Genomic DNA, 144,179 nt, shown 5'->3' on the forward strand with positions numbered 1-144,179 from the left:
AGAAAAGAAAAGCATCACACAATGCTCTTTAATTTGAAAAGTCACTCTGTCCTAGACTTTGGTATCTCTTGCTTTCAACATGATTCCTCCAGGAGGAATCAGGCTTCATTATTCTAAGAAACTGGGGTACATGAGATGATCTTTTGTTTGCATGGTCATAGGCTTGGTGCTACCCCTCCTTCTCTAGTCAAAGCCTGTGCTGTGTGGGATTCCATGTCTACAGATCAGTCACTCCATGAGTCCCTGCATTATGATGATGACTGATGCTCTGCAGGAAGCAAAGGTGATTCCATACCAGGAAAAAAGTGTCTATATCTGTGAAGATAAATCACCAGTACTTTCAGGAGGGAAAATACCGGCTGTATTCAATTTGATAGCAAGTTGCTGATTGGTTTTCTTGATGAACAGCATCTTATCAAGGGTCCAGAGTTGGTTTCATTGCTGAAAAGTTGCACACTCAGGAGCAGCAATATCTGTTTTTGCTAAGCAGGGTTCCATCTCTTAAGTCCATGCGTAAGTTTTCTTTCTACTTTCACTACTTTCACTCTGTTCATGTGATCATCTTATCACTTATGGAGAGTCCTGTAATGGAATTTGGCTATTGTCATTGGCTGAACCATTTCTTCTTTGGTATTTCAATGTTTTTCTGTGAGAGATCCTGGGTTTTAATAACATATGATAGAAGCATCTTTACACTATATGCCCATTCTCTTATGTCCATTCACAAGCCTCTTCCACACATTGCCTTGTTTCTAATGCAACTGCCCTATTCTTTTTTTTTTTTTTTCCAGTGTATTGGCTATGTGACTTTTTATTTCATGTAGGTGTTGAACAGCACTTTTCCTGGCTGCCTATCTCCTTCATCCTATGGACACTGTGCTTTATCCATCATTTCCCCACTCCCCATTTCAAGGTCCCTTAGATGGTGATGGTAGTTGAGGCCACCTAACTTCTGTTGTTGAAATTCCTTTATTATTTCTGGGCTCCATCAGTCCCATGGTCATTAATGAGCTTAGATCTATGTCTAGGATTATAGCTTCAGGAACTAGAGACATGGTTACTTACTGGAATTTAATATTGAAAAATAATCACCTCAATTTCTTTTTCTCTTATACTAAATCATAGTTTTCCGGTAGTAAAGTAAAGTGCATATCCTGTCATGTTTTCTACAAGTAAAATTACGAAGTCTTATGACTTGAAGAGTCCTCAGGAGACCTATTTTCTCTATTTTACTTGCTATTCAGAACCACTATTTCTGTGGTTCAGAATCTTTTCCATGTAATGGCACACAAAGAAAATGAAAATACTCTAAAGAGACTGAATATAGTAGATGGAGAAGGCTGTTCACAACCTGATGTTACAGAATCACAGTTCTGATTCCACAGATCCTGCTCAGCTGTGCTGACAGGGAATCAGTAAGTTGATACATATAATCCACATGTCATGGTGCCAGTGATTGAGAAACTATGCCCAGCAAGACCATATCAGTCATTTCACAAACATCAGGTAACACATTTTAAGACTGTCCCAACATTTTTTTTCCAACTTTTTAACGCAAAAATTTTTCCCTTAATTTTTTAAGTTTATTTATTTTAATTGAAGGATAATTGATTTACAATATTGTGTTGGTTTCTGCCATACATCAACATGAATCAATCTTAGGTATACCTATGTCTCCTCCCTCTTGAAAATCCCTCCCACCTCCCATCCCATCCCACCCATCTAGGTTGTCACAGAGGCCAGGTTTGAGTTCCCTGAATCACACAGCAAATTCCAACCGGCTATCTATTTTACACATGGTAGTATATGTGTTTCCATGCTACTCTCTCCATTGTCCCACCCTCTCCCTCCCCCACCTGCCCATGTCCATAAATCTGTTCTCTACATCTGTATCTCCAGTGATGCCCTGAAAATAGGTTCATAAGTACCATATTTCTAGTTTCCATATATATGAATTAACATACAATATTTGTTTTTCTCTTTCTGACTTACTTCACTCTGTATAATAGACTCTAAGTTTATCTACCTCATTAGCACTGACCCAGGTATGTTCCTTTTTATGACTGAGTAATATTCCATTTTAAGTTTCATGCTGAAGCTGAAACTCCAATACTTTAGCCACCTCATGCGAAGAGTTGACTCAATGGAAAAGACCCTGATGCTGGGAGGGATTGGGGGCAGGAGGAGAAGGGGACAACAGAGGATGAGATGGCTGGTTGGCATCACCAACTCGATGGACATGAGTTTGGGTAAACTCCAGGAGTTGATGATGGACAGGGAGGCCTGGCGTGCTACAATTCATGGGGTCGCAAAGAGTTGGACACGACTGAGCGACTCAACTGAACTGAATTGAATATTCCATTGTATGTATGTACCACAGTTTCTTTATCCATTTATCTGTCCATGGACAACTAGGTTTCTTCTATGTCCTGCTGCTGCTGCTAAGTCGCTTCAGTCGTGTCCGACTCTGTGCAACCCCAGAGACGGCAGCCCAACAGGCTCCCCCTTCCCTGAGATTCTCCAGGCAAGAACACTGGAGTGGGTTGCCATTTCCTTCTCCAATGCATGAAAGTGAAAAGTGAAAGGGAAGTTGCTCAGTCGTATCCGACTCCTAGCGACCCCATGGACTGCAGTCCACCAGGCTCCTCCATCCATAAGATTTTCCTAGCTATTGTAAATGGTGCTGCAGTAAACATTGGGGTACACATGTCTTTTTCAATTTTTGTTTCCTCAGTAGTAGGATTGTATCCCGATATTATTAATTCAATAAGCATCTATGTAGTAGACACTTTCATACCCTGGACAGTGACAATGATACTACAGTGAAACTATCCATGTTCAATTGTCTGGATCTCCCTGAGGACCTCATCTTTCTCCAGCTCCTGGGAAGGTTAGCAGTTCGCAGCTCATAGATGAGTCTGTCTTCAGGGAATTTCCCTCAGCACAAGGGGGAGAGCTTACTCATAGTTAAGTCACTCCTTCCCTAGGGGCAACTCAAATACAGTGTTCAATAAGGGAAGCAGCTAAGAAGCTATCGACTTGAGCGAGCTCTGAAGAGTCATCCTGGCTCCACGGCTCTCTGTGGGATCAGCAGAGGGCTCTGTTACAATTCTGTCTGGTTCAACATCTCCCTCTTCTTAGACTCACTCACCTCCGCAACAAAGCTTTAAGTGAGGAAGATCTCTGTTTCAGTGTCTGTTCCCATCTTAGGCTCACTTCCCAGGAAACAAAAATAAATAAGGCTTAGAGTGACCCCCAGGGAGCTTAGAATACAGAGGAGGGAGTAGCATGCAGAGATGTCAATATTATCAACATGAAGGATGCCATAGTGAGTGTATAAATAAGATATATCGAAGCTCAAGATTTGAGAGAACAATACAACCTAAGATATTGTAAGAAAGGTGACACTGAGGGCCTCTGGGAAGCAGAACAGTTCTATACTCTGTGTTACTATTCTCCTGGCCAGGTTATGAGATGTGTGTATGCTAAGTCACTTCAGCTGGGTGACTCTTTGAGACCCTATGGATTGTAACTCAGATGACCATTATATGTACTACTGTGAGCAAGAATCCCTTAGAAGAAATGGTGTAGCCCTCATAGTCAATGAAAGAGTCTGAAATGCAGTTCTTGGGTGCAGTCTCAAAAATTACAGAATGATCTCTGTTTGTTTCCAAGGTAAACCCATTCAATTTCACAGTAATCCAAGTCTGTTCCCCAATCAGGAATGCTGAAGAAGCTGAAGTTGAGCAGTTTTATGAAGACCTACAAAATCTTCTAGAACTAACAACCAAAAAAAGATGTCCTTTTCATCAAAGGGGACTGGAATGAAAAAATAGGAAGTCAAGAGATACCTGGAGTAACAGGCAAGTTTGGCCTTAGAGTACAAAATGAAACAGGTCAAAGGCTAACAGAGTTTTTCCAAGAGAATGCACTGGTCAGAGCAAACACCCTCTTCCAACAACACAAGATACAACTCTACACATTGACATCACCAGATGGTCAAGACTGAAATCAGATTGATTATATTCTTTGCAGTCAAAGAAGGAAAAGCTCTATACAGTCAGCAAAAATACATCCAGGAGCTGACTGTGGCTCAGATCATGAACTCCTTATTGCAAAATTCAGACTTAAATTGCAGAAAGTATGGAAAACCATTAAGCCATTCAGGTATGACCTAAATCAAATCCCTTACAATTATACAGTGGAAGTGACAAATAGATTCAAGGGATTAGATCTGATAGAGAGTCCCTGAAGAACTTGGGACAGAGGATCATGACATTTTACAGAAGGCAGTCATCAAGACCATCCCCAAGAAAAAGAAGTGCAAAAAGGCAGAATGGTTGTTTGATAAGGCCTTACAAATAGCTGAGAAAAGAAGAGAAGCTAAAGATGAAGAGAAAAGGAAAAATATACCCATCTGAATGCAGAGTTACAAAGAATGGCAAGGAGAGATAAGAAAGCCTTCCTCAGTGATCAATGCAAAGAAATAAAGGAAAACAATAGAATGGGAAAGACTAAAGATGTCTTCAAGAAAATTAGAGATACCGAGGGAAATTTTCATGAAAAGATGGACACAGTGAAAGACAGAAATAGTATGGACCTAACATAAGCAGAGGATAATAAGAAGAGGTGGCAACAATACACAAAAGAACTATACAAAAAAGGTCATCATGACCCAGATAACCATGATGGTGTGATCACTCACCTAGAGCCAGATGCCCTGGAATGCAAAGTCAAGTGGGCCTTAGGAAGCATCACTATGAACAAAGCTAGTGGAGGTTATGGGATTCCAGTTAAGCCATTTCAAATCTTAAAAGATGATGCTGTTATAGTGCTACACTCAAAATGCCAGCAAATTTGGAAAACTCAGTAGTGGCCACAGGACTGGAAAAGGTCAGGTTTCATCCAAACCCCAAAGAAAGTCAATGCCAAAGAATGTTCAAACTACTACACAACTGCACTCATCTCACACACTAGCATGGAGAAGGCAATGGCACCTCACTCCAGTACTCTTGCCTGGAAAATCCCATGGACAGAGGATCCTGGTGGGCTGTAGTCCATGGGGTCGCACAGAGTTGGACATGACTGAAGTGACTTAGCAGCAGCAGCACACCCTAACAAAATAATGCTCAAAATTCTCCAAACCAGGCTTCAACAGTATGTGAAGGTGGATTTAGAAAAGGCAGAGGAGCCAGAGATCAAATTGTCAACATCCGTTGGATCATCAAAAAAGCAAAAGAGTTCCAGAAAAACATTTCCTTCCACTTTATTGACTATGCCAATGCCTTTTACTATGTAGATCACAACAAACTGTGGAAATTCTTCAAGAGATGGGAATATCAGACCACCTGACCTGCTTCCTGAGAAACCTGTATGCAGGTCAAGAAGCAACAGTTAGAACTGGACATGCAACAACAGACTGGTTTCAAATAGGGAAAGGAGTACATGAAGGCTGTGTATTGTTACCCTGCTTATTTAACTTATATGCAGAGCACATCATGCAAAATGCCGGGATGGATGGAACACAAACTGGAATCAAGATTTCCAGGAGAAATGTCAATAACCACAAATACACAGATGACACCGCCCTTATGGCAGAAAGTAAAGAATAACTAAAGAGTCTCTTGATGAAAATGAAACAGAAGAGCAAAAAAGTTGGCTTAAAGCTCAACATTCAGAAAACTAAGGTCATGGTAACTGGTCCCATCACTTCATGGCAAATAGATAAGTAAGCAGTGGAAACAATGTCAGATTTTCTTTTCTTGGGCTCCATAATCACTGCAGATTGTGACACTAGCCCTTAAATTCAAAGACACTTACTCCTTGGAATAAAATCTATGACCAACCTAGACAACATATTAAATAGCAGAGACATTACTTTGCCAACACAGGTCCCTCTAGTCAAAGCTATGGTTTTTCCACTAGTCATGTATGGATGTGAGAGTTGGACCATAAAGAAAGCTGAGCACCAAAGAATTGATGCTTTTGAAATGTGGTGGGGAGAAGTCTCTTGAGAGACCCTTGGACTGCAAGGAGATCCAACCATTCCATCCTAAAGGAAATCAGTCTTGAATATCCTTTGGAAGGACTGATGCTGAAGCTGAAACTCCAATGCTTTGGCTACCTGATGTGACAAACTGACTCAATGGAAAATACTCTGATGCTTGGAAAGATTAAAGGAAGTAGGATAAGGGCACGATAGAGGATAAGATTGTTGGGTGGCATCACCGACTCTATGGACATGAGTTTGAGCAAATCCTGGGAGTGGTGAAGGATAGGTAAGCCTGGCATACTGCAGTCCATTGGGTTGCAAAGAATCAGATATGGCTGAGTGACTGAACTAACTGAACTAGTGGATTGTAGCCTGCCAGGCTCCTTTGTCCACTAGATTCTCCAGTCAAGAATACTGGAATAGATTTCCATTCCCTCCTCTAGGGGGTTCTCCCAACCCAGGGATCAAATTAGTGTCTCTTATGTCTCCTGCATTGGCAGGCAGGTTCTTTACTACGAGCTCCACCTAGGACACCCAGGGTATGACAGTGCAAGCTAAAAAAATATTCAATGAATTGATGATGTTGGGGTAGTCTTAAAATTTATCATTTTATTATTTAGCATTTAAGTCACGTTATCAGTTTAAGGGAAAGTCTGACGATATGAGATGTTGGTGGTTAGTCTTAAATAATAAAGAAAAGTGAAAATGTTAGTTGCTTAGTTGTGTCAGACTCTTTGTAACCCCATTGACTGTAGCCCACCAGGCTACTCAGTCCATGGGATTCTTCAGGCAAGAGTACTGGAGTCGGTTGCCATTTCCTTCTCCAGGGATCTTCTTGACCCAGATATTGAACCTGATTGCAGGAAGATTCTTTACCATCTGAGCCAACAGGGAATCCCTAATTAATAAATAGGGCTTCCACAGACAGAAAGTGGTAAAAGCCCATTTCGGGCATTGAGCACAACATATTTAAAACCCCATTTTGGGGTATTTTCAGAGAGATACTGTAGTTTGGTATTGCTCCATCGAGGAAATGAAACTGGTGTGGGAGGTAAGGGCTAGACTGGAAATACTGGCCTATCATGTCAATTTACATGCCAAGAGATGTTTTTTTAAATTATTTCCATCACAAACTTTTAAAATATACATTAAATGAGTTATAGTGTTAGTTTAAATAATTGTTTTCTGTAGTAACACAGAGTTCTCAAAATAAATTGACTTAAGTGTGTTTGAAATGCTTCCTTCTCAGTATCAGTTCAAGGTCAGTGGTACAGACTGGCAAAATGTCTGGCCTTTAGAAACACAGGTTCCTTCATATTTTTGCTCTGCTTTCCCCTAATTTATATACTGGAAGCTGGGACAATGCCATGTCTGTGATATAGCATAGGAAAGAGGGACTAGAGGAAGAACAAAAATTTTAAAAATGCTTTAAGTTTAAACCTAAAGTGGGCAGTCATTTCTGCTCACACGCTTTGTGACGTTGAACCCAAGGACATGACGTGTATTTGTGCGAGCTTATGGATGACCATGGCCCTAACCTACTAAGGTAGAGATAGAGGTGTTAAATTTTTTAAAATAATGGAGAAAGAGGACAAAGGACACCATTTAAAATTCAGTGGGTTCCATCCTGGCTGTCAATGTTTTAAAACTTGTGGATTTCACATCTTAAGTGAGATTTCTGGCCTCTATTGAAGAGTGTGTGTTAGTTTCTCAGTCGTGTCTGACTGCAATCCCATGGACTATAGTCCCCCAATATCCTCTGTTCATGGAATTTTCCAGGCAAGAATACTGGAGTGGATTGCCATTCCCTTCTCCAGGGGATCTTCCTGACCCAGGGTTTGAACCTGGGTCCTCTGCATTACAGGCAGAGTATTTATTGTCTGAGCCACCAGAGAAGTCCTATTGAAAAATAGGCCAGCATTTTTGTTCAGCATAAGCCAGCTAGTTCTGGTAGATGTCATCAACCTCAAGGTATACAGTTCTTGGTTTAACATGGGCATAAGTAAAGAAAAAAGTAGATAGGTAAAGCAAATCTTTATATAGTTAAAAGACAATGCATAAATCTTTTAAAACTAGGACATAAAATTTGCTTATAAACCATACTATAACCAAAATTGTAATAAATGAATAAATAATCTTTCAATAAAATTTTGTGAATTAAAAAAGTCTAGCTTACCAAACAGTGTTTTAAAAAATGCAGTTATGTATTAATTAAAGACACATAAAGTAAAAAAGGAAGAGAAAATACATTTTTAAATCATGGAGCATTTATAGTAGTATTTTTAATCCCCCCCAAACTATGTATCTTTAGCAAGAATAGGCATTTGGAAAGTTAAATTATAAATAGCATTGCTCAGAATGTGAAGATACAGTTTAATTTTTACTAGACATGTTAAAACATTTAAACTATCTGTGTCATTTACTCTAGCAAATAATGATAGCACAGATAAAAAAATCTGTGCATGACTTTCATGCCTACTCTACATAACATAGGAGAGAGTTGCAGATATGGCTTGGCATTTTCCTTCACACAACTATGGGCCATAATCTGGTACCATGTTCACTTTAGTTTTGTACAAAGATATGGGCAAGAATCCCAACATAACTGGCAGTTACAGGAATGCTGTCTTCAAGAGGAATCTTTACAGTACTTAAGAACATGATGTATAGGCCACCCAAGCATCAGTTGTTTTGTAAAGTATGAACCCGTGTGGGTTGATGCAGAAACAGTCCTGAATTTGATTAGGCTCCCTCAACATTGGACCAGTATCTTGTAACATCCTTGAGCAAAGTTTTCATGTCCCTCAAGGAACAATTTGATGAAAAGTTGTCCACCTCACACAGGAATCTGAGGTCTATGCATCAACAGGTTTTAATAGCTCACTCTCAGCCCAGCAAGCCCAAATACAGTTGACCAAATTTGAATCAGTTTTGCAATAAACATCATTTCTTAGTGACTGTGCTTATGTCCTACGTTTAACTTAAACCATTCGGTTTCCAGGGAAACAATGCTAAGAGAGGTAATTCTGAGGTCATTCTTTCCACAGAAAAATAATTTAGACTTGCTGTTAACTCTTCTCTTCAAACACCCATTTAACTATATATGTGTAGCTGTAGTTTTGACAAGACTTGTGGTGTTAAAAATACTTTATAAATGGAACCTAAGACAGTCTGAGCAACATGAATCTTGAATCATCTTATAATTCTGATGAGAAGAATGTTTTTTATTTTATTTTTAAAATTAATTAATTTTAATTGGAGACTAATTACTTTACAATATTGTGTTGATTTTTGCCATACATTGACATGAATCAGCCATGTCTGTACATGTTTCCCCCTCCCCAAATCCCCCTGCCACCTCCCTCCTCATCCCAACCCTCTGGGTTGTCCCAGTGCACTGACTTTGAGTGCCCTGTTTCATGCATCAAACTTGGATTGGTGATCTATTTCATATACGGTAACATACATGTTTCAATGCTATTCTCTCAAACCATCCCACCCTTGCCTTCTCCCACAGAGTCCAAAAGTCTGTTCTTTATATCTGTGTCTCTTTTGCTTTCTCACATATAGGGTCCTCGTTACCATCTTTCTAAATTCCATATATATGTGTTAATATACTGTATTGGTGTTTTTATTTCTGACTTACTTCTTTCTGTAAAATAGGTTCCAGTTTCATCCAACTCATTAGAACTGATTCAAATGCATTAAATAGGTTCACAGTTTCATTAGGACACATCAGTCAATATTTTCATTTGTCTAAATAACTGTGATTCATAAATGCATTATTTTTAATGCTGAGTAATATTCCACTGTGTACATGAAGAATCTTGAAAATATTAGGACACATCAGTCAATATTTTGGATTTGTCTAAATAACCTCCTGTGTTCCTCATTACCTCATACTACTTGTGCAAAATCATCATCATAGACTTCTTTGTTTCATTGTGTTTGGTAGATAATAACCATGATGTTATTTAGGACTAAGATCAGAGTACATTTGATTCTTTACTGTTAGCAGTGAAGCCAAACCATTTTATTCTCTACTTACTCTCCTTCTACCATAATTGCGTTGCCAGGGTGCGTGCATGTATGTGTGGGTACTTAGCAAATTAAGGTAATATTTAATCAAATAAAGAAGATTCAGGAGTTCTGAAGTTTAGTTTTAACTTTTCTCAGACTTAGAAGATGACTTCTGGCAAAACGGCATCCCTGTTTTAAGGTACTTTGGACTACATTGGGAAAAACTGATTCTCAGGCCATGTTTCTGAGATGAGTGTGAGAACACTGATGGAGCAAGGAAAACAACCTGGAACATCCTCTGTGTTGTTATATATAAATTTAACCTGAGTTAAATGCAGTACTTTGTGTACTAGGAGGGTTAGAGAGGCAATTGTTGAGTGTGTTTGCAAGCCTGCCCAAACATAGGCACACATGTTTCTGCAACGTTTTGTCTTCTTTATTATGTTCTCTGGTCTGTATGGGCAGGTGCTTTATGCTGAGGTCAGTCTCTCCCTTGCAAGATTGCTGCAACAGCTTTTTAACAGAATCTAACATTTGGCAATGATTGCAGCTGGCTGTTTCATTTTAACTGCCTTTTGATATTCCAGGAATCACTGCCCCCAGAAGAATCTGCTGCTAACGTACTTACCACTTTCAGAACACAGCACTTGAATGAAGGGAATAAGGTACCCTTTGGTGCTTGTATATCTGTGAACTCCTTCTTAAAGTGAGTCTAATAAAGGGGAAGATACACAAAGAGGATGAAATTAGGTGAAGAAAAGAGACTAATGTTATAATAGTTTTCCTTCCCACAGTGCACCCATCCATTGAGACTTGCTTTGCTTTCTCTGTCAGCTTAATTTGGAAGGGGAGTCTCGTTGATCATTTTACTTGACTTCTGAATCAGCTGGGTTAAGCTAACTGCTGGAAAATATCAACCACAAAATCAAATGGATTTATTTAGTCCTTGTTTGCCTCAACTCCCAGCAGTGGTGAGAGAAGGCTCTGCTTCACACATTCATACGGGGACCCATTCTGGATGTCACTGTTCAGGACAAAAGGCCCCAGAGAGGAAGAGAGACCATGGGCACAAGCATGGATGGTTTTTATGGGGGCTGATTCCCAGACCACATGCCTCTGTGGGTCTAAGGCACAGTGGCCGTGAATTGCAAGGTCTCTGGAAAATGTGCTCTAGTTTGTGCCCAGAAGGAAAAGAAAATGTGTTTTGGCTAACATGGAAATCTCTGCTCCAAATGTTGTGACATGCTTTATTGAATTTCTTCTTCAGTTAATGGTTACTCCTTCAGAATGTTGACGGCTGCTTCTTTTGAAAACCTACTCTAAACATCAGTTATCTGGATGATACTTCTGTTCTTCACTACAGCGTTTAATTATAGTTTTTACAATTATTTATTCGTTTGGCTGCATCAGGTCTTAGTTGCGGCACATAGGATCTTCCTTGCATCATGTGGGATCTTTCGTTCCGACACGTGGACTCTCTAGTTGTGGCACGTGGCATCCGGAGAATGCAGGCTCCGCAGTCGTGGCGTGAGGGCTGAGTTGCTCTGCAGCATGTGGGAACCCAGTTCCTGACCAGAGACTGAACCTGCGCTCCTTTCACTGCAAGGCAGTCCCCCAAACACTGGACCATCAGGGAAGTCCCCTAATTATTTTTGAAATTTTTTGCTGAATCACACATCATGTCTTTCTTCTCTCCCTCCTTGCTTCCTCCCTTTCTCTTTTTCTTCCCTTATTTTATTTTTTAAAATCTCTGTCTTACACGTAGATGGTGATGTTTGTGCGTACTTAGTCATGTCCAATTCTTTGTGACCAAATGAACTGTAGCCCACCAGGCTCCTCTGTTCACTGGGTTCTCCAAGCAAGTATACTGGAGTAGGTTGCCATTTCCTCCTCCAGGGTATCTTCTTGACTTAGGGGTTGAACTTGTGTCTCTTGTGTCTTTTTGCATTGGCAGGTAGATTCTTTACCACTGTGCCACCTGGGAAGCCCTACATGTAGAAGGCTTGCTCAAATATTTGATCATTTTTGTTTGTCAATTCGTGCTTAAGGCTAAGTTACTAAAAGCCAGTTGGATTCTGTACATCTGCATGGACCATTAACTGGGAGACTGTAAGGAACTCTGTCAGAAAACAAACATGACTGTGTGTGTGTGTGTTTGTGTGTGTGTGCAATGTTTGTATGCATGTGCATTAGTAAGAGGGTTTTGCAGCTTTCTATTATCCTTGGAAAGAAATGGAGCCAATGGGTAAGAATGGGGGTGTGATCATCCTATATCTAGACATTTTGTAAACCTCCTCTTTGAAATATGGCATCTTTCAACTACTTTATCTGTAAGGGAAATTACTCTGGCCTTTTTAAGCTGAAGGAATTTAACACAGACAGATTTTTGTTTAGAAAAATACATTGGGAAGATTGGAGAAATAGTTCCAGGTAAGGTTCTCAAAAATGATCCCTAGGAAAACACTCCAGAACTAGCCTGTGAAAGAATGCACAATATATGTTACTCTTAAGAAGGTTAGGAATCAGGGATTTATCACTGGCCCTGTTGACCCCAAGACTAAACTCTCTAACAGCACCCTGGGATCAGGAAAACAGAGCCCATAGACTTTATTGCAATATCAAGAAGCAGGAATCAAGAGGGCACCTCACTGTTGATTCTAGAACCATCTTTACCTGCTGGACTAACATGACATTCACACAGCCAGTGACTGGACATGGAAGCTAGTTAGCAGCCTTGGGAAATCACTAACTTCTTCTGCCTATGCGTGTCATCAGAGGTGAAGAAGCAGGGTAGCTTTGGCCTTTACAATGAACCTCAGCTGCAAGGAAGTCTAGCAGAGGTGTTTTCTAGCTTCTCAACTTCTGAAATGCAAGATGGTATGTGTACTAACTAAATCCTCTCTAATCTGTGTAGCTTCCTAGTTAAACTTTTCTAGAACAGGCTGAGGAAGTGTTGTGAAGTTCTTAATTTTTTAAAATGGTATTTTAACAACTTAACAGTCACTTATTTTATTTTGGCCATGCCGCATGGTTAGCAGGATCTTAGTTCCACACTGTGCCCCTGCAGTGGAATCACAGTGTCTTAACCACTGGACCTCCAGGGAAGTCCCAAGATGTGAAGTTCTAGCTGCTCTTCTATCCAGGAGAATTTCACCAGTCTTCCTATTTCAACTTGCTGTTTCACCTGTAAATTTTGCAGTAAATGATTTTCTGGTATTTTTCCTAGAGTTCTTTACAGGAATAAATTGTTCTTATTGACCTCACCCTTATGGCACTTAGGATCCAGTTTCCCAGCCTCCTACCTCTTTCATGTGCTTTCTATCTTCCAAAAGTTATTGACCACACTTGCACTTGCCACTTGCTATTTATCTCTTGATAGTGTTGTCCTGGTAGAGAGAAAGAATTTTAACTGCATTACCCTTATTTAGTGGGGCTTTAAAAGAAAACAGAGATAAATGTGTTCAACAAAATAAGTTTAATCTAAAGTACAGTCAAATTTTTTTTGCTATCTTTACTTTTTCTTAGGTGATCTATTTTTAGTCAACAGGTCGTAAATATCATACACATGCCAATATCACCTAAATGTATATCTTCACCCCTGAGTTCACCACAGAATTTCCAATTCATATATCCCTCTGCTTACTCGGCATGCCCTGCTGAATATTTAAGAGATATAATGAATATAACAGCATAAAAATAGAGTTCTTGATTATGTTCTATTCTTTCCTGTTTTATTTCCTAACATCTAAAAGATGTACAAACAGACAGTGAAGGGGGCTTGGAATCCAGCTCTTTTGCTAAAACTTACTAATTATTACAATATGAATCTTCGTATTTCCCAATGGGAAAATATTCCTTGTGTTTCAGCTTGAGATATATATTTTAGTGTTTAAAATTCCTCAAAGCCAATCTTTTCAAAAGACACGCACCTTGAACATTTTGCTTTTGCATTTTTTACTCAAGGTAAAAGAAATATCCTTCATCTATAAAATAAGTCACAATTCTGTAGATAATTAACACCCTTTGGCCACCTCATGCGAAGAGTTGACTCATTGGAAAAGACCCTGATGCTGGGAGGGATTGGGGGCAGGAGGAGAAGGGGACAACAGAGGATGAGATGGCTGGATGGCATCACTGACTCAATGGACATGAGCTTGAGTGAACTCCGGGAGTTGGTGGTGGACAGAGAGGCCTGGCGTGCTGCGATTCATGGGGTCACAAAGAGTCAGACACGACTGAGCGACTGAACTGAACTGAACTGACAAATTATTGTTTTTCATTTCATTTAAAATTTACTTTTATTTTATTCATTTTTACTTTTTAAAGGTTTGTTTCTCATTTATTTAACTGTTGAGTGTGTTCTGGTATATACATTTTTATGGAGTACAGTTGATTAACAGTGTTGTGTTGGTTTCATGTATACAGCAAAATGAAATCAGTTATGCATATACGTATATCAACTCTTTTTCATATTATTTTCCTATATAGATCATTAGAGTATTGAGTAAAGTTCCCTCTGCTATACAGTAGGTTCTAATTAGTTTTCTATTTTATATACAGTGGTGTGTGTATGTCAATCCCAATAAAAACAGTGGTTAGATGTCACATCGTAGGTGGCAGTGCCTTAACCATATGCTTATTGTCAGGCGTCAAGGGGAGTGCCAACCTTCTCCTTTCACACAACACTAAATCTAATTTTTAAAAAAGCTTGTTTTTTATCTTCTGTTCAATGTTACAGAATGATCCGTAGATTTATAGTGAGGACAATTGTTTTATTGCTCTTATTTATTTTGGTCCTGATATCCATGGGAATGAGACTTTGGGTTACAAGCCTCAAGTAAATATCGCATAATTATTTTTTATTACATAAAGTCGTACCATCAATAAACAATAGTCTCATTTAAAAAAATGTGCTTGAAGTCAGAAATAATCAAAACTCTATATTTTATAGGTTAGGTAAACTTGTAATTGGAGAAGGCAATGGCACCCCACTCCAGTACTTTTGCCCGGAAAATCCCATGGATGGAGGAGCCTGGTAGGTTGCACTACATGGAGTCGCTAGAGTCGGACACGACTGAGCAACTTCCCTTTCACTTTTAACTTTCATGCATTGGAGAAGGAAATGGCAACCCACTCCAGTGTTCTTGCCTGGAGAATCCCAGGGACGGGGAAGCCTGGTGGCCTGCCGTCTATGGGATCGCACAGAGTCGGACATGACTGAAGTGACTTAGCAGCAGCAGCAGCAAGCTTGTAATTAAGTTATAAATTTAATAATGTGAATATAATATAGTGGGTATATTAAGAAACATATTGTCATATTTTGGAAAGAATGTTTCCACTAAATGATAAAATTACCTTCATGGTAAGGATGCTGCATAAGTAAGTTTGGCTAGAATTTCTTCATGATGTTAAAAAACAACATAAGAAGTGCTAAAATATTACATGAAGAAAATCAAGTCAAATGAGTAGTCAAGATTTTAACGTATTTAAAATTTTATCTGAAAATGATGGCAATCTGATTCAAATGGTATCTTTTTAATGGAGCCGCATTGTTTCCTCTAAAACTCTAATTAAAATTCTTCTGCAGACCTGCCTGGAGGGAGACAAAATTTTAAAACTATCAAAGGTAAAGACTGGCAAAACACCTACTGGTAAAATCTTGGATGATTCAACAGTATTTATAAGGCAAACAGATATAGATTGAAAATAATCTTCCAAAACTTGAGCACAAAGTGCACTTTGAGTCTACCTGGAAAAAGTAGGAGGATGCTGAACACTTTATTCACCGTATAGTATCAGGTGTAAAAACACAGGGTGAGCACTCGCCTGTGCTTCTCACCTATGAAAATAATTTTAAATCCATGCAAAGAATAAGAGACACTTTAGATAACTAAGGGAAGAATCAGGTGAACTGCTGGTTTATTCTGGGAGCACAGTTCCTTGAGAAAAGGCAGGCATGTGCCTTCAGGGAAATCTATGATAGCAATGCATGCTGGAAAATTACAGTTTTCATTTACTATATATATACCCAGCGGACTGGGGTGTCATCCCATTGGCAATGAGGCTCAATAGAGATGACTGTCAGAAGTTCCATTAGCACAGGATCTTTGTTTTCTTCACTGTTTTCAACTCAGTGACTCAAACAGTACCTGGTACATAGTAGTTACTGGTTATGTAGATATAGAGAATTGACAGGAAATGTTATTTTCAGCTTCATCCCACTGTATCTTAAAGTAAATCTAAAGGATATGGGACAAACCATGCAATAATTATCATCATTATTATAAGCATCATAATTAGCATAATTACCTAATATTCCTAGAGCTCATGCCTTTGTTTTCCTCTAGGAGTTTTATGGTTTCTGGTCTTACATTTAGATCTTTAATCCATTTTGAGTTTATTTTTGTGTATGGTGTTAGAAAGTGTTCTAGTTTCATTCTTTTACAAGTGGTTGACCAGTTTTTCCAGCACCACTTGTTAAAGAGATTGTCTCTTCTCCATTGTATGTTCTTGCCTCCTTTGTCAAAACACTCTGTGACATAAATCACAGCAGGATCCTCTATGATCCACCTCCCAGAGTAATGGAAATAAAAGCAAAAATAAACAAATGGGACCCATTTAAACTTAAAAGCTTTTGCACAAAGGAAACTATAAGCAAGGTGAAAAGACAGCATTCAGAATGGGAAAAATAATAGCAAATTAAGCAACTGACAAAGGATTAATCTCAAAAATATACAAGCAACTCCTACAGCTCAATTCCAGAAAAATAAGCAACCCAATCAAAAAACGGGCCAAAGAACTAAACAGACATTTCTCCAAAGAAGACATACAAACAGCTGACAAACACATGAAAAGATGCTCAACATCACTCATTATCAGAGAAATGCAAATCAAAACCACTATGAGGTACCATCACACGCTGGTCAGAATGGCTGCTATCAAAGTCTATAAGCAATAAATGCTGGAGAGGGTGCAGAGAAAAAGGATCCCTCTTACACTGTAAACTAGTATAGCCACTATGGAGAACAGTGTGGAGGTTCCTTAAAAACCTGGAAATAGAACTGCCATATGACCCAGCAATCCCACTGCTATGCATACACACCAAGGAAACCAGAAATGAAAGAGACACATGTACCCCAATGTTCATTGCAGCACTGTTTCCAATAGCCAGGACACGGAAGCAACCTAGATGTCCATCGAGAGACGAATGGATAAGAAAGCTGTGGTACATATACACAATGGAATATTACTCAGCTATTAAAAATAATGCATTTGAATCCGTTCTAATGAGGTGGATGAAATTGGAACCATTATACAGAGCGAAGTAAGTCAGAAAGAGAAACACCAATACAGTATTTTTAACACATATATATGGAATTTAGAAAGATGGTAATGATGACCCTATATGCGAGACAGCAAAAGGGACACAGATGTAAAGAACATACTGTTGGACTCTGTGGGAGAAGGCGAGGGTGGGATGATTTGAGAGAATAGTATTGAAACATGTATATTATCATATGTGAAATAGATCACCAGTCCAAGTTTGATGCATGAGGCAGGGTGCTCAGGGCTGGTGCACTGGGATGACCCAGAGGGATGGGATGGGGAGGGAGGTGGGAGGGAGGGTCTGGATGGGGAACACATGTACACCCATGGCTGATTCATATCAATGTATGGCAAAACCCACCACAATATTGTAAAGTAATTAGCATCCAATTAAATAAAAAAAATAAAAAAATATTCCTAAAGTTCTGTGGAGAAGGAAATGGCAACCCACTCCAGTGTTCTTGCCTAGAGAATCCCAGGGACGGGGGAGACTGGTGGGCTGCTGTCTATGGGGTCGCACAGAGTTGGATGTGACTGAAGCGACTTAGCAGCAGCAGCAGCAGCAGAGCTCTGTAGTTAGTGCTAGACACTCTGCTGACATTATTTTTTAATGTTTTTGTTGTGGTGGTAAAAATCACATGATATAAAACACTATTTTAGACATATTTAACTGTGCAGTTCAATGACACTAAGGATATTCACATTGCTCAACTCTTGCCATCATCCATCTCCCAAATTTTTACTTTCCTTAACTGAAACCATCTCCCCATTAAACACTAAATCCCCATTCCTTCCCTGCGTCCTCACCCCAGCCCCTGGCATCTACCAATGTATTTTCTGAATCTATGAATTTGACTATTCTAGGTAAATTGTACAGCATTTTGCTAACATTATGTTATTCATATGACAACTCTGAAGGATAGGCAATAACATTATCCTTATTTGAAACAAACTTGACAGAGGTTACTAGAAATAGCAGATCTAGAGCTTGAACTCAAGCATTGGCTCCATGACCCAAGCTCTTATTTGGGCTAAAAACAAACAAGTCATCTGATGGCAGATACTGCTCTTTGAATGTTTTTCTCCTCACTTACAGTGTAATAAACCCCCCAAGCTTTCTTTTGGCATATGGTTGCCAGAAATAAAGTGACCTTTTGACTGGCTCTGTTAAAGGTGAGTATGGTCATATGAATATGTTCTATCTGATACAATGAAGTGGAAGTGACATGTACAGTACTTGAAACCTTAATGGAAGAGACCTCAGAAAATATTCTTTACTCCTCCCTTCTTCCTAGTAGTAGCTCTCTAGTTGCACTTTCCAGCAGCAGGTAGGTACCTTCACTGGTTAAGAGTTTCTTTCCCCTTACGCAAGTCTCCCAAAAGGAGAGACAAAGTTAGCTTATTGTCTTTCTACCCAAGACTATTGTTTTGTAACTAAGGGATATAGCTTCTTTGGTAAAAACAAAACAAAACAAAAAACCACAAACATGGGATTAAAAAGGCTTGGGGCTTCCCTGGTGGCTCAATGGTAAAGAATCCACCTGCAATATAGGAGCTACAGGAAATGGAGTTTTGATCCCAGGGTTGGTAAGATACCCTGGAGGAGGTCATGGTAACCCACTCCAGTATTCTTGCCTGGACAATCCCATGGACAGAGGAACTTGGTGGGCTATAGCCCATAGGTTTGCAAAGAGTCAGACATGACTGAAGTGACTTAGTACTCATGCAAGAGAAGGGTTCAGGAAACAGTATATATGAAATCAGCTTTTAGGGTTAAAAATTGTCTAGGCAAAAACACTTGGCTATTCTTTCTTGTACCTGAAACCAAGTAAACACATCAAAATCTTCTAATGGGGCATTATTGTTAGCAAAAAAAAAAAAAAAAAATCACAAAATTTGTGAAAATTCAAACTTTAAAATCAACCTACTTTTGAAAGGGCTCCCAAATCTGCACCATCTGTAGCTCTGAAAACTCTAAGGGCATATTCAGGTGGGGTCTTGGAGGCTATTGGACAGGGGACAGCCTCCCAAGAACAGAGACTGTGACTACAGAAAACAAAGGAGTTTTCCCCAGAAAGTTGAATCAAGGGCTGCCAGTTGGACAAGCTTAAGAACTTACTGTACCACCAGCTGCTAATCACTTATTATTTGAAAAATTTTATGATTATTACTCTTATGTTTTTCCACAGTTGTATAAATAACTAGCACATCAAAAGTCAAATCCTAGCTTGATGAAAAGAAATGAACATCCCTAGACATCCTGGACTTGAAGTTGGGTACAGCAGTTGGAGACAACTTTGGAATTGCTTATTTGGGAGTGAAAATGATGATTCTTCCCCAGTTTCTATGTATTATTCTTCACTAATAGGATCTTTGAATATAAATTAGGCACAAGATTAGCTAGCATAAAGCTGGCATTTTCTAACACCTTGAGGCTAAGTGTTGCAATGTGACAGTTTTCTGGTCATGGCAAATGTCATATGAGTAGAGTTAGTGTATATATCCTATGACAAAAGCAGGGTCCCAGTGTTATCTTTTTCTGTTGGATTTAGTTCCAGTGTGATAGTTGAAGCTAACATGGCCATCTTGTACTGTGAAGTAGAAATCTGATGTGGAGAATCCTAGGTCCCTGATGATATTGAAGCCAGCATATCTGTCTTAGAATGTCTATGTTATATAACAGAGGTAAACTTCTGTCTTCTTTAAGCCCGTAAAAACTACTCTTATTTGGACTTTAAAAAATTCTTTCCAAACTTTATCTTACCAATTCATGTTGAACGACAGACAGTTTAATGAAATAGACTCATCTTGATAAACCTGGGAACACGTGAAGTCAATAATTAGGAGATAAATAAAGAGAAAAATATGTGAGTAGCTTTGTATACTAAGAACTAAATTAATTTACTATTTTAAAAATACTGTATACTAAATGATGAGAGGGACTTCGTTTTTGAGAATACACCTAGATATACTGTCAGAGGCAGAAAGATTCATCTTCCTAAATACATACCTGAGGTGATGTGAAAGAAAAGAAATTATTCAGACGTGATAAACTTTAACTCCACTGGGGCAAAGAGAACCTTGGGGTTATTCTGACACATTTGCTCATTCCGGTTGGAACCACTGAGAGTCCATATTCACAGTGGGCTGATTAACATAAAAAAACTCTACAAAGGGCAATAATGTGATCTATAATTATCTTGGCCTTTACAGAGTAGAAAAAATTTCATGTGAAAGCCTCTAAAGAAAAGCTTACTCTTACTTGAATTTGGGTCAAGAAAATGTCTTGTGGTCAGAAAAAATCCAACTTAAAATGTACATTTTAATTGTCCCCATGTTTCAGTGCTTTTCCTGGTGGAGGGAATAGCAGCCCAGTCCAGTATTCTTGCCTGGAGAATTCCATGGACAGAGGAGCCTGGTGGACTATAGTCCATGAGGTCCCAAAGAGTCAGACATGACTGAGCAACTAACACTTTCACTTTTCTTTAAGTGCTATTAGGATATCGGCACAAGAAAACTAAAGTCTTCTTTAGGGGGTGCATTTTAATTGCAGACACCTCAAAATTCCTTTAAATAAGGTGTCAAGAAACAAAAACTAACAACCAAAAGTCTTTAAATGCACAAGAGAAAAAATGATCATTAAAACCAGCAAAATATACTATCACAGATAAGAATGAATTTTTGTTGTTAAACTATAAAAAAGAAAATAAAAATTATGATGAAAAATAAATATCAATGTGATCAGACATATATGATTAAAATCAAATAGAACTTTAAGAAATTAAAAATGTAAGAACTAGCTTTAAATCATCCAGTGGATGGGATAAGCCAAAGATAAGGAGGTAAGGACTTCCCTGGTGGTCCAGTGATTAAGAATCTACATGCCAATGCAGGGGACACAGGTTCGATCCTTGGTCCAGGAAGACTCCACATGGCTGAACCAATTAAGCCCACGAACCACAACAGTTGAAGCTCTAGGGCCTGTGCTCCTCAGGAAGAGAAGTCACGGAAATGTGAAGCCTGTAAGAAAGAGAAGCCCACTTTCACCACAACTAGAGAAAGCCTGTGCACAGCAATGAAGGCCCTGAATAAATAAATAAGATGAGGAGAGAGTAAACTGGATGACACATCTGAAAAAAAGAAAACCTAAGATAGGAGATAGAGACAAGATATGAGAAATGTGAAGGAGAGTAAAACTAGGAAAGGAAACTGAGAAAGAAATATTTTGATATACAATGCAAAACATACATATAAAACATATACAAAAGCAAAAATAAGAGGATAGAGAGAATGGAAGAAGTGGAATTTTGAAAATACAAAACAGCTGACCCTGTTCCAGTATTGATGAAAGACATAGGTCCTCAGTTTCAGAAAGCTTGATGGTTTGCAAGCAGGCATAACAAACACAGATCTATCCCCAGAGATATAATGAGAAAACTCAGAAGATAAATCAAAGAGAAGATTCTAAAAGTCACCAAAATTAAGAGCTGAATGCCTGCAAAGAAAGGGCAATCAGGTGATAATTTCTTGTTAAAAAACAAGAATAATAAAGGCAATAACAAAGGCAGACAGAAGACAATGGGAGATAACTTTGAATTATGAGAGAAAATTGTCCCCCACATAGAACCTATGCAGAAGCACACTATCTTTCAGAAGCTAATACTTTTTGTATAAAAGCTTATTATTAAAAGATCCTTTTTGAAAACCTTGTGAAGATTTATTTTAAAAGGAGAGATTTTTTAAAGAAGGAAAGGATGGTATGAAAATTGGTGAGGTAATAAAATGTTATTTTTTGTGTAAATCTAAAAAAAAAAGTGATGGTTTCAGTTTTTGAAGAAGCAGTTTCTTAAAATTAGTAGAGCCACACTAATAAAGTTTAGAAAAAGATTAACATTCAAGAGTTAAATCACAGTTTTTAAATGTATAAAGCTATAGAATGATCTTTTAACCCTACCAAAAAAAAAATTTAGCAAGTATAGGTAAGAATGAGAAAGCCAGGGTATAAAAAGTAGTCTATGTGTTCTTAAATCGTTTAAACTGGAGATCCTATCAAAAAAAGTTTAGCAAGTATAAATAAGAATGAGAAATCCAGGGTGTAAAAAGTAGTCTATATGTACTTAAATCGTTTAAACTAGAAATGAGATAAAATAACTCATAAATATTACTGTAAAGAAAAGGCAAATGTAAAATTCTTCAAAATTATATGAATAACATACTATGAATAAAAGGTTAAAAAGTAACAGGTGGGATGAAAGCCATAGGGATTAAGGAAAAACTTGATATTTACCTAATTAGTTGGAACATAAAGCATTTTTACATTTGATTCTAAAATATAAAAGCTTCAAATAATAACTACTTCTGAAAATGTAATTATTAATAAAGTGGAAAACACCCTGTAAATACATTCTAGAGACAGATGATGAAAGCTAAAAATTATATCACAGGACAATTATAAAGCAATAGAAGGAAAATAATAAAAAGAAAAAAACAGAATGCAATAAATAAAATATACCTAACATATGACTTACAAGGATTGGCTACTATATAAAGAATTCTTTAGTATTGCTGCTGTTTAATTCATTTACTCCACAATTATTTGCTAATTTAAGGTTTTAGTTTTTTTTACAAAATCAAGAAAAATTGCTAAGTAAACTAAAAAAGTGGGAATTATTAAAACATTTGTATTTTACACATCAATTGTAGAATCTGAATAATTAATAAAATGTTTGATATTAATGCTTATAATATACATATATATGTATGTTGTTGTTCAGTCGCTAAGGCATATCCAACTCTTTGGTGATGCTATGGACTATAGACTGCCAGGCTCCTCTGTCCATGGGATTTCCCAGGCAAGAATGCTGGAGTGTGTTGCCATTTCCTTTTCCAGGTGCCCTTCCTGACCCAGGGATTGAACCAAGTCTCCTGCATTGGCATGAGGCCTCTTTATCACTGAGCAACTAGGGAAGCCCACAAGCTTCTCTTGTTGTTGTTCAGTCGCTAAGTCATGTTAGACTCTTTGTGACTCTATGGATTGCAGCACACCAGGCTTCCCTGTCGTGTGCCATCTCCTGGAGTTTGCTCAAACTCATGTCCATTGAGTCAGTGATGCCATCCACCAATCTCATCCTCTGTCACCCCATTCTTATTTGCCCTCAGTCTTTCCCAGCATCAGGGTCTTTTCCAATTAGTTGGCTCTTCACATCAGGTGACCAAAGTATTGGAGCTTCAGCCTCAACAGCAGTCCTTCCAATGAATATTAAGGGTTGATTTCCTTAGGTTTAATCTCCCTGCAGTCTAAGGGACTCTCAAGAGTCTCCTCCAACACCACAGTTCGAAAAGAATCAATTCCTCAGCACTCAGCCTTCTTTGTGGTCCAACTCTCACATCCATACATGACTACTGAAAAAACATATCTTTGACTATACAGACCTTTGTTTGCAAAGTGATGTCTTTGCTTTTTAATATGATGTCTAGATTTGTCATTGCTTTTCTTCCAAGGAGTAAGCATTTTTTAATTTTGTGACTGCAGTCACTGTCCACAGTGATTTTGGAGCCCAAGAAAGTAAAATCTATCATTGTTTCCACTTTTTCCCCTTCTATTTGCTGTGAAGTGATGGTATTCTTCTGTCCCCTGGGTTTTATTCTATTGGAATAAGTGTTCCTCATAGTTTATTGGTCATAGTGTGATATGAATGTTAGTCTGTCATCTTACCAAGAGGGTGTGGCTTTCCCTTTTTCTCTCTTTTCTGGCTTCTTACTCTGTTAACACATTTTGATGAACTCTTGATTATTGTCTACTCTGATGCTAACAGATTTAGTAGCTGCCTCCTTTTTTCAGCTCATCCATTAACAAAACCAAACATTAAAACAAAAGATTAAACCATTTAGATGACTTTCACCAGTTGAATTCCCAGGCGATTAAAGTATTTTAGATAGATAAAAAGAATTTTGGTGATCATGGCTTGAATCCTTTTAGCCACATCATTTTAAAATACCATGTCTCCTTAGTGAAAAGTAATATATGTCACATTCAGAGAAGTTGTTATATATGTGTAATATTGTAGGTTGCAATTCTGTCCACATCATATGCTAAAGAAGAGAGTTATAAATTGAGTCACTAAAGTAGCTACAACAGCTGTTACTTGCCATTTATTAAATTTGTTTAATAAACTATGTTTTAATAAACATGAAGTTATACAACTATAGTGCAACAATATAATACAATGTAGAGCTAACTCAGGTTTTTATTGTACATATATATTTTAATATTTGACTTTCAATATGTAAAAACATCTGTCAGTTTCTAATAAAATTCATAATACTGATACCAAAATTTTAATCAGTTTCCTATAGTTAGACGGTGATATATTTCATCAAATATTTTTACACAGATGGCCTGATATACGAGATTGTTTTTATAACAGTGTGAAAGTAGCATTTTAAATACAAAATGTTGTTGGTTGGGAATTGGAATGTAAGATAAAATCTAGGATTATTTTTCAACTACAAAAGAAAAATATAATAATAAAATCAGAGTACAGCCACAAAAGAAACTCAATTTTTTAACTATGTAGGGCAAATTCTTTTCAATTTCCCTCTAGTAACATAAAAGAGCTGTAGCATGAACTGTTATCAGAATGCTTGCTGAGATTTTTCTTTTTTAATGAACTCTTTTGATTCACACTGCCACACATGGTGGGAAAAAAAGAAGTTGGATTAAGAACCATTTCCAGCTTTCTGTTCTTATTTCTTTACAGATATCTGCTTACATTCCTGGCTTTGGATCTCAAGATATGATACTAGATTTACTTTGAAAAGAAAATAGTACCAGCACTTCCACATTTCTGAGGAATACTATCTTAACACATAGACCCCTGACACTATTTTATCCATGTAAGTCATTCAGTGTCCTAGGCGATGGCCTTTAAAACACCCTAACACCCTGATTAACTGTTAACTGTAGTTAAATATTTAACAAATATTTGTCAAAATATTTGACAAATTTAAACTCATATCATTGCTTTTTAGATATTTATGATTTGTCCACTTAATTTTACTAGAAATATTTTTAAAGATGCAAGTAATTTTATGAAAAAATATATTTTGGAGGAATTTAGTTTTGAAGACAAAATTACTGAGATTTTGTCTCAGTAATTACAAAATTACATCTGTCTACTGAATTTTAGGTCTTCCCTGGTGGCTCAGTCGATAAAGAATCTGCCTGCATTGCAGGGGACCTGGGTTGTATCCCTGAGTCAGTAAGATCCCCTGGAGAAGGAAATGGCAACCCACTCCAGTATTCTTGCCTAGGAAATCCCATGGACAGAGGAGCCTGACCGGCTACAATCCATGGGGTCACAGAGTCAGAAACGACTGAACAACTAAACCACCACCACCATTGAATTTCATGTTGAGTTGATAGCCAGCTGTTTTGATTTAAATCATTTTTCTAAGTAGTTTACTTACCATAAAATTTTTAGTTATAAACTTAAATTTTGTCTCACTCAAGGAAATTTACAATGAAATAAGGAGTTCCCTGGTGGCCCAGAGGTTAGGACTTCCCTGGTGGCTCAGACGGTAAAAGTGCCTACAATGCGGGTAGACCTGGGTTCGATCCCTGGGTCGGGAAGATTCCCTGGAGAAGGAAATGGCAACCCACTCCCGTACTCTTGCCTGGAAAATCCCATGGACTGAGAAGCCTGGTAGGCTACAGTCCGTGGGGTCACAAAGAGTCGGACACGACTGAGTGACTTCACTTTCACTTGGGGAACTAAGGAGACATGTGCCCTCATGCCTCCTGGGCACAACCGCCAAAAAAAAAAAAAAAAAAAATGGAATCAAGACCTAAAAACTTATCATTGCTTCTTTACCTTCAACTAGAGCCTTTCTCAGTTAAATGAATGGTAAAATGATCTTCAACTTGAGATAATAGTAAATACTCTAATAGAAATAACAGTCATTTCTAACTATATTTAATGTCAACCAAATATTACTGGTGCTTATTATTAATATTGGATAACAAAATCTGCACACACTAGAAAAAACTCTTCCTATTTTTAATATATTTGCACAATCTCTGGTCAGTTGGTTCTTAAAACTCTAAGAGGAAAATTCATATTATGTTCAACATTATATTGTTGTTGTTTAGTCACTCAGTCCTCTTCAATTCTTTTGTGACCCCAGGGACTGTAGCACACCAGGCTCCTCTGTCCATGGGATTTTCCAAGCAAGAATATTGAAGTGGATTGCCCTTTCCTCCTCCAGGGAATCTTCCTGACCTGGGGATTGAACCTGCATCTCCTACATTGGCAGGCAGATTCTTTACAAGAGAACCATCAGGGAAGCTCAAACATATCATCAACTCCTTTGTAGCACCTATATTCTAGAAGATAAAACATAGAAAAAGACTCCAGTTGAAAAACTTATATTTATTCTATAAGCTCATTATGTGAAGGGAAAATAAGATCATTTTTTCTTCTTATCAGTATTATTGAATTTTCTCTAGTTGGTGTACATATAAAATAATATATATACATATATATATATATATATATATATATATTTAATTTGTGGTCCTCTTTGTGTTTGTATTTTTGTTCTCAGCAAATTATGCCTGGTCAGCTAGTTTAGACTAATTGCTATAGTTCTTACTTTAAATGTTGCACATTATCACTCAGTGATTTTATGACTTCAGCAATGCATCAAGAGCACAATCCCACCCTTTCAAACATTCTGACTACTTTGGAACAATAAAAACAATAAAAGCATCAAGAATGGTAATGACAATGATATCTAATATCTATTGTTAAAAATCTCCAAAGTCTTCAATTAGCTAAACATGAATCATGTTTTACTGAGCTATTTTATTGTAGGTTTACTACATTGCAGAAACTAGCCAGGAATTTGAACTTTAGAAAATCTTTTAAACCTTACAGCAATGCCATGAGGAAAATACTATCATTATCAGTCTTCAGTTGTTTCTGCTCTGGTTGTTGAAGGATCCATTCTGCAACCCTTGATAAGGTCAGAAGAGACCAGCTAGTCACCAAGAAAGAAAAGCATTTTCAGTCCTTGTCAACTTGGACTATCCATTTGCTTCCTCCTTCCCCTCCTGCCCTCTCTCCCCTCTTGTATCTTCTCTCATTTCCTCTCTCTCTTTCTCATTTTTTTCCCTTCATTTTTATCTTTCTTACTGGGAAGTGAGTCTAAGCCTTTATGCCTTTCCAAAATACAAAAGTAGCAAAATTAACACAAAAGTTGGGGTTTTCTTCTTATAGTTTAATGTCAGGGAATACTTCATTTGGTAACATGGAACAGAGCCTTTCTCTCCTTTGTCTTCTCTCAGCATTTTTGTCTTTCTCTTTTAAAAGGAGCAAATTTCAATTCTAGGACAGATTATACTGTTAGCTGTGGATTGTTTTTTTTTTCATTTAATATTGTTTCAATCTACATTTATGAGAACAGTACTGGTCTCTGTTCACTTGAGGGGCCACAGTGCAAACCCAATAACATTGTTTCCCCCACAGGCCTTACAAATTTTGTTCAGCTCTTCCTTTGAACTGAGATCAGTTTTGAGAAGAAAGGAGCATCTAATGAAACACATTAACCCAGACTAAGGGATTTAAGAAACTCATTGTTTTTGAACTGGTACCTAGTGAAGGAATTGAGAGGAGCTTTCCATACAGCAAAGGAAGCTGTTTGCATTTTCTATACATGCAGCATTCTCATTTAAAGTATATATTTATTTAACGTTTCTGCTCTCACAGGTTGCAAGCTAGTTCTTTAAAAATAGTGGGAATATATGTGAAGCATATCATGTAGTATTTGTTTCAATTGTATCTTTGTATGTTATCATTTTCCTTACTTCTTTATCCCGGATTTAAGGTATGGGTGTTGCCTCCAGGTTCTTAATGACTAGCTTACATGTCAAAAAGCTTTCTGTCAAGTTGCATTTCCAGATTATATGAATATTAATACATTAAAAGGAATGAAGCACTAAAAAGCAGAAAACCACAGAAGAAAGAACAATAATATTGCCTTTTTAAAATTGAGGCATACTTGATTTACACTGTTGTGTTACTTTTAGGTATACAGCAAAGTGAATAGTATGTATATGTTAATCCCAAACTCCTCATTTATTCCTCCCTTCCCTTTTCTCCTTTGATAACCTTAAATTCTTTTTTATGTCTGTGGGAATACTCGTGTTGTATAATTAAGTTCTTTTGTATCATTACTTTAAGATTCCCCATATAAGTTGCATTATATGATATCTGTCTTTATCTGGATTACTTCATTTAGTATAATAATCTCTGTCCATCCATGTTGCTGCAATTAGCATTTTTCATTCTTTTTCGTGGCTGAATACTATTCCATTATATATCAGACCATGAACTCCTTATTGCCAAATTCAGGCTTAAATTGAAGAAAGTAGGGAAAACCACTAGACAATTCAGGTATGACCTAAATCAAATCCCTTATGATTATACAGTGGAAGTGAGAAATAGATTTAAAGGCCTAGATCTGATACATAGAGTGCCTGATGAACTATGGAATGAGGTTCATGACATTGTACAGGAGACAGGGATCAAGACCATCCCCATGGAAAAGAAATGCAAAAAAACAAAATGGCTGTCTGGGGAGGCCTTACAAACAGCTGTGAAAAGAAGATGAGCGAAAAGCAAAGGAGAAAAGGAAAGATATAAACATCTGAATGCAGAGTTCCAAAGAATAGGAAGGAGAGATAAGAAAGACTTCCCCAATGATCAATGCAAAGAAATAGAGGAAAACAACAGAATGGGAAAGACTAGAGATCTCTTCAAGAAAATCAGAGATACCAAGGGAACACTTCATGCAAAGATGGGCTCGATAAAGGACAGAAATGGTATGAACCTAACAGAAGCAGAGGATATTAAGAAGAGGTGGCAAGAATACACAGAAGAACTGTACAAAAAAGATCTTCACGACCCAGATAATCACAATGGTGTGATCACTGACCTAGAGCCAGACATCCTGGAATGTGAAGTCAAGTGGGCCTTAAAAAGCATCACTACGAACAAAGCTAGTGCAGGTGATAGAATTCCAGTTGAGCTGTTCCAGGTCCTAAAAGATGATGCTGTGAAAGTGCTGCACTCAATATGCCAGCAAATTTGGAAAACTCAGCAGTGGCCATAGGACTATAAAACGTCAGTTTTCATTCCAATCCCAAAGAAAGGCAATGCCAAAGAATGCTCAAACTACCACACAATTGCACTCATCTCACATGCTAGTAAAGTAATGCTCAAAATTCTCCAAGCCAGGCTTCAACAATATGTGAACCGTGAACTTCCTGATGTTCAAGCTGGTTTTAGAAAAGGCAGAGGAACCAGAGATCAAATTTCCAACATCCACTGGATCATGGAAAAAGCAATAGAATTCCAGAAAAGCATCTATTTCTGCTTTATTGACTATGCCAAAGCCTTTGACTGTGTGGATCACAAGAAAGTGTGGAAAATTCTGAAAGAGATGGGAATACCAGACCACCTGATCTGCCTCTTGAGAAATTTGTATGCAGGTCAGGAAGAACTGTTAGAATTGGACATGGAACAACAGACTGGTTCCAAATAGGAAAAGGAGTTTGTCAAGGCTGTATATTGTCACCCTGCTTATTTAACTTCTATGCAGAGTACATCATGAGAAATGCTGGACTGGAAGAAACACAAGCTGCAATCAAGATTGCTGGGAGAAATATCAATATCCTCAGATATGCAGATGACACCACCCTTATGGCAGAAAGTGAAGAGGAACTAACTCTTGATGAAAGTGAAAGTGGAGAGTGAAAAAGTTGGCTTAAAGCTCAACATTCAGAAAATGAAGATCATGGCATCCAGTCCCATCACTTCATGGGAAATAGATAGGGAAACAGTGGAAACAGTGTCAGACTTTATTTTTTGGGCTCCAAAATCACTACAGATGGTGACTGCAGCCATGAAATTAAAAGACGCTTACTCCTTGGAAGGAAAGTTATGACCAACCTAGATAGCATATTGAAAAGCAGAGACATTACTTTACCAACAAAGGTTCATCTAGTCAAGGCTATGGTTTTTCCTGTGGTCATGTATGGATGTGAGAGTTGGACTGTGAAGAAGGCTGAGCGCCGAAGAATTGATGCTTTTGAACTGTGGTGTTGGAGAAGACTCTTGAGAGTCCCTTGGACTGCAAGGAGATCCAACCAGTCCATTCTGAAGGCCATTAGCCCTGGGATTTCTTTGAAAAGAATGATGCTAAAGCTGAAACTCCAGTACTTTGGCCACCTCATGTGAAGAGTTGACTCATTGGAAAAGACACTGATGCTGGGAGGGATTGGGGGCAAGAGGAGAAGGGGACAACAGAGGATGAGGTGGCTGGATGGCATCACTGACTCATTGGACGTGAGTCTGAGTGAACTCCGGGAGTTGGTGATGGACAGGGAGGCCTGGCGTGCTGCGATTCATGGGGTCGCAAAGAGTCGGACATGACCGAGCGACTGATCTGATCTGATCTGATATATATATATATACACATCACATCATCTTCATTCATTTATCTATCTATGGACATTTAAGTTGTTTCCATGTTTTAGTTATTGTAAATAGTGCTGCAATGAACACTGGGGTGCAAGTATCTTTTCAAATTAGAGTTTTCTCTGAAGATATGCCCGGGAGTTAGATCATATGGTAAATAATATGATGGGTGGTCAAAACCAAATTTTTGTTGAGTAGAGTCTACCCTTATCAGAAGAAAATATACTACATCCATTCTATGGTCCTTGGACCAAAAAAGGAAATACAACTTGTATTATTTTAATGATCTTCTCTCCAATATAATTTTTACTATTATTGATAAAAGCATTGTAAAATAGCACTTAAGTGAGTTCTTGAATTCATTTTGGAAGTAATTTGGAAGAAATTTGGATGAAAATTAAGAATTAAACTCTTGGTTAAATTGGGGAAAAAATGAACTCTCTTCATTTCATGCCTATATCTGTTAGGGTCTGGTAAGTATCATACAATATATAACTTACTATAGGCTTGATACTTTACAGAATTATGGAACAAGTACAGGAAATCAGGCTCTGAATGGGAGAGGTCGGTGGATAGGATGACAGGGGCAACTGCAGCAGTCTCTGAAGTGCTTTGATCTCTGTTTTTGCTGATGAGCAGCCCTGAATTAAATTCAGCAAGGCAGGCCATTTTCAGGCTGTGTTAAAGGAGAAAATCAGGAACAAACTGAGACCTGCAAAAATAAATTGTAATCTTCAGGGAAAATCAGAAACACACAAGCATAATTTGAAATCTCTGTCTAACTCTTACTGCATCTAATCCCTACTACATAGGTGACCTGCAGAAGTTGCTGCCTTTCATGCTAGGGTTGCACTCACACACCTGGCCCCAAGCTCTGAGAAATTTAATGAAGAACCATGGGGAATCATGGCTCTTTCATGTCGCTGAGATGAGCCAGCCAATCAACAACAATGTGCTGGATTTTGCCTACAGTATAAGGCTCACTGCTTCACTCCTGCGTTCCAAATCTCCTGCTTATTTCTCTTCTGAGCAACACTAACCCAGAACCATAGAAGGAACAGAATTTGGAAAATGTAGCTTCACCTTAGCAAAAATGACACATTAAAAAATCACATCAACACCTTAAAGATAAAGCCAGTAAATTCTGTTGATTTTACTGTAACAAATTGAGCAACTCAATCAAGAATAGAGGCTTTAATCATAAGAGCTGTACTTGAATAAATTTGATACACATTTTAGTTTCCTATTCTTTCTTTCTGGTCACTCTATTTTCTTTTGTACTGTACTCATGTCAGAGAATTCCATAAGAGACTTCCCTGGCAGTCCAGTGGTTAAGCATCTGCACTTCCACTGCAGGAATACAGGTTTGACCCCTGGCTAGGGAATTAAAATCCCATATGCTGTGTGGCAAAAAAAAAAAGAAAGAAAGAAAGGAAGTTCCTCAAGACTTTCTGATAGTTCAGTTCCATCAACTATAATCTCTTTCATTCAAGGCTCAGAGCGAAACTCAGAGATGCTCTGAAGTTAGCATAACATGGGATGAATCTCAGAGCTCCACTTTCACGTATATCATAGTAAGTAAGCTCATTGTTTCCAGTTTCCTAATTTATAAAACAGAAGTATAGCATCCTTTGAATCTTTAAAATATTGTTTTATTTTTATTGTATTTCATCACAGTTAAGCAGATATAATCACTGCTTTTTGCTCCCGATGTTCCAGTTTCCTTCTTCGTCTCTATGCTGGAAACTAGTTCATCCTTCCCATATCACGAATTTCAGGTCAGATCTTTTTATGTCTAACCAAGCTACAAATTCTTGTGGAAAGAAACATGCTTTCATTATTTTACGTCTGACCTTACTTATCATGGAGATAGGCAGAATGTTCCCTTAATAGAGGTTTATGAAAGGATGAGTGAAACGAGCAGAAGCCTCTGTGGGAATCTGTCCTGGACTTCTTTAGTAAATGCACACATAGGGGCTTTCTGCTTTCATTTGTCCTTGCTTGCAGCTGTGCAAGTATTTCAAAATCTCTTCCCAGGGTATCTGCATTTATAAGGATCATTGGCTTCTTCCAATAGCATCATTACATTCTTGAGCTTTGAACAGTATCTTCTAATTTTATTTTTCCATTTTGATTTCCTTTGATCCCATGTTGGTACAGAATGAATGGTTGGCACATTCTAGTCTTTGTCTTTTTATTTACTTCAAATACTAATTGTGTGCAAATAAAGGGTTGATTTTCTAGGAGGATATTACCATGTTTTTAACAATTACCTGAACTTTCTCCATTTTACAAACATTCCTTGGAATTTAACGTTGTTATCTTATTCCAGCTCTTATAAATAGATAAAGAAAAATGCTTTTCAAGTTTTGCTCAACTTGGTCATTGGTTTAGTAAAACTTAGCATCTAGGAAGACTATTAAGGATTTGTTTTCAATTCTAGAAAGAATCAAATTTAAAAATATTCTATTATTTTAAATAATCCTTAAATTTTAGCAGTTAACAGTATTATTCCCTTGGTTATACAAATCCTCCAAATGCTAATTTCCCTTTTATTGGCTTATATAACCCACTCAGCATTTCAGTGTGTTCTCCAGATTAATCTAAATTGGAATAGTTAGAAGGTAAAGCTGTGTAATAAATTTGATGAAGTCAAGGAAGTCTTGATTCATATTGATTTTATACCATTCACTTTTACACCACCTGTTTCAGTAGCTGCCACTCTTTTAAATCCAGATTATAGAAACTACTCCTTGATTTTATTTAGCTTCTTCAGCACAGCTCCAAGGAAAAGTGTTGTCTTGTTCTTATTGGTAGTAATCTGGGAATATAAAAAAGGAAATATTTGAAACTAAAATGTAGTGCAAATTACTCAGTGATTCATCTAACATATGATATATACTTAAAATAAGTTTTTCTGCTGCTGAATATTGTAGAACAAAGAAAGAAGATTTGCCTAAAATGGGATTTCAAAAGATACAAAATTATGTGGTTCATACCTTTTAACAGTAACAAAACCTATAATTGAGAAAATATATCCCTGAAAATAGACTAAAGAATTTTTCTAGCATGCTTGTGATCAGGGCCACTGAAATGAAATATAGAATTTCAAACATGTGATATTTTCCAGTTTTAATTAAATTGACCTTAACAGTGCCAATATGTCTCTATCTTTAAATTAAGCAGAATTTAATATGTATGTCTCTACAGTAATGACCTCTTATGAGTAATGCTTAAAACTTCTCATCTGCATCCTATGACTTACATGGCTTTATCTTTAGAGACACATTCTACTTCATTTGATTCATTTTCTCCCCTTTCTCAACTCTTATTCACCAAAAATCAAAAGTTTGGAGTCTCAGTGGTTATAGAAAAAATATACTAATGTAAATGAATGAGGATATCTCTTATGATCATATTCTGACATTTCTCTCATCACCTTTCATTTAAAAATCACATTTGGGATTATCCTGGTGGTCAGTGGCTAAGACTCTATACTTCCAATGCAGGGGACCTAAGTTCAATCCCTGGTCAGGGTACTAGATCCCATATGCAGCAACTCTAGATCCCGAGTGATGCAACTAAGACCCAGCACAGCCAAATAAAGAAGTAAAATAAATAAATATATTTAAAATGCATCCATTTAAATCCATAGCTTGAACCAGGATCTCAGAGTGAGTGATTCTGCTTCCACAAAACCCGCTGAAAACATTTGCCGGTGATGATTGACTTCTCTACTCCTCTTAGCACCTGAGTGTTCTCGAGCTTTACTACTCTAAGAGAGTAATAAACATTAGTGATCAAATCATAGTGTCTTCTTTTACCCGCTGCAAAGTCTCTCCTATTTTTCTTTAGGAGTCCCTGCAGATTGTCATATGCAGTTTTGGACAAGTTTACTCATGGTCATCGATGCATCCTAGGACCCTCCCACCAAACTACCTTACCACCTCTGTTGCCAGTGCCAGCTTCTCCTTGAGAAGCCCAGCCATCTGGGCCCAGGCACTCCTGTTCAGACCTCAGGGAGCACCACTGGCACTGTGGCTTCAAGGGTTTGTGACAGAGTAGTGGGGAAATTAGAACTCTAGTCAATCCATTTGCAGCTTATGCACCAAAAGTCTATGCTGGTTCCTAGATATTTATTTAGACATCCATGGATTCAGCTTTTTTTTTTTTTTAATTTAGTTTTTATTTTATGTTGGAGTACAACTGATTTACAATGTTTTGTTAGTTTCAGGTGTACAGCAAAGTGATTCAGTTATACATAAACATATATCCATTCTTTTCAAAATTCTTTTCTCACATAGGTTATTACAGCATATTGAGTAGAGTTCCCGGTGCTATACAGTAGGGCCTGGTTGATTAAGGAGTGGGTTGTCATTTCCTTCTCCAGGGGATCTTCCCAATCCAGGGGATTGAACCCTTATCTCCAGCACTACAGGTGGATCCTTTACTGACTGAACCACTAGTGCGGCCCAGATTTCACCATAATCTGATCCTATCAGATTCGGGCTTCCTTTAAGAATTGGCCTTTGGGATTTATATTAATACTAGAAGGGCTCATTCTGATTCTTTTTGGTGAACTATATGGACTACGGTATAGCCTATTGCTCTTATTCTTTACTCCCCAAATCTCCATTGTTTTGGGAGTTCTCTTAGGCTTGAACTTCACCACACTCTTTGTCAAATAAAGGCATTTTCCATGGGAGATCTCAGAGTTCTCTTCTATTATGGACTTCCTATTCCCCTGGGAAAAAATTCTGAATCTTTGTCTAGAGCTTGGGGAGGGAACAATGGCCCCATTCTCTTGGAATAATACCTCTGTTCTAGAGTACAGTGGTAAATTGGAACAGTAGCTATTAATATTTTTCCTGTTTGCTTGCCTCTCACAGAATAGAAGATTACCCCATGGGTAAACAGGAATGAGAATGAGCAGACCCCCAATATTCTCAGCCTGCCATTCCTGGGGATATATCTCAGCCTTATGAATGGAAGGTATGCAGTGGAAGGAAACCCCTATTTTTTTGGCAATACTTACTGAGAATTTAGCCTCTGCAAATGGGAATTTAGGGGGATGAGAAATCCCTGATACTCCTGGGGGCTGAGAAATGGAGTATTTCCTGCCATGTCAATAAACAAGGAGGTCACAAGCATTAGCAATTCTAGCCCTCCAAATGTGAATTTCTGAGCCCAGTGGGTGCTCAGAACAAAACAGCACCTAAGGCGGCTATAGGCTGCCACCACTCCCAACTGTGAGCCAGGAACTAAGGATGTGAAAAATCAAATCTCAGGATGCTGGCCCCAGATAGCTGAGAAGCATATAAAAGTAATTAATTCAGTAAGCATCTTCCCATACATAGAAAAGTGGTAAATTCCTTAACTTGAGATATGTGTTTGTCTTTAACAATAGTTTTTGATGTTCATACTATCTTTTTGCCAACTTCTATATAACCTGACTCTTCCTTCTACCTTCTCAGGTTACTTAAAATGCTGTCTCTCAGGTTTGAAGTCCTAAAAATTCCCACCATATAAAATATGACTCATGAACAACTTTTTGCAAAGTTCAGACTTGAAGAAAGTAGGAAAAACCACTAGGCCATTCAGGTATGACCTAAATCAAATCTCTTATGATTATACAGTGGAAGTGACAAATATATTCAAGGAATTCGATCTGATAGAGTGCCTGAAGAACTATGGGTGAAGGTTTGCAACACTGTAAAGGAGTCAGTGATCAAAAACATCCCCAAGAAAAAGACATACAAAAGGGCAAAATGGTTTGTCTGAGGAGGCCTTACAAATAGCTGAGAAAAGAAAAGAAACAAAAGGCAAAGGAGGAAAGGAAAAATATATTCATCTGAATGCAGAGTTCCAAAGAACAGCAAGAAGGGATACAAAAGCTGTCTTAAGAGAACAATGCAAAGAAATAGAGGAAAACAGTAGAATAGGAAAGACTAGAGATCTCTTCAAGAAAATTAGATACCAAGGGAACATTTCATGCAAAGATGGGCACAATAAAGGACAGAAATGATATGGACCTAACAGAAGCAGAAGTTATTAAGAACAGGTAGAAAGAACACACAGGAGAACTATACAAAAAAGATCGTAATGACCCAGATAAACATGATGGTTTGATCATTCACCTAGAGCCAGACATCCTGGTGTGCGTAGTCAAGTGGGCCTTAGGAAATATCACTATGAACAAAACTAGTGGGGGTGATGAAATTCCAGTTGAGCTATTTCAAATCCTGAAAGATGATGCTGTGAAAGCACTGCACCCAATATGCCAGTAATTTTGGAAAACTCATCAGAGGCCACAGGACTGGAAAAGTTCAGTTTTCATTCCAATCCCAATGAAGGACAATGCCAAAGAATGTTCAAACTATCACAAAATTGCACTTATTTCACATGCTAGTAAGGTAATGCTCAAAATACTTCAAGCTAGGCTTCAACAGTCCTGGAGTAGGGCATGGCAACCCACTCCAGTACTCTTGCCTGGAGAATCCCCATGGACAGAGGAACCTGGTGGGCTATAGCACATGAGGTCACAAAGAGTTGGACAAACTGAGAAACTAAGCACAACACAGCACAAGCTTCAACAGTATGTGAACTGAGAACTTACAGATGTTCAAGCTGGATTTAGAAAAGTCAGAGGAACCAGAGATCAAATAGTAAACATCCACTGAATCACAGAAAAAGGAAGAGAATTCTAGAAAAAAAAAAAAATCTCCTTCTGCTTCACCAACTATGCTAAAACCTGTGACTTTATGGATCACAACAAACTGTGGGAAATTCTTAAAGACATGGGAATACCAAACCACCTTTCCTGCCTCCTGAGAAACATGTATGCAAGCCAAGAAAAAACAGGTAGAACCAGACATGGAACAACTGACTGGTTCAAAATTGGGAAAGGAGTATGTCAAGGTTTTACATTGTCACTCTGCTTATTTAACTTATTTGCAGAGTACATGATGAAAGTTGCTGGGCTGGATGAAACACAAGCTGGAATCAAGAATGCTGAGAGAAATATCAATAACCTCAGATATGCAGATGACACCACTCTAATGCCAGAAAGTGAAGGGGAACTAATGTGCCTCTTGATGAAAGTGAAAGAGGAGAGTGAAAAACCTGGCTTAAAACTCAACATTCAAAAACAAAGATCATGGCATCCAGTCCCATCACTTCATGGCAAATAGATGGGGAAACAATGGAAGCAATGACAGACTTTCTTTTCTTGGCCTCCAAAATCACTGAGAATGGTGACAGCAACCATGAAATTGAAAGCTGCTTGTTTCTTAGAAGAAAAGCTATGACAAACCTACACAACATATTAAAAAGCAGAGACATTATTTTCCCAACAAAGGTCCGTCTTGTCACAACTATTGTTTTTCCAGGAGTCACGCATGGATGTGAGAGCTGGACAATAGAAAAGGCTGAGCACTGAAGAATTGATGTTCGAACTCTATTGCTGGAGAAGACTCTTGGGAGTCCCTTGGACTGCAAGGAAATCAAACCAGTCAATCCTAAAGGAAATCAACCCTGAATATTTATTGAAAGGACTGATGCTAAAGCCGAAGTTCCAATACTTGGACCACCTGATGGGAAATGCTGAGTCTTTACAAAAATCCCTGATGTGGGGAAAAATTGAAGGCAGGAGGAGAAAGGGATGACAGTGAACAAGTTGGTTGGATGGTATCAGCAACTCAATGAACATGAGTTTCAATAAACTCCAGTAGATAGTGAAGGACAGGGAAAACTTTCATGCTGCCACAGGGTGGCAAAGTGTTGGACACAACTGAGAGACTGAACAACAATAACAAACAGTTAAAGTCAACATTTATCCATGTTATCCATCCATTATCCAAGAAATGAGAGGAGAAAGAGCCCTATTTCCTTGGCCACACCTGCTACATAAGTGATGAGTGAGAGGGGAGAGGTTATTGCTCAAGTGCCACAGACTCTTGCCGCTCTTAATGAGATTAACAGAATTTTTTGAATAACTAAATCTTCTTTTTGCTATATGCCCTTAAGACAATTTAGAGACCTTAACCACTTAGGGGTGTTTTATGACATAGAACCCCTCAAGGTACATAGAAATCTTCATGTTGTCATTTTGGCTCAAAGAGTTTTGATTTACCAAGTTGGATGTAAAATGTAACCATAAGATCAAATATAACAAATATGGTTTTGTAGAAGAATAATTTCGGTGTGTGGTGCTTGCTCTTTGTCATATAAAGATTATTATATAGTTATGTGAATTGAAATAGTGTAAAAAGGATAGTGAGTGAACATGTAGATGGACTAGAGAGACCTAAAATACATCCATTCATGTATACCATATTGAAAAACTGGCATCCCTTATCAGTAAGAAAAGGTTAGACTGCTCAATCAATGCTGCAGGACAACTGATCTTACAGTAAAAATAGTGACTTTGAACACTTTTGAAAAAAAATCATACTAATTCATTAAATCATGCTTTCATTAAAATGTACGTTAGTTGTTTATAGTGGTCTATGTTCTATGAGTAGTTCCAGAGATACCTTGAGGATTAAGGAAATGAAGGAAGAAGGAGGAAGAGAACATATAAAGCCCGCCCTCACAGAGTTATCTGTTAGTGGGAATTCATAAAATTACTTACTAATTCTTGGGATTTTCGCATTGATTCAGTGGCTAAGACTCCATCTTCCAATGCAGGTGGCATAGGTTCGATACCTGGTAAGGGAACTAAGGTCCCACGTGTCACACTGCTCAACCAAATTTTTAAAAAATTATTTACTAACTTTTAAATGAGAATTACAAAATGTTCAGGTTTCACAGTTATTTGGGGCATTTTAACTAATAACCTGCTTAATCTTGCAGTAATAATAGATAGAATCTGTTTTTCCTGTTCTTGGTTTTGCAAGTTGACTGTATTTTAGGATCCCTCGCATGTAGGTGTGGCCATTTGACTCTGTTATAAACAGTAGATTATGAAGTGTCCCTTTATCATGCCTGGCGTGTAAAATCTTCTCTGCCCCCTTTCCCCCTTTCTGTCTCTTCCCTCTTGTGTATGATAGATGTAGACCGTGAGCATCCCTAGAGGATGCAGACACAAGATGAGAGGAGCACAAGTCTATGTGATCATATAGTGGAGCTCCTCTGACAGTCTTAGCACTCCACCAGAACTCAAAGAACAGCAAGATGTGTATTTTTATGTTATTAAGTCACTGAAATTTTGAAGTCTGCTTGTTAGATCAACAATTCTAATCCACAGGGTCTGAGTTATTAAGATCTAAGCATATTGTATCAGAAGAGAGTGTGAATTTAGATAGAGACAAAGGAGATATTATCCTTTAGAAAACAATAGGGTTAAGGACAGAATACAAGATTGAGAAATGGCCCATAGACAGGAAAAGAGTGTTCATGTGATCCATTGTATAATTAACTGTTCTGAAACTTAGAAACTTAAATCAATGATAATTTCACTCTATATTCTTATAGCTTAAGATTTTGAAGGTCTGGAATTCAGGGTCCATTTAAAAGTGCAATTCTTCTGTACCATGTGCCACCAAGAGATTGTTGGTAGATGGGTGGGTCCAGACCTTCCAAGGTCACTTCCTTCATGTCATGTGCATTGTTGGAAATCTATCCAGAAGGCTAGATTTAGCTGGGATTATGGATCAAGGGTCAGTATGTGATTTCTTTCTAGTGTCAGGGTAAACTAACTTCTTACAGTGCCCCACACCTCCCTGAAAGAGTGTTGTAAGAGACCTGGTTGAAATCTGCAAGACTTAATGTGATCTGGCCTCAGAAGCTCTGGCTCGAATTTAAGAGCATAAAAATCAGATTTAACCACTCACTGAAAGTGTGGCAAATAATTTTCAGTCGCCTTTCATCGCAGATCGGCTTTTTAAAATAATCTCGAAGGAACTAATTGATAAAAATATGTTTGCTTTTTTGAATCTCTGGGGAAAAAGTATTAATTTCTGTTGATTCTGTAAGGTAAGACTGTGAGATACTATTTTTCAGAATTTGGGGGGAAGACATGTGTTACACATGCTTGTTCAAGTCCTCTTATAAACAAACACCAAGATGGAATTGGATGCGCAAAAGATTTATTCGAGGAAAAACCAATGAAGAGGGGAAAGGACAGAAGTAGTAGCAGTAAGCAGGTAGAGTTTTTAGACCAAATTCAGGTCTGACAACTAATTATTGAAGGAGACAAGAAAGAAGGATGATTGAATAGGAGGAGTTGCAGACTGCAGTACAATTCTGAGAAATTCTCAACGAGGCTTGATGGCAAGTCCCAGAGCAGAGTGCATATTTGAAAACTCCTTTGTCAGACAGAAACAGTGCTCTCTTTTCTCTGCCATGCAAAATCGTTGTCTAGGAGCAGCCCAGGGAGAAATATATCCTATATGTGAATGCTGTGATGGATTCAAAATTTTGGCAGCTGGGGTCAGTAAACCAATACACTGCTCCCAGTGCATTTCTCTTGAAGGGAGATCTGAGCAACACACATCCATGACTGCTCCATAGGCATGAAAATAGTTGAGAGATTGTGAAAAATTGTTGTTGTGGAGAATGAGAGTTGGCTCAATAAACATAATAATGGATTCTATGATTGATAAAGCTAGGTTTCATGTTCTTCATTTCTGAACACAATAGACTTTGTGGGAATTTCAGTAAAAGTTCAACATTAAACTCTTAATCCTTATTTTTTCCCATCCTTTAGAGCTCTGTCTTTTCTAAATTATTACACCACCCATACAACTGAACTGATACAGAAATTTGAATGATTTTAAAGAACACATTCAGATTATTTTTGAAAAGTACTTTCTAGTTTTATGGGCCAATCAAATTTATTCTACTAAAAATGTTCCTTAAACCAAATGGCCACCAGATGAGGATATACCTATGAATGAAATTTTCCAGTCAGAAAATGCATATGGTCAAGTTTGTAAGAGCAAGGAAAATACTTTCTAAAATATCATTCTATTTCCCAATCCCAGTGGCACAGTTTAAAACTTCCTATTGATCTACTTGTTTGCTAATACTTAACGTTGTTATTTCTTCTGGCAGTTCTTGGGAATGTAGTGTATAGTGGAATTTAATTATGTTTTAATATGCATTTTCCTGATTGCTATGAAGAAAAATAATTTTAATAGGATTTTATTGAAAACTTAGGTATTTCCCATTGTACAGCACTTGCAAATTTATCATTTTATCTATCTTTATCTTATTGAATTATAGGAATTCCTTATGTATTCTGGATGTGAGATCTCAGTCAGTTTTATATATTTCAAGTATCTTCTATGGTTTGTGACTTGCATTTTCACATTTTTAATGATAATTTTTAATAATTTAATCATAATAATTATATATTGAACATTATAAATAATAACAAAATTGATGATAAATGATGGAATATGCACAAAAGAGAATGCCATACAGCAAAAAATGAGTAATTAGTGGCTACTTACAAAAATGTATGATTTTAGAAACATACTGTATATAAAAGATATTATCTATAAAATAATATAGGCTTTATGATTGTGTTTATGACAAGTCCCAAGTTAAGCAAAGGTAATCTATGCTGTCAGAAGTTGAGTTTTTGATTGGACAGATGTATGAAAGAGGCTTCCAGGGTTCTGAAAATCTTCTCATATTTGATGTCTGTTGCATTTGCATTATCATGTGCTTTGTTTGTCACTGAGTTATGCAAGTGTGCTCTCTGTACTTATGTTTAAGGCACAGGATGTACACTATGCTTCATCTTTAAGAAAAGGTTAAAAATAGGAAATGTTAATTTCACCAAGAAAATATGACAATTACCAAGAAAAGAAAAGGCATTCTTAATGCATGAGGATTTCAAAGGAGTCTCAATGAGGAAAGATACAAAAAAAAAACCCACAATACATTCAGAGAATTACTACATCAATCTCCAATGTTATTACCCGTGATGTTGCTGTAGGACTGTTTCATTTCCAAAAGAATTTTTTCAGTTACATGTTAAAAAGTGAGATTCAAATTTATCTGAACAACAAAGAAATCTATTGTCTTATAAAAGAAGTCCAGGTTAGGTGAGCTCCAGGACATGCTGAACCCATGTACTATGGACTTCATGTTTGTGTTTCGCTAAAATTCATGTCTTTCCCTAAAATTCATATGTTGAAACACTAATTCCCTAATGTAATGGTATTTGGAGACATAGACATTTGGAGGTGATTAGGACAGGAGATTGGAGCCCTCTTGATGGGATTAGTGTCCTTATAGGAAGAGATATGAGAGAGCTTGTTTCCATTCTCTCTTTCTTTACCTTGGGAAGATATAACAGGAACACAGCTGTCTGCAAGTCAGGAAGAGGGCCCTCACAAGACATACAGCCTTTAAAACCTTGAGAAATAAATGTTTGTTATCAACTAGTCCATGGTATTCTGTTGTGTATGCTGTTGCTTCAGTTGTGATTGACTCTTTGCAACCCTGTGGACTGTAGCTGATCAGGCTCCTCTTGTCCGTGGGATTCTCCAGGCAAGAATACTGGAGTAGGTTTCCTCCAGGGATCTTCCCCACCCAAAAATCTAACCCACATCTTGTGCACTGCAGGCAGATTCTTTACACACTAAGCCGCCTGTGAAGCCTAGTATTCCTTCAGTTCAGATCAGTCACTCAGTCGTGTCCGACTCTTTGTGACCCCATGATTCACAGCACGCCAGGCCTGCCTGTCTATCACCAACACCCAGAGTTCACTCAGACTCATGTCCATTGAGTCAGTGATGCCATCCAGCCATCTCATCCTCTGTCGTCCCCTTCTCCTCTTGCCCCCAATCCCTCCCAGCATCAGAGTCTTTTCCAATGAGTCAACTCTTCGCATGAGGTGGCCAAAGTACTGGAGTTTCAGCTTTAGCATCATTCCTTCCAAAGAAATCCCAGAGCTGATCTCCTTCAGAATGAACTGGTTGGATCTCCTTGCAGTCCAAGGAACTCTCAAGAGCCTTCTCCAACACCACAGTTCAAAAGCATCAATGCTTCAGTGCTCAGCCTTCTTCAGAGTCCAACTCTCACATCCATACATGACCACAGGAAAAACCATAGCCTTGAATAGACGGACCTTTGTTGGCAAAGTAATGTCTCTGCTTTTGAATATGCTATCTAGGTTGGTCATAACTTTCCTTCCAAGGAGCAAGCGTCTTTTAATTTCATGGCTGCAGTCACCATCTGTAGTGATTTTGGAGCACAGAAAAATAAAGTCTGACACTGTTTCCACTGTTTCCCCATCTGTTTCCCATGAAGTGATGGGACCAGATGCCATGATCTTCGTTTTCTGAATGTTGAGCTTTAAGCCAACTTTTTCACTCTCCACTTTCACTTTCATCAAGAGGCTTTTTAGTTCCTCTTCACTTTGTGCCATAAGGGTGGTGCCATCTGCATATCTGAGGTTATTGAGATTTCTCCTGGCAATCTTGATTCCAGCTTGTGTTTTTTCCAGTCCAGCGTTTCTCATGATGTACTCTGCATATAAGTTAAATAAACAGGGTGACAATATACGGCCTTGACGAACTCCCTTTCCTATTTGGAACCAGTCTGTTGTTCCATGTCCAGTTCTAACTGTTGCGTCCTGACCCGCATACAGATTTCTCAAGAGGCAGATCAGGTGGTCTGGTATTCCCATCTCTTTCAGAATTTTCCACCATTTATTGTCATCCACACAGTCAAAGGCTTTGGCATAGTCAATAAAGCAGAAATAGATCTTTTTCTGGAACTCTCTTGCTTTTTCCATGATCCAGCAGATGTTGGTCATTTGATCTCTGGTTCCTCTGCCTTTTCTAAAACCAACTTGAACATCAGGAAGTTCATGGTTCACATATGCTGAAGCCTGGCTTGGAGAATTTTAAGCATTACTTTACTTATGTGTGAGATGAGTGCAATTGTGCAGTAGTTTGAGCATTCTTTGGCATTGCCTTTCTTGGGGATTGGAATGAAAACTGACCTTTTCCAGTCCTGTGGCCACTGCTGAGTTTTCCAAATTTGCTGGCATATTGAGTGCAGCACTTTCACAGCATCATCTTTTAGGACCTGGAACAGCTCAACTGGAATTCCATCACCTCCACTAGCTCTGTTCGTAGTGATGCTTTTTAAGGTCCACTTGACTTCACATTCCAGGATGTCTGACTCTAGGTCAGTGGTCACACCATCGTGATTATCTGGGTCATGAAGATCTTTTTTGTACAGTTTCTGTGTATTCTTGCCATCTCTTCTTAATATCTTCTGCTTCTGTTAGGTCCATACCATTTCTGTCCTTTATCAAGCCCATCTTTGCATGAAAGTTTCCTTTGGTATCTCTGATTTTCTTGAAGAGATATCTAGTCTTTCCCATTCTGTTGTTTTCCTCTATTTCTTTGCATTGATCGCTGAAGAAGGCTTTCTTATCTCCTCTTGCTATTCTTTGAACTCTGCATTCAGATGTTTATATCTTTCCTTTTCTCCTTTGTTTTTCTCTTCTTTTCTTTTCACAGCTATTTGTAAGGCCTCCCCAGACAGCCATTTTTCTTTTTTGCATTTCTTTTCCATGGGGATCCTCTTGATCCCTGTCTCCTGTATGATGTCACGAACCTCATTCCATAGCTCATCAGGCACTCTATCTATCAGATCTAGGCCCTTAAATCTATTTCTCACTCCCACTGTATAATTATAAGGGATTTGATTTAGGTCATATCTGAATGGTCTAGTGGTTTTCCCTACTTTCTTCAATTTAAGTCTGAATTTGGCAATAAGGAGTTCATGGTCTGAGCCACAGTCAGCTCCTGGTCTTGTTTTTGCTGACTGTATAGAGCTTCTCCATCTTTGGCTGCAAAGAATATAATCAATCTGATTTTGGTGTTGACCATCTGGTGATGTCCATGTGTAGAGTTTTCTCTTGTGTTGTTGGAAGAGGGTGTTTGCTATGACCAGTGCATTTTCTTGGCAAAACTCTATTAGTCTTTGCTCTGCTTCGTTCCATATTCCAAGGCCAATTTTGCCTGTTACTCCAGGTGTTTCTTGACTTCCTACTTTTGCATTCCAGTCCCCTATAGTGAAAAGGACATCTTTTTTGGATGTTAGTTCTAAAAGGTCTTGTAGGTCTTCAGAGAACCATTCAACTTCAGCTTCTTCAGCGTTACTGGTTGGGGCATAGACTTGGATTACTGTGATATTGAATGGTTTGCCTTGGAAATGAACAGAGATCATTTTGTTGTTTTTGAGATTGCATCCAAGTACTGCATTTCAGACTCTTTTGTTGATCATGATGGCTACTCCATTTCTTCTGAGGGATTCCTACCCACAGTAGTAGATATAATGGTCATCTGAGTTAAATTCACCCATTCCAGTCCATTTCAGTTCACTGATTCCTAGAATGTCAATGTTCACTCTTGCCATCTCTTGTTTGACCACTTCCAATTTGCCTTGATTCATGAACCTAACATTCCAGGTTCCTATGCAATATTGCTCTTTACAGCATTGGACCTTGCTTCTATCACCAGTCACATCCACAGCTGGGTATTGTTTTAGCTTTGGCTCCATCCCTTCATTCTTTCTGGAGTTATTTCTCCACTGATCTCCAGTAGCATATTGGGCCCCTACTGACCTGGGGAGTTCCTCTTTCAGTATCCTATCATTTTGCCTTTTCATACTGTTCATGGGGTTCTCAAGGCAAGAATACTGAAGTGGTTTGCCATTCCCTTCTCCAGTGGACCACATTCTGTATTGTGTATTGCTCTAATATTCCTTGGAGCAGCCCAAACTTACTGAGACATCATGGTTCAATAATGGCTTCAGGGACCCAGATTTTCACAATCATTTTGCTTTGGTAGTTTATGTTATATTATCCTAGTCTGGTTCATTTGTGTCCAAATATCTCATTTTGTCCCTGTAAGCCAAAGTTTTAAAAGGGAGTCTCCATAATGAATAAGAGCAAGGAAACATTTCCTAGAAGCCCTCCAGAAGTTTCCCTTTGTTCTCATTAGCCAAAATTGTGACCCTTAGAAGCATTTAAACCAATCACTGAAAAAGGGAATAGAACCATTATGATTGAGTTAAATCAATCAAAACCTATTCTTGGACTTGAAGCAGGTATGTCTAATGTGCATTGTAAGGCCAAAGGAGGCAAGAAACAGGGTTTCATTTAGAAAAAGACAGAGGTTTAAAAAAGAAAAGATAAAAAATAGGTGGATGAAAAGTAGAAGGAAGGAAGGGAAAAGTAGGGGGAAAGTAAGATAATAGATACAGTACATTATATATTGTAAATTTCACATTCCAAGAAGAAGACAGACATTTTTAAAAAGAGAAAGATAGAGTAAATGCACCAATTGTATTTCTTACATTTGCTAAATTGGGACAATAAATGTCATTATCAGACAGATTGTATGTAGATTATATCAAGGTATACTATGATATTGTAAAATATCTTCCACAGATCTTCATCATGTTTTTTTAGTTTGCATCTGCCTTATATGTACTGTGTTTTATTTTCCCTTTGAAAGATGACTCTATTTCCTAGCTATATTTTATTTATAAAATTTAAAATTCACTTGGAATATATTGTCACTATCTTGTTTTCTTTAAAATATTGGCTCTATTATCAACCATTACACAGATTTATGGCTGTTTTACTTTTTCAAAGTAAATATATTCTCATTTTTCACAGGGTGACAGGCAAATATTCTAAAGTTTCCATTATTTAGTGTCAGAAAATAAAATTACAGTACACTTTATTATAAAACATAATATCAATGTCACTCAAATGTATCATAATTTTAACATATATCTTATTGTAATTTTCTTGGTTTATATAAATTTAACTCTTCGAAAATATAAACCAAAGGAATCAGTTGAGGATTTTTAAGCATTAATAATGTAAAACCATGTAATGAAACAATACTTAATAATGTAATAAATAGCAAAAGGAATGTAGTAATTTAGAAAAACATCAAACATTCTTAATAGTAAAAAAATTGATGACTAAGAATTCTGTTATGTATTAGTATTTTTTTCAACAGAATTATTATGCATTGCTTTTCTAATTGGTATCTAGAATATATGAAGCACAGGGAATACAAAAATTAAAAGGAAATTAATTATACTCTAAAGGAGCCTTATCTAACAGAAGAGCCAGCTGACCCCACTGCAGTACCGCAAAACACAGACATTATTTAAGGGGAGCAAAGGGAGCACACAAAGAGGAGGCATTTAATTCTATTTTGAAGCTTAGGAAAAAGTTTTGACAGAGTTCATGGCTATTATGTTATCTCATGAGGTAAGATTTTATAGGTATAGATAATAAATAGTGTAAATATCTTAAAGATGTAAAAGTTTATTTTCCTATTGCAACTACTTTTTTCATTATTTAAAATAACCTGTACTGCATTGCAAAAGTACCTGAAATTCCTTTTAGTTAATACACATGCACATGTGTATTTTGATATCAGAGTTAAAAGTGTTTAAAAATTACTTTCAAATTTTCCTAACATTGGCCAAAGATCCATAATTTGATCATTTATGTAAAATAGTTATATGTAACCTGCTTTATGACTTAATAAAATCATAGAGAAAAGTATATGGCTTTTTTATATTGTATTTTATGCAGTAATATAACAAGTAAATTAAACTAGCATTACTCATAATGAGATTACAAAGCAACTTAGTTTTGACTTCCATGTATCTTTTTTTAAATTTACATAAATATGAAAATTCTTTACATTGCAAACATTTTATTTTTTTAATTTAATTTTATTTTTTAACTTTACAATATTGTATTGGTTTTGCCATATATCAAAATGAATCTGCAACAGGTATACATGTGTTCCCCATCTTGAACCCTCCTCCTTCCTCCCTCCCCAGACCATCCCTCTGGGTCGTCCCATGTATCTTTAAAACACATTGAGTAGAATTATTTTCCCAGTGCCTTTCATGAAAACTCGGGTGGTATTAGGATTTTTGCGGTCACATGTCATGTTTTTACATTATAAATAAAGGCATCATCTCATTTTACAAATTAAATTGTCTGACACCATTATATAATGAAAGCTTTGAAAGTGATTTTAAGTCTATCTGCTTTCCACAGACAGGTACTGAAGGAAGGAATTATTTCATCAACAAAGGTCTCCTCTTAACTTCTGGCTTCTTCTTTCTTTACTTGTTTTTCTTCTCTAGCTTGTTAACTGTAGATTCTGAGAAAGGAGAGGGAAGGGAGAAATGAAAGAGGGACCAGGAAAATTATTACCTGCACTGATGTTTAATTGCTACCCTAAGCTTTATTTTTAATTTACTTGCTTTTTAAAGGCATTCTGAAGCTCTGACATTCTCATATTTATTTTATAGCAGACCATCTTACTGAAATCTCTTACACAACTAACAGTGTAAACAAAAATTCTCTTGGTCATTCCAAATTGGTGATAACATTCAGTTCACTTCAATTCAGATTAGTGGCTCAGTCTTATCTAACTCTTTATGATCTCATGGACTGCAGTACGACAGGCTGCCCTGACCATGACCAACTCCTGGAGCCTACTCAAATTCATGTCCGTCCAGTCGGTGATGCCATCCAACCATCTCACCTTCTGTCATCAACTTCTCCTCTTGGCTTCAATCTTTGCCAGGCTCAGGGTCTTTTCAAAGGAGTAAATACTTTGCATCAGGTAGCCAAAATGCCAGAGCTTCAGCTTCAGCATCAGTCCTTCCAATGAATATTCAGGACTGATTTTATTTAGGATTGGTTTGTTGGATCTCTTTGCAGTCCAAGTTACTCTCAAGAGTCTTCTCCAACACCACAGTTCAAAAGCATCAACTCTTCGGTACTCAGCTTTATTTATAGTCCAACTCTTACATCCATACATGACTACTGGAAACACCAAAGCCTTGACTAGATGGACCTTTGTTGGCAAAGTACTATCTCTGCTTTTTAATTTGCTGTCTAGGTTGGCCATAGCTTTTTTCCCAAGGAGCAAGCATCTTTTAATTTCCTGGCTGGTGTCACCATCTGCAATGATTTTGGAGCCCCCCAAAAGAAAGTCTGTCTCTGTTTCCATTCTTTCCCCATCTATTTTCCATGAAATGATGGGACCAGATACCATGATCTTAGTTTTCTGAATGTTAAGTTTTAAGCCAGCTTTTTCACTCTCCTTTTTCACTTTCATCAAGAGGCTCTTTCGTTCTTCTTGGCTTTCTGCCATAAGGGTGGTGTCATCTGTGTATCTGTGGTTATTGATATTTATCCCAGCATTCTTGATTCCAGCTTCTACTTCATCCAGGCCAGCATATCACATGATGCACTCTGCATACAAGTTAAATAAGCAGGGTGACAATATACAGCTTTGATGTACTCCTTTCCAATTTGGAGCCAGTCTATTTTTCCATGACCAGTTTTAACTGTTACTCCTTGACCTGCATACAGATGTCTCAGGAGACAGGTTAGGTGGTCTGTATGCTGATCTCTTTAAGAATTTTCCACAGTTTGTTGTGATCCACACAGTCAAAGGCTTTGGTATAGTCAATAAAGCAGAAGGAAATATTTTTCTGGAACTGTCTTGCTTTTTTATGACCCAACTGATGTTGACAATTTGATCTCTATTCCTCTACCTTTTCTAAATCCAGCTTGAAAATCTGGAAGTTCACGGATCACATAGTTTTGAAGCCTGGCTTGGAGAATTTGAGCATTACTTTACTAGCATGTGAGATGAGTGACATTGTGTAGTAGTTTGGACATTAATTGGCATTGCCTTTCTTTGGGATTGGAATGAAAACTGACCTTTTCCAGTCCTGTGGCCTCTGCTGAGTTTTCCAAATTTGCTGGCATATTGAGTGCAGCACTTTGACAGCATCATCTTTTAGGATTTGAAATAGCTCAACTGGAATCCCATCACCTCTACTAGCTTTGTTCATAGTAATGATTCCTAAGGCCCACTTGACTTCACATTCCAGGATGTCTGGCTCTAGGTGAGTGATCATACCACCATGGTTATCTGGGTCATGAAGATCTTTTTTGTACAGTTCTTCTGTGTATTGTTGTCACTTCTTAATATTTTCTGCTTCTGTTATGTCCATACCATTTATGTCCTTTATTGAGGCCATCTTTGCATGAAATGTTCCCTTGGTATCTCTAATTTTCTTGAAGAGATCTCTAGTCTTTCCCATTCTGTTGTTTTCATCTATTTCTTTGCATTGATCACCGGGGAAGGCTTTCTTATCTCTCCTTGCTATTCTTTGGAATTCTCCTTTCAAATGGGTATATCTTTCCCTTTCTCCTTTACCTTTAGCTTCTCTTCTCTTCATGGTTATTTGTAAGGCCTCCTCAGACAACCATTTTGCCTTGTTGTATTTCTTTTTCTTGGGGATGATCTTGATCACTGCCTCCTGTGTATCTCACGAACCTCCTTCCATAGTTCTTCAGGCACTCCGTCTGTCAAATTTAATCCCTTAAACCTATTTTTTACTTTCACAGTATAATCATAAGGGATTTGATTTAAGTCATACCTGAATGGTCTAGTGGTTTTCCCTACTTTCTTCAATTTAAGTCTCAATTTGGCAACAAGGAGTTCATGATCTGAGCCACAGTCAGCTCCTGGTCTTGTTTTTGCTGACTATATAGAGCTTCTCCATCTTTGGCTGCAAAGCATATAATCAATCTGATTTCAGTATTGACCATCTGGTGATGTCCATGTGTAGAGTCTCTTCTTATATTGTTGGAAGAGTGTTCTAGCTATGACCAGTGCATTCTCTTTGTAAAACTCGATTAGCCTTTGCCCTGCTTCATTTTTTATTCAAAGGCCAAATTTCCCATTACTCCAGATATCTCTTCACTTCCTACATTTGCATTCCAGGCCGCCATAATGAAAAGGACATTTTTTTGGTGGGAGGTGGGTGTTAGTTCTAGAAAGTCTTGTAGGTCTTCATAGAACTATTCAACTTCAGCTTCTTCAGCATTACTGGTCAGGGCATAGACTTAGGTTACTGTGATATTGACTGGTTTGCCTTGGAAGCAAACAGAGTTCATTCGGTCATTTTTGAGATAGCATCCGAGGACTGCATTTTGGGCTCCTTTGTTGACTATGAGGGCTACTCCATTTCTTCTAAGGGTTCTTGCCCACAGTAGTAGATATAATAGTCATCTGAGTTAATTCACCCAGTCCAGTCCATTTTAGTTAGCTGATTTCTAAAATGTCGATTTTACGTTGCCATCTCTTATTTGACCACTTCCAATTTGCGTTGATTCATGGACCTAACATTCCAAGTTCCTATGTGATATTGTTCTTTACAGCATCAGATTTTACTTCCATCACCAGGCACATCCACAACTGGGTGTTGTTTTTGCCTTGGCTCCCTCTCTTCATTCTTTCTGTAGTTATTTCTCCACTCTTCTCCAGTAGCATATTGACCACCTGCGGGGCTGGTGAGATCATCTTTCAGTGTCCTCTTTTTGCCTTTTCACACTGTTCATGTGGTTCTCAAGGCAAGAATACTTAAATGCTTTTCCATTCCCTTCACCAGTGGACCACATTTTCTCAGAACTATAACATCAGTATAAATATATCTGTTAAGTCTCTTCCATTCTATTTACACCTCTTTTTTTTTTAAATGTGTTATGTAAGACCAGCAGGCAAACATTGAATATTACAGATATTTAACATCCATGTTTTGTTCTTGACATTCTTATAAATGTTTCCAGCATTTTATTATTTGGTATAATGGTTGGTATTATTTGGTATAAAGTGTTCCATAGATTTTTGAATATATTTTTAATCTCTTCTCAGATTATATAAAAATATAAACATAATAGATATACAACCTTTGAAATATTATATCATGATTTGTCTTTTTTTTATTAGTATGAGAGCTTATCAGGAAAAATGGAATTAAGAAAGAAAAGGAGGGCACCGAAGGTGGTCCCATAAAACTGGAGGGGCAGTAAAGCTTGTCTCTCTGTACCCACAGATGGGGAGTGGGTGTAGAAGGAAGATAACAGTAGGACAGTGATTAACATACCAGGTTTTGGTTTCTTGTATCCACCCCTTCAAACTGATCACTGAGAAAGTGTTGCTTTCAGAACTCCTGAATACCAAGGGATATGGGGAGCAAGGATAATTTGGGAGATTGGGACTGACATATACACACTGTTATATATTAAATTGATAACTAATGAAGATCTACTTTATAGTGCAGGAAACTCTACTCAGTATTCTGTAATGACCTATAAAGGAAAAGAATCTAAAAATGAATGAATATATGTATATGTATAACTGGCTCACTTGCTGTACATCTAAAATAATGCAGCACTGTAAATCAACTATACTCCAATACAAATTAAAAATAAAAACTCCTGTAAGTTGAAAAATATTGTAGAATCCAACAGCAAACACTGCCCCTAGTGTGAGGGGATTCATTTCTGTCCCTAATGAAAAAATGTGCAAGCTCTGAAAGGGTCTGTGGACACCCCAAGAACTAATCAGAGAGAAGAGGATGCAGAAAGCAAGTGAAAATAGCCAAAGCATTCACTCAGATACTATATCCCAATATAACTCAAAATTCCCGGTGGAAGCTATGAATATCACACTTGAGAGCTGCCAACCCAGATAACAGTCCAGATGGGAACTGTAGTAGATAGTGAATTTGTAAGACACCATCTGGATCCAAGCACAGATCTTCTCTGCTTTCATAAAGAGAGAGTGGACATCTTCATATCCCAGCTGCTCTTTGAAGAGAAGAAAGAAGTGGTATTCTGAAAGCATTTAACTCAGGAGAGAGGGTCTCTAAAAAGACTTTCAAATCCAGCAACCAGTAGGAATCTAAACCTTGGATATTACATATATTGACTGTCTTAAAAAAAAAAAAAAAAAAGGTCATTAAATTTGAAAAGACCAAGTTATTATTTATTTGAAAGTGTAAGTTTTCAGATTATTCAGCTAGGTAAAAATTGTCCTTTATACATTTGAATATAGTTTGAATAAAACTGTGATGAAGATTATTAAGAATAATACCTGTTTATTTATTTATCAGAATATATGTTTAGTTTTATAATATGTATTTTCTATATCTTTTGAGAAGATTAATTTTTCAGTTTTCATCTGTTAATGTAAAATGATGGTTCCCCAATTTTTTTGACTTGTGAATCCTTTATAATTTTAAAAGTTATCGAGCATTTAATAGACTTGTTTATATGGGTTATTTCTATTAATATTTACCACATTCCAAATTGAAACTAAGAAAAAATTTAAGTATTTATTAATTCACTTACAATAGCAGTAATACATCTATTACATGTTAATATATTTTTAAATAACTGTATTTTGAGATGGTTAAGTGAGTGAAGTCACTCAGTCGTGTCTGACTCTTTGTGACCCCATGGACTGTAGCCTACCAGGCTCCACCCTCCATGGGTTTCTCCAGGCAAGAGTACTGGAGTGGCGTGCCATTTCCTTCTCCAGGGGATCAACCCGACCCAAGGATCGAACCCGGGTCTCCCGCATTCCAGGCAGATTCTTTAACCTCTGAGCCACCAGGGAAGCCCAATAACTGTATTTTGAGATGGTAATATACATATAAAAAAGATGCTCAGCATCATTAATATCAGGGGAATGCAAATCAAAACCACAGTGAAATATCTCACATCTGTCAGGATGGTTATTTTTAAGACAACAAGAAACAACTGCTGGTTAGGATTTGGAGCAAAGGGAACCCTGTAAGTGGGAATGGAAATTTGTACATCCACTATGAGCTACCCCACGTCCGAGGTCAGGGGCGGCAGCTGGGAAGAGCTACCCCCGCCCAAGGCCAGGGGCGGCGGCCTGGAGGAACGACCCCACAGCCAAGGAGCGGTGGCTGCGCAGGCGCCGGAGGGCCTAGAGGAGCTATTCCACGTTCAAGGTCAGGAGGGGTGGTGGTGAAGAGATACCCCTAGTCCAAGGAAAGGAGCAGCCGTGAAGAGATACCCGACGTCCAAGGTAAGAGAAATCCAAGTAAGACGGTAGGTGTTGCAAGAGGGCATCAGAGGGCAGACACACTGAAACCATACTCACAGAAAACTAGTCAATCTAATCACACAAGGACCACAGCCTTGCCTAACTCAATGAAACTAAGCCATGCCCTGTGGGGCCACCCAAGATGGGTGGGCATGGTGGAGAGGTCTGACACAATGTGGTCCACTGGAGAAAGGAACGGCAAACCACTTCATTATTCTTGCCTTGAGAACCCCATGAACAGTATGAAAAGGCAAAATGATAGGATACTGAAAGAGGAACTCCCTAGGTCAGTAGGGGCCCAATATGCTACTGGAGATCAGTGGAGAAATAACTCCAGAAAGAATGAAGGGATGGAGCCAAAGCTAAAACAATACCCGGTTGTGGATGTGACTGGTGATAGAAGCAAAGTCCAATGCTGTAAAGAGCAATATTGCATAGGAACCTGGAATGTCAGGTCCATGAATCAAGGCAACTTGGAAGTGGTCAAACAAGAGATGTCAAGAGTGAATGTCGACATTCTAGGAATCAGCGAACTCAAATGGACTGGAATGGGTGAATTTAACTCAGATGACCATTATATCTACTACTGCGGGCAGGAATCCCTTGGGAGAAATGGAGTAGCCATCATGGTCAACAAAAGAGTCTGAAATGCAGTACTTGGATGCAATCTCAAAAACGACAGAATGAACTCTATTCGTTTCCAAGGCAAACCATTCAATATCACAGTAATCCAAGTCTATGCCCCAACCAGTAATGCTGGAGAAGCTGAAGTTGAACGGTTCTATGAAGACCTACAAGACCTTTTAGAACTAACACCCAAAAAAGATGTCCTTTTCATTATAGGGGACTGGGATGCAAAAGTAGGAAATCAAGAAACACCTGGAGTAACAGGCAAATTTGGCCTCGGAATATGGAATGAAGCAGGGCAAAGACTAATAGAGTTTTGCCAAGAAAATGCACTGGTCATAGCAAACACCCTCTTCCAACAACACAAGAGAAGACTCTATACATGGACATCATCAGATGGTCAACACCGAAATCAGATTAATTATATTCTTTGCAGCCAAAGATGGAGAAGCTCTATACAGTCAAGAAAAACAAGACCAGGAGCTGTCTGTGGCTCATATCATGCACTCCTTGTTGCCAAATTCAGACTTAAATTGAAGAAAGTAGGGAAAACCACTAGACCATTCAGATATGACCTAAATCAATTCCCTTATGATTATACAGTGGAAGTGAGAAAAAGATTTAAGGGACAAGATCTGATAGAGTGCCTGATGAACTATGGACTGAGGTTCATGACATTGTACAGGAGACAGGGATCAAGACCATCCCAATGGAAAAGAAATGCAAAAAGGCAAAATGGCTGTATGAGGAAGCCTTACAAATAGCTGTGAAAAGAAGAGAAGTGAAAAGCAAAGGAGAAAAGGAAAGATACAAGTATCTGAATGCAGAGTTACAAAGAATAGCAAGAAGAGATAAGAAAGCCTTCCTCAGCAATCAATGCAAAGAAATAGAGGAAAACAACAGAATAGGAAAGACTAGAGAACTCTTCAAGAAAATTAGCCATACCAAGGGAAAAATTCATGCAAAGATGGGCACAATAAAGGACAGAAATGGTATGGACCTGACAGAAGCAGAAGATATTAAGAAGAGGTGGCAAGAATACACAGAAGAACTGTACAAAAAAGATCTTCATGACCAAGATAATCACGATGGTGTGATCACTCACCTAGAGCCAGACATCCTGGATGTGAAGTCAAGTGGGCCTTAGAAACCATCACTATGAACAAAGCTAGTGGAAGTGATGGAATTCCAGTTGAGCTATCTCAAATCCTGAAATATGATGCTGTGAAAGTGCTGCACTCAATATGCCAGCAAATTTCAAAAACTCAGCAGTGGCCACAGGACTGGAAAAGGTCAGTTTTCATTCCAATCCCCAAAAGAGGCAATGCCAAAGAATACTCAAACTACCCTACAATTGCACTCATCTCACACGCTAGTAAAGTAATGCTCAAAATTCTCCAAGCCAGGCTTCACAAATATGAGAACTGTGAACTTCCAGATGTTCAAGCTGGTTTTAGAAAAGGCAGAGGAACCAGATCAAATTGCCAACATCCACTGGATCATCGGAAAAACAAGAAAGTTCCAGAAAAGCATCTATTTCTGCTTTATTGATTATGCCAAAGCCTTTGACTGTGTGGATCACAATAAACTGTGGAAAATTCTGAAAGAGATGGGAATACCAGAGCACCTGACCTGCCTCTTGAGAAACCTATATGCAGGTCAGGAAGCAACAGTTAGAACTGGCCATAGAACAACAGACTGGTTCCAAATAGGAAAAGGAGTATGTAAAGGCTGTATATTGTCACCCTGCTTATTTAACTTATATGCAGAGTACATCATGAGAAACGCTGGGCTGGAAGAAGCACAAGCTGGAATCAAGATTGCCAGGAGAAATCTCAATAACCTCAGATATGCAGATGGCACCACCCTTATGGCACAAAGTGAAGAGGAACTAAAAAGCCTCTTGATGAAAGTGAAAGTGAGAGTGAAAAAGTTGGCTTAAAGGTCAACATTCAGAAAACGAAGATCATGGCATCTGGTCCCATCACTTCATGGGAAATAGATGGGGAAACAGTGGAAACAGTGTCAGACTTTTGGAGGGGGGGGCTCCAAAATTACTGCAGATGGTGATGGCAACCATGAAATTAAAAGACGCTTACTCCTTGGAAGGAAAGTTATGACCAACCTAGATAGCATATTGAAAAGCAGAGACATTACTTTGCCAACAAAGGTCCGTCTAGTCAAGGCTATGGTTTTTCCTGTGGTCATGTATGGATGCGAGAGTTGAACTGTGAAGAAAGCTGAGTGCCGAAGAATTGATGCTTTTGAACTGTGGTGTTGGAGAAGATTCTTGAGAGTCCCTTGGACTGCAAGGAGATCCAACCAGTCCATTCTGAAGGAGATCAGCCCTGGGATTTCTTTGGAAGGAATGATGCTAATGCTGAAACTCCAGTACTTTGGCCACCTCATGCAAAGATTTGACTCATTGGAAAAGACTCTGAGGCTGGGAGAGATTGGGGGCAGGAGGAGAAGGGGACGACAGAGAATGAGATGGCTGGATGGCATCACTGACTCGATGGACGTGAGTCTGAATGAACTCCAGGAGTTGGTGATTGGCGAGGAGGACTAGCGTGCTGCGATTCATGGGGTTGCAAAGAGTTGGACACGACTGAGTGACTGAACTGAACTGATGGAAAACAGTACAAAAATTCCTCAAAATTTTAAAAATAGAACTACTATACAATCCAGCAACTCCACTCCTGAGTATTTATTTATCTTAAGAAAATGAAAACACTAATTCCTAAAGATACATTCATATGTATGTTCATTGTAGCTGTATTTACAATACCCAAGATAAAGGAGCAACCTATGTACCCATCGATATGTAAATGGATAAATCAGAAGTTATATATTTATGGAATGTTGCTGCTGCTGATGCTGCTAAGTCACTTCAGTCGTGTCCAACTCTGTGCGACCCCATAGACAGCAGGCTACCAGGCTCCCCCGTCCCTAGGATTCTCCAGGCAAGAACACTGGAGTGGGTTGCCATTTCCTTCTCCAATGCATGAAAGTGAAAAATTAAAGTGAGTCGATCAGTCGTGTCTGACTTTTCGCGACCCCATGGACTGCAGCCTACCAGGCTCCTCCGTCCATGGGATTTTCCAGGCAAGAGTACTGGAGTGGGGTGCCATTGCCTTCACCGTTATGGAATGTTGCTGCTGCTGCTGCTGTTAAGTCGCTTCAGTCGTGTCCGACTCTGTGCCACCCCATAGACAGCAGCCCAGCAGCCATAAATCACATTGCAGTCTTGACGTTTGCAACAACACGGATGGACCTAAAAATTGTCATGCTACTTAAAGTAAGTTGGACAGAAAAAGACAAATATCATATGTACAAAATCCCAAAGGAAAAAATAAGAACAAACATAAAGAAACAGAAACAGAGTCATAGATACAGAGAACAAACAGATGGTTGCCTGAAGGGAGGAGAATTGGGAGGAGAAAAATAGGTGAGGGAAGTTAAGAGGTACAAGCTTCCAGTTGCAAAATAAATGTCACAAGTATAAAATTTCAGTGTGAGGAATGTAGTCAATCATTATTTAATATCCTTGTATGCTGATAGATGATAACTAGACTATCACAGTGATCATTTTGAAATGTATAGAAATATCAAATCACTATGTGTGTAACTGAAACTAAATAGTGTTGTAGGTCAGTTAAACTTCAAAAACAAACAAACAAACTCTTAGGAAAAGAAATCAGATTTGTGCTTATCAGAGGCAGTGAATAAATTCCCCTTCCCCCTTACCAGAGGCAAGGGGAAGGAGGATTGGAGGAAGGTGGTCAAATGGTGCAAACCTCCAGTTATAAGATAAATAAGCACTAGGTATGTTATATATAACATGGTACATATAACGATGTATGTTATATATGAAAGATGTTTAGAAAGGAAATCCTGAGAGTTCTCATCACAAGGAAAAATTTTTTTTTCTGTTTTTTAAATTTTGCATCTATACAAGATGGTGGATATTCACTAAACTTATGATAAACTTGTTATGTGCATGCATGCTAAGTGTTAGTTGTTTCTGACTCTTTGCAACCCCATGGGTTGTAACCCACTAGGCTCCTCTGTCCATGGTATTCTCCAGGCAAAAGTACTGGAGTAGGGTGCCGTTCCCTACTCCAAGAGATCTTCCCAAGCCTGGTATTGAAACCATGTCTCTTGTGTCTCCTGCATTGGCAGATAGGTTCTTTACCACTACTGCCACCAAATCATTATGCTGTATGCTTTAAACTTTTGTTCTATATATAGCTCAATAAAACTGGAAGGGAAAAATGTAAAAATTAAAACAATTAAAAATAAATAACTGTATTTTAGAAAACAAGAAAAAATTGTGAGGGAATGACACTCTTTCATATTGCTGCAAATGTTAATATCTGGCTGTATTTTTATATTTGTTCTTGAATTCACTTATCACACTTTACGTTGTTTTTGATGTTGTTTAGTTGTTAAGTTATGTCCGACTCTTTTGCAATCCCATGGGCTGTAGCCCACCAGGCTCTTCTGTCCATGGAATTTCCCAGGCAAGAATACTGAAGTGGGTTGCTGTTTATTTCTCCAGGGGATCTTCCAGACCCAGAGATCGAATCTGAGGTCTTCTGTATTGGCAGATGGATTTTTTTACCACTGAACCACGAGGGAAGCCCACACTTTCTGTATTTCATTTATTTTTTATGCATATTTACCTTTTATATTTCATATAACCTCTGAAAACTCCACTCCACACTCATTAAAAAAATGGCAGTGAAACAAAAAGTACAAAGTCTTGGTATTATTATGAAAATAGTTGTGATAACCCTGAGCCACTGAAGTGGTCTCAAACCATGATATATGGATAAGGTTTATGACTTTACTGTAGAGATTAGTTAAATATCAAAAGCAAGACTCTTGGTATCCACCCCATTTTTCAGACCACACTCTTGCCTCTGTACTCCTGTTATTCACAAGTGATACAGTATCTAAGTGGCATCTCCTAGTCACTGACTCCACCACAGCCCAGGCTGGTGCCTTTCTGAGTTATTGGCATCATGAGACTCAGATAATTCTGCAAATCCCACCACCTGTGTAGCAATGGCTGCTTTCCTCCAATCCCACTATAATTTGAGCTGTTGTTACATGAGAGGAACAATTTGGAAACCCAAACAACCCATTATTTACTAATAAACACATATCGGAATTCAAATTTTTGAAATTGTTAGGTTGACCATTGATTGTTTTTTTATGTTGCATAGACATAAAGAGAAATAAAACCATGAGTTTTATTTTCAAAAATGGTTCATTTTTTCTAAGACTATGGGCCTTTTTTCTGTTAAAGGGTTGTGTGTTTAGACCATACTGAGCTTGGGGGTAAATTTGTGAAATAAGTGCTCCCTAAAAAAAATATGGCTCCTGTGATAGGAAAAATCATTGTTTCACATGCTAAATTCTGCAATGGCAGCAGGGAATTGTTTGTTTTTTATTTTAAAATTTAGATTTAAATTATTTATCTAATTTATCTAAAATAATTTATCTAAATTTGTTATTATTTATCTAAATTTGTCTAAATCTAATTTATCTAAAATTAAATTACCTATATTCATTTTATTTTTAATTTAGGTTTTATTTTATTTTAGATCCTAAGGGAGGCTTTGCTCTCTATTAGCTTATGAGTCTGAAATTGAAGATGTCTGAGAATACCAAAAAAAGGCAGTTTCCTTTAGATAAAACTTGATGAATGCCATCATATGAAATTAATTTAGGATGTCTTGACTACCTAGACATAATGACTATTCTTTTTTTTTTTTCTTTTTAAATTTTATTTTATTTTTAAACTTTACATAATTGTATTAGTTTTGCCAAATATCAAAATGAATCCATCACAGGTATACATGTGCTCCCTATCCTGAACCCTCCTCGCTCCTCCCTCCCCATACCATCCCTCTGGGTCGTCCCAGTGCACTAACCCCAAGCATCCAGTATCGTGCATTGAACCTGGACTGGCATCTTGTTTCATACATGATATTTTACATGTTTCAATGCCATTCTCCCAAATCTTCCCACCCTCTCCCTCTCCCACAGAGTCCATAAGACTGATATATATCAGTGTCTCTTTTGCTGTCTCGTACACCGGGTTATTGTTACCATCTTTCTAAATTCCATATATATGCGTTAGTATACTGTATTGGTGTTTTTCCTTCTGGCTTACTTCACTCTGTATAATAGGCTCCAGTTTCATCCACCTCATTAGAACTGATTCAAATGTATTCTTTTTAATGGCTGAGTAATACTCCATTGTGTATATGTACCACAGCTTTCTTATCCATTCATCTGCTGATGGACATCTAGGTTGTTTCTTTTTAAAAAATATTGTTTAGTTAATTATTTGACTTCATTTGTGGAATTCTCTTGGCAAGAATACTGGAGTGGGTTGCCATTTCCTTCTCTAGGGGATCTTCCTGACCCAGGAACGGAAACCATGTTTCTTACATCTTCTGCTTTGGTAGGCAGATTCTTTACCATTACTGCCAACTGGGAATCCCTTAAACCATAAAAATTGCTTTAATTTTCATTCAGAAAGCAATCCCTTGCATTCTACTCCCTGCATTGAGGATTTATTATCTTTCAATATTTCCAGTCAATTTCTTGAAAATCATGAAACAAAAAATAAAATAAAATAAAAAGAAAATTAGCACAGACTAAATTGGAGAAATTTATGCACAGTCTTTATCCCAAGCAAAGAGACATCACAGTATTGGAAATAAATTAAGTCAGTTCTAAAATTGTGGAAAATTCTTCAAGAGATGGGAATACCAGACCACCTAACCTGCCTCTTGAGAAACCTATATGCAGGTCAGGAAGCAACAGTTAGAACTGGACATGGAACAACAGACTGGTTCCAAATAGAAAAAGGAGTACGTCAAGGCTGTATATCATCACCGTGCTTATTCAACTTTTATGCAGAGTACATCATGAGAAACGCTGGGCTGGAAGAAGCACAAGCTGGAATCAAGATTGCCAGGAGAAATCTCAATAACCTCAGATATGCAGATGGCACCACCCTTATGGCAGAAAGTGAAAAGGAACTAAAAAGCCTCTTGATGAAAGTGAACGTGGAGAGTGAAAAAGTTGGCTTAAAGCTCAACATTCAGAAAACGAAGATCATGGCATCGGGTCCCATCACTTCATGGGAAATAGATGGGGAAACAGTGGAAACAGTGTCAGACTTTATTTTTTTGGGCTCCAAAATCACTGCAGATGGTGATGGCAACCATGAAATTAAAAGACGCTTACTCCTTGGAAGGAAAGTTATGACCAACCTAGATATTATATTAAAAAGCAGAGATATTACTTTGCTAACAAAGGTCTGTCTAGTCAAGGCTATGGTTTTTCCTGTGGTCATGTATGGATGCGAGAGTTGGACTGTGAAGAAAACTGAGCACCAAAGAATTGATGCTTTTGAACTGTGGTGTTGGAGAAGACTCTTGAGAGTCCCTTGGATTGCAAAGAGATCCAACCAGTCCATCCTAAAGGAGATCAGTCCTGGGTGTTCACTGGAAGGACTGATGCTGAAGCTGAAACTCTAATACTTTGGCCACCTCATGCGCAGAGTTGACTCATTGGAAAAGACTCTGATGCTGGGAGGGATTGGGGGCAGGAGGAGAAGGGGATGACGGAGGATGAGAAGGCTGGATGGCATCACTGACTCAATGGACATGAGTTTGAGTGAACTCTGGGAGATAGTGATGGACAGGGAGGCCTGGCGTGCTGTGACTCATGGGGTCACAAAGAGTTGGACACGACTAAGTGACTGAACTGAACTGAACTGAAAGAAGGAAATTAAATTTTTTTATCTCAAGTTCTTCAGGAAACAGATGAAGTCTTTGACTCCTCTCTTTAAGAAATAAAAGTGAGCAATCTACAAAATGTTTCATAAATTTTTACTGAATTCATGACATCTATCTTTAAACTTCGAAAGGTTTTATAGATCTCAAATAATTTAAGAAAATTTACAAATGAAAACACATGAATTTTAATTAAATGGAAATAAGCAGCTGTACTAATTTTAATAAATGTTTCAGTCTTTTACAGTTAATGATTGTTATCTATTCGTGTAGCCGAAGCTGAAATACCAAAAATTATTACTCAGACAACTCTCATGCATGCTATTTTTGAATTAAAATTTTGACAGGTTCACAATGGTGCTTTCTGACTCATGTCTTCTCAATGCCAAAGCTCAAAGACAAATTCACTTTCTCAAAAGGCAGTCAAATCATATCACTAAGATTAAAAAAAATAAACTTTGGGTGAATTTATCATATCTTATGAGTTATCAGGTGATCTATTACTATAGTGCTGATAAAAGTTTGGCTGATTAGGAGTTTTGAGATTTTTTTTTCTTCTAGAGAAGGTATTCATAAAAGATATAATGAGAGCCATATATGTATTTTTCAATATTCTAGTAGTCACATTAAAAATAAAAGGAAGCTGGTGGTAGTAATTTAATATTATAATTTTAATTAACAATACAGTTCATTCTTCATCAACACAGGTTTGATTTTTTTTTATAAAGTTCGGATTTATTTGGTCATCTATAACTTTTATACAACAATAAATAAAACAATCTAGATGGTCTATTTTTAGTTTTAGAAATTATTCAATTACTTACAGTTTATATTTTTCAACATTTTATAAACGATACAAAAAATATACTTAATCCTGAGAGCATATTAGACACCTCAGCTTTAAGCTGAACATAACGGGCTATTTGGAATAGGAAATGACAGCCCACTCCAGTGTTCTTGCCTGGGAAATGCCATCGATAGAGGAGCCTCGGGGGCTACAGCCCATAGGGATGCAAAAGAGTCAGACACGACTTAGTGACTGAACAACAAAAACAACTATACCATCAATGTTTTTTGCCTCCAAGCGAAACAATTAGTAGCATTGTATTCAATACATTGGTTTAATACAATTAAGTGCATTGTATTGCATTAACTCAAGTGTCAGAAGATTAACGTGCTGTGTCCTTGAGGGTTTTGTGAGAGTGTTCACCACTCAGTGTTTATCAAAATGTCACATCAAATGACCAAGCACCACATTTAGAAAATATCTGGGCACTTAAAAAGCAGACAGAAATCACAGTGCATTCTATAAATAAGCCTGTTTTATTTTGAATGATGAGTAAAAATTAAAGAATTCCAGGAATCAATAATTAAATAAATGATACCAGAAAAAACAGGCTCATTTTTTTAGAACAATACAGGTTTGAGCTATGTGGATCCACTTATAAGAGAAAGTTTTTCAATGTCTAGTTAGTCCTAAATATTCACAGGTTCTCATTCATGGATTCTATCAATGGGAAGATCTCGATTTCCATCTATGGTAGTTGAATCCACTGATGAGAGACCTTTGATACTGAGGGTTGACTGTTAATCCAAAATATCATTATTTCAACATGTAATCAATATAAAACAAATGTCCATTTTACATATTTTCAAACTAAATCTTTGTCATGTAGTATTTATTTCATACTCACAGCCTATGTCAATTTTGACTAGATATGTTTCAAGTGTTCAATACCCACATCTGCCTGGTATCATAATGTTTTTCTACATTTTGTACAAATTTAGAATGTACATTTTTTGCTGTTCAGTTGCTCAGGCTTGTCCAGCCCTTTGCGACCCCATGGACTGCAGCACACCAGGCTTTCCTGTCCTTCACTATCTGCCAGAGTTTGCTCACACTCATGTCCATTGAGAAGATTATGCCATCCAACCGTCTCACCCTCTGCCATCCTCCTCTCCTGTCCTCAATCTTTCCCAGAATCAGGGACTTTTCCAATGAGTTGGCTCATTGCATCAGGTGGCCAAAGGATTGGAGCTTCAGCTTTAGCATCAGTCCTTCCAGTGAATATTCAGGGTTGATTTTCTTTAGGATTGACTGGTTTGATTCCCTTGATGTCAAGGGACTCTCAAGAGACTTTTGCACTACCATAATTTGAAACCATAAATTCTTCAGCACTCAGCTTTCTTTATGGTCCAGCTTACACATCCACACATGATTACTGGAAAAACCATAACTTTGACTATACAAACCTTTGTCAGCAAAGTGATATCTCAGCTTTTTAATACACTTTCTAGGTTTGTCATAGCTTTTCTTCCAAAGAACAAGCATCTTTTAATTTCAGTCACTGCAGTCACTGTCCTAAGTGGTTTTGGAGCCCAAGAAAATATAGTCTGTCACAGATGGGACTGGCTGCCATGATTCTGGTTTTTTGAATGTTGAGTTTTAATCCAGCTTTTACACTATCCTCTTTCAATTTCATCAAGAGGCACATTAGTTCCCCTTCACTTTCTGACATTAGAGTGTTGTCATATGCATATCCGTGGTTATTGATATTTCTCTGGCAGTCTTGATTCCAGCTTGTGCTTCATCCAGCCCGGCATTTCACGTGACATACTCTGCATATAAGTTAAATAAGCAGGGTGACAATATACAGCCTTGAGGTACTCCTTTCCCAGTTTTGAACCAGTCAGTTGTTCCATATCCAGTTCTAACTATTTCTTCTTGACCTACATACAGGTTTTTCAGGAAGCAGATGGTAGTCCCATCTCTTGAAGAATTTTCCACAGTTTGTTGTGATCCACAGAGTCAAAGACTTTAGCCTAGTCAATGAAGCATAAGTAGATGTTTTTCTGTAATTCCCTTGCATTCTCTATGATAAAACAGATGTTAGCAATTTGATCTCTGGTTCTTCTGCCTTTTCTAAATGCAGATTGTACATTTGAAAGTTCTTGATTCATATATTGTTGAAGCCTAGCTTAAAGTAATTTGTACTTTGAGCATTACTTTGCTAGCATGTGAAATGACTGAAATTGTGTGGTTGTTTGAACATTCTTTAGCATTGCACTTCTTTGGGATTGGAATGAAAACTGACCTTTTTCAGTCCAGTAGACACTGCTGAATTTTCCAAATTTTCTGACCTATTGAGTGTAGCACTTTAACAGCATCATGTTTCAGGATTTGAAATAGATCAGCTGGAATTCCATCACTCACACTAACTTTGTTCATAGTAATGCTTCCTAAGGCCCACTTGACTTCACACTCCAGGATGTCTGGCTCTAGGTGAGTGATCGCACCTTCGTGACTGTGGCTCAGATCATGAACTCCTTATTGCAAAATTCAGACTTAAATTGGAGAAAGTAGAAAAAATAACTAGACCATTCTGGTATGACCTAAATCAAATCTCTTATGATTATACAGCAGAGGTGACAAATATATTCAAGACATTAGGTCTGACAGACAGAGTGCCTGAAAAACTATGGGTGAAGGTTCGCAACACTGTAAAGGAGGCAGTGATCAAAAACATCCCCAAGAAAACGATGTGCAAAAAGGCAAAATGGTTGTCTGAGGAGGCCTTACAAATAGCCATGAAGAGAAGAGAAGCAAAAGGCAAAGAAGAAAAGAAAAGAAAAGATATATCCATCTGACTGCAGAATTCCAAAGAACAGCAAGGAGAAAAAAAAAAAAAGAGAGAGAGAGAAATGCAAGGAGCGATAATAAGTATCTTCTTATGTGAACAATGCAAAGAAATAGAGGAAAACAATAGAATGAGAAAGACTAAAGATCTCTTCCAGAAAACTAGAGATACCAAGGGAACATTTCATGCAAAGACGGGCACAATAAAGGACAGAAATGGTATGGACTTAACAGAAGAAGAAGATATTAAGAAGAGGTGGCAACAATACACAGAAGAACTGTACAAAAGAGACATTCATGATGTAGATAACCATGACAGTGATCACTCATCTAAAACCAGACATCCTGGAATGTGATGTCAAGTGAGCCTTAGGAAGCATCACTATGAACAAAGTTAGTGGAGGTGATGGAATTCCAGTTGAGCTATTTCAAGTCCTAAAAGATCATGCTGTGAAAGTGCCGCACTCAATATGCCAGCATATTTGGAAAACTCAGCAGTGGCCATAGAACTGGAAAAGGTCAGTTTTCATTCCAATCCCAAAGAAAGAACACTCAAACTACCACACAATTGCACTCATCTCACACACTAGCAAAACAGTGCTCAAAACTCTCCAAGCCAGGCTTCAACAGTATGTGATCCATGAACTTCCAGATGTTTAAACTGGTTTTAGAAAAGGCAGAGGAACCAGAGATCAAATTGACAAAATCCGTTGGATCATCAAAAAAGCAAGAGATTTTCAGAAAAACATCTGCTTCTGCTTTATTGACTGCACCAAAGCCTTCATTGTGTGGATCACAACAAACTGTGGAATATTCTTAAAGAAATGGGAATACCAGACCACCTGATCTACCTCCTGAGAAATCTATATGCAGGTCAAGAAGCAACAGTTAGAACTGGTTATGGAACAACAGACTGGTTCCAAATCAGGAAAGGAGTAAGCTGAAGCTGTATATTATCACCCTCCTTATTTAACTTAAATGCAGAGTACATCATGAGAAATGATGGACTGGATGAAGCACAAGCTGGAATCAAGATTGCCAGGAGAAATATCAATAACCTCAGATATGCAGATGACACCACCCTTATGCCAGAAAGCAGAAAAGAACTAAAAAGCCTCTTCATAAAAGCAAAAGAGAAGAGTGAAAAAGCTGGCTTAAAACTCAACAATCAGAAAGCTAAGATCATGGCATCTGGTCCCATCACTTCATGGCAAATAGATGCAGAAACAATGGAAACAAGGACAGAGTTAATTTTGGGGGGCTCCAAAATCACTTCAGATGGTGATTACAGCCATGGAATTCAAAGATGCTTGCTCCTTGGAAGAAAAGTTATGACCAAACTAGACAGTGTATTATAAAGCAGAGATACGTTATATACGTTGCCAAAAAAGGTCTGTCTAGTCAAAGATCAGGTTTTTCCAGTAGTCATGTATGGATATGAGAGTTGGACTATAAAGAAAGCTGAGTGCCAAAGAATTGCTGCTTTTCAACTGTGGTGTTGGAGAAGACACTTGAGAGTCCCTGCAAGGAGATCCAACCAGTTCATCCTAAAGGAACTCAGTCCTGAATATTTATTGGAAGGCCTGATGCTGAAGCTGAAATTCCAATACTTTGGCCACCTGATGGGAAGAAGTGACTCATTGGAAAAGACCTTGATCCTGGGAAAGATTGAAGGCATGAGGAGAAGGGGATGACAGAGGATGAGATGGTTGGTTGGCATCACCAATTCAATGGACATGAGTTTGAGTAAGCTCCAGGGTTTGGTGATGTACAGGGGGCCCTGCCGTGCTGCAGTCCATGGGGTTGCAAAGAGTTAGACATCACTGAGGGACTGAAATGAACTGAACTGAATAATAAAGGTAGGATAGTAAGGAATGGTAGTAAGGAATATATTTTTAAATGTTCTGCAGAGAAAGCTCTGAAATATGCAGCTTTTTTTCCCTATTTTTTCAGAGGGTAAAAACTATACTGTCATGTATCTGTCAACAAAATGTGTTTGTTTATATAAGATACATTTTTCCAAGAAAACAATTTGACACTCTATTAGTTCTTGCCATTAAGTTTTGCTTTTGAGATCCAGAGATAAAATTGTTAACATGTCTTTCCCTATACCAGATTGTCCAGACACCTATAGAGACAAAAAAGACACACACAGACACATAGACCCAAAGACACACACACACACACACACACACACAGATACACACCCTTGGAAGTGTTTTAGTTTATACCTTTATTCTTGGAACACTGTATATTCAAATTTGTTTATCTAAAAAGAAAAAAAAACAATGCCATATTTTATTATCCATTTTTCATGCTTGCATCAGTTATATCAGAGATTGATGATTTATGTTATTCAGTAGTCTACCTTTCTAATTATATCTTTATGTCTCTAATTATATCTTTAATGTTAAAAAAAAGAAAAGTGACAGAAAGCCTTGGCTCTTACCCAGTGCATCTAGTATTTTAAATATGCCTGTTTTTAAAATGGGCTAAGTAATCTTAGCAAAATTTTAGCCAATCACATAAAAAGTGCTTGGTAAAGCTGACCATGGTATAGTGATTATGAAGCAGCTGAAATCTTAAATTCTTTGGCAATTTTCAAGAATATGCTTGTTTTAAAGAGTGATTTTGGTAGAAACCACTGAATATATAACTTTGAGTTTTATTTGAACTTTGTCTACTCATGACATTTTATCTCATCAGCAGAGAGACTACATTCTCAAAATGAGGTTGCTAAATGTTTTTAACAACATAATGATTACAAAGATGAAATGGAAATTCTTGAGATGTATAGGAGCTTCATTTTCTTTTAAGATCAAATTGCCAGGGTCATACTGAGGTGGGATGATCTCTCCCAAATGATGTGTATTCAATTCAGTTTTGTTCAGTTGCTCAGCCTTGTCCGACTCTTCGCGACCCCATGGACTGCAGCCTACCAGGCTCCTCCGTCCATGGGATTTTCGAGGCAGAGTACTGGAGTGGGTTGCCATTGCCTTCTCCAGCTAATGGTCTGACTAGTAGCCTGTTAAAAATCACAAATTTTATATGCTCTGACCGTGCTGTGCTTAGTCTTTCAGTCATATCCAACCTTTTGCAACCCCATGGACTTTACCCAACAAGGCTCCTCTGTCAATGGGGTTCTCCAAGCAAGAATACTGAAGTATGTTGCCATCCCCTCCTCCAGGGGAACTTCACAACCCAGGAATCAAATCCAGGTCTCCCACATTGCAAATGGATTCTTTATCATCTGAGCCACCAAGGAATCCTTAACTAATATGCTGACTAGTAGCCTATTAAAAATCACAAATTAATATATGATATTTAAAATCATAACATATCTGTTTTCAAATTCAAGGTTGTATAATTTGAAAAAAAACATACGTAAAATAAATGTTATATGATTTTCAATATAATATTAGGAAAATTGTCTTGATTAAGATAACCAAAACCTTGTACACACTATTTCCATATAATTCAACCATTATTTCAAGCAATTCATTGTTTTTTTATTTGACTTAGTGTAATTAATATTACTGTGGTCTGTGTTTTTTAACAATTATTATAAAGTAGATCTAGTAAGGTGAACCTGTTCACATGTGAACAGTTCTATATTCAATAGAACAGTAAGGTGAACAGTTCTATATTCAATAGAACTGAATATTTTGATCCTTGATCACTCATTTGTGCTATAAATTGGAAAACAGGAGAATTCGTCATAAAAATAACATGAAGAAGGTTGATATACTCTACTCACTTGTGACCCTTGTAGGAGAACTAATTTTGATTTGTATCTTTGGTATTTATCAGTTTAACACTTTATCTTTTGTATGCATTTACCTCTAGAACATCTCCATCGATGTAGTGGAGCAAAATTTATGGAAAATTTTTATTAAACAGGAATGGTATGAAGGGAGGAAAGAGTAGGGAAAGATGTTGGTTGAATAAAAATAGTGTGAATAAAAAAAAATAAAATGAATAAGAACTCAAAACATAACTTGTGTAAGAAAACTTAATAGTTCTTGTCCTAAGGATTGTCCAATCTTGTTTAAAATACAAATATTTGGGTTTTAAAGAATGTACTTAAATAGTTCTTCAGAATAAAATACACAAATGCCATTGAATTTTAATCTTGCATTTGTTGTTTTTGCATCTATTATTTATTTTTTGCTTAAATATCATTAGGGAATTTTAATTGATTCCAACTTCTTAGGTGAGAAAATTAAAGCTCAAATTTAAGAAAAAAACCCACATGATGTCTAGATAACTACTTAAATAAGATCAAAGATAGAGAGTATACAAATTGTACTTAAAAAGAAAAAAAACTTTTAACATGTAATATATTCAATCATGGGAGAAAATATGCTTTTTCTGTTAAATTTTAGAGCAAAATCTCAAACTTATGCTTAGTCCAAAATATAACTGAAGTCTAGCCTTATGCTAATTTTTCTATACTCCATACAGTTCCATGGGAATTGTTATACAGAGTTAAAACTTGATAGTATTCAAACTGCATAACCTTCTGGAGGAAGAGAAAATTTCAAATCACTGATTGTGCCTTCAACAATTTTAAAGAAATTTCTGACCTGAGAATGGAGGACCAATAACGTGGAGGCAAAAAAGATAACTCAGGGCATTGGAAATATGTGGAGAGGATAGAACACAGAATCTTCTACAGCTACAAATTTCAGAAGCCAAACCACTTCAGTTCTGAGTTTAAACCAGTTTTTTCTTTCCTAACTTTTTTTTAAAAAAATAAACTGTATTTTTGGTGTGATTTTGGGATCCAGCAAAGCTCAGCAGTGAGTACAAAGAATTTCCAAGTTCTTCGTCTCCTCAACATGAACATCCTCTCCCACCATCAGCAGGCCTGACCAGAGTGGTACAATTGATAAACCTATATTAACACATCATAATCAGTCAAAACCTATAGTTAAAAATAGTATTCAATCTTGATGTTTCTTCTATGGGTTTTGACAAGAGTGTATTCACATATATCCATAATTACAGTATCATGAAGAGTATTTTCACTGCTATAACAATGCTCTGTGATCCATTCATTGATCCTCCTACCCCCTTTAACCAACATTCAGTAATAAGTAATCTTTTAGTGTCCTCATCAGTTCAGTTCAGTCGCTCAGTCGTGTCCAGCTGTTTGTGATCCCATGGACTGCAGCACGCCAGGCCTCCCTGTCCATCATCAACTCCTGGAGTTTACCCAAACTCATGTCCATTGAGTCGGTGATGTCATCGAACCATCTTATCCTCTGTCGTCCCCTTCCCCTCCTGCCTTCAAACTTTCCCAGCATCAGGGTCTTTTCCAATGAGTCGGTTCTTCGCATCAGGTGGCCAAAGTTTTGGAGTTTCAGCTTCAATATCAAGTCCTTCCAATGAATATTCAGGACTGATTTCCTTTAGAATGGACTGGTTGGATCTCCTTGCAGGGACTCTCAAGTGTCTTCTCCAACACCACAGTTGAAAAGCAGCAATTCTTTGGCACTCAACTTTCTTAATAGTCCAAGTCTCATATCCATACATAACTACTGGAAAAACCATATCTTTGACTAGACAGATCTTTGTTGGTCAAGTAATGTCTCTGCTTTGCAATATGTTGTCTAGGTTGATCATAGCTTTTCTACCAAGGAGCAAATATCTTTTAATTTCATGGCTGCAATCACCACCTGCAGTGATTCTGGAGCCCAAGAAAATAAAGACTGTCCCTGTTTCCATTGTTTCCCCATCTATTTGCCATGAAGTGATGGGACCTTAGTTTTCTGAATGTTGACTTGTAAGCCAACTTTTTCACTCCCCTCTTTCACTTTCATCAAGAGGCTCTTTAGTTTTGCTTCACCTTGTGACATAAGTGTGGTGTCATCTGTGTATCTGAGGCTATTGATATTTCTCCCAGCAATCTTGATTCCACTTGTGCATTCATCCAGCCTGCATTTTGCATGACGTACTCTGCAAATAAGTTAAATAAGCTGGGTGATAATATACAGCCTTACATGCTCCTTTCCTGATTTGGAACCAGTCTGTTGTTCCATGACCAGTTCTAACTGTTGCTTCTTGACCTGCATACAGATTTCTCAGGAGGTAGGTCAGGTGGTCTGGTATTCCCATTTCTTTAAGAATTTTCCACAGTTTGTTGTGATCCACACAGTCAAAGGCTTTGGCATAGTCAATAAAGCAAAAGTAGATGTTTTTCTGGCAGAGAAGGCAATGGCACCCCACTCCAGTACTCTTTCCTGGAAAATCCCATGGATGGAGAAGCCTGGTAGGCTGCAGTCTGTGGGGTTGCTAAGAATCAGACATGACTGAGTGACTTCACTTTCACTTTTCACTTTCATGCATTGGAGAAGGAAATGGCAACCCACTCCAGTGTTCTTGCCTGGAGAATCCCAGGGATGAGGGAGCCTGGTGGGCTGCTGTCTCTGAGGTCGCACAGAGTCAGACGCGACTGAAGCGACTTAGCAGCAGCAGCAGCAGATGTTTTTCTGGAACTTGCTTGCTTTTTTGATGATCTAACGGATGTTGGCAATTTGATCTCTGGTTCCTCTGTCTTTTCTAAATCCAGCTTGAACATCTGGAAGTTCATGGTTCACATACTGTTGAAGCCTGGCTTGGAGAATAGTTTTGCCTTTTTCAAAATATCATATAGTTAAAATCATACAGTATGTAGCCTTTTCAGATTGGCTTCTTTCACTTAGTAACAAGCATTTAAGTTCTTGTATGTCTTTTCATGGCTTGATCATTACTTTTTTTGTGTTAAAAACATTCAGTTGTTTGGATGTACCACAGTTTGTTTATCTATTCACCTACTAAAGGGGCATTTTGGGTGCACCCAAGTTTTGGTACTTAAGAACAAAATATTATAAATATTTGTGTTTAGGTTCTTATGTGGAAGTTAGTTTTCAACTACATTTTTGGGTGGCATACTAACTGTATGTTTAGTTTTGTAAGAAACTGTTAAACTGTCTTCCTAAGGGACTGTTCCATTTTGCATCCCTACCAGCAATGCATGAGAGTTTTTATTTCTCCCCAATATTCTGCATTTGGTAATGTCAGTGTTTTAGATTCTAACCACTCTATTAAGTATATAGTGGTATCATTGTTTAATTGCAATTTCTTAATGATATAATGTAGAGCATCTTTTCATATGCTTATTTGCTATCTCTATATCTTCTTCTAGGTCCAGATCCTTAGCATATTTTTAATGGAATTGTTTGTTTTCTTAGTGTTGAGTTTTAAGAGTTCTTCTTACATTTTTGACAATGACAGTCCTTTATCAGCTATGTTTTTTTTGGAAAATATTTTCTCCTAGTCTGTGGCTTGTCTTCTCATTTTCTTAACATTGTCTTTTGAGAGCAGAAATTTTAAAGAAGCCCAGCTTATCCAGTTTTTATTTTACGGATCATGCCTTTGGTGTTGTAGCTAAGAAGCCATCACTATACCCAAGGCTTTTTCATAGCTTAACATCTAGGATTTTGGCAGTTTTGCATTTTACATTTAGGTGTATAATCCATTTTGCATCAATTTTTGTGAATGGTGTAAGGTCTGTGTCTAGATTTATTATTTTGCATGTGAATGTCCAATTGTCTCAGTACCATTTGTTTAAAAGACTATCTTTTCCATTGTATTGCCTTTATTCCTTTGACAAAGATCAGTTGACTACATTTACTTGGGTCTATTTCTGGGCTTTCTATTCTATTCCAATATTCTGTTTACCAAACCACCTGATCTGCCTCTTGAGAAATTTGTATGCACGTCAGGATGGAACAACAGACTGGTTCAAATAGGAAAAGGAGTTCGTCAAGGCTGTATACTGTCACCCTGTTTATTTAACTTATATGCAGAGTACATCATGAGACACGCTGGACTGGAAGAAACACAAGCTGGAATCAAGATTGCCGGGAGAAATCTCAATAACCTCAGAAATGCAGATGACACCACTCTTATGGCAGAAAGTGAAGAGGAACTCAAAAGCCTCTTGATGAAAGTGAAAGTGGAGAGTGAAAAAGTTGGCTTAAAGCTCAACATTCAGAAAACGAAGATCATGGCATCTGGTCCCACCACTTCATGAGAAATAGATGGGGAAACAGTGGAAACAGTGTCAGACTTTATTTTTCTGGGCTTCAAAATCACTACAGATGGTGACTGCAGCCATGAAATTAAAAGACGCTTACTCCTTGGAAGGAAAGTTATGACCAACCTAGATAGCATATTCAAAAGCAGAGACATTACTTTGCCAACAAAGGCCCGTCTAGTCAAGGCTATGGTTTTTCCTGTGGTCATGTATGGATGTGAGAGTTGGACTGTGAAGAAGGCTGAGCGTCGAAGAATTGATGCTTTTGAACTGTGATGTTGGAGAAGACTCTTGAGAGTCCCTTGGACTGCAAGGAGATCCAACCAGTCCATTCTGAAGGAGATCAGCCCTGGGATTTCTTTGGAAGGAATGATGCTGAAGCTGAAACTCCAGTACTTTGGCCACCTCATGCGAAGAGTTGACTCATTGGAAAAGACTCTGATGGTGGGAGGGATTGGGGGCAGGAGGAGAAGGGGGCGACAGAGGATGAGATGGCTGGATGGCATCACTGACTCGATGGACGTGAGTCTCAGTGAACTCCGGGAATTGGTGATGGACAGGGAGGCCTGGCGTGCTGTGATTCATGGGGTCGCAAAGAGTTGGACACGACTGAGCGACTAATCTGATCTGATTCTGTTTTTATTTTACCACTAGCACACTGTTTTGATGACTGTGGCTTTATTGTAAGTCTTGAAGTGAGGTATTGTCAATCTATCAAATTTGTTCTTTTCAATATGGTTTTAGAGATTCTGGGAATTAGCCTAATTTTTAAGCTGAGTCTTTGTATGTAAAGTGTTCTATTTTTATTTTTGTAGATTAAAGAAGGTTGAGTCTTGTGTTTTTACCCATTCTTAAAGTCTCAAACTGGTGTATTTAGACGATTTTCAATTAAAGTGTTTATTAATCAAATTGGACTGTGTTGTGTGTTAGTCGCTCACTCATGTCTGACTCTTTGCTACCCCATGGACTGTAGCCAGCCAGGCTCCTCTTCCATGGAATTCTCCAGGCAAGAATATTGGAGTGTGTTGCCATTCCCTACTCAAGGGTATCTTAGTATTTTCAATATTTGTTTCTTTTTCTATTTGCTGTCTTTGTTTCTTTCTTCCCCTCCCTTTTTTTCCCAACAGCTCTTATGTTAACTGAAAGCTTTCTGTGGTTCTTTTATCTTCTCACTTAGCAAATCAATTAAAATTCTTTAAAGTAATTGTGTTTCTCCTAGAGTCTTATATACATATAAAATAGGTGTAAGTTCACTTTCTTTTTTTTTTCATATTTTTTTTTCCGGATGTGGATCATTTTTAAAGTCTTTATTGAATTTGTTGTACTATTGCTTCTATTTTATGCTTTGGTTTTTTTGTTCATGAGTCATGTGAGAGCTTAGCTTCCTGACCAGGGATTTAACACATATCCCTGCATTGGAATGTGAAGTCGTAACCACTGGACTGCCAGAGAAGTCCCTGCAAATTCACTTTCAAATCACAATTCATGGGTAGTTGAATGGTATATTAGTATATGTTTGGTACCTCATTTGTGTGCCTCATGACAGAGATGTCATTCAGTTGACTTATCCATGTGATAGTCACCAAGGCATTCCTACTATTATTACCTTAAACTGTTATCTGTTATTTTAATTGAGGCTATAATATGTACATATACATTGTATTAAAATATATACATTTTATATATAGATGGTTATAATATAATCATTATATTAATTATAAAAAACTCTTTACTTTTATTTATTTCTTCTCCAGTGCTTTTATTTTTCCTATATAGATCTAGGCATCTTTCTTATATATTTTCCCTTTTTTTTCTGAAAACTTCTTTTAACATTTCTTGAAGGGTGTTCTAGATATACACTGTCTTAATCTATTTGTTTCTGAAACTATTTATATACCCTGTATTTTGAAGGATAATTTCACTGGATATAGGAATCTAGGTTGATAAAATTTTCTTTCAATGCTTTAAATATGTCACTCTATTGTCCTTTTTGACAATTTCTGACTAAATGTCTACTGTAATTCTTGCTCTTGTTCCACTATAGATAACAAACTTTCCCCCTTTTATTCTTTCGTAGCTTTATATTTGTCTTCAGTTTTTTCATTTGACATATAATATGGCTAGATGTGGTATTTTGGTAATTTATCCTGCTTTGAATTCTTGAAGCTTCCTGTATTGTGATTTTGTGTCTGTCATTAACCTTAAAGTATTCTTGGCTATCTTTATTTCTAATGTTTTCTGTGCCATCGTACTTTCTTCTTCTTCTAATATCCAATTATGTATTCTAACACCTTTTGACATAGTCCTTGTGTTTTGAGATAACTTTGCTCTATTTTCATTCAGTTTGAGAGCTAACTGTTTACCTCAATCAAGCTCAACAATTCTTTCATTGGTCTTGTTTAGTTTATCGGTAAGTCAATGAAAAATATTCTTTGTTTCCATTACCACTTATTGATGTCTTGGATTTTCATTTGATTTGTTTTCTTAGATTTTACATTTCTCATCTTATATTACTTAACTTCTCTTTCATGTTCCTACTTTTTTCATTAAAAACCTGAACCTATTAATCTTAGTTATTTTATGTTGTCTCCTGATAATTCCAGTCAGTGTGGGTCATATCTGAGTCTGGTTTAGATGCTTGCACTATCTCTTCAGACAGCAATTATTCCTGAGTTTCACAAACCTTGTGATTTTGTTGTTGGAAGCTGACTATGATGTATTGAGAAATAGGAAATGTGGAAAATAGGTTTTTATTGTGAGATTTTACATACATGTAGATACTTATTGGTCTATACCCAGTATTTTTCTCTAATTATAGATTCCAGAGGCTTCATATTCCTCTAAGGCCCTTATTTGTACCCTCCTGTTATCTTTAAGGGGCTTCCCTGGTGGCTCAGATGGTGAAGAATCTCCCTGCACTGAGGGAGATCTGGGCTCAACCCCTGGGTTGCGAAGATCCCTGACTGGAGAAGGGAATGGCTATTCACTCCAGTATTCTTGCCTGGATAATTCCATGGACAGAGAAGCCTGGTGAGTTATCTTTAAACTTCCCAATGATCTCCTCATTAGTTGAGTCTTTGCCTCAGTATTCCTTCTGCTGTAATCCACAGTTACTACACTGTATTCTTATTACTGTGATGTTAAGGAGTGAGGAAAGGGAAGTAACCTGTCATCTTATGATTGTTGTTGTTAAGTTGCTAAGTCATGTACAACTCTTTGCAATCCCATGGGCAGTAGCATACCAGGCTTCCCTGTCCCTCACTATCTCCTGGACTTTGCCCAATTTCATGTCCATTAAATGGGTGATGCTATCCAACCATCTCATCCTCTGCTGCTCTCTTGTTTTTTTGCCTTCAATCTTTCCCAGCATCAGGGTCTTTTCCAATGAGTTGGTTCTTTGCATTAGTTGGCAAAAATATCTTACGATTAGATCTTATAATTAGATCTCATTATTTATTGGCAAATAGCCTTCTGTTCTAAGAAACACTTTGCTTACACTTCAGATGATTAATTTTCTTCTCCCTCTTCCAGAGCTATGAGACGATCTTTTTTGGATCATCACTTTGAGAACTTGATGGTTTCCTTGAGGCAAAATTCCCAATATTGTGGGGAACCCCGAAGACTGTGGTTCCCAGAACTTTCTCTCTTACACTAGTTACCACTCTGCCTCTAGTAATCTTCAAAATTACCATTTAAGTGTTCCCACCTGCTTACTGCTCCTGTGGTTTCTACTCCAAGCACAGCTGTGACTCTCTAGATTCACTTATGTCTCCTGATTTGGAGATGGCAGATTTCCCTGAGTCTTTAGTTCAAGAAGATGGGTTCAAGAATATTTACTGAATTTTAGCTTGTTCAGCTTCTTCTTACTCTAATGATGAGAAGGATGAAATCCAAACACTTTGATTGTCATAGCTGAAACCATAATTCCCTCTCTCTCTCTAAATGACACTTTTGTGGAAAATCACATACAAATTCTCTTATTCACATGTATTACTCCTTCCTATCACCTCCTTACATTTGCAAGCTTTCAGTCACATGCTTGCACACTTCTCAGGATGTTTCATGTTAAGTTTAATGCTTCAAAGGAGTGTTGGAAAAGTATTTATGGGTGTGAGGGATATATATGTAAGGGATTGAGAATACCTGCATATAAGGATTGTCTAAGACCCTGAGAGTTTTAATGCTACTTAAATACATGTAAATGTTCTTTTAACAAGCACAATAAATCAAGCATGATATATGCTGAACATTAATTTGAAAAACTCAGCTGAGATACTTTCTGTGTTACCCTGATCCTCACTTCAGAGTAGATTCAGTTTGCATAAGAGTCTGTCTGGTCTTCGGAAACAGAAGCATATAATCTTAATATATATTAACTTCTGTCTCAGGTCTACATGTATGCATGTAGTTTTTACACAAACTACTTTATCTGAGAATGAGTTAATTCTTACATTTCAGACATAATTCATGAATTCTCAACAATACTCTGTAGAGCTATAAATTTCTGTGCCTCAGCTTATTATTAGGCACAAAATATACACCCTGCTTCTTTAACTTATATGCAGAGTACATCATGAGAAATGCTGGGCTGGAGGAAGCACAAGCTGGAATCAAGATTGCTGGGAGAAACATCAGTAACCTCAGATACGCAGATGACATCACCCTTATGGCAGAAAGTGAAGAAGAACTAAACAGCCTCTTGATGAAAGTGAAAGAGGAGAGTGAAAAACTTGGCTTAAAGCTCAACATTCAGAAAACTAACATCATGGCATCCGGTCCCATCACATCATGGGAAATAGATGGGGAAACAGTGGGAACAGTGGCTGACTTTATGTTTCAGGGCTCCAAAATCACTGTAGATGTTGATTGCAGCCATAAAATTAAAAGACACTTACTCCTTGGAGGGAAAGTTATGACCAACCTAGATAGCATATTCAAAAGCAGAGACATTACTTTGCCAACAAAGATCCATCTAGTTAAGGCTATGTTTTTTCCTGTGGTCATGTATGGATGCGAGAGTTGGACTATAAAGAAAGCTGAGCACCAAAGAATTGATGCTTTTGAACTGTGGTGTTGGAGAAGACTCTTGAGAGTCCTTTGGACTGCAAGGAGATCCAACCAGTCCATCCTAAAGGAAATCAGTCCTGGGTGTTCATTGGAAAGACTGATGTTGAAGCTGAAACTCCAATACTTTGGCCACCTGATGCAAAGAACTGACTCATTTGAAAAGACCCTGATGCTGGGAAAGATTGAGGGCAGGAGGAGAAGGGGGCGACAGAGGATGAGATGGTTGGATGGCATCACCGACTCGATAGAAATGGGTTTGGGCAGACTCCAGGAGTTGGTGATGGACAGGGAGGCCTGGCGTGCTTTGGTTCATGAGGTCACAAAGAGTTGGTCACAACTGAGCGACTGAACAAAACTGAGCTGAATACACATCATTTGGGAGAGATCATCCCATCTCAGTATGGCCCTGGCAATTTGATCTTAAAAGAAACTGAAGCTTCTATACACCTCAAGAATTTCCATTTCATCTTTGTAATCACTATGTTGTTAAAAACATTTAGCAACCTAATTTTGAGAATGTAGTCTCTGCTGATGAGATAAAATGTCATGAGTAGACAAAGTTCAAATAAAACTCAAAGTTATATATTGTATAGTTTCTACCAAAATCACTCTTTAAAACAAGCATATTTTTGAAAATTGCCAAGGAATTTAAGAATTTCAGCTGCTTCATAATCACTATACCATTGTCAACTTCACCAAGCATTTTTTATGTGATTGGCTAAAATTTTGCTAAGATTACTTAGCACACTTTAAAAACAGGCATATTTAAAATACTAGATGCATTGGGTAAGAGCCAAGGCCTTCTCTCACTTTTCTTTTTTTTTTTTAGCATTAAAGATATAATTAGAAACAGACTTTATGAAAGGTGGACTACTGAATAACATAAATCATCAATCTCTGATATAACTGATGCAAGCATGAAAAATGGGTAATAAAATGTGGCATTGTTTTTTCACTTTTTAGATAAACAAATTTGAATATACAGTGTTCCAAGAATAAAGGAATAAACTAAAACACTTTCAAGTGTGTGTATCTGTGTGTGTGTGTGTGTGTGTGTGTGTGTCTTTGGGTCTATGTGTCTGTGTGTGTCTTTGTTTGTCTCTGTAGGTTTCTGGACAATCTGGTATAGGGAAAGATATGTTAACAATTTTATCTCTGGATCTCAAAAGCAAAACTTAATGGCAAGAACTAATAGAGTGTCAAATTGTTTTCTTGGAAAGATGTATCTTATATAAACAAACACATTTTATTGATGGATACATGACAGCATAGTTTTTATCCTCTGAAAAAATAGGAAAAAAAAGCTGCATATTTCAGAGCTTTCTCTGCAGAACATTTAAAAATATATACCATTTCTTCCTACCCTACTCTCATTATTCAGTTCAGTTCAGCTCAGTCCCTCAGTGATATCTGACTCTTTGCAACCCCATGGACTGCAGCACAGCAGGGTCCTCTGTACATCACCAAACTCCAGAGCTTACTCAAACTCATGTCCATTGAATTGGTGATGCCAACCAACCATCTCATCCTCTGTCATCCTTTTTTCCTCATGCCTTCAATCTTTCCCAGGATCAGGGTCTTTTCCAATGAGTCACTTCTTTGCATCAGGTGGCCAAAGTATTGGAATTTCAGCCTCAACATCAGACCTTCCAATAAATATTCAGGACTGAGTTCCTTTAGGATGGATGGTTGGATCTCCTTGCAGGGACTCTCAAGTGTCTTCTCTAACACCACAGTTGAAAAGCAGCAATTCTTTGGCACTCAGCTTTCTTTATAGTCCAACTCTCATATCCATACATGACTACTGGAAAAAACGTATCTTTGACTTGACAGACCTCTGTTGGCAACGTAGTATCTCTGCTTTATAATACACTGTCTAGTTTGGTCATAACTTTTCTTCCAACAAGCAAGCATCTTTGAATTCCATGGCTGTAATCACCATCTGAAGTGATTTTGGAGCCCCCCAAAATAAAGTCTGTCCTTGTTTCCATTGTTTCTGCATCTATTTGCCATGAAGTGATGGGACCAGATGCCATGATCTTAGCTTTCTGAATGTTGAATTTTAAGCCAGCTTTTTCACTCTTCTCTTTTGCTTTTATGAAGAAGCTCTTTAGCTCTTTTCTGCTTTCTGGCATAAGGGTGGTGTCATCTGCATATCTGAGGTTATTGATATTTCTCCTGGCAATCTTGATTCCAGCTTGTGCTTCATCCAGTCCATCATTTCTCATGATGTACTCTGAATTTAAGTTAAATAAGGAGGGTGACAATATACAGCTTCGGCTTACTCCTTTCCTGATTTGGAACCAGTCTGTTGTTCCATGACCAGTTCTAACTGTTGCTTCTTGACCTGCATACAGATTTCTCAGGAGGTACATCAGGTGGTCTGGTATTCCCATCTCTTTAAGAATTTTCCACAGTTTGTTGTGATCCACACAATGAAAGGTTTTGGTGTAGACAATAAAGCAGAAGTAGATGTTTTTTCTGGAATTCTCTTGCTTTTTTGATGATCCAATGGGTTTTGTCAATTTGGTCTCTGGTTCCTCTGCCTTTTCTAAATCCAATTTGAACATCTGGAAGTTCATGGATCACATACTGTTGAAGCCTGGCTTGGAGAATTTTGAGCACTACTTTGCTAGTGTGTGAGATGAGTGCAATTGTGTGATAGTTTGAGTGTTCTTTCTTTGGGATTGGAATGAAAACTGACCTTTTCCAGTTCTATGGCCACTGCTGAGTTTTCCAAATTTGCTGGCATATTGAATGCAGCACTTTCACAGCATGATCTTTTAGGATTTGAAATAGCTCAACTGGAATTCCATCCCCTCCACTAACTTTGTTCATAGTGATGCTTCCTAAGGCTCACTTGACATCACATTCCAGGATGTCTGATTTTAAATGAGTAACCACTGTCATGGTTATCTATGTCTTGAATGTCTCTTTTGTACAGTTCTTCTGTGTATTGTTGCCACCTCTTCTTAATATCTTCTGCTTCTGTTAGGTCCATACCTTTTCTGTCCTTTATTGTGCCCATCTTTGCATGAATTGTTCCCTCGGTACCTCTAGTTTTGTTGAAGAGATCTCTAGTCTTTCTCATTCTATTGTTTTCCTCTATTTCTTTGCATTGATCTCTGAGGAAGGCTTTCTTATCTCTTCTTGCTATTCTTTGGAACTCTGCATTCAAATACGTATATCTTTCCTTTTCTCCTTTACCTTTCTCTTCTCTTCTTTTCATCGCTATTACTAAGCCCTCCTCAGACAACCATTTTGCCTTTTTGCACATCTTTTTCTTGGGAATTTTCTTGATCACTGCCTCGTCAGGAACCTCTGTCCATATTTCTTCAGGCACTCTGTCTATCAGATTTAATCCCTTTGATCTGTTTGTCACTTGCACTGTATAATCATAAGGAAATTGATTTAGGTCATACCTGAATTGTCTTTTCATACTGAAAAGAGCTGACTCATTTGAAAAGACCCTGATTCTGGGAAAGATTGAGGGCAGGAGGAGAAGCAGACAACAGAGGATGAAATAGTTGGATGGCATCACTGACTCAATGGGCATGAATTTGAGTAAACCTCAGGAGTTGGTGATGGACAAGGAGGCCTAGCATGGTGCATGCAGTCCATGGGGTTGCAAAGAGTTGGACACGACTGAGCAACTGAACAGAACTGAACTGAACTGAGTGGTCTGTGGTTTTCCCTACTTTTTTCAATTTACGTCTGAATTTTGCAATAAGATGTTCATGATCTGAGGCACAGTCAGCTTATATTCAGATAAAATTTTGAATTCTGATCAGTTCTGAAAATATCTGGCAAAGGGAAGTGAATTGATATGCATGTGTCTTCTATTCTCCGGACAAGAATACTGGAGTGGGTTGCCAGTGCCCTCCCCAGGGGATCGTCCCAACCCAGGGATCACACCCACGTCTCCCATTGCAAGTTGATTCTATACCCTCTGAGTCATCAGGGAAGCTGAAGAATACTGGACAGGGTAGCCTATCCCTTCTCTAGGGGATCTTTCTGACCCAGGAATCGAACCAGGGTCTCCTGAATTGCAGGTGAATTCTTTACCATGGAAGCTCTTTACTGAGCTACCATGGAAGTCCAGTGACTCAAGAAAAACATCATTGAAAATAATTGTGCACTATGACCAAGTGGGATTTATTCCAATAGTGCAATTACACTTCAACATTCAAATATAATTAATTTAATTCAGCATATTACAAAATAATATAGAAAAAAACTTATAGTCATGTCAATAGGAGACAAAATAATTCATCAAGTCAATATATTTCCATGATACAAAATCTCAAAAATCCAGAATATAAAGCTAACTATACCTCATAATAGCAGAAAGTTAAGAGGATCAAACGGAGAAGGCAATGGCAACCCACTCCAGTACTCTTGCCTGGAAAATCCCATGGACGGAGGGGCCTGGCAGGCTGCAGTCCATGGGGTTGCTAGGAGTCAGACACGACTGAGCGACTTCACTTTCACTTTTCACTTTAATGCATTGGAGAAGGAAATGGCAACCCACTCCAGTGTTCTTGCCTGGAGAATCCCAGGGACAGTGCAGCCTGGTGGGCTGCCATCTCTGGGGTTGCACAGAGTCGGACACAACTAAAGCGACTTAGCAGCAGAAGCAGCAAAAGGCTTCTACAACAGTGAAAAAAAAAAAAACTATCAAAAAAGTTATGTCTCCTATAAAAAATTTGTCACTTTCCTCTTAAGATTGAGAACAAAGCAAAGATGCACATTCTCACATTTCTATTCAATTTCATACTGATTATCCTAATCATTGAAGAGAAATGTAGATAACATGAATGTCTACATAGAAAATCTTTTTTTTTCTTTTTTTTTTCCAACTACAATTTTATTTTATTTTTAAACTTTACAAAATAGACTGATCAGACAACTATGAAACTATTGGATGATCCTGATAAGCTTGTAGGACACAAATTTAGGATATAATAATCAAGTGTTACTTACAAGTATTCAAAAAATGATGCCCTCAATAGAATTTTTTTTCTTATAAACAGAAAATTAAAATAACTTCCAAGACTGCCTCAATGTGTTGAAGAAATGAGATCAAAGTAAATATGAAATGGCTTTCTATATTATAAAAAAAGTACTTAAATGAACAGTATTATTTGTCAATAATTTCCAAATAGCATTTAGTTACTAGAAACCATATTTGAAGGTCCTCGAGCATGATCAAATTATTTAACAACTCTAAAAAGGTCAATTTTACTGGTAAGATAAAAGTATAACATGAGATTAAAAAACATTTTACAATAGTTCCAAAAGTAATTCAATACTTAGGGGTAAATAATATCTAAGATGTCTTCATTAAAATCATTTGAAACTGCTGAGAGACATAAAAGAAGACCTAAATTAATGAGATTTGTTGCACTTATGAAATGGAGGGCTTAATATTTTTGAAATTTCATTTAATCACAAATTGATCTATAAATTCTAAAAACTTGCAATAATAATTTAAGCAAAACTTTTTAGAAATTATTGTTTATTATAAAATCAATAAAGAAATACTAATGATACATAAAAGCCAAAAATTTTAAAGAAATGAACAAAGTTGCAGGAAAATAGCAATTGATTTTAGCACTAAAAGTAAATTCCAGTGCTAGCCAGATGAATGACTGGAAGCAATTTACTTCCAACCCTAAAAACTGATTAAAAAAAAAAAAGGAGAAGAAAGAAAGGAAGGAAAGAGGGAAGGAAGGAAGGAAAGATGGAAGGAAGAAAAAGGAAACAGAAATACATGTGGCTTCAAATTTTCATTACATCTTATTTAATTTAATGCTTTACTTTGGTTCATGTATTATCTTCTAAACTAGACTGTACTCACTTTGTGAGACAGAACCATATTTAATACTCTCCCTATATATACACTTCAGCTCTCCATATCTATGGTTTCTACATCTGCATATTCAACCAATTATGGTTTAAAACTATTCAGAAAAAAATTTTCAGAAATTTCCAAAAGGCAAAACTTGAATTCTCTGTGCACTGGCAACTACTTGCATAGTATTTACATTATATTCGGTGTCATAAGCCGTGAAATTAAAAGATTCTTGCTCCTTGGAAAAAAAGCTATGACCAACCTAGACAGCATATTAAAAAGCAGAGATATTACTTTACCAACAAAGGTCATCTAGTGAAGGCTATGGTATTTCCAGTAGTCATGTATGGATGTGAGAGTTGGACTATAAAGAAAGCTGAGCACTGAAGAATTGATGCTTTTGAACTGTGGTATTGGAGAAGACTCTTGAGAGTCCCTTGGACTGCAAGGAGATCCAACCAGTCCATTCTGAAGGAGATCAGTCCTGGGTGTTCTTTGGAAGGACTGATGCTGAAGCTGAAACTCCAATACTTTGGCCACCTCATGCAAAGATTTGACTCATTGGAAAAGACCCTGATTCTGGGAGAGATTGGAGGCAGGAGGAGAAGGGGACTACAGAGGATAAGATGGTTGGATGGCATCACTGGCTGGATGGACATGAATTTGAGTAAACTTCAAGAGTTGGTGATGTACAGGGGGGCCTGGTGTGCTGCAGTCCATGGGGTCGCAAAGAGTCGGACGTGACTGTGTTACTGAACTGAACTGAGGTGTCATAAGTAATCTACAGATAATTTAAAGTATACGGGAGAGTGTGTATAGGTTATATGCAAATATTATACCATTTTATGTAAGGGAATGGAGAATTCATCACTTTTGGTATGGGAAGAGATCTAGAACCAATCCTTGGGTTGATATCCAAGGGCTGATTGTACTTTGACATTCAGAAAACCTATAAACTACCAAGTTGAAAGAGAGGTTTAGATCAAGTTGAAAGTGCACTAAACTACTGTTATATAGCTGTATGAAGTAAAAAGACTTATGAAATAACATTTTTTGAAGTTATTTAGACTTGGATTTTAATTCAGGTCTGCCATTAACATAACTGGTCCTCCTTGGGCAAGTTTACAACTCTTAATTTTCTCACGAAAAATAGCTAGAAAAATGCCTGCCTTATTGATCTATTGTAAGGATTCAATGGATTACATAAGCAAATTACTTTGCATAGTAAGGGACATACACTACCTGCTCATTATAGGTAAGTTCTCTGATTTCCTGTCCCTAACATCTCCATGTTTTATATAGTGAAAACCATGTTATAAAAAGTGTTTGGACTTTTCTGTACACTACTGCTTCTGCATAGGAATTTGAAAAGCTAGAAGTAGATGAAAAGTCTTAAGGGGCCCCTGAATACACATAGTTATTTCTTTACTATGCAGTCACTGGTAGTTCTTAGACTCAAGCTCTGTAAATTGCTGCCTTTGAACTCCTCATGGACAGGTGTGATTTAGGAGAAAACCCAGGAGAGAATAAAACAGAAACACAATCAAAAAGTTTTCTCTCAAGGGAAAAGAAAGTGGACACCCTAGGAATCTGTAGATATCACTCCAAATCCTGAGAAAGATAATTGACTTTTAGGGAACAGATGGCTGCAATCAAATAAATGATCACGTCTTCACACTGAGGCAAATACCATATCACTGAAGATAAGACAAAATATAAGCTTAGTGAGCTGAGAATCAACCAAAGACTCACAAAGAATATATTAACAAACTTTTTCCAATAAAGAGGATTCACTTTGAACTTAAAATACTGCCTTTACATTTTTACTACATATAATATTGTCAAGATTCTTCCTTAAAATGAAAACATGTGATACTAGATGTTGGACAAGGTACAGTGAATATATGGGATTTTTCAGTAGTTACTGATTTTAAGAATTTCTTCTTGTTTTTAACTTTTTTCCCCCATATGTACATGTTTCATATATTTTATGGTTGCAGCCCATTTGATTTTTTCTTGAAACATTGTTAGAAATATATATATATATACACACACACATTTAAAATATAATGAGCACTTTTTTCTGAATTTATATAGTAAGTTTAGTAAATTTGAATTGATACATCATGCATTTTCTAATGTTTATTTTTATTTATTTATTTTATTTGGCTGTGCCAGTCTTAGTTGCTGCATGTGGAATCTTTGATTTTCACTGTGGCATATGGGATCTTTAGTTGCAGTACACAAGCTTTTAGTTGTGGCACATGGGGCTCTAGTTCCCTGACCAGAGATCGAACCCAAGCCCCCTGCCTTAGAAGTGCAGAGTCTTAGTCACTGGACCATCAAGGAAGTCCTGATATATCACATAATTGAATATTTTTAAGTGCTTATTAAGAGATTACTAGGTATCTTAGTCCATGAAGCCTGATATAACAAAGTATCACAGACTGGGTGGCTTATAAACAATAGAAATTTATTTACCACAGTTCTGAAAGCAAGAAGTTGAAGATTAGGGTGCCAGCATGGTTGCATTCTGATAAATACAACTTCTAACTTATAAATTGCTGACTTACTGCCGTGTCTTCACATGGTGGTAGGGGCTAGGGAGCTAGCTCTGTGAATTTTCTTTTACAAGGCCACTAATGTTGTTTATGAGGGCTCCAGTCTCATGATCTAAGCATCTCTCAAAGGCCTCATCTCCTTAATAGTTTCACACTGTACAATAGGATGTCAACATATACATTTTGGGGAACACAAACATTTAGACCATAGCACTAGCCTAGGTTCTGAGGTTAATACACACACACACACACACACACACACACACATATATATATATATACACACACACACAAGATACTATCTGTTTTAAAGAAGGAATTATTTTACTCTATCAGAACACAGAGTAGAGACTTTTAAACTAGTTGTATTAATACCAAGGTCTTTATAAGGGATTAGTCAATGCTATGAAGGAATCTTATCTAAACTGAATTTTAAGCTAAGTAAGAACCAAGTTTCACATGGAGAAGTGGGTAGGATAAGGCTATTCAAAATGTAAAGAACAAAGAATCAAATGTATGAATTATCAGAAACCAAAATGAACCCTTGACAAATTTACTAATAGACGCAAAAAAAAAAAAACAAAAAACTATTTTGTATGATAGAGAAAGAAATATACTGGAAAGGTGGCCATATTAGGAGAAGAGCAAAAGAGTTAGAGACTAGGTAATGATGTCATGAAATGTAAGGATTTTATTGCAAAGAATGAAACCACCAAAATATTTTAAGCCGAGTGTTACCTTGTTATACTGCTGCTGCTGCTGCTAAGACACTTCAGTCGTGTCCGACTCTGCGACCCCATAGACATCAGCCCACCAGGCTCCCCTGTCCCTGAGATTCTCCAGGCAAGAACACTGGAGTGGGTTGCCATTTCCTTCTCCAATGCATTTAAGTGAAAAGTGAAAGTGAAGTCGCTCAGTCGTGTCTGACTCTTCCCGACCCCATGGACTGCAGCCTACTAGGCTCCTCCACCCATAGGATTTTCCAGGCAAGAGTACTGGAGTGGGTTGCCATTGCCTTCTCCATACCTTGCTATAATTTGCTTCAAAAGATTCTGTTCTGACTGTATTCTTGAAATTGATTTCAGAAATTTCAAGAGTCACGGATATTATCTTAGAAAATTTGCATTCATTTATTTGTAACAAAGCTTAGAGCTATGTTGTGGCTCCATCTTGATCCAGTCTGGCATTCAAAGATATTTTACAATGGCATACAAAAATAATTACTAGGTAATTACTAATCTTTCCAATAGTTTCTGAAAACATGCCAACAGGTTGAAGGACAGAATAAAATTTATAGTAGAGAACATAAATCTCCTCTCTCTTTCTCTCCCTCAATATCTTACTGTTTCTCCATTATTCTTTCAACTACAGACCCAAGCCTCTGAAACATGGTTCCTAAACTCTTCTAGAAAGGTGCCTTAGCCCTTTCCTTTCTTTTTAAGTCTTATCTCTTAAAATAACTACCTTCTAGAAACTTCTATTAATAATCTAATTTAAGCTAGACTTTAAGGCCCAGGGAACTTCTGGCTCTAGCTTGATCTATTATCTTGACCTGTAAAATAAAACCTAAAATTAGATTTGGTAAAACAGGATTAATTCTGTTATGCATTCATTTAACAAAAATCACTAGGCACAGCTCCATGCTGGATGCTGCTAAAATCCAATAAAACCATTGTAATCCAGAACAAGAAAATGATGGTAGTAAAATTAAAGTATGAATTCAAGAAACAAACATCTTGTTTACCCGTTCATCTACTAATGGGCATTTAGGTTGCTTCCATATCTTGATTATTGTGATTAATGCCACAGTGAACATAGGGGTGCATATATCTTTTTGAATTAGTATTTTTGTTTTCTTTGGGTAAATATTCAGAAGTGGAGATACTAGATTATATGGTAGTTCTATTTTTAATTTTGAAGTGGCTCCATTATATTTTCCACAGTGGCTACACCAGTTTACATTCCAACCAGCTGTGCATGAGAAATCCCTTTTCTTTCCATCCTTGCAAAAACTTGTTAATTCTTATCTTTCTGATGATAACAATTCTGATAAGTGTAAGGTGGTATCTCTTTGTACTTTTGACTTGCACTTCCCTGATAATTAGCGATGTTGAGCATCTTTTGATGTGTCTGTTAGCTATCTGTGTGTCCTCTTTGGAAAAATGGTGATTCAGGTTTTCTGCCTATTTTGTATTTTTTTTAATTAATTTTTCTGGAATATAATTGATATACAATGTTGTGTTCATTTCTGCTGTACATCAAGGTGAATCAGTTATACATATATGAATGCCCACTCTTCCCCTCTGCCCATTTTCAATTGGATTCTTTGTTATTCTTGATGATGAGTAGTATGATTTCTTTATATATTTTAAATAGCAATCCGTTATCAATTGTTTCATTCACAAATACCTTCCCCCATTTAAAAGGTTGCTTTTTCTTTTAATGATGGTTTCCTTCACTGTGCAAAAGCTTTTTAGTTTGAGGTAGTCCTATTTGTTTATTTTTGTTATTGTTGTTCTTGCCTGAGGAGACAGATCCAAAACAATACTGCTAGGACTATGTTAAAGAGCATATGGCCTATTATTTTTTCTAGGAGTTCTATGGCTTCAGGTACTACATTCAGTTCTTGAATCCATTTTGAGTTTATTTTTGTATATGGTATAAGAAAATGGTTGTTTCATTCTTTTGCATGTGGCTGTCCATTTTTCTCAACACCAGTTACTGAGGTGGCTGTATTTTCCCTATTGTATATCCTTGCCTCCTTTTTTGAAGATTAATGACCATATGTTCATGGATTGATTTTGGGGTTATCTGTCCTGTTTCATTCATCTCTGTGTCTGTTTTTATGCCAGTACCATGCTGTTTTGATTACTATGGCCTTGGTGTATAGTTTGAAATCAGGGAGTATGATACCTCCAGCTTTGTTCTTTCTCATGATTGCTTTGGCTACTTGGGATATTTGTGATTCCACACAAATTTTAAGATTATTTATTCTAGTTCTGTGAAAAATGCCATAGTATTTTGATAGGGATTTTATTAAATCTTCAGATTGCCTCAGGCAAGATGGATATTTTAACAACATTAATTTTTCCAATGAATGATTATGGTATATCTTTCCATTTATGTTTCATCTGAAATTGTTTTCCTCAATGTCTTAATAGTTTTTAGCATAAAGGTTTTTTACCTCCCTAGAAAAATTTATTCCCAACTATTTTATAACTTTTGATGCAATTGTAAATGAAATTATTTTCTTAATTTATTTTTCTGATAGTTAATTGTTAGTAGAAATGCTGCATATTATGTATTTTAATTTTGTAAGCTGCAACTTTACTGAATTCATTTAATTAGTTCTAATAGGGTTTTTTTTTTTTTTTTTTTGGTGTTCTATGGAAGAGGAAATGGCCACCCACTCCAGTGTTCTTGCCTGGAGAATCCCAGGGACAGGGGAGCCTGATGGGCTGCCATCTATGGGGTCGCACAGAGTTGGACATGACTGAAGCGACTTAGCAGCAGAAGCATGGGGTTTTTATGTACAGTATCATATCATCTGCAAACAGTAATAGTTTTACTTTTTCCTTTCCAATTTGGATGCTTTCTCTTTTTTCTTCTCTGATTGCTGTGACTGAGATTTCCAATACTATGTTGAATAAAAGTGGTGAGAGTGGATATCCTTGTCAAGTATCATCATAAACTTATCTATAAGAACTGCCTTTGCTGTGCCTCATAAGTTTTGGAGTATTGTGTTCACATTTTCATGTATTTCCAGGTATCTTTTTTTTTCTCTTTGATTTCTTCAATAAATACCCCATTGTTTGTTTAGTAGCATATGTTTTGACTCCAAGTGCTTTTGTTTTTTCCATTTTTTCCTGATAGTTGATATCCAGTTTTGTACCATTATGGTGAAAAAAAAAAAATAATTTCAGTCTTCTTAAATTTGTTAAGATATGTTTTGTGACCTAACATGTGATCCATCCTGGAGAATGTTCCATGTGAACCTAAAAAGAATGTGTATTCTGCTAATTTGAGGAGGAATTTCCAGGATATATTTATTTAGTGTACCGGCCTATTGTGTCCTTTAAGGCTAAAGTTTCCTCAGTGACTTTCTGTCAGGATGCTCTATCTATTCATGTAAATGGAGTGTTAATGTCCTCTATACCGTTATTGTGGGTCCCAGTAGTGCTGTCCCTGAGTTGCCAGAGTCAGGTGCTCCTGGAATGTCTTCTGTGTGGAGTATGCATGTCCTCCTGTTGGGGCTGGGCTGGGCTGTGCTTGCTCTGGGCACACTAGTGCACAGGGATGACCCCTGGTGCAATTGGCTGTAAGTCCTGGTTTTAACAGCTGTGGACACTTTATTGTATGGGGCCAGATTCCAGGGAAAGGTCAATTTGTGTGCGTGTTAGGGGGAACTGCTGATGCTGATCAAGGGCACTCATTGCAACTGGCAGAACAGGGGGCCACTTTGAAGGATCCCTAACTGTGTCACTTCTGCAGGTGAAACTGGGACAAGATGAGAAAATAGGTTCGATGAATAGAGCCAGAAATGGCACCTGCCATCACTGGTAGAAAATGAGCCACAAACAAAAATAACAACAACAAAAAAGTGGTACCTACAAGTTTCTCTATAATCAGAGAAAGTCTTACAAATTCTGAAAATTAGTCTATGAATCTCCTTCATGTATGACCCAGGCTCCTTTTAGACTGCTGCCTCTGTTATAGGACTCAAGGAGAGTGAGTTTTATGTGCACTCTGAAGGTGAATTCTCAGTTTTCTATAAACCTCTAGCTCTCTTGGACATAAGCCCTTCTGGTTTTTAAGGTCAGATATTATGTCATTTTCCTGGTACAGGTATGCCTGGCTGAGGAGCCTAACTTGGAGTTTGGAGCCCTTCACCCTCAAGGGAAACCTCCAAGGCTATGATATCCCTCCTGCCTATGTGTCACAGGACTGGTGGTGTGAGTCCCAGCCAGACTGCATCTCTGCTCCTCTTACTTGTCTCAATGCAGCTTTTCCTTTTTACCTTTAGTTGTGGAAAATCTTTTCTGTTAGTCTTCAGATCCTTCTCAGATATAGATTTTAAGTAATTATAATTTTGGTGTCTCTAAGGGAGGTGAGTCCAGGATCTCTCTACTATACCATTATATCCCATTTCCACATACAGTCTATTCTTAGCATAGCAACCACATTATTGTTTCTTTTATATTAAGCCAGTATCAAACAAACCAAAGACATTGAAAACTCACTAAGCCAATAGCAAATCACAAATATATGGGCCCCTTGCTGTCCATTGTATTATAAGAAAGTACATAGAAATCTAATATGGATTGACATAAGATATAGTGAAAGTGATCTTGGCCCTGATGCCATTAATGGAAGTTCCCCCCATGGCTTCATCAGGGACTAAGATCCAATAGTAGGATGGTGTGTCAAATCCTTGGCTCTAACCCTATTCTGTCAGCTCATAGTTGGAGAATAACTTCCATTGTAGTGAGAAAAGATTTGTGATGTACCTTTATAGTAGCAGCTGTAGGTAAGCCAATAGTATTGTTCCCCCTCAGCACGTATGGTTGGAGAGGAGGGTCCTTTGATATGTCTTATAGTTAACCAAGATTAATTTCTTAATCAGTAAGCTGTAGGTGATGTTCATTGAGATTTGAAAAAAAAAAAAAAAGCTTCCTTTCTGGAAAGCCAGCTTTCAGGAGATCATTCTTCAATAAATTAACCTTTACATCTCTCCCAGATATTGTCACTCTACTACTCAACAATTTCCTTTGGCTACTTACCTAAGTCAGAATAAAATGAAAAATTCTTAACATGACAATTAAAATCCGAGATAATTCAGCCCCATTACTTACTTCCCTCATTTTATTTTCTATCATTCTCCCTTTATCATCTCACTATGACCACACTGATCTCCTCTCTCTTCTTCATACATGACTTTGCATGGGTGTTTTCAGTTTCATTACACTTGTCTTTATCATCACAAATTTGGAGATATTGTTTTCCAAAATTGTGGCATATCCTTTCAAATTCTGTCATTCTAGTGGATATGTAGTGATACTTCATTGTCTTTTAATTACAATATCCCCATAACTAATAATGTTAAGAATATTTTCAAATACTTACTACCTGAATATTTTAATTTTTAAATGTCACACAAATATTTTATCAATTTAAAAATTGGTTTGTCTTATACTTGAACTGTGTAAGTTTTACATATATATATATTTCATATATTCTGTATTCTGGATTGCTGTGGCCAGTGCAGCAGGTAGGGATTGAAAGTGGTCAATGTGCAGTTTGGGAAAACAAACAAACAAACAAACAAAACAACTAAAGACAGAATTAAAGTTTTAAACATGGGACCAGGGGACTCAAGACCTCTTGGATCAAGAGCCCTGTTCCTCAGAGCCACATCACTTTTATTTAGTGTCTTGGCAAGCAGAAAGTATCTGTTGTGCTATGGTAAAGTCAGCCTCCTGTGTCCCCAGTCACGTCTCCCAATTTATTGATTACTTTAAACTCTCTTTGTTATCTTCTTGTACAAGGGGTACCACCTGGCTGGAAGCTATAGACCTGCATAAGCCTTGGTAAAACATCTTAGTGTGTGAGCAAGCAGCGTTCTGAACTTGTGCTGATCCGGTGTTCCAAGGTCCACACTATGTTTTTCCTAGCTTAGCAGGGCATGAAGACCCCAACTAATCAACCTGATGTACTTTCATTTGGGTTATGTTGTATTGCTATATTTTGCTTTTATTCTTTTCCCATGGTGATTTTCTCATAGCTTAGCCAGAGCAACAGGTGGCTGACTATTATATTAACCCCTGCATATCCCCTTTTTTGTTTATGTAGCAGAAGATATGTTGATTTTGCAACTTCTTTCTTCATTAGTTCTCAGAGGGTTTTGCTCGTGTACCTGAGGACTAAACAGATTATAGCGAGACGCAAAACATAGCTAGTGTTTCAGTGAGACCACCTCTGATGTCTTTGATCCACTCGAGAGGACTCAGTGAGTTAAGGCCCTCTGCTATTCCTTGAAGTGTATCTGTACCTGGTAATGGTCTAAGAGAAGCATGCTTCACGCCAATGATTTTTAGCTTGTAGCTTTTTAATATCTAGAGTAAAATTGTCAGCTGGATGGCCCTGCAAGTGCCATCTAATTTTTTCCCAGGTGTGTTCAGATTGGTTATATTCCTGGGCGGGGGAGGGGGGGAGTCACACAAAAAGTAGTAATGTTCCAGTCACACTTTAAATGTATTTGGAACTTAAGATTTTGTACTTCTCCTAAGAGTAGCACTGCATTTTCTAAATCCACCAACCAGATGTTAATCTCCTCATCTATATGAATTTTGGTTCCCCAAGCAGAAGTAGCATTTTTATGCCACTCCTGCACAAAGGCAGTTGTTTATACCATCTGATGGTGAGCTATTCCCACCATTGCCGCTGTGGTGGTGATGGCAATAATGCTCATTATGGTGGCAATGAGGAGCCAAATGAAACACTTGGATCTTTTCAAAATAGTATTCAGTACTGTGAGCAAAGTATGCACGTCAGGGGAGAGTTCCCAAGGCCTATTTTGAGTTACTGGCAGACAAACTCCTAAATGTCTACACAAAATCACATAGGAATAGTTAGAGTTAAATAATGAACTGTTCAAGTAGGTATATTGTTTGTAATCCTGGCAGATCAGGTTCCTTTCTATTTGATTAATAGTTGTAGTGCCAATCATAATCACATATGGATCCCTAACACAAGCTTGAGTATGAAATGTCCAATTTGTTGATGTATTGCATGAGAAAGTATAATTCATGGAATGAAAATAATTTCCATCCCAAATTTGATATTTTTTCAGACTTATGTCCAACTTTCATATTTCTATTTGAGCCATACCTAATTCAAGCTGTGGCTGTGGTGGAGACACGCCATTGCCATGCCAGATAATGGAATATTCTGAATGTTCAGTAATATTAGTATGATTGTATACAGACACATGCCAACACAACTTCTTATAAGGATTGCAGGATGCGTTATGGTGTGAGCAATTAGAGACTGCATACCCCTTAGGGGACCAGTCCTGGACAATTCCATAGGAACCATTAAGTAAAATCACCCCTTCAATCCTCCAACAATTATCCCAATGTATTTGATCTTGTCAGTCAGCCCATATGGGTCTGCTCTCACATAAGGATCTACCCAGCTTGGTTAGATTAATTTGATCAGTCTCTTGATATCCAAAGCTCAATCCAGAACGTAAATGTAGCTGAGCCTTAGTGTGATTTCTGTTCAAAGAGTTTACAGAAAGCCAAGTCTGTACTGATAGATTAAGACAGCTATGGTCAGCACCCAGGCAAACAGACCAAGTATCAAAACCCAAAGTACTATTAAACGAGGTTCCCTGTTTGCCGAGGTCCAGCTCCGGCTGATCCAGGGTATTCGAAGGGGAGACGGCGTCGGCGACCTATTCAAATGTTAATTAGAGATATAAAGAGTAATAGAATGAGGATAGCTCAGTGGGAAAATTCAGTGGGGAAAAGAGCCTGAGTAGCTTGGTTTACGCGGAAAATCAACATAACCTGTGACACCAGGTTAGCTCTGACCACGGAGGCCGCAGGTGCCCTCTCGAATAGTTGAAGGTGCCCCACCTTAGACACCTTCTCGAGTGGGTCTTAGAAGCCCAGGCAAATAAATGGTCGCAGAGGACCTCCGCGCTCCAGATGGAGACTTCAGCCAGAATGTGAAAAGAAAGAATGATATGGGGAGACCAAGCTCTGGTGAGCAAGGCCCGTAGCTTTATTTTCAACAGGGGCTTTTATACCCTAAGTTACACATAGAGGATAATAGGGGATGCAAAGTCAGCAGTTTTTGATCCTTATCAAAAACCAGGGTTTCTTTCCTGCAAATTTATCGTATACAAATGGTTTAGGTGATTTACATCATCTTCTGGCCAGAAGGCCTATTAACATTTTATGACTCTTGACAAAGACTTATCAACCATAAGACTTATTTTCTCTAAGAGTAATTATTTTAAGGTTTGGCGCCATCTTCCAAAGATAAAATTGCATTCCTATAGGGCGGATGTGTAATGGGTTTACAACAAAGGAAAGAATTTATTACCTTAAGGGTCTAAAGTTACTAACACCAAGGCCACTACTTATTTTTTCTACATGCCAACTATATTAATTAATACACATTCAAGGATACAATTCAGGGGATGTGAAAACTTGGCAACAAACATTGGTTCATCAATGAAATCTTTTACTAGTTTTATTCTGACAGTTTCTAACTCTCTGAGAGGCTCTAAGCTATTTGAATATCTTAAGCTTCCCATGCCTCTCGAGGCTGGGAGACTGTAAACAATCATATACATAGCTGTAGGAGTCTGGGTAAACTTGTCAGGCGAGTTAGAGAGCTATCTGAGGGGTTTGGATTTAAACACTCCTAATTGCCCAGGCACTTTTATTAATTGGAGCTGTAAGTTAACTCTTTGACAGAGAGAGCGAGATGGTGGTGGGGGACAGCCCCCAGTAAAGTCAGAGGTGAGAGCACAAAGCAATAAAGTAGGCAGACTCTGTTTTTTGGGGGATAGATGCTCGAGAATATCCAGGGGGACTCCTGAGGCTTGATCCCGCCTTTGCGTATGCCGAGCCTCCTTCCTCATGACCTTTGTCACAAGTGGAATGCCTCACCGGCTCCCGGCACCTGTTCCTTTTTATGAACGGGCAAAAACTTGTCTTCTGGATCAGGGATCCCAGGGGAGTCATTAACATAAACAGGAATAGATCCTTCACCCCAGTTAACAGGCCTTAGTAACGAGGGATTAGGTACATAGGCCCAATAGGTATAATTCTTTGCTTCTGCCAAAGCAACGGGTATACTCACTGTGATAGTTATCAGGGCAAACATATCCATGGTCAGGTTGCCTGGAGTCACTGGTTGTTTCTGCTCGGTTTTACTCTACGAGCTGGAATCCACACAGGTTCTAGACCTTCTCCTGGGAAGATACAAGCAAATCCTCTTCCCCATGTAATTAACTTCCCTGGTAACCAAGCATTTGTTAGTGGATCTTGCCACCAAATCACAGGCTTACTTGTATTTGTGGGTGTAGCTTGAAAATGCTGCTCAGCTGCAGATTCCATAGTTTGTGCCAAAATATTCAAAAAATTGAGAGTAAATAAAGCTTTATTCAATATTGTTTATTGTCCTAGGGTATCTCCCCCTTTTTGTTTTTGTATAATATGTTTAAGTGATTTATTAGCCCTCTCCAATATGGCCTGTTCTTATGGATTATAGTGAGTGTCAGTAGAATTTTTTATAGACCAAATTTTAAGAAACTATTGGAATGCTCTACTGCTATAAGCAGGGCCATTATCAGTTTTTATAGATTTTGGTAATTTTATAATAGCAAAACAAGCATATAAATGTCTTTGTACAGATTTTGTAGTCTCACTGGAGTGAGCAGTGACCCATATAAATTGAGAGACTATATAAATAGTCACATATACATAAGAGAGCTTACCAAAGGAAGATATATGAGTTACATCCATTATAACTATGGATTTTATATGGAACTGTATACCATAATCATCAGTGGCTCAGTCACACATTTGATAATGTAAGGGACAACATTTCTTGAAACAGGCAATATAAAAAATAATATAGTTAACAGTAATAGTAAAATCCTAAGTAATAACTTAAGTCAAGAACTTTTATTAGGTATGGTCCAGTGACATCTTTAAGTTACCCAACTTAGTTTGTTAAATGACTACTGCTTGTTGTTTATTTCCTGGTTGTAGATCCTGGAGCATCTGATCTTTATGTAAAGACTGGTTACTGAGATAAGCTTTAGAAACAAACTTAGAGCATCTTTTTTCATTTAATTTAATGAAACCTCTTAGCAATGTAGCATAACCACAAGGAACTATCTTAGAAGTGAGTCTTAGTAAATACAGACCTTAATTAACAAAGCTAGAACTTAATATTCAGTGAAACATAATGGATACCATAGGCCTGACAACAGTTGGGTGGATTTTTCTTTTAGAGCTCCCCAGTATACTCTGAGATTTTTCTGTATGGCTGGTGAAGGTCTTCTTTACCTTGATGTGGATATTCAGAATCCAAATGTTTCTAATTTCTCAAGGGATGAGGCAGAGTGAAAAGAAAAATATTTTAATTTTACTCACAGATGTAAATCACTGAATTGTTTTAAACTATCAGTGACTTGAAGAGAAGAGCTTTTTTATATTGCAAAACAAAAATTAAAAGCCAGTAAATATGTCAGACAAAAAGTCATGAAAATTGTAGTCATATTTATCAGTCTGTTCAATCCCATGCAATTGATCCCTTTGTTTTGTGGTCCTTGCCTGACAACCGAGGACATCAGTAAAAACGATAGATTCTCCAAGACATTTGTGAAGTTTTTGCCAATGGCTGTATGACCTGTCTAGCAAAGCGGGTGCCCTGATCACTGGAGATTGTAGAAAAGACTTTTTTTATTCTGAAATATTAACCCTATAGCCAGGAAAGGTTTTTTCCTATCAAATAAAAGTGAGGTTTGTCAGGGAGCCAGGAAAAGCCAAGCTGCCGTCTTGGACTTCCCATAACCCTGACTGTTTGGTTTATAGCCATTATTTAACAATTTAAAATTTTCTGATGAGGGGTTAATTTTGTAGAAGCAGAATGAGCTTTGTCTATGTGCGTCATAGTCTCCATAGATCATTGTGAAATAACATTCATTTTATCAAAGTAACAAAAGATTTTAAAAGCAAGTATGAATCACTTAAAGAAATTTACGTAGTCTGTTATCAAAAGCCATATTCCAAGAAAACAGGAAGAGAAAACCAAATTCCAGATTGATTCCGGCTTATATTTATTTTGAAACAATAGTTATTTACTTAGTCAAAGTAATGATGAAACTTAAAAGGCAAATTGTCTTAAGAAACTTGTATCATGTACAAAACATTTTTTCATTTGTCATAATTCCTTTTTTACATTTTCTGTAGTTATCACTTCATTTATCTATTTAGAGAATAGCTACCTGTATGCTTAGATTTATTTTCTTTTTTTTTTCTTAATAGACTATAATTTCATTTTTATATCTTTTTTATTAAAAACATAAATCTTATTTTCCTTAAACAACCATGAACTGTCTTGTATATTAGCATTTTATAGATGGTTGAACATAAATCCAGTTTTAATTTTTTTTTTAATTTGCTTTTTTTTTTTAATAGAGAACATCTCAGGATGGCACCAAACATATTGATTCATAGTCCAAAATCTCTTTAGTTTTTCTGTAACAGGAAGTCAGTGTTCAGTAATTAATGTTTCAAAATCTTATTTTATTTTATTTGGAAATAACCTAGCTATTTAATAAGCTTTTATCATTTAGTTTAGTACAACCCAAGAAATTTAAGTTACCCCAATCATTAGAGATTTTTTAGATAGACATTTGTAAAATATAATTATTTTCAATAGAGTTTATCTAAAAGTTTTCATCTCATTTATATATACTTAGATATATATAAAGAGTTACTTTTTGTTATTGATAAATTTAGTTTACATTAAACCTAGGCACAATAAAAGTATTATGCAATGTTGATGACTTAAGACGTGTCTTAGATTAGCAACAAACATTAATGTTAGATTTTTAATATTGAATATTTTTTAGTTCACATGAACCTGAATTTAAATAGAGCTCATTTATAAATGAACCTTATATTATCTAAAAACAAACACACACACTGAGACACAGATAAACTTAGACACACAGACAGAGATCTCATAGTTTTCCACTTGAAATTTAAAATATCTCTTTGCCCCTTCTTTTTTATTCTTGGTTTGAGTCCACCGATTTGTTCATGGCTGGAGTCTCAGATGGAGTGGGCTGTGTATCCTGAGGACATGATAAGAGTTAACTTCAGGCTTTTTCCCAGGTGTTGTTTTTTCTTGGGCAGAATTGGAGCTTCAAAAAAGTATTTTAACAAGTCAACTTTTTTCCTAATTGTACATGCAAGAAGAACCAGTTTTGCAATATCAAAAAAGATTTTGTTTAACCAGTTTTCTCTGGAGTCTAAAGAATATCATGGCCATTCAGTGTCAAAAATGTCATCTCTCTTTTTTGTAGTCATAGTTTCACAGTTAAAAATTAAACCAGAGAATGTTTAAAATGGCTCTGATGACAGGGGTAGCCTGACTAACATGTTTCTCAGCAGGGAGTGTCTCTCTGGGGAGGTGAGGTCTTTTCTTAAAGTAAAACAAGTCTGTCCTTTTACCTCTATTTTCTCTCAGGCTCTTATGCAGTACCGCCTCACCTGTTTTAGCCTAAATTTTCATAAGCACTTGATCTTGAATTTTTTCCCAATTTCCATTGCCTATCAATTGATCTAAAGAGATGGGGATCTGCCTTGCTTGGTTATAAGCCACCATAATCAAAGAGGAACCCTCAGCTAGTCCCTGCAGTATTCCCAAGGTAAAGAATTATGGAGAGTAAATTATGGAGAATTTACTACATAATTTTGAACTGCTTGCTTAATTTCCTTTAGTATTTTGAAGGGAATCTGTTTACAGCCTCATGCTCTAATGCACATTAATGAAGTCTCCTTTATGGACAGTTGGGCAGGTCTCCTGGAGGAGGAAATGGCAACCCATTCCAGTATTTTTGCCTAGAGAATCCCATGGACAGAGAAGCCTGGCAGTCACGGTCCATGGGGTCACAAAAAGTTGCACACGACTGAGCAACCGATACTTCATACACCCCATTAGGATTATTAGGATCTGTCCCAGGAGCTATCTGTTCATTGTATTGTCACTGGAAATATCATAGTCATAGTCTCCAAGTCACACTCCCGTCGAGCCCACCAAATATCTTTCCAGAGGGGTGACAAAATTGCCTTCTGTTGTAATGAAGGAAAAGCTTGAGTTGCTCTAGCAGTTAAGACAAGAGGGGGAGGAAGAGGTGGCAGAGGAAATTCTGCTTCCCTAAACAAAGGCACAGAAGGAACTACACATTTAAGAGTCTCCTGCATTTTTTGCTCTATCCTCTCAGGCTCTGCATATTCACATTCTCCCTTTGATGGGATTTCACATCCCAACTCCCTTCTGAGCTTTCTGGGGTCTGAAGAAGTTATAAAATGGATTTTATCAGTGCCCAAGTTGACCAGATAGATACAGGCATGGGCACTCCCTTGCAAGAAGTTTCTCTAATTCACTACATCAGTCAGTTCAGTTGCTCAGTCATATCCAATTCTATGCAACCCCATGGACTGCAGCACACCAGGGCTCCCTGTCCATCATCAACCACTGAAGTTTACTCAAACTCGTGTCCGTTGAGTCAGTAATGCCATCCAACCATCTCATCCTCTGTTGTCCCCTTTTCCTCCTACATTCAATCTTTCCCAGCATCAGGGTCTTTACAAATGAATCAGTTCTTCTCATAAGGTGGCCAAAGTACTGGAGTTGTAGCTCATATCAGTCCTTGAATGAATATTCAGGACTGATTTCCTTTAGGATGGACTGATTTGATCCCCTTGCAGTTCAAGGGACTCTCAAGAGTCTTCTCCAACACCACAGTTCAAAAGCATCAATTATTTGGCACTCAGCTTTCTTATAGTACAACTTTCACAGCCATACGTGACTACTGGAAAAAACATAGCTTTGACTAGATGACCTTTGCTGGCAAAGTAATGTCTCTGCTTTTTAATATGCTGTCTAGGTTAGCCATAGCTTTTTTTTTTTTCAAAGAAGCAAGCATCTTTTAATTTCATGGCTGGTGTCACCATGTGCAGTGAATTTGGAGCCCCCAAAAAGAAAGATTGTCCTCATTTCCATTGTTTGCTCATCTATTTTCCATGAAGTGATGGGATCAGATACAGTGATCTTAGTTTTCTGAATGTTGAGTTTTAAGCCAACTTTTTCACTCTCCTCTTTCTCCTTAATCAAGAAGCTCTTTTTTGGGGGGTGTATTAATTTTTTTATTTACTTAATTGGAGGTTAATTACTTTACAATATTGTATTGGTAAGCTCTTTAGTTTCTTCTTTTTCTGGCATAAGGGTGGTGTCAACTGCATATTTGTGGTTATTGATATTTCACCCGGCAATCTTGATTCCAGCTTGTGCTTCATCCAGTACAGCGTTTCTCATGATGTACTCTGCATATAAGTTAAATAAGCAGGATGATAATACTCCTTTGATATATTCCTTTCCTGTTTTGAAACTAGTCTATTGTTCCATGTCCAGGTCTAACTGTTGCTTCTTGACCTGCATACAGATTTCTCAGGATGCAGGTCAGGTTGTCTAGTATACCCATTACTTGAAGAATTTTCCACAGTTTGTGGTGATCCACACAGTCAAAGGCTTTGGCACAGTCAATATAGCAGAAGTGGATGTTTCTCTGAAAATCTCTTGCTTTTTTAATGATTCAACAGATGGTGTCAATTTGATCTCTGGTTCCTCTACCTTTTCTAAATCTAGCTTGAACATCTGGAAGTTCACAGTTCATGTACTGCTGAAGCCTGGCTTGGAGAATTTTGAGAATTACTTTGCTAGTGTGTGAGATGATGCAATTGTGCAGTAGTTTGGACATTTTTGGCATTGAGTTTCTTTGGTATTGGAATTAAAACTGACTTTTTTTCCAGTCCATTGCTGAGTTTTCCAAATTTGCTGGCATATTGAGTGTGGCACTTTCACAGCATCATCTTTTAGTGTTTGAAATAGCTCAACTGGAATTCCATCACCTCCACTAGCTTTGATCCTAGTGATGCTTCCTAAAACCCACTTGACTTCACATTCCAGGATGTCTGGCTCTAGGTGAGTGATCACACTATTGTGATTATCTCAGTTGTGAAGGTCTTTTTTGTATAATTTTGTGTATTCTTGCCACCTCTTCTTAGTTATATTCTGCTTCTGTTAGGTCCATACCATTTCTGTCCTTTACTGTGTCCATTTTTCATGAAATGTTTCCTTGGTATCTCTAATTTTCTTGAAGAGATCTCTTCCCATTCTATTGTTTTCCTCTATTTCTTTGCGTTGATCACTGAGGAAGGCTTTCTCATCTCTCCTTGCTGTTCTCTGGAACAGTGCCTTCATATGGGTATATCTTTCCTTTTCTCTTTGCCTTTCACTTTCTTATTTTCATAGCTATTTGTAAGGCCTCTTCAGAAAACCACTTTGCCTTTTTGCATTTCATTTTCTTGGGGATGGTCTTGATTACTACCTCCTGTACAATGTCATGAACGTCTTTCCATAGTTCTTCAGGCACTCTGTCTATCAGATCCAATCCCTTGAATCTCTTTGTCACTTCCACTGTATAGTCGTAAGGGATTTTATTCAGGTCATACCTGAATGGTCTAGTGGTTTTCCCTACTTTCTTCAATTTAAGTCGAATTTGTCAATAAGGAGTTCATGATCTGAGCCACAGTCAGCTCCTGGTCTTGTTTTTGCTGACTGTATAGAGCTTCTCCATCTTTGGCTGCAAAGAATATAATCAATCTGACTTTGGTATTGACCATCTGGTGATGTCCATGTGTACAGTCTTCTCTTGTGTTGTTGGAAGAGGGTGTTTCCTATGACCAGTGTGTTCTCTTGGAAAAACTCTACTAGCCTTTGCCCTGCTTCATTCTGTTCTCCAAGGCCAAATTTTCCCATTACTCTAGGTATCTCTTCACTTCCTACTTTTGCATTCCAGTCCTCTATAATGAAAGGGACATCTTTTTTGGGTGTTAGTTCTAGAAGGTCTTGTAGGTCTTCATAGAGCTGTTCAGCTTCTTCAGCATAGACTTGGTCTGGACATAGACTTGGATTACTGTGATATTGAATGGTTTGCCTTGGAAACAAACAGAGATCATTTTGTCATTTTTGAGACTGCATTCAAGTACCGCATTTCGGGCTCTTTTTTTGAGTATGATGGCTATGCCATTTCTTCTAAGGGATCTATGCCCACAGTAGTAGATATAATGGTCATCTGATTTAAATTCACCCATTCCAGACCATTTTAGTTCACTGATTCCCAAAATTTCAATGTTCACTCTTGCCATCTCCTGTTTGACTACTTCCAATTTGCCTTGATTCATGGACCTAACATTCCAGGTTCCTATGCAATATTGCTCTTTACAGCATTGGACTTTACTTCCATCACCAGTCACATCCACAACTGGGTGTTGTTTCTGCCTTGGCTCCGTCTCTTCCTTCTTTCTGGAGTTACTTTTCATGCTATTCATAGGGTTCTCAATGCAAGAATACTGAAGTGGTTTGCCATTCCCTTCTCCAGTGGACCACGTTTTGTCAGAACTCTCCACCATGATCTGTCTATCTTGGGGAGCCCTTCATGGCACGGCTCATAGTTTCATTGAGTTAGACAAGGCTGTCGTCCATGAGATCAGATTGGTTAGTATTCTATGACTGTGGTTCTCTTTGATGGTGGAATTCACTGTCTACCTTCTGTCATGTTCCTAAATCTAAAGTACTGAGAGACAGGAACCACAAACAATCTTTCCCAGTGGTTTGTAAAAGCTACAGTAGCTGGCCTTCACTTGTTTATGTTCCAACTACTTTCAAAAGCCGCCTTAAGAGGCATACATATGGCCAGTATTGTTCTGAGCTTTCTGAATTTCCCATACTTAACCTCAGTTTCAGTGCCTGAGAGAGTATTACTTACAGCAAAGGGGGATTTTCAGAGGCCTCAGTTTCAGATTCTCAGTTTCACTTGAAATTTCAACTTCTGTTTCATTCTTGGTGATCCTTCACTTTTGAGCCCCACATCAGATGCCACTTGCTGCCGCCCGCACAGCAGATAGGAATAGAAAGTGGTCAACACACAGTTTGGGGAAAAATAAACTAAAGACAGAATTAAAGTTTTAAAGATTGGACCGGGGGACTCAAGGCCTCTTGGATCAAGAGCCCTGTTGTTTGGAGCCACATCACTTTTATTTAGGGTCTTGGCAAACAGAAAGTGTCTGTTGTGCTATAGTCATGTCTCCCATTTTATTGATTACTTTAAACTATCTTTATTATTTTCTTCTCATTGGAGGCCATAGACCTGCATATCACTGAGAAAACATCTTGGTGTGTGTGCAAGCATCATTCTGAACTCTCATTGACCTGGTGTTCCAAGGTCCACACTATGTTTTTCCTTGGCTTAGCAGGGCATGATGACCCCAACTAATAAACCCGATGTACTTTTATTTGGGTTATGCTGTATTGCTGTAGTTTCCTTTTATTCTTTTCCCATGGTGATTTTCTCATGGCTTAGCAAGAGCAGCAAGTGGCTATTATATTAATAGTACTGCACTGGATATGTCATTTGTCTGATATATGATTTTTTATATGTTCACCCTATTTGTGGATTAAATTTTCTCATTTGTAACTGTGTTCTAAAAAGTACATTTTTTTTTTTAAATTTTGAAGAAGTTCAGTTTATTGAATTTTTTCCTTGTATAAGATGTGATTTTTGAAGCCTATGTAATATATCTTGGCTGAAGCATAAATTCCCTAAGGTTTTCTCCCATGTTTTATTCTAGAAATTTTGTAAACTTAACAACTGTGTTCAGGATTTTTGGCAATAATTTTTGTATTAGGTTAAAATTAGGAGTCAATGATCATTATTTATTTTTGTGGCATATTAATATCCAATATCAATAACCTCAGATACACAGATAACACCACCCTTATGGCAGAAAGTGAAGAGGAACTAAAAATCCTCTTGATGAAAGTGAAAGAGGAGAGTGAAAAAGTTGACTTATAGCTCAACATTCAGAAAATGAAGATCATGGCATCCAGTCCCACCACTTCATGGGAAATAGATGGGAAAACAGTGGAAACAGTGTCAGACTTGATTTTTCTGGGCTCCAAAATCACTACAGATGGTGACTGCAGCCATGAAATTAAAAGACGCTTACTCCTTGGAAGGAAAGTTATGACCAACCTAGATAGCATATTCAAAAGCAGAGACATTACTTTGCCAACAAAGGTTCGTCTAGTCAAGGCTATGGTTTTTCCTGTGGTCATGTATGGATGTGAGAGTTGGACTGTGAAGAAGGCTGAGCGCCGAAGAATTGATGCTTTTGAACTGTGGTGTTGGAGAAGACTCTTGAGAGTCCCTTGGACTGCAAGGAGATCCAACCAGTCCATTCTGAAGGAGATCAGCCCTGGGATTTCTTTGGAAGGAATGATGCTAAAGCTGAAACTCCAGTACTTTGGCCACCTCATGCGAAGAGTTGACTCATTGGAAAAGACTCTGATGCTGGGAGGGATTGGGGGCAGGAGGAGAAGGGGACGACAGAGTATGAGATGGCTGGATGGCATCACTGACTAGATGGACGTGAGTCTGGGTGAACTCTGGGAGTTGATGATGGACAGGGAGGCCTGGCGTGCTGCGATTCATGGGGTCACAAAGAGTCGGACACGACTGAGCGACTAATCTGATCTGATCTGAATATCCAATAGCAACTACACAATGTGTTGAAACATTATTATTATTATTATTTTTTTACCATTTAGTTCTCTGGTGCCTCTGTCAAAAATCAAGTAATTGGTGTGGTTCTTTCTCTGGACTCTGTATTCTGTATCACTTATCTGTGTATTCATTTGTATGAAAATTCCAAACTTGCTTTATTATAGTAACCTTAAAAGAATCTTGAATTCAGGTAGTCATAGTGTTCTACATTTTTTTTTCTTTTCAAATTTGATTTTGGCTATGTTAGGTCTTTTGAATTTACATACTAATTTTTAATTGAGCCTATTTATTTCTACCAAAAGCAATCTGAGATTTTTATTGTCATTACATTACATATGTACTTCATTTGGGGCAAGAATAGACACCTCTATCATATAGGGTTTTCAAATTAATGACTAGGGTATATCTATCTCTCTACTTATTTTTTTATTCTTTAATCTCTTTCTGCAATGCTTAAAGATTTCAGCATGGAGATCATGTGCATCTCTTGACAAATATATTTTTATTATTTTGTCCTTTTTTATGCTGTTATAACTGATGTTTCATATTTTAAATTTACATTTTTGTTTTCCAGCACATAGAAATCCAACTGATTTTTGTATATTGATCTTACGTTCTGCAAATTTTCCAAATTTAAGTATTAATTATAGAGGGTTTTTTTTTTTTTTTAGATTCTTTAAGATTTTCTACAGAGAGGATAATATCATCTATGAATAAAAATAGTTTTTAAATTTTTTCTTTCCAATTTCTATAGACTTGAGTATTGTGAATAGCATATTTGTATTGACCTGGCTAAAATAGTTGGTGCATAAATGGATAGTATCTTCAACTTGGGTCTGTAATATTTTTTATGAAAATTTATTATCACATGCAGATCAGGAAAACTCACTTCTGGACCCTGTAAGGATATATATTTCTACATATCCTGTTGCCATAAGTCCATGTACATGGGGAAATTTAGAGAATATTTGAAAAGACAGTGTTCCAAAAGCATTTGAGTTTCTGGATCAATCTAATTCCACACTCTGGCTACTCTTATCATTTCAGTACAGAAGACAATATATCCCTCCCTTCTTTTCAGTTTTTGCTCAACGTGGTTTAATTTGGTTTTAAATCATTTGCAAGTGAAATGAGCTTAAATAATGCAATAAAAATGAATTGTGAGAATATAACGTTTGTACAAGCAATAGGAATGCCAAAAACAGCTGAGAAGAGGGGAAATGGAAGCTCCTAATTGATAGCCCCAAAAGTAACTACATATTTAGATGTTGGCAACAGTCACCTATTATAAGGGATTTTGTTCTGGGTGAAGTTAAATATAAATATTCCATATAAGTCTAGTTATTAAGAAATTAGAAAACTAATACAAATGTAGAAATCAAGACTATGCAGTTCAGTAAAAGAATAATATAGCAGAAACTCTGTCAAGACATATCAAAAATAACAAACATATGTGCACAAAAACACTCAATTAAAAATCATAACAGGATAGATTTTGCTTTGTAAGGCAGTTCTACAACAAAACATTTTTCCTAATCAATGATGAAACAATGAGTTTTCCAGGCAAAAAGAATTTACTATAAAGAAATCAAATTCTGGTTTCCAGTTCCACGTGTAAGGAACTTAGAAGTTGCCACTCTGTCTTAACAAAAAGTAAAAAGTGGAACAGACTGAAAAGTCAATAATTCTTGGAACCATGACAGGTGGGCACAAGGGTAAACCATGGCAGCCAAGACTGGAAAAACAAACAGGTGGATACAGGGAGTCATAGCTTACTGCAATGGAGACTTATGAGTAGAAATCACCACAGAAACCAGGGCTAGGGTAGGAAAATTTAAACTATAGCAGATGAATTTATCGGAGAAGGCGATGGCACCCCACTCCAGTACTCTTGCCTGGAAAATCCCATGGACGGAGGAGCCTGGTAAGCTGCAGTCCATGGGGTCGCTACAAGTCAGACACGACTGAGCGACTTCACTTTCACTTTTCACTTTCATGCATTGGAGAAGGAAATGGCAACCCACTCCAGTGTTCTTGCCTGGAGAATCCCAGGGACGGGGGAGCCTGGTGGGCTGCCGTCTATGGGGTCGCACAGAGTCAGACACGACTGAAGCGACTTAGCAGCAGCAGCAGCAGCAGCAGATGAATTTATGGACAGTGTGAACAAGCCTGAAAGTCAAAAACTCCAAGGGTACCTAGTCAAGTAGAGACCACACCATATTTGGATATTTTCCTTCAGGAGCCCAACCAGTTTCCCATAGTAAAAATTGGAGGAAAATGCCTTCAGAATAAGGCAGAGAAGGGAAAGGAATTTTGAAATGTGCCATGGCACTCCATTCTTATAATAACTAGTTAACTAGGTTATTGTAAAAAGTATTTTCAGAGCATACTTGATATGAAAGTCATTCATTTGTGTCCGACTCTTTGTGACCCCATGGATTATATAGCCCATGAAATTCTTCGGGCCAGAATACTTGAGTGGGTAGCCTGTAATTGATATTAGTTCAGTTCACTCGCTCAGTTGTGTCCGACTCATTGCAACCCCATGGACTGCAGCACGCCAGGCTTCCCTGTCCATCGCCAACTCCCGGAACTTGCTCAAACTCATGTCCATTGCATCAGTGATGCCATCAAACCATCTCATCTGCTGTTATCCCCTTCTCCTCCCGTCTTCAATCCTTCCCAGCATCAGGGTGTTTTCCAATGAGTCGGTTCTTCGCATCAGTACTGGAGTTTCAGCTTCAGCCTCAGTTCAGCTTTCAATGAATATTCAGGACTGATTTCCTTTAAGGTTGACTGGCTGGATCTTCTTACAGTCCAAGGGATTCTCATGATTCTTCTCCAATACCACAGTGCAAAAGCATCAATTTTTCGGCACTCAGCTTTCTTTATAGTCCAACTCTCACATCCATACATGACTACTGGAAAGCCATAGCTTTGAATAGATGGACCTTTCTTGGTAAAGTAATGTCTCTGCTTTTAAACATGCTGTCTAGGTTGGTCATGGCCTTTCTTCCAAGGAGCAAGTGTCTTTTAATTTCATGGATACAGTCACCATCTGCAGTGATTTTGGAACCCTAAAACATAAAGTCTCTCACTGTTTCTGTTGCTTCCCCATTGATATAGATGAAAGAAAATAAATCCAGCACATGGTAGCTATCCTTTCTCTCTCAAGAGAGGAGAAACACCTGAGAAACACTTGGGAAGTTTATCATCCAGAGATATAGGTTCACCTAAAGACAGACCTAGATCATAGGCTCCTAGAACACTTTCTTTCCCCCTACACCATCCTTTGTTGTTGTTTGTTGTTTGTGGGTTCAGTAGCCCCGGGGTGTATGGGATCTCAGTTCCCTGACAAAGGATCAAACCCATGTCCCCTGTATTGCAAGGCAGATTCTTAACCACTGGACCATCAGGAAAGTCTCCCTTGTAATTTTTTCTTATACCCAGACATAGCAAGTTGAAAAAAATTGCAGCAAATAGAACTTCAGTAATGTAGTAGTAAGGTGTAGTGTTAGTCATTCAGTCATGTCCAACTCTTTGCAATCCCATGGACTGTAGCCTGCCAGGCTCCTCTGACCATGGAATTCTCCAGCCAAGAATACTAGAGTGGATAGCCATTCCCTTTCTTAAGGGATCAAACTCAGATCTTCTGCATAGCAGACAGATTCTTTACCATCTGAGGCACCAGGGAAGATCAAACCAGCCAATCTTAAAGAAAATCAACAAAGACTGAAAAACACAAACCTATATAATATATATAACACCAAAAATAAACCCCAAGAAAAACTAGGTACTTTATGCAATTATGATGTGCCAATATAGGTTCATCAGTTATATGAAATGTACCACTCTGATGAGAAAGGCTGTATCTCTTTGAGGGGAGGGGACTTATGGGAAATCTTTGTATCTTCCTCCCAATTTTGTTGTGAACTTGCTTCCCACTAAATAAAATCTATAGAAACATAATTGAAAGCAGAATATTTTGCTAGTCTAATAAATATATACCAAACAGTTGTTAATGGATTAGAACCTAAATTTACCAGGTACAGATAATTTTAGAAAATAATATAATTAACTTCCAAATGGTATCTAATATAAGTAGAATAATAACTGTGCAGGCAATATAAGACTTTGTACTTTAATTTTCTCAATTTATTTGATGAAGATAAAGAACTCATAATACAACACAAGAGAGCCCATTTAGAGAACATTAACTTTTTTTTCCCCAAAGTTTTACTACTCTTTGAGGGAGCAACTTTCTATATTTGGTTCCATTTTCACTGCATCTGATAGAATTCCTTGCAAGTTTATATTTTGACTATTTTGACTGCTCTGCACCTTGGTTTTTGGTATTCATAGTTGCTTTTCCTTGTTTTCATATTTCTTAGCTTAGTTTAGAATTTTGGTAAGAAATAAAAGTACACCACTAAACTTCAATTCTTCATTTAAAAACTTTCTGGCTTGTCAAAACATGGAGTTGGGAAAACTCATAGATCATTGATATTATAAAGAAGGTAGGAAGCATAATTAATTTCCCTGGCATCTGCTTAGTTCCCATTTCAACAGTTGGTATTGCAGTTGTCCTGATTTAACTTCAAATTATCTAAGAAGAGAAACTTACTAACATTTTAGATGATCCATTTTATTTTGAGATAGCTCCAATCATAAGAAAGAAAGCAAAGAGGAAATGTATGTATGTGGAGCAGTTAGCCTTTGCATTTGTAGGTTTATGTAATTTATTTCTGGGAATATAGGTAAGTGTGTTTGGAATGTTCGAGTTTGGATCCGAGTTTATAACCTATTAAAAACCATATATTGCTTTTGAGCTATATTTTATTATTGTAATTTTTACATTTATAAATTTGAAGGCAGAGCTCTGTGCCCTAAGTGACCCATGAAAGCAGGTCTGAAGAAATCTGAGGAAAAGGGAAAGGATGCCCTGAACACATCAGTTGGCTCTAAAGAACCACTGTTAATTTTTTAAATTCTTTTAATGTCTAACTAATTAAATATTTTTAAGATATTTATTCTATTAATATCTAAATAAATCATTTCTGATTTTGATCCAATTGATATTAAAGAGATAATCTTGGAAATATTCTTAATTCTCACTGTAATGTAGAATATTAACATTATTTGTGACAGGATTAGTAAAGAATATTAACAATTGTCAATGTTCTGTATGTTGTTAAATTGTAAGAAAGTTCTATTTAAAATGAAAAATTACAGACAAGTTATTCATTATGCAAACTAACAGTAACAATAGTACTTCATATATATTCATGGATAGTAACCACTCTATTATGGTTCAGTTTTCCTCTCAGCCAGCTTTTTATCCTGACATTTTGTTTTAAAATGGAGCAACATGTTTTTCATTTCATTTTTTTCTTGCCTGAACAATTTCAAAGCAGCCAGTCTATAATTATCCATTCACAAACAATAGCCAATAGATTTTTGTAATTTTCTACTCTATCATCTACCTGCAGAGAAAACTAATCACACATCAAGAAATTATGTGCTCACTTTTGGTAGAGCATAGGCTTTATATTTCGGAGAAGGCAATGGCACCCCACTCTAGTACTCCTGCCTGGAAAATCACATGAACGGAGGAGCCTGGTAGGCTGCAGTCCATGGGGCCGCTAAGAGTCGGACACGACTGAGCAACTTCACTTTCACTTTTCACGTTCATGCACTGGAGAAGGAAATGGCAACCCAGTCCAGTGTTCTTGCCTGGAGAATCCCAGGGACCGGGCAGCCTGGTGGGCTGCCGTCTATGGGGTCACACAGAGTTGGACACGACTGAGGTGACTTAGGAGCAGCAGCAGGCTTTACCTTACCATTGGAAATGATTAGAATTTTGGTTTGAGAGTTGAACTCTACATAAGTTTGTTTGCATTAGGCTAAGATGGCTGGATGGCATCACTGACTCAATGGACGTGAGTTTGAGTGAACTCTGGGAGTTGGTGATGGACAGGGAAGTCTGGCATGCTGCAATTCATGGGGTCGCAAAGAGTCGGACACGACTGAGTGACTGAACTGAACTGAACTCAACTGAAGGTGTTTATAAAGGAAGGAAAATTTAATGCAGCACAGCTCCAGGTCTTGAAGTAAAGCAAAATGGGATTCACACAATATAAAATGTTAAAAGATAAATTTTGTTAAAAGACAAGGTAATATGAATTGATTTTCGTACAGCATTTCTGTCAATTGTTATTTTATACCATTTGAAGATAAAAGGGCTGAATAGGCATTTCCCTGGGATAACTGACAAAGCTACCAAAATATATATACGTATGTCTGTGTGTGTGTGTGTGTGCGCGCGTGCATGTGTGTATACACACTACTGAGGCTGAAGGGGAATTGGAGAAATTTATTCTCAACAATCGAAACATTATAGAGTGCCTTTTGTGCTTTGGGTGCATTAAGCTTTGCAATACCGAAGCCAATAGCCACATGTGGTTATTTAAACTATAATTAAAATGAATTCAGTTGCTCGGTTGGTATAGCTACATTATAGAGATTCACTAACCACCTGAGGCTAGCGGCTGTGCTAACAATGGACACAGAAAACATTTCCGTTGTCTTAGAGGTTCAGTTGGGCAATCCAAAGAGTAGACCTACAACTGGTGATTTCCAACAGTTGGTAATGTGGCTTTGAAAGTGAGGGGTGGGATTTTGTATAGAATTATGGATTTTATGGTTCCACAGGAAAGTGGAGCCATGAAATGTGTTGGATTGCTAATAAGAAAGCTAAGGTACAACTCTTTCAAAACATCTACCACTACGGTCAGAACCAGGAGATTGGACAGTAAAGCAGAATGTTCAGTGAGAGGGGAAGATTCAAACTTACCCATGTGATCAAGGTCTTGAATAATTGAACTTTAAGGATCATCCTGGCAAAATACATTTTCAAAAATGTGTGCAATGTACCCTCTCACACAGAAGAGCAGAGACGTCCTCATAGCAGCCAGATTCTTAAAAGTACTCTTTTCAGGTACTATCACTGCCCAAAGTTTTGGAAAGTTTGCATCTCTTTAGGGGCTTCAGCAAATTGGGGTTCCATGAATGTGAGATTCTCTTTCTTTCTATTTAAATAAAATACTTGTGGCAAATCTTCCTTTTGGAAAATTTTGAAGAAGTTTTTGTTTAATCTCTGAGAGAGTTTTAACTATAAATGCAAATAAGTATTTTTAAAAGAAATCTATTTCATAGCATCATTTGCTAGTTCAAAGGCCCTAGAAACTGAGTTAGCATATGCTGTCTGTGGGTCATTTTGTTTTATAATTAGTCAGGACTGGTGCCCTGGGATGACCCTGAAGGATGGGATGGGGAGGGAGGTGGGAGGGGGGTTCAGGATGGGGAACACATGTACACCCATGGCTGATTCATGTCAATGTATGGCAAAAATCACTACAATATTGTAAAGTAATTAGGCTCAAATTAAAATAAATTAATTAATTTAAAAAAAAGATATTTATGTCTTTCTTCCCCTCCCTCAGATTGTAGGACAGTCACATTTTTAGCATTGCTCAAGAATGACACATTAGACATTTCTTTTCATAGTCTCAATGGTTCTTGATATTGACAGGCTTTTAAAATTTTATGTACCTTATTGGTGTGGAATGGGATCTATTTTAATTTGCATTTCCCCTAATATTAGAAAGCTTGAACATCTTCTCACATATTAATCACTCAGTCTCTTCTTCTATGAATTCGCCCATTCTCTAGTGATTTATCTTTCTTTTCCTCATTTTCAATAAGAATGCATATATTTATTTCAATTCTTTATATACTCCTTTGATTATTTGTGTTTGAAAAATTATTTCTTTTCCTGTGGCTTGTCCATTAACATTTTATAGTGTCATTCTATGAATGGAAATTTTACATTTTAATGTAGTCAAATTTATTAAACTTTACTTTTTAGCTTGAACATTTTGTTCCTGTATAAATCCTATCCTACCCAAGGCTAATGACATATTCTCTGACATTTTTTCTAAGTGAGGTAAAATACTTTTACTTATATATTTATGCTAAATTGAGTTGGTATTGTTTCTGTAGGAGGTATTTTTTTAAAAGAATAACTAGTTGCTCAAAACCAATTACTGAAGAGTTTATTATATTATTATGCTTGTGTCATATACTATATCTAATTTCCATACATGGGTGGTTCTGAATAGGCCTTCTTGCTCTGTTTCATTGATCATTTTTACCCTGTGTCAGCAACACAGTGTCTTAATTACTGTTTTTGGTGTTAGAACTTCATATTTGATGAGTAAAGTACTTCTGTTCCTTCTTCAAAATATCAATTTTGTTGCTGGCTCAGGGAGTTAGTTGGCATATTTCTGAATCCAACAATCTCTTTTATTGATTATCAATTTCAACATCTCATCTATCTTTGTGGCAGGTTGTTGGCATCAAATCCTGAATTTACAGTGCAGTATTTGACCTTGGGAAAAGCTTGAGTGTCTCAGTGTTTGTCTCGTTCCCATGTATGTTCCTATGTGTGGTCATGAGGTAGTTATATAGAACACATATGTTGCTCCCACTATATGCTTGATATGGAAACTTGCAGAAGGTTGGTAACTACCAAAAAGAATGAATCAGTAAAAACTGTATAGACAACCCAAATGTCTTAAGCAAACCTGTATTACTTCTGGTATCATTGTGACTACAGCATCAATAGTTTACTCTTGATAAAGTCAACCATTTTGACATACTTCCCTCTGTATGGCAGTCTCTAGGTTTATCCATGATTGATACTATGTATAAAGTAGATAACTGATGAGAACCTACTGTAGAGCTCAGGGAAGTCTACTCAATGCTCTGTGGTGACCTAAATGGAAGGACATCCAAAGAAGAGGGGATGTCTTCATATATATATATATATATATATATATATATATATATACACACACACACACATGTATATATATGTAGCTGATATGCTTTGCTTTACAGTAGAAACTAACACAACATTGCAAACCAACTATACTCTAATAGAAAAAAAGATTAAAGGACATTTAGCTAGAACATTATAATAGGTTCAGTGTTGGTATCCCCTTACCCACCAACCCATAACTTGAAATCTAGTTAAATCTAGTTGAAATCTAGTTCCCAGTGTGATGTTATTTGGAGGTGGGGGCTTTGGGAGATGACTAGGTCATAAGAATAGAGCCCTCATATATAGCTTTAGGGCCCTTATAAAAGAGACCACAGCAGCACCTCTGCTGCTACCTGAGGACACAGCAAGAAGATGGACATCTGTGAGCCAGGAAGCAGATTGTCATTGGATGCTGACTTTGCCAGCAACTTGATCTTGACCTTTCTAGCCTCCAAAACTGTAAAAAATCAATTTTAAGCCATTGGTCTGTGGTACTATGACAGACAAGAGTAGCTCCATCGACTCATAATAATAGAAATTCAAACTTGAAAATGCAAATCTACAGACAATGAGAATATCTCACTGTCTCTATGATTGGCCACTATATGGCTAACATGCTTGAAAGAAATACCAAAGAACATCAGTGACTTTTGTTACATTTATTACAAAGTAGAACATTTGACTGATGTAATAACCAAGTTGAATTTTCCTGTAATATTGTATCAATGCTCTCTTTACGCTCCTTTGTTTACTGACCAATAAATAGTAGACTGTAAGATCGGGGATCAGTTCAGTTCAGTTCAGTCACTCAGTCGTGTCCAACTCTTTGTGACCCCATGAATTGCAGCACGCCAGGCCTCCCTATCCATCACCAACTTCTGGAGTTCACCCAAACTCACGTTCATCAAGTTGGTGATGCCATCCAGCCATCTCATCCTCTGTTGTCCCGTTCTCCTCCTACCCTCAATCCCTCCCAGAATCAGGGTCTTTTCCAATGAATCAAATCTTCACATGAGGTGGCCAAAGTATTGGAGTTTCAGCTTAGGCATTAGTCCTTCCAGTGAACATCCAGGACTGATCTCCTTTAGAATGGACTGGTTGGATCTCCTTTCAGTCCAAGGGAGTCTTAAGAGTCTTCTCCAACACCACAGTTCAAAAGCATCAATTCTTCAGTGCTCAGCTTTCTTTATAGTCCAACTCTCACATCCATACATGACCACTGGAAAAACCGTAGCCTTGACAAGACAACCTTTGTTGGCAAAGTAATGTCTCTGCTTTTTAATATGCTGTTTTCAGTTCAGTTCAGTCATTCAGTTGTGTCCGACTCATTGTGACCCCATGAATCACAGCACGCTAGGCCTCCCTGTCCATCACCAACTCCCGGAGTTCACTCAGACTCATGTCCATCAAGTCAGTGATGCCATCCAGCCACCTCATCCTCTGTCGTCCCCTTCTCCTCCTGCAACCAATCCCTCCCAGCATCAGAGTCTTTTCCAATGAGTCAACTCTTCACATCAGGTGGCCAAAGTACTGGAGTTTCAGCTTTAGCATCATTCCTTCCAAAGAAATCCCAGGGCTGATCTCCTTCAGAATGGGCAGGTTGGATCTCCTTGCAGTCCAAGGGACTCTCAAGAGTCTTCTCCAACACCACAGTTCAAAAGCATCAATTCTTCGGTGCTCAGCCTTCTTCACAGTCCAACTCTCACATCCATACATGACCACAGGAAAAACCAGAGCCTTGACTAGACAGACCTTTGTTGGCAAAGTAATGTCTCTGCTTTTGAATATGCTATCTAGGTTTGTCATAACTTTCCTTCCAAGGAGTAAGCGTCTTTTAATTTCATGGCTGGAATCACCATCTGCAGTGATTTTGGAGCCCAGAAAAATAAGGTCTGACACTGTTCCCACTGTTTCCCCATCTATTTCCCATGAAGTGATGGGACCGGATGCCATGATCTTCATTTTCTGAATGTTGAGCTTTAAGCCAACATTTTCACTCTACTTTCACTTTCATCAAGAGGCTTTTTAGTTCCTCTTCACTTTCTGCCATAAGGGTGGTGTCATCTGCATATCTGAGGTGATTGGTATTGCTCCCGGCAATCTTGATTCCAGCTTGTGCTTCTTCCAGTCCAGCGTTTCTCATGATGTACTCTGCATAGAAGTTAAATAAGCAGGGTGACAATATACAGCCTAGACGTACTCCTTTTCCTATTTGGAACCAGTCTGTTGTTCCATGTCCAGTTCTAACTGTTGCTACTCGACCTGCATACAGATTTCTCAAGAGGCAGGTCAGGAGGTCTGGTATTCCCATCTCTTTCAGAATTTTCCACAGTTGATTGTGATCCACACAGTCAAAGGCTTTGGTATAGTCAATAAAGCAGAAATAGATGTTTTTTTCTGGAACTCTCTTGCTTTTTCGATGATCCAGCGGAGGTTGGCAATTTGATCTCTGGTTCCTCTGCCTTTTCTAAAATCAGCTTGAATATCAGGAAGTTCACAGTTCACATATTGCTGAAGCCTGGCTTGGAGAATTTTGAGCATTACTTTACTAGCATGTAAGATGAGTGCAATTGTGCGGTAGTTTGAGCATTCTTTGGCCTTGCCTTTTTTGGGATTGGAATGAAAACTGACATTTTCCAGTCCTGTGGCCACTGCTGAGTTTTCCAAATTTGCTGGCATATTGAGTGCAGCACTTTCACAGCATCATCTTTCAGGATTTGAAATAGCTCACCTGGAATTCCATCACCTCCGCTAGCTTTGTTCATAGTGATGCTTTCTAAGGCCCACTTGACTTCACATCCAGGATGTCTGGCTCTAGGTCAGTGATCACACCATCGTGATTATCTGGGTCATGAAGATATTTTTTGTACAGTTCTTCTGTGTATTCTTGCTATCTCTTCTTAATATCTTCTGCTTCTGTTAGGTCCATACAATTTCTGTCCTTTATTGAGCCCATCTTTGCATGAAATATTCCCTTGGTATCTCTAATTTTCTTGAAGAGATCTCTAGTCTTTCGCATTCTGTTGTTTTCCTCTATTTCTTTGCATTGATCACTGAGGAAGGCTTTTTATCTCTTCTTGCTATTCTTTGGAACTCTGCATTCGGATGCTTATATCTTTCCTTTTCTCCTTTGCTTTTTGCTTCTCTTCTTTTCACAGCTATTTGTAAGGCCTCCCCAGACAGCCATTTTGCTTTTTTGCATTTCTTTTCCGTGGGGATGGTCTTGATCCCTGTCTCCTATACAATGCCACGAACCTCATTCCATAGTTCATCAGACACTCTATCAGATCTAGGCCCTTAAATCTATTTCTCACTTCCACTGTATAACCATAACAGATTTGATTTATGTCACACCTGAATGTTCTAGTGGTTTTCCCTACTTTCTTCAATTTAAGTCTGAATTTGGTAATAAGGAGTTCATGATCTGAGCCACAGTCAGTTCTGGTCTTGTTTTTGTTGAGTGTATAGAGCTTCTCCATCTTTGGCTGCAGAGAACATAATCAATCTGATTTCGGTGTTGACCATCTGGTGATGTCCATGTGTAGAGTCTTCTCTTGTGTTGTTGGAAGAGGGTGTTTGCTATGAGTAGTGCATTTTCTTGGCAAAACTCTATTTGTCTTTGCCCTTCTTCATTCCATATTCCAAGGCCAAATTTGCCTGTAACTCCAGGTGTTTCTTGACTTCCTACTTTTGCATTCCAGTCCCCTATAATGAAAAGGATATCTTTTTTGGGTGTTAGTTCTAAAAGGTCTTGTAGGTCTTCATAGAACCATTCAACTTCAGCCTTTTAGCATTGCTGGTTGGGACATAGACTTGGATTACTGTGATATTGAATGGTATATGATATTGAATGGTATTGAAAATGCTGTCTAGGTTGGCCATAACTTTCCTCCTAAGAAGCAAGCTTCTTTTAATTTCATGGCTGCAATCACCATTGCAGTGAATTTGGAGCCCCAACAAATAAAGTCTGACACTGTTTCCACTGTTTCCCCAACTATTTCCCATGGGATAGGTAAAGTTTATACTAATTATACTGGAAAACATTCACTTCCTTTCCTTCTTTCCACCTGTTTATCAGTCAACTTTGTAGTCATCTTTTTCCCAATTTATATTTTAAATATCAGGGTTCTTCAAAGCTTGGTTAGAGCCCATCCCCTTTTTATCAATTTCTTTATGACTTATTCTCTGTCTCTAGCAAACTCTTATTAAATTCTTATTCATTCAGTCTAGTGTCTCTGCTAGCTTCAAAGTTACTATCCATATGGTGATTTGACTAAGAAAAGTCTCCCCTCTCCAGTTTAGCATTTGTTTTGTTTAATTTTTTGTAGTAGTTTGTAATGACAGATTATTAATTATAGTGCCATTGAACTGAGCTACATTTATTTCAAAGACTGTATTTTCAGCTCTGACATAGTCTTATCCTAACAGTGTGAAATACTCACCAAGAAAAAGAGTTTGCTTTTTCTTTTCTTTCTTTCTGTCTTTCTTAGAAATAGAAATAATGGCCAGCTGATGGGAATGTGACATAACAAATATTAATAAAACAAAACAGAGATCCACCAAGGGATGTCCTTGAATACATGAGATGGAATGAAGCAGAGTGGACAATTGTGAAGAGTGGCTTATGGATGTAGATCAAAATATTTAATGTGTGTGTATTTGTGTGTTCTATCAACTCTGTTGAAACTCTATGGATGTCTATGGGCTTCTTATCATAAATAAATCTTAAATGTATAAAATGAATTCTAGGATTTTAAAAAGCCTAGGATTATAATGGCACCCCACTCCAGTACTCTTGCCTGGAAAATCCCATGCACAGAGGAGCCTGGTAGGCTGCAGTCCATGGGGTCTCTAGAGTTGGACATGACTGAGTAACTTCACTTTCACTTTTCACGTTCATGCATTGGAGAAGGAAATGGCAACCCAGTCCAGTGTTCTTGCCTGGAGAATCTCAGGGACAGGGAAGCCTGGTGGGCTGCCGTCTATGGGGTCGCACAGAGTCGGACAAGACTGAAGCGACTTAGCTGCAGCAGCAGCAGGATTATAAAGCAATTATAATTAAATGTTGTCATCAAAATATTTTGCAATGATAATATATGCTTATTATTTACATATTATATAATACAGATAAAGTAAACTTAAACTTATTATTTTAAAGGAATATAAATATGAAGATTACTTTTCCTTGGTTTAAATGATACCTGAACAACTGCACTGATAGCAATAGGTGTAAAAGACATAATTTTCTTCATCCCTTTGGACAACTATAGCAAAATACCATGGACTAGGTGGTTTATAAACACAAGAAATTTATTCCTTACAGTTCAGGAGACAGGAAAGTTCAGGATACTTGCACCACTTAAAATACAATTTGAAAACATTGGAGATAATGTTGTAGTATCTTATGGTATAAACCCTGAATGTTGTTGGTTTGGAGGGTTGGCTTTTCTGTTTTGTTTTTGTGTGTGTGTTACAATGCAAGTACATAACATAAGCTTTGATTACAAAGGCATGCACTTCAAGAAGGCTGTCCTGAATAAATAATTTTTGAGCTGCAGAATGAGCAAGCCGCCTCCCACTGAAGCTCTTTTGTTTTAGAGATCTTGGTTGGTTTCAATAACTGACCATTTGGCCCACTTGTTTTTCCCCTTCTCTTGGTTTGAATCCCCCCATGATGCTTTAAATTTACCAATAAACAGTAAGCCCCATAAATCCAAGATGCCCACCTCCAACCCCCCAAAAAGCCTATATACACTCTCTCCCCTCATTACTTTTCTGTGCAGCTCCAGGTGTGCTATGTAATTTCCAGGTCTTATAAGCAGTAAACTTTTATATTCCAAAGTTTCCTGATGGTTATTGCTAAACGATGTCTTGCAGTCATAATAACCACAGGGCAAGTCCAACCAGAACAGAGGCTGAGAACGTGTGTGCATGATAAATAATTTGCTTCAGTTATGTTAGGCTCTTTGTGAACTTATGGACAGTAGTCCACCAGGTTCCTCTGTCCATGGGATTCTTCAGGCAAGAATACTGGAATGGATAGACATTTCCTTCTCCAGAGAATCTTTCTGACCCAGGGATCCAACCCAGGTATCCTGAATTGTAGGCAGATTCTTTACCATCTGAGCTATCAGGGAAGCCTGAGAACAGCACAAAACAAATCTGCTAATATTGTATAACTATAATATTTTTGCCTATATTCATAATCTAAATTTATAATTTTTGTTAGTGAAAATAAAGACACAGGTTAATTTGCTCCCCCCAGCTTTATAAACTGTAGGAATTCTATCCACCGACATTAGGATCCCAGGCTAAAATTACTTTGGACAGAAGAATGGATTCATAGTTCATTCAGAGCCTAAGAAGGGAATCTGAATAGATTGTATAGATATCCATGTTTGTAGATGTACAAATGAAAGTCTTCATTCTATTTTTTAAGTTTTCTCAGTTGAAAAGAAAGCAAAGTCCTCAAGATTGAAGATGTGGAGTAGGTGTTAGAAATAGGAAGATAGAAGAAAAACCGTGGATAGATATTTCAGGTCTTCAAGAGTAAATAAACCAGGGAAACAGGATTAAGTACTCAATTCACATTAATTATCATGAATTCAAAGTGGATCCAGTCAGCATTTTTATATATTTATCCACATCTATGTTTAGGACATTGTGATATATACCAAAGGCAGGTGAGAATTCAGATGCAATCAGTGTTACGATTCTGCTAAGGGAATACAGTGAGTTTACAAATGAGTGATGTCTATCTGGAGTGATTATAATATAGATATAATTATTAGAAGAACATATAATAAATTTCATACTGATACATAATTGTGTGTGTGCTGTGTTCAATTGGTCTGACTCTTTGGGACCCCAAGGACTACAGCTCACCAGGCTCCTCTGTCCATGGGATTATCCAGGCAAGAACACTGGAGTGGGCTGTAATTTCCTACTTTAGGATATAATTATAGGATTATGTAGAACACACAATGTTACACAATATTGCCTTAGTTCATTCTGGTTGCTATAACAAAATATTATAGACAGTGTGGTTTTTAAACAACAGAAATTCGTTTCTCATGGATCTAGAGGCTGAAAAGTCCAACATCAAGGCATCGAGGAGCTGGCATATTTGGTGTTTTGTATTTGGAGAATCTGTTTCCTAGCTCACAGAGAGTCTTTTCTCTGTAGTGTTACATAGAGGAGGGGTGAGGAATCTTTGTGGGGTCTATTTTATAAAGGCAATAATCCCATTCAAGGGGGTTTTGTTCTTATGACCTCATCACTCCCCGAAGGCCCCATCTCCAAAAGTCATTACACTGGGTATTAGATTTGAATTTGGGGACCTAAACATTCAGTCTGTAGCAGATAGATAATAGGTATTATACAATTTAATGGAATATAATGTATTATATGGGCTTCCCAGGTAGCACTAGTAGTAAAGAACCTACCTGCCAATGCAAGAGATGTAAGTGACATGGGTTCAACCCCTGGGTCAGGAAGATCCCTTGCAGAAGGAAATGGCAACCCACTTCAGTATTCTTGCCTGGTGAATCCCACGAAAGGAGAATGCTGGTGGGCAATAGTTCATTGGGTCACAAAGAGGCGAATATGATTGAAGCAACAGCATGCATGCTATACATTATTCAATGCATAAAATGATAATATATAATCATGGTGTAGTGATCATATGGATGCTCTGGACATGATCAGCTAGTGTACTGTTGACCAGATGAATTTTTTCTTTGCTGCCTGCCCCTTTACAGTGATGAAGTAACATGATGGGCTGTGAGATTTTGTTGCTTTCCCACTTGAAAGAAGCAAAGATGCTGATAAACTTCTAAGTAGCATGGCTAAATATGTTACTAGGCTGCTTCTTTGTCATTTTACAGTCATTTTAATGAACTTTACTGATATATGGAACCATCAGTTCAGTTCAGTCGCTCAGTCATGTCCAACTCTTTGCAACCCCCATGGACTGCAGCACTCCAGGCTTCCCAGTCCATCACCAACTCCTGGCAATTGCTCAAACTCATGTCCATCGAGTTGGTGATACCATCCAATCATCTCATCTTCTGTCGTCCCCTTTTCCTCCTGCCTTCGATCTTTCAGGGTCTTTTCCAGTGAGTCAGTTCTTCACATGAGGTAGCCAAAGTATTGGAGCTTCAGCTTCAGCATCAGTCCTTCCAATGAATATTCAGGACTGATTTCCTTTAGGATGGACTGGTTGGATCTCCTTGCAGTCCAAGGGGCTCTCAAGAGTCTTCTCCAACACACAGTTCAAAAGCATCAATTCTGCGGCACTCAGCTTTCTTTATAGTCCAACTCTCACAACCATACACGACTACTGGAAAAACTGTAGCTTTGACTAGATGGACCTTTGTCAGCAAAGTAATGTCTCTGCTTTTCAATATGCTGTCTAGGTTGGCCATAGCTGTTCTTCCAAGGAGCAAGCATCTTTTAATTTAATGGCTGCAGTCACCATCTGCAGTGATTTTGGAGCCCAAGAAAATAGAGTCTGTCAATGTTTCCATTGTTTCTCCATCTATTTGCCATGAAATGATGGGACTGGTTGCCATGATCTTAGTTTTTTGAATGTTGAGCTTTAAGCCAGCTTTTTCACTCTCCCTTCCCACTTTCATCAAGAGGTTCTTTAGTTCTTCTTTGCTTTCTGCCATATGGAACCATAGACACACTGAATTTTATTTAAGAAATCATAGGGCTTCCCTGGTGGTTCCAATAGTAAAAAATTTTCCTGCAATTCAAAAGCCCTAGATTCAGTCCCTGGATTGGGAAGATACCCAGGGAAGGGAATGGCAATCCACTCCAGTATTCTTGCTTGGCGAATTCCAAGAACAGAGGAGTCTGGCAGACTACAGTCCATGGGGTCCCAAAGAGTTGGGCACAACTGCATGACTAACACTTTCACTTTCATCCCACAATGTAGAAAAAAATATTTTCTTTATCTCTAGCTTTTCTTTCCCCATTGTATTTTATATTTGTCAAAATACAAAATTTAGAAAAAAATTCCCCCAATTTTTCTATCTCTTTTTCTCCCCATTTATGCAAATTTATTTAACTTCCAAATTCAAAATAGGAAGATGTATCTGAAGATTTTATAATTCCTGATTATCTACATGTATGTTACAGTTATTTTTTATTAAGCAAAATCATCATTTTTTTTCAACTTGCTGTTAGTCAAACTTTTAAAAGAAAATTTGAAGATTTAAAGTCTAATTAAAAATTTATGCTAACTGAATACACATGCAAATAATCATATGAATCTTAAATTGAACTATACATTTTATAGCATACTGAGACCTCTTAATAATCCTGTGCTTATTTAGTAAATATATGAAAACTGGTAGTTTTAGAAATATTTAAAAACAACTCTTAAAATATGTTACACTAATGTAAAAATGACATTTCTGGCACCATATAGTTACATTATAATTATCTTATATTTTCTCTAATATGAAGAGGCTTACGCTATCAAGCTAAATGTTATGAGTTGAAACAAAAGAAAAAGAACATGTACAGTTTTTGAAGAAAATCATAGTGGTTGAAACTACTATCTTCCAATTTTTTTTTTTTTTTTTTTTAGTTTTTATTTTCATAGTGACAGTTTAAAAAGTGAGTATGTATGTGGGATAAATTTCAGAGTAACTAATTTAAATCCCACATGGATGAATTAATGGTATGCTTCTATTTATACAATTAGATTAAATATTGAATTTGTACACAGAGGCCATCAGCCATCATTTTAAGTCAGAGAAATTGCACTTCACTAAACAGAACAGGCCACTTTTATAGCAAAATCTATTATATTTAATTCTATTGGCTTTAGCATACTTTAAGGAAATTCACCAAATATAATAATATTTTAAACTAGAAAATCATATGTAAAATAACTTTATAAGTCTTAAATTATTCAGTATTGCACACATGTTCTAGGTAATTCCATTACCCTCCTAATTAACATCTAGTCTTAATTTAATTGGTGTGTTTGCTTCTTGTTAAAGTTCATTTGTTATTTTTAAAAAAATATATTTACTGGGAACACATAATATATCAGACTGTATTAAGCACTCATGGAAATTATAATTCAGTAAGGGAGTAAAAAATAATAAGGTAAGCAAAAAAGGAATACAGTATTGCCTATTGTGAACAGTTCTAAAAGACAGAAGCAGTAACTGAGTCTGAAAACACTGGAGAGCTTATCCTGATTACAAAACTTAGAGAATACAGGTTAAAGGTTGAAAAAGGTGGAAGACAGAGAGTTCTGGATCCCTTAGACCAAGTAGGTTTTTAAATTTTATTCTGAATAGTTTGAACTTATTAATATCTGAGAGTTGCAGCAGTAATACACTGGTGAAATTTAAAGCCACTGAATATGATAAAAGCAACAACCGGACCCAAATCCAGCTCAACTACTTAGGAGGTGGATTGAATCCACAGTAATATTGCACTGAGACAGGAAAGAAATGTGTTCATTTCAGGACAAGAAAACTATCTTGGTCTCTGATGTACAAAAATCATGAAAAAAAAAAAAGTGAGGTATATAAAGAAACAATAAAACCAATTGATTGATAAAATAGACACTTAAGGAAAGCCCAGATATGGAATTGTGTAATAACTGAGAAATGCGTTCAAATTTCTGGAGGAAAAGGTAGACAATTTGCAAAAATAAAATAAAGAAATTTAACTCAGAAGAAAGTAGTGGAGACAATCTGAAATTAAAGATATAGTCTAAATAGTTGGAAGGAAGAGAAATAAAGAAGAAAAATCAGAGTACACACTTGAAAAATAGAAAATAACAAGATGTTTATATACAACTGTATTCATCGTTACACTAACCCATTTTCATCCATGAACTAAAGTACTTAGTGGTCCAAATGCTCCAGTTAAAAAGTAGAAGTTGTTGAATTAAATTAAAATAAAACTTAATTGGATGCTATCTATAAGAAACTCACATTAAATGTGAAAGCACAGGGAAGTCAATGTGAAGAGACAAACACTTAAAAAAACTGGAGTGGATAAATTAATTTCAGAAAAAAGAGGCTTCAGAGGTAGGAGACAAATTCTGCAGAAAGACAATTCTAAATGAGTATATATCTAAAAACAGAGTTTCAAGGCTTCCGAAGCAAAACCTGATTGAAATGAAATGAAAAATAAAACAAAAAATCTAAAACTATAGTTGGAACCTATACAACATTCTCTCAGTAACTGATGAACCAAGTGAAGAAAAAGTTAGCACAATTATAGAAGATTGAAATAACACTAGATGTTGTTTGAAAATCAATCAATGCAGTTTATTATATCTAAATACAAGCTTATTTTTAAATGTATATGCTAAAAAGACCCAGAATGGCCAAATAATTCTGAAAAAGAACTAATTATACAAATAAAGTATACTTAATGTACTTAATTACATGCTTACTGTGAGTCTGTAATAATCAAAATAATGTGGTTTGAGGGAGAGGGTATCCACACAGGTAAATGAAACAGAATAAATAGTTCATATGTGGACCCCATATACATAGGCCATTCATTGTTACAAAGAGAAAGAGGAATCAATTGAATAAGTCTTTTCGGCAAATGGTGCTATACTAAATGGTGGTCCATAAGCCAATAAAAGAAGAATAAAAATTAGTACTATTTTGACTATTAACACATATCAAGTAAATATTAACTTAAAATGAATAATAAACATAAATGTAGGAGTTAAAACTGTAATTCTTGTGGAAGAAAACATAGAAGAATATTTCTGTGATCATGCAATAAGCAAATATACTTATTTGCTTATAAATAAGACACACACAAAAATCAAAAAAATGATAAATTTAGCTTCATCAAAATTAAAATCTCTGGTTTTGAAAGACGCTGTTAGGCAAATGAATAGCAAAATGCTTACTGAGGGAATATATTTGCAAAATGTGTATTTTATAACATACTTGTATTGGAAATATTTAAAAACCCTTACTAATCAATATGAGATAAAGAACTCACTTTAAAAAATGAAAGAAAGAGTTGATCAAACATTTCATTAAAGCAAAAGTATAAATAGCCAATAAGCATAGGAAAAGATTCTAAGCATATTAGTCAACAGAAAAATGCAAATTAGAACAATATTATGACAATAATCATCAGAACAACAAAAATTAAGACTAACAAGACCATGTCCTGGCAAAAATGTGGAGCAATGTGGTACATTATACATGGTTAGTGGGAGTGCAAAATTGTACAAACACTTTGTAAAATCTTCAGCAATTTCTTAGAAAGCAAGATATGCACTTACCACTCTGACAATCACATTCCTAGGTATAAAATGTGATACTACTTCAAATAAAAAATTAACTACTGATAAATGCAAAACCATGAATGATTCTCTAATGACTAATTCTAAATGAAAGAAGCCAGAAGCAAAACGATACATTATGTATGAGTCCATTTATATGACTTCCTGGAACAGGCAAAATCAAAGCTACAGAAAACAAACTAGTTGTTTTTGGAAGAGACGATTAATTGCCAAATGCCATGAGAGAATTTAAGGAGCTTAAGAAACAGTCTGTAGCTTATTTTGGCAGTAACATGGCTCTATCTATTTACCCAAATTCATAGAACTGTGTACTTTAAAATAGGGAATTTCACTGTATTTAAATTGAACCTAAGTATAACTCAGTTTAAAAAAATCTACCCTTTTGGGCTTCCCTGGTGGTCCATTGGTTAAGAATCTGCTTGCCAATCCAGGGATATGGGTTCAATCACTAGTTCGGGAAGATTTCAAATGCTGCAGAGCAACTAAGTCTACAAGCCACAACTACTGAGCCCATGTGCTGCAACTACTGAAGCCCATGTGCCTAGACCCCATGCTCTGCAACAAGAGAAGCCACCACAATCAGAAGCCCGTGCATTGCAACAAAGATTAGCCCGACTTGTAGCAACTAGAGAAAACCTGTGTGCAGCAATGAAGACCCAGTGCAGCCAAAAATAAATAAATTAATCTAAAAAAAAAAAAAAAAGCCCCCCTTTTATTCTACTGGTCTGTCTACTTGCAACCAACAGTAGCCAAAACCTGGAAGCCACTGTCATTCCTGCTACCTTGAATTTATCTGGTGATGGCTTTGGGATGCGAGGGTAGGGGATGAGGGTCAGTAGTGCAACTCAAAACAGTGTGATCTATGTTGAATAACTGTTGCTTTGAGAGCTTTAAAATTAAAGGCTTTGAGGGCTTTTAATTAAAATTACAGTCCAAGAATCTCTGTACTTAGATTGTAACTCTCTTTAAGAGAAGAACTCATTTTTGTTTGCGTGTTTTATCTTTTTTTTTTTTTTTGGTCTTTCTAAAAATATTCCTATGGATTCATAGAGTAGCATGTGCTTAACAAATGTTTAATTAAATGAATGGAGGAGCATTGTGAATGAATGCATTTAAGAATTATAATCAAGACTGTTAGAAATGAATGTTTCAACAGACGGGTATGGTCTACAAGAGAAAGTTGATTTGAATACTTTAGTGACTGCGTTTCAGTAGTTTTGCTGGGATAGAGAGAGATGCAATTCCACACTCTACTGCAGATTATTTGCAAATGTCTGAGGATGTTTTAGGTTGTAATAATGATTAAGGAGTACCACTGACATTCAATGACTGTGGGCCAGATATCATGTTTTCCTGCAGTGTTTGTGACAGTTCTGTGTAATTAAATATCACGCTGTGTCTTACTTGACTTCAGAATGTCATGTAGGTGAAGCACCTCTTTATAATTATTTTAGCTTAGAGATGATTTCATTTTATACACAAACAGAAAAGCTTTCTGCATAGTTTTAGCCACCATAAGCTTTCCAAGAATGCAAACACCATGTAAGTAGAGAGAAAGTGTAATTTGTTGCATTGGAATTTTACTGAAAAGTATTCACTACTTCAAAAAATATTTTAATGCCATGAATGTTGAGATGCAGTTAAAGTGTCTATGTAAGAATGCATTCATGGTTATTGCATTTACAGTGATACGTTCTGTAAGTGTGAGCATCTGTGATCTTCATCATAATTTCTTGTGGAGTCTTGTCCAACATGTACGTATCAAAATACAATCCTTTTATAAATTATTTTTTCTATTTTCCTTTATACTGTAATTTGGGCTTAAGATAACATATGTAGACAAGCTTAACTTTATACATTTTCTCTTGACCTAAATCTGATGTAGTTGTTGTCGAAGTTGTGTCCAGCTCTTTGAGAACCCATGGACAATAGCTCATTAGGTTCCTCTGTCCATGGGATTTCCCAGGCAAGAATACTGGAGTGGGTTGCCAGTTCCTTCTCCAAGGGATCTTCCCGAACCATGGATCAAACCTGTGTCGGCTGCCGTAGCAGGTAAATCTGATGTAACTGAGAGCAAGCTGTGGGTAATCATTGAGTTATTTAATATTTCTCTTTCCTGTATACGTATAGCACAAGTCCAGTCATCCCACATTTATTATTTTAGTTTTAATATGCTTTAACATATTTTCCCACTTTTATGGTGATATAATTGACAAATACAACTGTGAGGTATGTAAACTATATACATGATGATTTGATATATGTATACATTGTGAAAAGGACCCCTCCCCATCAAGTTAATTAACAGATCCATGACCTTACATATTTCCTTTTTCTGTGTGAGAATATTTAAGTTCTATTCTCTTAACAAATTTCACTTATACAATATAATATTAGCAGCTATAGTCTCCAATTATACACTAGATTTCTGACCTTATCCATATTGTAACTGAAAGTTTGTGCTTTTATCTCTTATTTTAATTTTTAATTTGAAATAGTCTCCATCCACATCAAGCATGTTATTTGTGGTATTTAACTGTAAAAATGGTAAATAGCTTTTATTTCCAATATTCTGGGAGGTGGGTCATAGAGGATCCTGCTGTGAGGTATGTCAGAGAGTGTTTTGCCTATGTTCTCCTCTAGGAGTTTTATAGTTTCTGGTCTTACGTTGAGATCTTTAATCCATTTTGAGTTTATTTTTGTGTATGGTGTTAGAAAGTGTTCTAGTTTCATTCTTTTACAAGTGGTTGACCAGATTTCCCAGCACCACTTGTTAAAGAGATTGTCTTTAATCCATTGTATATTCTTGCCTCCTTTGTCAAAGATAAGGTGTCCATATGTGCGTGGACTTATCTCTGGGCTTTCTATTTTGTTCCATTGATCAATATTTCTGTCTTTGTGCCAGTACCATACTGTCTTGATAACTGTGGCTTTGTAGTAGAGCCTGAAGTCAGGTAGGTTGATTCCTCCAATTCCATTTCTCAAGATCACTTTGGCTATTCGAGGTTTTTTGTATTTCCATACAAATTGTGAAATTATTTGTTCTAGCTCTGTGAAGAATACTGTTGGTAGCTTGATAGGGATTGCATGAATCTATAAAAGCAAAAATAAACAAATGGGACCTAATTAACCTTAAAAGCTTCTGCACATCAAAGGAAACTATTAGCAAGGTGAAAAGACAGCCTTCAGAATGGGAGAAAATAATAGCAAATGAAGCAACTGACAAACAACTAATCCCAAAATATACAAGCAACTCCTACAGCTCAACTCCAGAAAAATAAATGACCCAATCAAAAAATGGGCCAAAGAACTAAATAGACATTTCTCCAAAGAAGACATACAGATGGCTAACAAACACATGAAAAGATGCTCAAAATCACTCATTATCAGAGAAATGCACATCAAAACCACTATGAGGTACCATTTCACACCAGTCAGAATGGCTGCGATCCAAAAGTCTACAAATAATAAATGCTGGAGAGGGTGTGGAGAAAAGGGAACCCTCTTACACTGTTGGTGGGAATGCAAACTAGTACAGCCACTATGGAGAACAGTGTGGAGATTCCTTAAAAAACTGGAACTAGAACTGCCTTATGATCCAGCAATCCCACTGCTGGGCATACACACTGAGGAAACCAGAAGGGAAAGAGACACGTGTACCCCAATGTTCATCACAGCACTGTTTATAATAGCCAGGACATGGAAGCAACCTAGATGTCCATCAGCAGATGAATGGATAAGAAAGCTATGGTACATATACACAATGGAGTATTACTCAGTCATTAAAAAGAATACATTTGAATCAGTTCTAATGAGGTGGATGAAACTGGAGCCTATTATACAGAGTGAAGTAAGCCAGAAAGAAAAACACCAATATAGTATACTAATGCATATATATGGAATTTAGAAAGATGGTAACAATAACCCTTAGTACAAGACAGCAAAAGAGACACTGATGTATAGAACAGTCTTATGGACTCTGTGGGAGAGGGAGAGGGTGGGAAGATTTGGGAGAATGGCATTGAAACATGTAAAATATCATGTATGAAACGAGATGCCAGTCCAGGTTCGATGCACGATACTGGATGCTTGGGGCTAGAGTACTGGGACGACCCAGAGGGATGGTATGGGGAGGGAGGAGGGAGGAGGGTTCAGGATGGGGAACACATGTATACCTGTGGTGGATTCATTTTGATATTTGGCAAAACTAATACAATTATGTAAAGTTTAAAAATAAAATAAAATTTTAAAAAAATGGTAAATAGCAAGAAGAGCACTTTTCTAAAGAAATTAAGCCACACTCTTCAAGTAATTATGATTTATAATTCAGATGACATTAAATATATTATAATATTTAATGTCTATAATTCAACAGTAGGAAAGTCTTCTGAGTCAGGTAATATAAGAAAGAAAAATGATGATAAAGGAAAAACATGAAAAAAAGATTTAGCGTAGAAGAAATCAAGCAGATTAGCTATTGATCAAGTATAGTGTTAATAGAACGTAATGAATAATAGAGGAATAAAGCAATATGTGAGTGCAAAGTTGCTTCAGTCATGTCTGACTCTTTGTGACCCTGTTTGTATAGCCTGCTAAGGGTTCTCAGTCCATGGGATTCCCGAGGCAAGGGCACTGGAGTGGGTTGCCATGTACTCCTCCAGAGGATCTTCCCCATCCTGGGATTAAACCTGCATCTCGGGAGGCGGTCCTAAGATGGCAGAGGAATAAGACAGGGAGACCACTTTCTCCCCCACAAATTCATCAAAAGAACATTTTAACGCTGAGTAAATTCCCCCAAAACAACTTCTGAATGCTGGCAGAAGACATCAGGCACCCAGAAAAGCAGCTCATTGTCTTTGAAAGGAGGTAGGAAAAAATATAAAAGACAAAAAGAAAGACAAAAGAAGTAGGGATGGAGCTCTGTCCTGGGAAGGGAGTCTTAAAAAGAGAGAAGTTTACAAACACCAGGAAACACTCTCACTGCTGAGTCTGTGACGAGCCTTGGAAGCACAGAGGGCAACATAACAGGGAGGAAAAATAAATAAATAATTAAAACCCACATATTACAAGCCCAACAGTAACTCCCCCAGTGGAGAAGCAGCACAGATGCCTGCAACCGCCATTAGCAAGCAGGGGCTGGGCAGGGAGGCGCGGGCTGCACTGCTTAGAGTAAGGATCTGGCCTGAATGCCCCGAGCGCAATCTGAGAGAACTAACTTGGGCTAGCAAACCAGACTGTGGGATAACTACCACGCGAAAAGCCAGCCCTAACCTAAGACAGAGGAGGTGATGGCACCCCACTCCAGTACTCTTGCCTGGAAAATCCCATGGACGGAGGAGCCTGGTGGGCTGCAGTCCATGGGGTTGCTAAGAGTCGGAGACGACTGAGCGACTTCACTTTCACTTTTCATTTCCACGCATTGGAGAAGGAAATGGCAACCCACTCCAGTGTTCTTGCCTGGAGAATCCCAGGGACAGAGGAGCCTGGTGGGCTGCTGTCTATAGGGTTGCACAGAGTCAGACACGACTGAAGCGACTTAGCAGCAGCAACCTAAGACACCACCAGGCCCGCACACAGAACAAAGGACTGAACAGAGATAGCCGGCTGCAGACCATCCCCCTCCCGTGACAGGCAGCCAGAGCCAGAAGGGGGCAATCGCAGCCCCAGAGAGGCATTGTCCACCAAACTGCAAGCAGGCTTCAGGCTTCTTTGCTAACTAAGACTTCTTGGAGTTCTGGACGGTCAACATCCACCTGAGAAGGTGTGCTGGTTTTACACCCAGAAAACTGAGCAGCAGGGACGGGGAAGGCAATAAGTTGCAGCGACCGCACTCGCCAAACACCCCATTACCTGAGCTGCTCGGACCTGGGAAGGGCACCAAATGCAGGCCCAACGGAGTCTGTGCCTCTGAGGACTATCCGAGTGCCTGAACCTGAGCGTCTTAGACCTGGGAGGTGCATGCAGCCCAGGGCCAGCCTTGGATGGTTCCTGGTGGAGCAACCTAGAGCCTGAGCAGTGTGGGCAGGGAGAGTACATGAGCCGTGAGTGGGGCAGGCCCAGTGTGGCTGAGGAACTGCGAGCACACGCCAGTGTTATTTGTTTGCAGCGCCCCTCCCTCCCTACAGCACGACTGAACAAGTGAGCCTTAAAAAAGTGTCCACTCCCCCCCTCGCTTTGTGTCAGGGCGGAAATTAGACACTGAAGAGACCAGCAAACAAAAGAAGCTAAAACAGAGGGAACCGCCTTGGAAGTGACAGGTACAACAGATTAAAACTCTGTTGTTAGTACCGACTGCATAGGAAGGGGCCTATAGATCTTGAGAAACATAAGCGGACCAAGGAACTATCCAAAAATGAACTGACCCCACACTGCCTACAACAACACCAAAGAAAGTCCTAGATACATTTACTATTTTTACAATCATTCTTTTTTTTTTTTAATTTTAAGTCCTCTATTACTCCTTTAATTTTCACTTTTATAACCTACTATTACTTTGCAAAAAAAAAAGACCCTATTTTTTAAAAGCAAACTTCATATATATATATTTTTAATAAATTTTGTGACTTTGTGTGTTTTTTTTTTCCTTTTTTTCTTCATTTCTTTAACAGTGTATTTTTGAAATTCCAAACTCTACTCTAGATTTTTAATCTTTGCTTTTTGGTATTTGTTATCAATTTTGTGTACATTTAAGAACCCAATCTTCAGTACCCATTTTTACTTGGGAGCGAGATTACTGGCTTGACTGCTCTCTCCCACTTTGGACTCTCCTTTTTCTCCACTAGGTCGCTTGTGTCTCCTCCCTACCCCCTCTCTTCTCTACCCAAATCTGTGAATTTCTGTGTGTTTCAGATGGTGGAGAACACTTAGGGAACTGATTACTGGCTGGATCTGTCTCCCTCCTTTTGATTCCCCCCTTTTATCCTCCTGGCCATCTCTGTCTACTTCCTCCCTCTTCTCTTCTCTGTATAACTCCATAAACATCTCTGAGTGGTCCAGTTGTGGAGTGCACATAAGGAAGTGATTACTGGCTAGCTTGCTCCCTACTCTTTTGATTCCACCTGATCTCATTCGGGTCACCTCTAACTCCTACCTCCCTCTTCTCTTCTCCATGTAACTCTGTGAACCTCTCTGGGTGTCCCTTACTGTGGAGAAGCTTTTCATCTTTAACCTAGATATTTTACCAACAGTGCTGTATAGAAGGAGAAGTCTTGAGACTACTGTAAAAATAAGACTGAAAACCAGAAGCAGGAGGCTTAAGTCCAAACCCTGAGAACACCAGAGAACTCCCTGACTCCAGGGGAAGGAGCTCATCAAACGCCTCCATACCTACACTGAAACCAAACACCACCCAAGAGCCAACAAGTTCCAGAGCAAGACATACCATGCAAATTCTCTAGCAACACAGGAACACAGCCCTGAGCTCCAATATATAGGCTGCCCAAAGTTACTCCAAACCCATTGACATCTCATAACTCATTACTGGACACTTCATTGCACTCCAGAGAGAAGAAATCCAGCTCCACCCACCAGAACACCAACACAAGCTTCCCTAACCAAGAAACCTTGACAAGCCCACCCACAGTGAGGAAACTCCACAATAAAGAGAACTCCACAAACTGCCAGAATACAGAAAGGTCACTCCAAACTCAGCAATATAAACAAGATGAAGAGACAGAGGAATACCCAGCAGGTAAAGTAACAGGATAAATGCCCACCAAACCAAACGAAAGAGGAAGAGATAGGGATTCTACCTGATAAAGATTTCCTAATAATGATAGTGAAAATGATCCAAAATCTTGAAATCAAAATGGAATCACAGATAAATAGCCTGGCACAAAGATTGAGAAGATGCAGGAAAGGTTAACAAGTAACTAGAAAATTTTAAAAAGAGTCAATATATAATGAATAATGCAATAAATGAGATCAAAAACACTATGGAGGCAACAAATAGTAGATTAACAGAGGCAGAAGATAGGATTAGTGAATTAGAAGATCAGATCAGATCAGATCAGATGTCTGACTCATGAATCTCAGCACGCCAGGCCTCCCTGTTCATCACCAACTCCCGGAGTTCACTGAGACTCACGTCCATCGAGTCAGTGATGCCATCCAGCCATCTCATCCTCTGTCGTCCCCTTCTCCTCCTGCCCCCAATCCCTCCCAGCATCAGAGTCTTTTCCAATGAGTCAACTCTTCGCATGAGGTGGCCAAAGTACTGGAGTTTCAGCTTTAGCATCATTCCTTCCAAAGAAATCCCAGGGCTGATCTCCTTCAGAATGGACTGGTTGGATCTCCTTGCAGTCCAAAAGACTCTCAAGAGTCTTCTCCAACACCACAGTTCAAAAGCATCAATTCTTCGGCGCTCAGCCTTCTTCACAGTCCAACTCTCACATCCATACATGACCACAGGAAAAACCAAAGCCTTGACTAGACTAACTTTTGTTGGCAAAGTAATGTCTCTGCTTTTGAATATGCTATCTAGGTTAGTCATAACTTTCCTTCCAAGGAGTAAGCGTCTTTTAATTTCATGGCTACAGTCACCATCTGTAGTGATTTTGGAGCCCCCCAAAATAAAGTCTGACACTGTATCCACTGTTTCCCCATCTATTTCCCATGAAGTGATGGGAACGGATGCCATGATCTTCATTTTCTGAATGTTGAGCTTTAAGCCAACTTTTTCACTCTCCACTTTCACTTTCATCAAGAGGTTTTTTAGTTCCTCTTCACTTTCTGCCATAAGGGTGGTGTCATCTGCATATCTGAGGTTATTGATGTTTCTCCCGGCAATCTTGATTCCAGCTTGTGTTTCTTCCAGTCCAGCGTTTCTCATGACGTACTCTGCATAGAAGTTAAATAAACAGGGTGACAATATATAGCCTTGACAAACACCTTTTCCTATTTGGAACCAGTCTGTTGTTCCATGTCCAGTTCTAACTGTTGCTTCCTGACCTGCATACAAATTTCTCAAGAGGTAGGTCAGGAGGTCTGGTATTCCCATCTCTTTCAGAATTTTCCACAGTTTATTTTGATCCACACAGTCAAAGGCTTTGGCATAGTCAATAAAGCAGAAATAGATGTTTTTCTGGAACTCTCTTGCTTTTTCGATGATCCAGCAGATGTTGGCAATTTGATCTCTGGTTCCTCTGCCTTTTCTAAAACGAGCTTGAACATCACGAAGTAGACGGTTCACATATTGCTGAAGCCTGGCTTGGAGAATTTTGAGCATTACTTTACTAGCGTATGATATGAGTGCAATTGTGCGGTAGTTTGAGCATTCTTTGGCATTGCCTTACTTTGGGATTGGAATGAAAACTTACCTTTTCCAATCCTGTGGCCACTGCTGAGTTTTCCAAATTTGCTGGCATATTGAGTGCAGCACTTTCACAGTATCATCTTTCAGGATTTGAAATAGCTCAACTGGAATTCCTTCACCTCCACTAGCTTTGTTTGTAGTGATGCTTTCTAAGGCCCACTTGACTTCACATTCCAGGATGTCTGGCTCTAGGTCAGTGATCACACCATCGTGATTTTCTGGGTCATGAAGATCTTTTTTGTACAGTTCTTCTGTGTATTCTTGCCATCTCTTCTTAATAGCTTCTGCTTCTGTTAGGTCCATACCATTTCTGTCCTTTATTGAGCCCATCTTTGCATGAAATGTTCCTTTGGTATCTCTGATTTTCTTGAAGAGATCCCTAGTCTTTCCCATTCTGTCGTTTTCCTCTATTTCTTTGCATTGATCACTGAAGAAGGCTTTCTTATCTCTTCTTGCTATTCGTTGGAACTCTGCATTCAGATGCTTATATCTTTCCTTTTCTCCTTTGCTTTTCGCTTCTCTTCCTTTCACAGCTATTTGTAAGGCCTCCCCAGACACCCATTTTTCTTTTTTTGCATTTCTTTTCCATGGGGATGGTCTTGATCCCTGTCTCCTGTACAATGTCACGAACCTCATTCCATAGTTCATCAGGCACTCTATTTGTCAGATCTAGGCCCTTAAATCTATTTCTCACTCCCACTGTATAATCATAAGGGCTTTGATTTAGGTCATACCTGAATTGTCTAGTGGTTTTCCCTACTTTCTTCAATTTAAGTCTGAATTTGGCAATAAGGAGTTCATGGTCTGAGCCACAGTCAGCTCCTGGTCTTGTTTTTGCTGACTGTATAGAGCTTGTCCATCTTTGGTTGCAAAGAATATAATCAATCTGATTTCGGTGTTGACCATCTGATGATGTCCATGTATAGAGTCTTCTCTTGTGTTGTTGGAAGAGGGTGTTTGCTATGACCAGTCCATTTTCTTGGCAAAACTCTATTAGTCTTTGCCCTGCTTCATTCCGTATTCCATGGCCAAATTTGCCTGTAACTCCAGGTGTTTCTTGACTTCCTACTTTTGCATTCCAGTCCCCTATAATGAAAAGGACATTTTTTGGGTGTTAGTTCTAAAAGGTCTTGTAGATCTTCATAGAACTGTTCAACTTCAGTTCTTCAGTGTTACTGGTATGGCATAGACTTGGATTACTGTGATATTGAATGGTTTGCCTTGGAAATGAACAGAGATCATTCTGTCGTTTTTGAGATTGCATCTAAGTACTGCCTTTCGGACTCTTTTGTTGACCATGATGGCTACTCCATTTCTTCTGAGGGATTCCTGCCTGCAGTAGTAGATATAATGGTCATCTGAGTTAAATTCACCAATTCCAGTCCATTTTAGTTCACTGATTCCTAGAATGTCGACATTCATTCTTGCCATCTCTTGTTTGACCACTTCCAATTTGCCTTGAATCATGGACCTGACATTCCAGGTTCCTATGCAATATTGCTCTTTACAGCATTGGACCTTGCTTCTATCACCAGTCACATCCACAGCTGGATTCTTTTTGCTTTGGCTGCATCCCTTCATTCTTTCTGAAATTATTTCTCCACTGATCTCCAGTAGCATATTGGGCCCCTACTGACCTGGGGAGTTTCTCTTTCAGTATCCTATCATTTTGCCTTTTCCTAATGTTCATGGGGTTCTCAAGGCAAGAATAGTGACGTGGTTTGCCATTCCCTTCTCCAGTGAACCACATTCTGTCAGGTCTCTCCACCATGACCCGCCTGTCTTGGGTTGCCCCACGGGCATGGCTTAGTTTCATTGTCGCTGCTGCCTGCGCTTTGGCGCTCCCGTCACAGCCGCCTGAGGTCAGGGGCAGTGATGAGAGGAGTTACCTCGGTCCGAGGTCAGGGGCGGTGGCCGGGAGGAGATACCCCATGCCCCAAGCCCGAGGCCGGGACCGCAGTCTGGAGGACCAACCCTAGGTCCAAGGAGCTGTGGCTGCGTGGGCGCAGGAGAGCCTAGAGGAGCTATCCCATGTTGAAGGTCAAGAAGGGAGGCGTTGAGGAGATACCCCTCGTCCAAGGTAAGGAGCAATGGCTGCGCTTTGCTGGAGCAGCCGTGAAGAGATACCCCAATCCCAAGGTAAGAGAAACCCAAGTAAGACAGTAGGTGTTGCAAGTGGGCATCAGAGGGCAAACACACTGCAACCATACTCACAGAAAACTAGTCAATCTAATCACACTAGGACCACAGCCTTGTCTAACTCAATGAATTAGAAGATAGAATGGTAAAAATAATAAATGAATCAGAGAGGAAAAAAGAAAAATGAATTAAAAGAAGTGAGGACAATCAGAGACCTCCAGGACAATATTGAACACTACAACATTCAAATCATAGGAGTCCCAGAAGAAGAAGACAAAAAGAAAGACCATGAGAAAATACTTGAGGAGATAATAGTTGAAAACTTCCCCAAAAAATGGGGAAGGAAATAATCACCCAAGGCCAAGAAACCCAGAGAGTCCCAAACAGGATAAACCCAAGGCAAAACACCCCAAGACACATATTAATCAAATTAACAAAGATCAAACACAAAGAACAAATATTAAAAGCAGCAAGGGAAAAATGACAAATATCACACAAGGGAATTCCCATAAGGGTAACAGCTTATCTTTCAATAGAAACTCTTCAAGCCAGGAGGGAATGGCAAAACATACTTAAAGTGATGAAAGAAAATAACCTACAGCCCAGATTATTGTAGCCAGCAAGGATCTCATTCAAATATGAAGGAGAAATCAAAAGCTTTACAGACAAGCAAAAGCTGAAAGAATTCAGCACCACCAAACCAGCTCTCCAACAAATGCTAAAGGATATTCTCTAGACAGGAAACACAAAAAGAGTGTATAAACTCAAACCCAAAACAATAAAGCAAATGGCAACGGGATCATACTTATCAATAATTACCTTAAACGTAAATGGTTTGAATGCCCCAACCAAAAGACAAAGACAGGCTGAATGGATACAAAAGGAGACCCCTATATATGTTGTCTACAAGAGACCCACCTCAAAACAGGGGACACATACAGACTGAAAGTGAAGGGCTGGAAAAAGATTTTCCATGCAAATAGAGACCAAAAGAAAGCAGGAGTAGCAATACTCATATCAGATAAAATAGACTTTAAATCAAAGGCTGTGAAAAGAGACCGAGAAGGACACTACATAATGATCAAAGGATCAATCCAAGAAGAAGATATAACAATTATAAATATATATGCACCCAACATAGGAGCACCGCAATATGTAAGACAAATGCTAACAAGTATGAAAGGGGAAATTAACAACACAATAATTGTGGGAGACTTTAATACTCACTCACACCTATGGATAGATCAACTAAACAGAAAATTAACAAGGAAACACAAACTTTAAACGATACAACAGACCAGTTAGACCTAATTGATATCTATAGGACATTTCACCCCAAAACAATGAATTTCACCTTTTTCTCAAGTGCACACGGAACCTTCTCCAGGATAGATCACATCCTGGGCCATAAATCTAGTCTTGGTAAATTCAAAAAAACTGAAAGCATTCCAAGCATCTTTTCTGACCACAATGCAGTAAGATTAGATCCCAATGACAGGAGAAAAACTATTAAAACTTTCAACATATGGAGGCTGAACAACACGCTGCTGAATAACCAACAAATCACAGAAGAAATAAAAAAAAGAAATCAAAATATGCATAGAAACGAATGAAAATGAAAACACAACAACCCAAAACCTGTGGGACACTGTAAAAGCAGTGCTGAGGGGAAAGTTCATAGCAATATAGGCATACCTCAAGAAACAAGAAAAAAGTCAAATAAATAACCTAACTCTACACCTAAAGCAACTAGAACAGGAAGAAATGAAGAACCCCAGGGTTAGTAGAAGGAAAGAAATCTTAAAAATCAGGGCAGAAATAAATGCAAAAGAAACAAAAGAGACCATAGCAAAAATCAACAAAGCCAAAAGCTGGTTCTTTGAAAGGATAAATAAAATTGACAAACCATTAGCCAGACTCATCAAGAAACAAAGGGGGAAAAATCAAATCAATAAAATTAGAAATGAAAATGGAGAGATCACAACAGACAACACAGAAATACAAAGGATCATAAGAGACTACTATCAGGAATTACATGCCAATAAAATGGACAACGTGGAAGAAATGGACAAATACTTAGAAAAGTACAACTTTCCAAAACTGGGCCAGGAAGAAATAGAAAATCTTAACAGACCCATCACAAGCACGGAAATTGAAACTGTAATCAGAAATCTTCCAGCAAACAAAAGCCCAGGTCCAGATGGCTTTACAGCTGAATTCTACCAAAAATTTAAAGAAGAGCTAACACCTATCCTACTCAAACTTTTCCAGAAAATTGCAGAGGAAGGTAAACTTCCAAACTCATTCTATGAGGCCACCATCACCCTTATAACAAAACCTGACAAAGATGCCACAAAAAAAGAAAACTACAGGCCAATATCACTGATGAACATAGATGCAAAAAATCCTTAACAAAATTCTAGCAATCAGTATCCAACAACACATTAAAAAGATCATACACCATGACCAAGTGGGCTTTATCCCAGGGATGCAAAGATTCTTCACTATCTGTGAATCAATCAATGTAATACATGACATTAACAAATTGAAAAATAAAAGCCATATGATTATCTCAATAGATGCAGAGAAAGCCTTTGACAAAATTAACATCCATCTATGATAAAAACTCTCCAGAAAGCAGAAATAGAAGGAACATACCTCGACATAATAAAAGCTATATATGACAAACCCACAGCAAACATTATCCTCAATGGTGAAAAATTGAAAGCATTTCCCCTAAAGTCAGGAACAAGACAAGGGTGCCCACTCTCACCATTAATATTCAATATAGTTTTGGAAGTTTTGGCCACAGCAATAAGAGCAGAAAAAGAAATAAAAGGAATCCAAATTGGAAAAGAAGAAGTAAAACTCTCACTGTTTGTAGATGACATGATCCTCTACATAGAAAACCCTAAAGACTCCACCAGAAAATTACTAGAGCTAATCAACGAATATAGTAAAGTTGCAGGATATAAAATCAAAACAGAAATCCCTTGCATTCCTATACACTAATAATGAGAAAATAGAAAGAGAAATTAAGGAAACAATTCCATTCACCATTGCAACGAAAAGAATAAAATACTTAGGAATATATCTACCTAAAGAAACAAAAGACCTATATATAGAAAACTATAAAACACTGGTGAAAGAAATCAAAGAGGACACTAATAGATGGAGAAATATACCATGTTCATGGATAAGAAGAATCAATATAGTGAAAATGAGTATACTACCCAAAGCAATTTATAGATTCAATGCAATCCCTATTAAGCTACCAACAGTATTCTTCACAGAGCTAGAACAAATAATTTCACAATTTGTATGGAAATACAAAAAACCTCGAAGCCAAAGCTATCTTGAGAAAGAAGAATGGAACTGGAGGAATCAACCTACCTGACTTCAGGCTCTACTACAAAGCCATAGTCATCAGGACAGTATGGTACTGGCACAAAGACAGAAATATAGATCAATGGAACAAAATAGAAAGCCCAGAGATAAATCCACACACCTATGGACATCTTATCTTTGACAAGGGAGGCAAGAATATACAATGGATTAAAGACAATCTCTTTAACAAGTGGTGCTGGGAAATCTGGTC

General features: G+C 37.7%; 1 pseudogene; it reads right to left on the minus strand.

The window, feature by feature from the left end:
• Positions 1-14,595: 14,595 nt before the first annotated feature.
• On the minus strand, positions 14,596-14,698 carry LOC138986164 (U6atac minor spliceosomal RNA; annotated as a pseudogene).
• Between the last annotated feature and the right edge of the window lie 129,481 nt (positions 14,699-144,179).

Source organism: Bos mutus, chromosome 28, assembly GCF_027580195.1.
Source record: "Bos mutus isolate GX-2022 chromosome 28, NWIPB_WYAK_1.1, whole genome shotgun sequence".
In the NCBI taxonomy this organism is placed as follows: Eukaryota; Metazoa; Chordata; class Mammalia; order Artiodactyla; family Bovidae; genus Bos; species Bos mutus.